The sequence below is a fragment of the Oryza sativa genome, chromosome 6 (genome assembly GCF_034140825.1).
Source record: "Oryza sativa Japonica Group chromosome 6, ASM3414082v1".
Taxonomy (NCBI): Eukaryota; Viridiplantae; Streptophyta; class Magnoliopsida; order Poales; family Poaceae; genus Oryza; species Oryza sativa.
The window spans coordinates 17,208,480-17,345,627 of NC_089040.1; the positions used below are offsets into that span (position 1 = coordinate 17,208,480).

Consider the following 137,148-nt stretch of genomic DNA (forward strand, 5'->3'; position numbering starts at 1 on the left):
CTGCGCGTTCATAGCTTTCCGCTGGCTGACGCATCCAGGCAAGGGTGAGCGTGATGGAGTTCGGATGGGCCCTGCGACGGCCTATGCGGCTTTCTGATTCGCCTAGGCACGAGAGAGGACTGCCCGCTGCCTGCTGGGGGCAGGGGTGAAACCTGAGATGTGGTGTGCTTGGTCAGAGGGGGTTATATGAAGGGTCTTGTCACAATCACTTGACATGGTGACGTGTCCGGCTGGGCACGGTGACATGCCGGTTGATTGTGTCTTGTGGGTACAGTTGTGCACCTCTGGCCAGAGTAAAACTATTCGAATAGCCGTGCCCGCGGTTATGGGCGATCGACCAGAATCACCGTGATTAGTCTCACACTTAATAAATCGACTCAATGCACTGTAGTTCAGGTGGGTTGGTTGGGCCTGTTCAACGTGGTGTAGCGTTGATCAGTGGAGATTTAATATTACCTTAATTAATCAATTGTTTTACCGTTTTGCTCAATAAAATGTTTTACAACTGCCTTTATGCAAATAGCCACAAGCCGTCCTTGTATCCCCTTGCACATCTGCATCATTGGTGTGGCTTGCTGAGTACGGTGGTTGTACTCAGCCTTGCTATTATTTCTCCATTTTCAGAAGTGTAGTGCTTCTGAGCTGAAGACGAAGTTAGAGGACCAAGGCTCAGACCCCAGTTGAGTTTTGCCTGTGGAGTGGAGCTGAAGCCCCGCTAGGATCGCCTTTTTCCGCTGCTGTCGTTCTCTTTCGGTGTGAGGACCAAGTGCCTCTTCTGTAAGTATTTTATGCTTTATTTACGTTTGGAACTGCATATTACTTGTCATTTTGTGTACCCTGGCTGGTCCTGGACAAGGATTTAATACATAAAATAGTCTAGAAATTTGGGCTAAATTTCTGGGCGTGACATCTCCCCCTCCCCTCCCTCCCTCCACCAGCCGGGCTCTCCCCCTCCTCTCCCTCCACCGGCGCGGGGCAGCAGTGGCGGCGGCGGCTGTGACAACGGCACGCGCGGGGCGGCGGCGGCGGCGGCTCCCCTCCCCCTCCCTCGCAGATCTGGCCGGAGGAGGGAGGGGGAGGCCGGCGTGGACGGCTCGGCGGTGGCGGCGGCGCACGGGGCGGACGCGGCGGTGGCGACGACGGCGCGCGCGGGGCAGCAGCGGCGGCTCCCCTCCCCCCTCCCTCCCAGATCCGGCCAGAGGGAGGCCTAGGGAAGGCGGCGGAACACGGGGCGGCGACGACGACGCGCGTGGGCCGGCGGCGGCGGCTCCCCTCCCCCCTCTCTCGCAGATCTGGCCGGAGGAGGGAGGAGGGAGGCCGGCAGGGGCGGCGGCAGCAACGATGGCGCAGGGCAGCGGCGGTGGCTCCCCTCCCCCCTCCCTCCCAGATCCGGCCGGAGGGAGGCCTGGGGAGGGCGGTGGGGTGTGGGGTGGCGACGACGACGGCTCGCGGCGGCTCCCCCCTCCCTCGTAGATCTGGCCGAAGGAGGGAGGGGGGAGGGCGGTGGCGGCGGTGCGTGGCGCGATTTTTTTATTTGTTTATTGGATTTTCGTAGGCGGGCCGTTACCCCGACTGCGAAAATAGATGATTTTCGCAGTCGTTGGGCTACAGTCGGTCCTCCTCCATGCCTACAAAAACTACTTTTGGCCGTCTGCAAAAATGCATTTTCTAGTAGTGACACTATAATTACATGTAAGTTACACTGTAATTACATCACGATTATACTATATTTACATCTGTTAAATTTTTTACTTAAAATTTGCCGACAAATGTATAGCTAATCCAAAAGAAAATCGGGCGTTTGCAAGTCGGATGCGCTCTGACGCATGCAACATGGAAAAGTTATTTAGTGCTCTCTCTCCTCTCCAAATATAACAAGAAGTAACTACTTCTTTACAAAACCTTTAAATATTTTTTCTTATAAATTACTTACCCGATCTACAATCTAATCATAACATTATATTAGTTACAATTAAATCTTACAGCAAGATTTTGCAAAACTATATTTTAACAAAAATATTTATATGTCCAAAAAATCGAGTGTCAAATGTTTCAATTTAGTTTATCAGATGTTTAAATGGAATGCAACACAAAAGAAATATTAACTATAACACTAACAACTGCTACACGAAACACTAAGTCCCAACAACTAAAACATCAAAAAAAAATCACATGAAACATACATATATTTACAAATACATGATTTGTTAAAATAGTATCACCATTGAATATAGACATGTAATCAGGGTTCAAATTTTCATACTGAAATTTCCAAAATTTCTGGTCTATCAGACAACCCCCCTACAAAATTATTTCACCCAAAATTTTTGAATTTCTCAAACTTTTGAGAATTTGGCAAAAAATATTCGCATTTGGCCAAATTTTGTTAAAAAAATCAAATTATTTCTGATCAAAATAACGAAAACTTCAGCCATACTGGTAACCCCGCTAGTACTACTGAAATTGAAAAATTGAACCCTGCCTGTAATTATGGAGACATTAAGAATAACCATCCGTAACATTTGCAAATAACATAGTGTAACATCAGCGAATACTTATTGAAACATTCAGATAACACCGGGTGCAATATTTTGAAAAAAATCCATCGCAACAAGAAAACTAAAAATATGCAACAAAGTCTATTTTGGTTGAAACATCTCGTTTCTCACATATGAAACACCATTTTTTTAAATATCGAACTCACATGAAACACCATTTTTTTTAATTATCGAAACATATTTTTTTTTGTTTTTCATTAGCAAATTATTATATGAGATCATGTGGTAAAGATTTAGTTATAACAAACACAATGGTACAAAAGAATTGTCAATCAACTAAGTGGTTCAAAAGAAAAATTAGTTTGAAGTTGAATTTAAATCCTAGGAGCTGATCACCGTCTGCATCTGACGTTACTTTTTTTTTATGCTGCACGCATATGTGGTGCTCTTTTCATCTTGCGCTATTCTTTTTCGTGCGTGTTGTTGTGGTGTTACTTGCCCCAATTCTTTTGGCTTGCATTGGGCGCCCCGTAGGGAGTATTGTCCTATTCTTTCTAGCGAACTCATGATTTCTTCCCTTCCTATTCTGCTCAACGACGATATGCAGTAGGCCACTAGACAGTCATCAAACCTGTTACACTTCTTTATAGTGCAATACATGTGAAATACTAATACTTCGGCTTTTTAAAATATAACGTTATTGGCTTTTTGACAAATATTTAATCATTCGTCTTATTCAAATTTTTTGTGCAAACAAAAAGTCAAGTCATGCTTAAAAGAACATTTGGCAATAAATCGAGTCACCATAAAATAAATAATTGCATAATTTTTTAATAAGATGAATAATCAAACGTATTAAAAACTTTGAAGACTTAGTTTCAGATGATTACATATTCTCCAGGACACGCCTTAAGTTCACATTAAACTCATGGGAACCAACATTTTTTTTAATGCCACCAGTCAAAATAGTTGTGCATATATTAGCTAGTGCCCAAATTGGAGAAATATTTATGGTGTGTTTAGTTCACACCAAAATTAGAAGTTTGGTTGAAATTGGAACGATGTGACAGAAAAGTTGGAAGTTTATGTGTGTAGAAAAGTTTTGATGTGATGAAAAAATTGGAAGTTTGAAGAAAAACTTGGAAACTAAACACGGCGTTAATTGCATTTCGAAATAATATATTTCAATGCAAATTATACTAAGCACCACGCACATCAAATCCGATGGTATAAACAGTTGGCATTGTTTCATGACTAATCTCCGGTACAATCAGCAATATGTTAAAACTTCGGCGGCTTCCCTGCACCCTACAACAAAGGGATGTAGAAGGTTGAGGCATGCTAAGCCATAAGTCATTGAATTTACAACTGAATCTGAAAGTCTAGTCATTACTCACAAAAAAGGCATGCAGCATAATAAGACCTATCCTGTCACAGTATCTTAGCACAACGGAGACCGATAGCTGCCATGAGAACCGATTAGCAAGCATTTTAAGATAATGCCACATACAGAAAGGCTTTGAACAAAAGTATTCTAGTACAGGCTGAACGTGCATTCACGTACATTCATAGTATGTTAACTAACTATGCATGTTTCATCACAACGATTTTCAATAGTTGACCTAGTTTGTTTCAAAATACTTGAATCCGTGCTTCTTAAAATATTCCCGGAATCCATACATGCTCTGGTCATAGTTGAACTGCAGAAAGTAAAAACCATCACATCAGCTCAACTGAAAAACGTCAACTAGTCTGTCAAGCATAGAGTGACAAGTATTCTCTTCTTTGCGGCAACAAAAACCACTAATGCAGGTAAGTTCAGATTTGAAGGAGTAAGTACCATAAGTATGGAATTTACTTACAGGGAGAACTTTCACCGAGTACTTCGTGACATTAGGGTCCACCACCTTTCCTGGGCTAGCAGCCTGAGAAAGTGCAGAGCAAATCATTGCAAAGACCAAAGCTCATAATTATTCATGCATAACTCACAATGTGCTTAGGTATAACAAAATTCAAAGTCATAGGGACAAACAGTCAAACACAACTGTATAACTTGATTATATGTCATATGATATGCCTGGAGTAGAATCCTACATTCCTATACAATTGGAGCCCACTAAACGCAGTTACTTCCCTAAATCAGCACCCTTAGCCAGCCACATCACCTAGAAATACTAGATACCTCAAGTAAAATAAAGAGACTGTTATAGATACATTAGGTCATGCTTAAACTGTTCACTCAGAAACAAGAGATATAGAATATAGATACCTCAAGTAAAGATCCTCTAGAAAAAGGTATACTAAAGATCTAAAGTCAAAATTTACTCATGAAGGTCCATATTTCCATTGAAGTTGTCGATATTTATATTCCTAAACAAACTAAACAGTTTAACAAACTCTTTCTCCTGTGAGGGAACAACGAGATTATTTTTGTAGCAATTCCCTAGGGATTTAGTGATAAATCATTACATTACTTCAATCGTCACCAGCGAGTCCCCCTCCAGTTGCAACATAATCTATCATATTGCCACTTGGACTCACAGTAAGATGGCCAACAGAAGTTAATAAAATGACAGAGAGAGTATGAAACAGAAGTACACCACAAATTTTAGAAAACAAAATAAAACTAGAAACTGTGAAGTATACAATTTATAACCTGTTCTGGGTTGTAAAATACTTCAATAAACGGATACTCATTCTTTTGCCTTGTGAGGCAAAATCCAGGATACTTTGGGCATTCAACCTGAGCACAAAAGAAGTATTCAATGTCTTTTTGTTTGAGAGCGAAGGAAAGAAGACAAGTGACAGCAGAAGCACCACTACCATGAAATGGTAATAACCAGGATAAGCAACATGAACTAACTTCTAAAAGCATTCTATTACATAAACAGAAAAGTACAAAAAGAAAGAGGAAACAAAAAATTGATCGAATGATACAAACCTTTTGGAACTGTATTAGTAGAATATTTCTAGGAGTTATGTTGCATCTTTGGATTGATCAAGCAATTTTTTATCTTACTCAGACAATTATAAATCAGTTGATATTTTATACCTACAAGGCCTTCAGTGCTATTTAAACATGTAGGGCCCATTTGGTACAGTTCCTATTCCAAGATTCTTGTCCCGTGGAGCTGGAGCTGTACCAAACACTTTCGAGATCCTGGATAATATGGACTAGAGCTGCCGCTCTGCTCTTGAAAATTACAGTTACAGTACAAGGGTGGAGCAGCATTAGCGCTCCTCAGCTCCGCTCCAACCTCGGAGTAGGAGCTGTACTAAACAGCCCCTTAGTTTGCCACCTTTTCCAACTCAATAGTGACTATACTAGTGATCTAACATCAATTCAATGGTGTTTGAAAATCAAGGTAGTAGAATTAAAGAAAGTAGCTTACTCGAACAAACTTTACATGCGGATGAAATGTAGCAGCAGCTTCCTCCAGTACCTTATCAAGGTGTTGAGTATAAGTGCACCTACAGTAGCAATTTTGAGGATTACTATGTGCAAATCTACTTACTATTATGAGACTAGATATTGCACCCAGTGCTTCATAAACAAGAAACAACAAAGGAAGGTTAGATATACTTAATAGTAAAGGCAACAACTACTGGACGGCCTTCATGCAACAGCTGCACGAATTGACGCTCTGACGTGAACGGTATAATTCTTGATGGCCCTAGATCCTTGGGATATCCAGTGTAGTACCTGCCATTTCATCAACATATACAAGATGAAAAAGATGGTGTAACTTTTAGTTCGATATTAGGTCCATATTATTTCACAGACATTGTATGGTCTGCTCAATTCAAACAATTGGCCAGTTAACAAGATGGCGATGAGGCAAACATCTGTTGCCGAAATGGCAGTCATTGTTCTCTCTACTTTTATTTGTCTCTTCTTTTCTTTTTTTTTGTCAATCCCGACTTTCTGGCGTCAATATTCTCAAAAAATGCCTTCAATTTCTCCAAATATTACATATCCAGAACAAAGAAAAGATGACTACAAATTCACCTGCACGTCGACCGAAGTTGAGACACCATCCGATCAAGAAACGAACCGTCCGCCATCCCAGACGTCCACCGATGCAGAGCTGGATTCACCAAGGTAGTGGAGGGATGAGGTAATCACTCACATCAGTAGCAGCAAGAAAGGTATTGGGGCTCAGATGAATTATTTTCGGAAACAAAACTGTAATTAGTACAATGATTAAGGCGAGGAGGACAACATGTGTGGGTAGAGAAGGGATAAGGAAGAGGATATGCGTACGGGCGCTCACCGGCGAGGATGCGGCAGCAAAGGTAGCAGCAGCAGGACACAGGCGACGCCGCTCTCGTGGAAACCGGCGCAGGCACGGACGGCGGAGCTTCTCTCCCCACCTGATCTGCCGGCGTGGGCCGCTGCCGCGCTATCCCGCCTGCCCGCCGGCGGAGAGCCTTCGAGGCGGGCAAGTAATCCCCGCTCCTTCGGCCACTGACTTCAGCCGCCGCCCAAGTCGACGAGGCGCTAGCTTCCGGGCTCCGGCGGCGAACTAGGAGGAAAGAGAGAGGTGGAAAGGAGGACATGAGAAGGCCTAGGGCTATCGGCGTGCCGTGCGGCCCAACAACGCCCTAGTGACCAGCCCGAACTGGTACCAGTGGTGGCTTGATCACTTCAAATTGGAGGGACTATTGGGCCAAATTCCCATACTGTAAAAAAGGAGTTTTCTTTTCTGGCCCCCATAGGCCGGGAAAGTAATAAGTTTACTAAAGGTCCCTCAGAGAGTTCGAAGTCACCCCTAAACCACAATCGATTTTGCTATATATTTGTCGATAAATTTTTCCCCCAAAATTTAACAGATATAATTACAGTACAATCGTAGTGTAATTACACTGTAACTTGCATGTAATTACACTGTAACTATAGTGTAACTTTTATGTAGCTTTCAAAAATCTCTCCGTAACATGTTATTTCGGTAAAATGGAGTTTGTGGAAACAAATTCTTTCATATATGTGTGTACTATGATTTGTTTTCTTCCTCACCAAAACAAATCTTGTAATAGATCTAACGATTCAAAATTATGTGAAACTTACATATAAGTTACACTGTAGTTACATGCAAGTTACAGTGTAATTACTTATAAGTTACAGTGTAATTACACTACGATTGTACTATAATTACATCTGTCAAATTTTTGGGAAAAAATTTGTCGACAAATGTATAGGCAGTCCCAACCACAATACTAGATATAACCCATCCCACAACTTATAAAACCAGGCTACATTTGGTCCCAAGACAGTATTGCTTTCGGTTTTGGCTGGCGTGGTGGCTGAGTCGGCACAGGACCCACATGTCAGGAGGCCCTCCAACCCAAAGCTCTACACACGTGCCAGCCGTGAAACATCAACCAGGGGCAAAGCAGGAACACGTAACTCGCCACCTAGAGCGCCTCCACGTCAATGTCCCTGTGGCGCAGCCTCTGGTGGTCCACCACCACCACGCTCCCCCACGCATTGCCCTGCGACGATGGTGACTCACGCGCCAACCTCTCCCTCTCCCGCGACCTTATCCTCCTCCTCTCCCTCCACCTCCTCGCATCCGCACTCACTGGCCACCTCCCTCCCTAGCTCGCCGCCTTCTCTGCGCTCGCCTCCATCTACCTTGAACACAACTTCCTCGAAGGGCCCCATCCCCTTGACAATGGCAACACCCCCCGCCCTCCAAGCACAGTAGCTCGTTCGTGCTCCGGGTGGAACGCGGAGGGGGCAAGCACGGGGGTGCCCAAGATGGCAACACCAATGGTGATGTCGGGTGGCCACGGCGGCTGCTATACCTCGAGGTGTCGCTATCAACGAGAAAGAGGCGCGACTTCATCTTCCCGCCATGGCCGGGATACGGGAGGTCGTGCAGGGTTATGCACCACCCTCGTTGGCTTCCCCGCTCCCCTAACCGGCCTCCCCGCGCTCCTCCCTCTCTGTGTGGTTGAGGTGGTGTTAGTGATGGTGGATTTGGACTAGGGAGGAGCTCGCTGGCCTCCCTGCCCCGTCCGCACTCACTGGCCTCCCTTCCTCGTCCCCCTCTGCGCGTGCTCACTGGCGGATCATGACACCCGTGGCCTCAACAGCGGCGGGCAGCCTGCAAAGAATCCGGGCCGGTGACACACCAACCTCCCTGATGCTGTCGTCGGCCTCCCCATCTCCTCCCTCCCGACCCCGCCCCCGCTCACCAGCCTTCCTACGCCCCTACTGATTTGTCCTCCGCCGCGCCTCCACTCTCGCTCACTAGCATGCTGGCACTCGTGTCGGCTGCATCTGAGGAATCTCAAGGGAAGAGGGACAAAGAGAAGAGGAGGAGATAGAGAAGAGAGAGGATGAGGTGGATTAGTGGGGCCCACCGATATGTGGGTCCCACTATTTTTAATCTTATTGTTTAACTAACATGTGGACCCACATATTTTGTATTAATTATAAAATTGTTAAATTTTTCTTCATATGCCACGTCAGATGAAAACCAAGTAAAATTAGCAACGTAGGCGTCATGTCAGCTAAACCGCCGTCCAAACTGCCATGAGACCTATATTGCACCAGTTTTAACAGTTGAGGAACTCGTTGTATCTAGTATTAGAGCTTAAAGGATGAAAGTCAAACTCGCTGTCAAGTTAAGGGACATGAAGTGAACTTATTCCCTAGGAAAACGTCGAATTTGACTCCCCCCAAAGGCCCTATTCATTCTTCAACTCCAAACTTCAACTTTCATATTTTCCGTTAGTATGCTTTTCAAACTGTTAATTGGTTTGTTTAAAATTCTTGCATATAAGTTGTTTAAAAACTTTAAATAAATGCATTGTTCAAGTTTATAATAGTTAATATTTAATTAATCATGTGATAATGAGATTTTTCGTTTCGCATATGTTGAAAGTCTCTCTCCAACCAAATCAAAAGAATGTAGCCTAAGCTGTGTTCGGAGTACCCATTTCCATCTTCTACTCCATTGTTTTTAGTGTGCGTGCTTCTCAAAATATTAAACGGTGCATCTTTTACTAAAGATTTCTATAGAAAACCAAATTAATCTATTTGATAAGTTTTTTTAGCTAATACTTAATTAATCATGAGCTAATGAGCTATGATGTTTTCCGTGTGAGGAGGAAAGGTTCCAAATACCTTTTACTCCGGAACACAACCCGATGGTTTAGTTTGATTTGTATTCTCCGTCACAAAACTCTTCTAACTACTAAATCCATATAAAACGACTCCTTTAATGGTTTCACTAGTGGGTTTGGCTGACGTGGCGCCTACATGATATGTTGCCAATCTTCATCCGATGTGATAGCTACATGTCATTACAATTATAAAAAAAAAGAATCAAAATTACCATAGCACTCACGTGTCAGTGTTCTCCTTTCTTGTGCCCTCTCTTATGAAGATGGCGAAGGTGCGGGCCCATGATAAGGATTCTCAAGCCAAGAATGAAGAAGGGGTAGAATTACTGAATGAATACGAGCTTGGCAGGAGGCAACCGTTTTAGCTGTGTTCGGTAGGGAGAGTTGGGAACTCTCTCTCCAAACTTACAAAACGAAGTGATTAATTAGCACGTGATTAATTTAGTATTAGCTATTTTTTTTAAAAAATGGATTAATATGATTTTTTAAAACAACTTTTGTATAGATTTTTTTTAAAAAACGCACCGTTTAAGTTTGGGAAGCGTGCGCACGGAAAACGAAGGAGGTGGAATTGCTGACCAAAGCTGCCGAATTGTGAACCAAAACTGCCTCTCTTCCCAACTCATCTTCCTCGTTTTCCGCGCACACGTTTTTCAAACTGCTAAACGATGTGTTTTTTTTGCAAAAAGTTTCTATACGAAATTTGCTTAAAAAATCAAATTAATCCGTTTTTGAAAAAAAATTAGCAAATATTTAATTAATCACCTGCTAATCGCTGCTTCATTTTCCGTGCGGGTACTTAGTGTTAGTGTTGAGGGTAAGAATCAGTTCTGACCAATACGTAGGGACTGGACTTCTTTTTCTAGCTCCAGCAATCCAATGTCAAGTCCGACCATCAGCGGCTTAAACAGCCGGCACACCATGTGCTGAGATATGCGTAGGCTACGATAGCATAAATCAAAATTTTCTATCGCGTAAACCAGGAACCATGCAAGTATTATATCATAAATCGTTACCACTCGACGCGCTGCGCAGCGGAAGAAGACGCTGAGAAGTCGAAGGAACTCTCGCGAAGTAGCGCGCGTCGATGTAGAGGAAGTAGTCGATCGCACCGGCTCGACCTTCTCCTCCTCGTGTGTTCTCCTTGCCGTACTCTCACGCTGATCAGCACCGCAAACCAGCGGCGCCTCTACCGGTATCTACACGTACAGGGACGGAATGGCACGCGCAGATGTGCTAGCACCCGCGCACGGCTAGGGTTTTGCTCGGGGAGGGAAGTGACGGCTAGGGTTTCTCACGTGATGCAATACCTCCGCCGGTCAAACCCCTCACGAATATATAGGATCCATCACTCGGGCCTCCAAGGCCCGTAGGACTCCTATTCGGATCCCTATCCGAATTAAGCTCATATTGGATCTCCATCCAATCCTCTTATTCTGGCCCATTAAGCGTGCGACCCTGTAGGTTCATATATACTCGGCTGTAACCCGAAAACTTCTCTTCGGTCCACGCGTCAACAGCGGCCCCTAGCAGAACGTATTGACCCACCGGGCATACATAAGGATCATATCGGCTGAACCTCTAGTGTATACTTGTATGAACCCCTTTGCCTCACAATATCGATTAAGCTCAAGGCTAGATATGTGCCATCCTCTAATAGCTCAATCATTCACTCGAACCTGTTGATAGATTATATAACTTGTGATTGACTCCTCAATAACCTTTGGCATGGCCATGCACTTCCATAATCTACAACATCGAGGGGCCCAGAGATATCTCTCCATAGGAGGGGCAAATCTCATCTTGATTATTCATATCCCACTACATGTTTCATAGCATACCCAAAAACTACTTTTATAACTACCCAATTACGGAGTAGCGTTTAGCAGTCCCTAAGTAAGCTACTACACATGTTGGGAACCATGATAATCTCAGGTCTAAGGATTCAACACCAACACTAAATGAGATCATTGATGACACAACACATATGGCTCTTGCAGTGTCTCATGTTGGGTCTATCCAACAACATGTTCACTAACATGTGTCCACATTATTAATTTGGTATCTCTATACCATGATCTATGAGACATGATCATCAATTAATACATGTGGTGATCATATAAACATATTTGTTCCACATATAATATTTGATCAGGGATCCTTTAGAAATAGTAACAAACAACATAAAGAGTCTCATGAAATAATCACATATTCATTAACCAATAATGAGTTATCTATTTCAAGGAACAATTTTGGATAAATATGTAAACATAGTATGTATTACAATCATCTTTATGATTGCCTCTAGGGCATATCACTAACAGTCTCCCACTTGCACTAGAGTCAATCATGAACGTATCTTATACCCATTGCCCTAGTGTGTGCCTCATGCTCAGGCTGAGGGAGTGGCTTTGTCAACGGATCTGCAACATTCAAATCCGTATATATTTTGCATATCTTCACATCTCCTCTACCCACTATCTTGCGAATGAGGTGATACCGCCGTAAAATGTGTTTGGACTTTTGATGCGATCTAGGCTCCTTGGCTTGCGCAATGGCACCACTATTATCGCAATAGAGGTCCATAGGGCTAGAAGCACTAGTCATCACACCTAGTTGAGAAACAAATTTCTTTACCCAAACAGCCTCATTTGCTACTTCAGAAGCGGCAATGTATTCGGCTTCTGTTGTAGAATCAGCCACTGTATCTTGCTTGGAACTCTTCCAACTCACAGCGCCTCCATTTAGGTAGAACACAAATCCAGACTGCGATCTAAAATTGTCGTAGGCTCTCCGGACCTTCCATTATATTTGAGAGATGAAGTGAATAATTCAAGTCATCAAACAAGCATAATGAAATATCTGACGCATCGAGAGAGGAATATTGAAGACATTGCTGGGCCCTTAGCCTACCAGTCAACTTCAGGCTGAGATGTGCACATCAAACCACCCGTCAAACCACTCGAAGGCGGTGACCAGATGTGTTACACATTCAGGAGACTTGACAAAAATGGCTAAAGATCTACAACCTCTCAAATATTCCTAACTCATACTCATGTGAATCTAGTTCCCAGGATGTGCACTAGATCCACACTTTCATCTTAAGCATGATTATACATAGCAAACACAACTAAGATGAAAGAAACTTAAGACTTACAACAACTTAATAATTACATAGGCCGACCGGCCAAATAAATATATTAGAGAACAACGGAAGCTTGACCACCCAATCACAAGCACACCGACTAGGGGTATATCCCATTAAGTTCTCATCCTAGAAGAAACAATCGGAACCCACATCACTCAAAGACTAAGTCTAAACCTGCAAACAAAAGGTTATATCAATAGCAAGAGTCAGTACATTTAATGTATTGGCAAGCACAAGTCAATCCTACCATACTGCATGTATAGATTAATCACAGAAATTAAACAAAGATGGGCTATTTAAAGGCTAGATTGAATTTTTAGGAAGAGGAGGAAAATTCTAGAAAAATTACATTTAGGCATGATAAATAATCTAGTATTTGAATAAATTATTTTCCATGTTCACTTATGTGCAGTTAAATGTAATTTTGGATGAAGTATGGCTTTAGCCGATTAAAATTTAATTTGATTTCTTTTAGTTTTCTGCTTTGACTAATTAATTTGTGGTATTAAACTTAGTTATTAACTTGTACCAATATTATAGTGAATTGCTTATGCCAAACATAGTTTACATAAATTTTTCCATGATTTCATCTTGCATAGATTATTTTAAAGAATTAGAATAACCTTTCTTTGTATATGTGTTCCCACTTCATAATTGCACCTAATATTATTATAGGGATTACATTAAACTTCTTTTGGGCTGAGAAAAATATATTAGAATTTAATATTAAGTCCACATGTTATCACCCAAGATTAACTATAGTTTTGCTTAGTAATTTTAACCCTTTTAGTTTATGCTCATGAGACCTATTATGAAAGCGAGAGCAAAATCCAAATGCATAATGGACTCAAGCCTAGGCATGCATTATGCACATGTATGCTCAAATGCTTGATGATATTTCTAGTCTAATGTTGGGAATGAAAAGATTTTATTTTGTTCTCAAATTTTAATCATGCAATGGTTTAAGTTGGTTATCACCTAAATTAAAACAGAAAATTTTGGCTCTCAACATTGGAGAAGTTAACCTCTAACTATTTTGACAAGAAATTTTAAGTCCTAAAATTTCGGGTATGTTACAAAAATCATGTTTGTCGGTTTGGAAGCTTGCGTCAGTGTAACCATTTACAACGAGCTCTTCCTGTCCTCCATAGACTAGGAACATATCCTTAGTTCTTCTCAAGTACTTCAGGATATTCTTTACAGCTATCCAGTGACTCTCACCTTAGTATCGGCTTGTTGCACTAAGTGCATATGAAACATTTGGACGTGTACATAGCATAGCATACATAATGGATCCGATTGCCGAGGCATATGGAATCACACTCATCTTGTTTCGCTCATCAGTCGTTTGAGGACACTGATTCTTGCCAAGATTAATGCCATGTGACATGGGTAAGAAACCTTACTTAGAATCTTGCATGTTGAACCTCTTCAACACCTTGTCAATGTATGTACTCTGGCTTAATCCAATTAGCCTCTTTGATCTATCTCTATAGATCCTTATGCCCAGAATATATGCTGCTTCCCCTAAGTCCTTCATTGAAAAACTATTTTTCAATGATGTCTTAATGGATTCAAGCATAGGAATATCATTCCCAATCAATAATATGTCATCTACATATAGGATTAGAAACACCAGTGCGCTCCCACTAATCTTCTTGTATACACAAGGCTCTTCTTCGTTTTTGACAAAGCCCAACGCCTTGACTACTTCGTCAAAATGAATATTCCAACTCCGAGATGCTTGCTTCAACCCATAAATGGATTTCTGCAATTTGCATATCTTTTTAGCTGATTGTGGATCAACAAATCCCTTGGGTTGTGTCATGTACACATCCTTATTGAGATTTCCATTGAGGAAAGTTATTTTGACATCCATTTGCCATATCTCATAATCGAAATAGGCAGCAATTGCTAAAACAATCCGAATAGATTTTAGCATGGCGACTGGTGAGAAAGTTTCATCATAATCAACACCTTGAATTTGTTTGAAACCTTTCGCCACCAATCGTGCCTTGTAGATGTGAACATTTCCATCTACATCTGTCTTTTTCTTAAAGACCCATTTGCACTCAATGGCTTTTACACCATCAGGTGGATCAACCAAGTTCCAAACTTGATTGACATGCATGGATTCTATTTCGGATTTCATGGCTCCAAGCCATTTCTCAAAGTCTGGTCCCACCATTGCTTCCTCATAGGTAGTAGGTTCATCGTTGTCTAACAACAATATATCACGTTGTCCTATAGTTAACAACGCATACCTCGCATGTGTACGCCATATCCTTTCGAACCTTCGTGAAGCTGGTGCTTCCACAACTGGCTCAACAACAACTTGTTCAACCTGTTGAACAACATCTTGCTCAGCTTGTTGTGGTTGTGTTGACGTTGAAATGTTTTCCGGTGTTTCCTGAATTTCTTCAAGTCGCACCATACTCCCACTATCCTTTCTTGAAATAAACTCTTTTTCCAAGAAAACACAGTGTCGGGCGACAAACACTTTGCCCTCTTCCCGATTATAAAAATAATATCCTTTCGTTTCCTTAGGATACCCCACTAAGAAGCATTTATCTGATTTAGGTGTGAGTTTGTCCGATTGCAAACGTTTTACATAGACCTGACAACCTCAAATCTTTAGGAAAGACAAACTGGGACGCTTCCCTGTCCATATCTCATATGGTGTCTTATCCACTGGTTTTGATGGAACCCTGTTTAGTGCGAACGCAGCTGTCTCTAGAGCGTAACCCCAAAAGCTAAGCGACAGATCAATTTGGCTCATCATTGATCGCACCATGTCCAACAATGTACGATTCCTCCATTCAGACGCCCCATTCCACTGAGGCGTTCCTGGCGGAGTGAGTTGTGGAACAATTCCACACTCCTTTAGATGATTACCAAATTCAAGGCTCAAGTACTCTCCACCACGATCAGATCGTAGATAATTGATTGTCTTGCCCAAATGATTTTGTACCTCATTATGTAATTCCTTAAACTTTTCAAAGGACTCAGACTTATGCCTCATTAAGTAACCGGATCTTTCCTGAAATATAGCCCAGGATGATGGTGTCATTCTCTAGGCGAACGCGGAACATTCCGTTGGGTAGGGCTTCCATAACTAAACCCTCGAAAGTAATTTTTAACCATATCTACTAAAGTCATCGGTAAAGGTAATAAAGTACCCAAAACCACCTCTGGCAGTTGAGCTCATTGGTTCACATACATCAGTATGTACTAGTGCTAATAGTTTACTTGCCCTTTCACTTTGACCCGTGAAAGGTGCCTTTGTCATTTTGCCAAGTAAACAAGATTCACATGTCTCAAATGATTCAAAATCAAATGAGTGTAGAAGTCCATCTCTATGAAGTTTCTCCATGCGTTTCTCATTTATATGACCCAAGCGACAATGCCAAATAAAAGTGGGATTCAAATCATTAGGACGTTGCCTTTTTGCATTAATGTTATAGACTGAACATCCATCAAGATTCACAATGTATAAGCCATTCATCATGGGTGCATGGAAATAGAAAATGTCATTATAATAGACTGAACAACCATTGTCCACAGATCTAAAACCATAACCCTCTGCTTGCAGACAAGAAGCAGAGATAACGTTCTTACACAAAGCTGGAATGTAATAACAATTATTTAACTCCAAAACTAATCCTGATAGTAAAGATAATGGCATAGTGCCGACCGCAACAGCAGCAACTCTTGCTCCATTACCCACGCGAATGTCCACTTCGCCTCTTGCTAAGCTCCTACTTCTTTGCAGCCCCTGCAACGATTTGCATATGTGAGCAACTAACCCGGTATCAAATACCCAAGAATCAGTAGAGGAAGTAGCAAGATTAATTTCTATAACATTAATACCTGAGGTGGAACTCTTTCCATCCTGCTGCTTCTGCTTGAGCTGCTCTAGGTATTTCTTACAGTTTCTCTTCCAATGACCTGTCTCTTTGCAAAAGAAGCACTCTGCATCCTTAGCGGGCCCTGTCTTTTAAACCTTGGTCTTAGAGTTGCTAGTACTCGTGATCTCATCAGAGTCTAGCTTTCTCTTTTAACCACTCTTCTTGTTGTTGGGCTTGCCCTTATGCATAACCATCACATGGTTGGAGTTTTTCTTAATGCTTTCCTCGGCAGTCTTTAGCATCCCATGCAATTCTGCGAAGGTCCTATTCAGGTTGTTCATGTTGAAATTCATTATGAACGGCTCAAAGCTGGGAGGGAGCGACTGGAGAATCAAATCAGTAGCCAACTCTCGGCTAAGGGGAAAGCCAAGCTTATCCAGACTCTCGGTGTAACCAATCATTTTGATCACATGTGGCTCACTGGATTACCTTCTGCAAGCCTGCACGCAAACAAGGACTTTGAGGTATTAAACCTCTCAGCTCTTGCTTGGTCCTCAATCATGTTACGTAGTCTCGTGATTATCGTATGAGCATTCAATGCCTCATATTGCCTTTGAAGCTCAGGGGACATAGTAGCAAGCATGGGACAACTTATATCAATATAATCATTGCATCGCTTTTCATGCTCCCTACGTTGAGCAGCAGGAGCATTGTTGGGCAAGTTAGCTGGAAAAGGCTCTGTAAGCACAAACTCTTTATACTCTTGCCTGAGAACAATTCTCAGGTTGCGATACCAATCCATGAAGTTTGTTCCAGTCAACTTCTCTTTCTCAAGAATAGACCGCAAGTTAAAACTGGATGGTGCAGGAGCTGCCATGATCTACAATAGAAATATATGTATGCAAAATCAGCACCATGTTTACATTTAACCTTTCATTAAACAATTTAATAAAAGATACTCCCACTATGTATTGTGAAACAAAATTCCCTCTAGTAACATAGTGAGTCAAGATCCTCATTTTATTAGTGTCTAGTGAGCTTTGGCATCACAGCTAGACAACTATCAAAATATGTAAGCAACACCTTGTTAATCACATCATATGTGACTCTTGTGCTGTTGGGGTGACATCTCCATGTCCAACCCAACCTATGCCCCAAGGTCCAAAACTGTTTTGATAAACTTGTCAAGTAAACCAATAATCTCCGCATATAGATGTCCGACATCTATCCTATTTTATCATGATAAAAAGTGGCACTTTGCTATGGCAAACCCATCACTTATGATCACAACCGTAATAGGTGCAATTATTGGAAGAGCATAAATTACACTTAATTTTTCTGATGGAATCTATCCTACAATGTCATATCAAATATATAACAGCAATAAAGTAAGATAGATATAAAACACCAAGCGAAATCTAAGGGGCAACGCACACGACGGTCCCATCACGATTCGCCATGTGAAAACCTTAACGGCGTAATCGATTAAGCTCAAGGCTAGATATATGCCATCCTCTAGTAGCTCAATCATTCACTTGAACCTGTTGATAGATTATATAACTTGTGATTGACTCCTCAATCACTTTTGGCATGGCCATGCACTTCCATAATCTACAACATCGAGGGGCCTAGAGATATCTCTCCATAGGAGGGGCAAATCCCATCTTGATTATTCATATCCTACTACATGTTTCATAGCATACCCGAAAACTACTTTTATAACTACCCAATTACGGAGTAGCGTTTAGCAGTCCCTAAGTAAGGTACTATACATGTTGGGAAGCATAATAATCTCAGGTCTAAGGATTCAACACCAACACTAAACTAGATCACTGATGACACAACACATATGACTCTTGCAGTGTCTCATGTTGGGTCTATCCAACAATATATTCACTAACATGTGTCCACATTATTAATTTGGTATCTCTATACCATGATCCATGAGACATGGTCATCAATTAATGCATGTGCTGATCATCTAAACATATTTGTTCCACATATGATATTTGATCAGGGATCCTTTAGAAATAGTAACAAACAACATAAAGAGTCTCATGAAAGAATCACATATTCATTAACCAATAATGAGTTATCTATTTCAAGGAACAATGTTGGATAAATATGTAAACATAGTATGTGATACAATCATCTTTATGATTGCCTCTAGGGCATATCACTAACACCATGCAACTCCGTAAACTGTCAAGGACGTCCATGCTTGTAACACGTGCACGAAGATGAAACCGAGAAGAAGCCCACCACCGTCATCCGCGCCAGCGCCACCATGTCTGGCTATCCGGCACGAGACGCACCGGCCACGTGTCACAGTCCCTACACTGACTGTCCGGTCGCGAGAGCCAATGGCCCAGATCACGATGATGACACGTATGTCCCGCCGCAAAACCTCCTATTGGACGTCACACCTCAAATCGGAAAAAAAAAAACTAGAAACAGAACACGGCAAATGTACATGCGCAAGCCCAATTGGGCCAAATAGAGGTATTACCTGTTACATTTATATGAACGGGAGAGAATGGCAAAAAATGAAAAATCATTATCAACTCTAGTTACAATGTTGCCCGTGCAGCGAGGCAAATTAGAAACAAAATACATGCTACTATACATGATCATTACTCATAAGTGATTATATCACCAAGCCAACTAGGGAGAAGATATCCTTATTATCCATACATAGTCATCGAATACATAGCTTTTAGTTTCACTCTTATCTGTCCATGACAAACTATTCGAGCTCACCCCTGTAAGATGAGGACACAGATGATGGGGACCGATGCCAAGTAATGGCATGATTATTTTCGATGAATTTTCTGCACTAAGTAAGAAATGTTTATTACACATCAGTAAGTGATAATACCATATGCTAATAATGCGTGGAAATCAAAAATGGTATCAATTAATTGCTATAACAAAACTGAAAGAAAAAAATTGATGAACAAATCATCAAGCATACGCCTTTAGCCTTTTGCAGCCTGAAAAGAATCCCTTTGGCTATCAACTATTATCAAGCACACCATATAGTAGCATCAAAAGGGATAAACAAATTGGACCAACGAAATGGCTGCAAAGTGGAAAAGGGGATAACAAATTGAAATATGCTTTTTAAATCTCCAAAGGCACAGGCGGTCCTAAACAAAGAACAACACGATCTAAATTTCATGATACCCTGAGTATAAAAAGGTATCTAAGTTATAACTTTACAATTTTCATGAACAGCAAAAGTGATTTGGCCTTCCATTCCTGGTAATAAGAAAGAGAGAAATCAAGGCAAGAGAAATCTTTGTTATTGCCTTACTGGTAGTAAGGAATATTTTCTGCAGGCAGTCGTGCAGAATTGTAGTGCTGATTTTCTGTACCGATGAGATTCTCTTTTTTTTTTTTCTGAGTAGCTAAATAAACATGTTTTCATCTAGACTAGCATGGTTCATGCTAGCATATTATAAGGGATATGTTTCTCAAGTTGCAGTTGTTATGTACCATGCAAAATTAATTTCACTCAATCAAACAACCCTAAGGGACATTGATTTAATTAAGGTAATGAACAACTAAAATTGTGCGTGGATTAGAGAAGAGGACGATCAATTTTAATTACCTTGTGGCTGGAAGATTCTGAGTGCGAACTTGCCGCATTCCAAGACTGGCTTCTGGTCATTGATGAGCGGCCAGCCCACCGTGAGTGTGTCAGTGGCATGCAAGCGCAGTCATACAGAACCAAATTCGCATTCTTGAATGCAAGAAGAAGGCGCTGCTGGAAGAACAGGAATCGTTCATCGCACAGGTTGTCATGACAGACCATCAAAACATATATCAAGGAAGTTTACCAATAGAAAATTATATTCAGAAGCCTTGCAGGGAAGACAGACATTATATTCACGGACATTATTCATTGTGATAACAAAATCTGATCAGCTAAAATATTCAAAATTGAAAAAATAAAAATCTATTTTCTTGTCTTCCCTGACCCGGGTCGTTAATATTCCTTCTCAAAGGAGCCTTTATATTTCTCTGCATGTGTGTTTAATTGTTGTGGAGTGTGGATGAATATAAAGAGCTGTTAGGTTTCTCAGAACTGGTATTTGGGAAAAAAAATATCCTAGCTATATGTTTAGCAAGACACCAAGAAAATGGAAAATAAAAACAAAGCACTATGGTCATGATCTATGGTAGCACCTAAGAACCCTGGATATCATGCTATCTGACCTTAATATGCTCTATGGTTTGCCAGGTGATGGTAAAAGTATGTCCTTTAAGCGATAGTATCTTGAACGGATGGGTTAAATAAATTGATAGGCTAATTGGCAACTTGGCATGAAATGAAGTAATGAACTGGAGAGAAATTTAAGCACCATAAAGAAGAGGTAAGTTTATATATAATAGCCACCGGTGCTACAGTACATAATTATCCATTGTGGCATGTTTCTAAGTTATTTTTAGATATCCTAACAATGCCATCATATTCGGCAAGAGGGATAGCTATTTTTGTTCAGAGATTGGCTTCAGGATTCATCACGAGAATTGATTTATGCTCTACCTAACCCGAATATGCAATCTACAACCAAGTTATTTCTGAATGGGAGAGACAAGTTAAATTCTAATTATGCTCACAAAAAAATTGCAGTGCGGCACATCTAAAGAGAGGGGAAATGATACAATTGAAAAGCATTTCAGAATATTCAGGGCATTCGCCATCATCGGATAAAATCCATCAAATAAACACAACAACACTATTTAGCCCGGACATCTCAAGTCTCAACCATCTAATTGGAAGCAAAGCAAACGCAGTGTAGGATTCGAGGTGACCTGAGGCGTGCAGATTGCTCGGCCTGGGCCTCCACAGACACCAGCTCCTGTTGCTGTTGCCTGTTGGCGCGCTTTCTAGTGCGGCCAGGTCTGCAGGGTGAGGTTGGGCTTCGCGTTGAGCCTGATGCCGAGAATGACGATGGTGAGGTTGCAGGGAAGCTCCCAGTCCACCCACTTGTGGAACTCCCCTGCCGGCGGCAACAGCTGCTTGAAGAGGTAGCCCTTGGGCCGCTCATCGAGCCAAGGGGTCAACCACCCGACCCCTGCCCTCATCGTGCCTGCTGCAGATGCGCGCCGCGCCGCATAGCCGCGCTCGTAGCATCCATGCTCCTTCGCCGGTGCAGGCGCGTTCGCAGGTGAAGTGAAGAGGGAGGCTCTGTGGGCTAGGGTTTTTAGGGATGGGGTACGGCGAGGTGCGTGCGGCAGTGGCCAACGTCGGAGACGGTTCGCGAATCGCCGGAGGAAGGAGCGAGAAGAGGGGAGAATTTCCCTAGAATGGATGCCAGCTTTTGCACTAAACACCCTTGAAAGATCAAATTTTACAGTTATATCATTTGAACCATCTGTACCATTGATTCATCTCTACCATTGATTCATAATCCAACAGATGCGGGTGCGAACCAAACCTTGCAATAGCACGCGGCCACGTGGCGCGTTTCTAAGATATGTAAACTTTGATTCTAGGTTTGGCCACGTGGCCCAATGTGCTGCTAGGGTTTGCACCTTGCAATCGGTATAAGAGATTTGGTGGAGACCGGCTACAAAACCGAAGCCTGCCCCGGTGCAGATGGTTGACGCATGGATAAAAAGCAGATCGCACGGCCGACCCTCTTGGCTCCCGACGAGCATAATAAGAGCAAGAATCCTATAAACCTATACAATCCATCCCCACTTAATATAGTTAATAGCAATTCTCTGCATTCTCATGCTTCCACGTCATCTTTTTTCTCTCAGCCATTAGATCTCAATCAAGCAATCCAGCACTTTTTACCAGTTTGTTTGGCCTAGTGGCCCAAATGCCCAGTCGGAAAAAAAAAGCCCAATCAACGCCACCACCACCTCTTCCACTCCTGTGCACGCCGCCAGGAGCCTAGGAAGAGCGACCGCCACACCAACAGGAAGCGAGACCGCCGCGCCCAGGCTCCCATGTCGCTTCCGCTCATCGCTGACTGCCTCACTGCCCCGTCCTCCTCTCTTTTACTGATCCATTTTCTTGCAACCATTCCCATTCCTCTTCTCCGTCCAGAATTCAGATGCAAATAAATTCCCCTCTTCCTCACCACGAACTAGCATCTCATCAATGGAGATTGTTTCGTCCTCCATGGCTATCGCTGGTCAAGATGAAGGCGGATCCACGCTGTTGCATTTCTGATGAATGGCTTGTGTGCCCAGTGTGGTAGTGTTATAGCAGTCATGCTGATGCCCTTTCGTACTGTAGCAATTGCAAAACATTGTAGCGCTGCTCACGTTTCACTGTTCCCCTCTGCCATTTCTTTACTTGCTGCTTTGGGTTCTTTCACTTCCACTCCAGAAAGTAGGCCTTAATTGCTACTGGTGACTGGTGAATGCCGATACTAGTGAGTAGTGACTGTGAGTTTCCTTCTTCTATCTTCTCTCCTCGATTGGACATAATTTTGTTTTCCAAGATTACAACCAGGGTTCAGAGCAAACCCATGTGGTTACTGATTGACAGACAAATTCGATGTATGTGGATGAAGGTATGTACATAATTTACCACAAGACATTTCACTCTGCATGTTTTATTTACTAATTAATTATGTAACGCTTAGTCTCTCCTATGATAGTCTCCAGGAGCACCATGATTTCATCAATGCAAATCACCCAAAGTATTAACAGAAACTTTATAGATGAATCCAGTTCCAGTATTGGTTTGGCATTGAGCAAGAGTAACATCGTATGATGTTTCCTGATGCATTTTGTCCTTATTATTTATTGTCATATTCTAAACTGTGTGTTGATGTATTCAGGTAGACAAATATTCTCTTTTCCCAGCTGGCAATGTATCTATGTTTACCTACAGGTATTTACTTCTTTTTTTTTTGCGTCAATTTGCAGGCTGTGCTACTGCTTCCTTTGGGAAACCGTTCTGCACAATTAGAAGAACCTGGTATAATATATATATGATATTACATTGTAAAGTTTGTTCCCAGAGGTGATCTTTTATGCTTTAAATGTCTCCAGTTCTTTTTATCCAATGTACATTACATAGTTCTATTCCTACCAACACTGTAAAATTAATGATCTAGGTTGTATCTAAAAAGAGATCAGAGGTGCCTTAACTATTCTGCTCCCACAATGGATGCATAGTAGGCCACAGAAGCCATTGATCTCCATCGTCAACAATATTGTCCTAAAATGTCTCACTTAGGGAATTTACTGTATCTATTTTTTCCTTTGCCTAGGGCCATTGATGGTTTGATTCTACTTGAGTTAGTCAACATGATAAAAGAACAGTTTGATTTAGAGCCAATGAATGTTCAACTGAATAGCATTGCACAAGTATTGTTTCGATCTAAATACACTCTTTAACAAATTTTGTAGTCCTCTTTTACTATTGTCCAACTACATCTTTTACTATTGTCCAACTACAAATCAGTACACAACATCAATATTATTCTCCTTTAGAGATGTTCATACAGGTCTACAATATTATATTGAAAATCTTCTTCAGAGATGTTCCCTCAGTATTACTTATGGTCTCCAAACACCGTTTCTATATAACATCACCAGGACAAAAACATCCAACATAATTTTCATCCTAATTCACTTTTATAAGTTTTCCGCCGCAACTCGCGGGGTATCATCTAGTAATAAGAGCGTTTCAGCCGGCGATAAGCCTGCTCAGCTTGTCACTTTCTGACGTGGAGGATACACAAAAGATGAGAGAGAGAGTAGCAAGCGCTTAGCCAAGAGCTAGCACCGGCATAAGCTCCTATAAGACACAGCCAATAGTGTTCATTAGTCATTTATTCTCACATTTGGCATTCGAGAAGAGAAAAATGGTGGGTGCTCTCTCTACATAATAAAATGAATATTTGGCAGCGGATTGTTGGCGATGGCGGCGGGTTCTTGGCGGTGGCAGCTGTTCTTGGCGGCGGGTTCATTGCGGCGGCGAGGAGGAGAACGAGGAGGAGGAGGTGGGGGCGTAGATCTGGCGGGCGGCAGTGGGTTCTTTGCGGCGGGTTCTTATGCATCAACCTCACTAGTCTTGTGGTACTTTCAGGAAATGACCAACACAAACTTTGGCACTAGAGAGAACATTGCAGTATGACGAAGAGGGTTCTCGTTCCTAATTCTCAGGTTTCTGATAAAAGCAGAACCTCTGCACTTCTCATTTTGACAAATCCTGGACAACTGAATTTTGAATGATGGTGGTTCTCTATTTTCTGTTCAAAATACAAAGTACATGTACTGCCTGAAAGGACTGTAAATGCATCAAAAGAGGATGATCATTATCTAAAAAAAATCAAAAGAGGATGGTGTATTGTAGTTTGATCATGATGGTAGCCCTTGTTTGTAATCTGAAATATTTAATCTCTGTAAAACGTTAAGAGTTTGGAAGGATAGTAGTGCAGATGCTATAAGCTGTAATTTGACACCTTTTTTGTTGTTCAAATTGCAAGAAATTCTGATCCCTTTGTAATCTGTACTATGAATTTTTCTATCTGAAATACAAATGGCGAGTTAGGTGTTCTGAAATATGCATTCTGATGGATGTGTTAAAAAAAGTGATTATTTATCTTATTCCATTGATAAATAAAATATGGAATTGTGTAATCCAAAATTTTAAATGTCTGAAATCGTATAGTCAAAGTGTCGAAACTTGATTTCGGTAATACTAAAAGGGGTTGCGAACAAGCAGGAAAGTGGATGGGTTATGAGACAAAAGATTTATACAGGTTCAGGCCTTCTCGATGAGAAGTAATACCCTACTCATGTCCGGAGAAATATTTCGCCGATTGTAGTATTGATCTGACGATCTCAAGTGTGGTTATGCCCCCAAAGAGCCATGCTCTCCTTATATAGTTAGAGGAGTTTGGATTACAAGATAGAGACCTTATCCCATACGGTTTAATTCTTTATAACTACTTTACAATCATAGCCGACTAAGATTTACAGGATATTTACTTGATACACAAGATAATACAATACCCAAGTCTTATCCTATAAATATTCTAGCTATATGAACTATTCACTGTAACCAGTCGGATAATCAAGCCTTGTGGGTAGATGGTACCATAATCTCCACGCCAAGCATTATGCATCAATTTGATGTTGTCTGATGAATTGACAAAGACTCCCCAAAACATTTCGGCACTGGAGGCTACTGGTTATACAAAGTTTTATCCAAATTCAGTGCACTACAAGTTTACAATAAAGAAACAAAAACATGGCTCCAAGCCTCCAAGATACAAAACAACTAAAGGACAACATGATTACAGTTTTACAGTTAAGTAGCTTTGTTATATAGTCCTTTTTTTTCGAGGACAAGGAAGATCTTTATTCAGGATTTAAATCAACTCTTACAAGCTGTAGTAACTCATCTCAGTTATTCTCTAACCAAATTTTTGAGCAGGCTTCATAACGAGCCTTATTAGCTAAAGAATGACTGACTGAGTTTACACATCGGTGAACTTTTCTGACCAAGATCTCCCTGTCTCCAGTCATGAGGTCACACACCTCCCTGACTAAAAAGACCTGATCTGACAAGATTTTCTCTTTCATTTGTATCAATTGCAAAGCCTCCAAGCAATCTGTCTCTACTATAATCGGCCGTACAGTCCATTGGATTGCCAGTAATCCACGATCCCAGATTCCCAGGCGACTGCATCATCTCCACAATTCCCGGTGACTGCTCCTCGTCGGCTCCACGATCCCCGGTGACTGCGTCGGCCACATGTGCAGGTCTGGGTTCGATGCCTACCAGGGTGTATGCTGCAGCTGCATCATCCGTGGAGGATTCTCCTGCCATGACAGCTGCAGTTGCCGGCGATTGGGTTGCGATCAGATGCTGGAAGACGAACATTCCTGCTCCTCCGATGACAATCTGACTATCGCGGACACACCATCGCCGATTGGTGAAGCGCGCGTCGCGCTTCTATAGCCGCCAAGCCAGGGTTGAGTTGAGCTGACGAAGGCACGCGAGCCGAGCGGATCATGGGCCGCTACAGATCGCACACAGTGTGCAGCCGAGGAGGGCGCACCATTGTCCACGCGTCAGATATCTGGAGCAGGGTTGCAGACGAGAAGGTTTGCAGCCGGTCTCCACCAAATATTTTTCCCCTCAAAGCGACGCTCCCGCGTCGTGTCGACGGCAACCAAAAGCAAAACGAAACAGAGGCAAGACACGGCGTGCGTCGGAGACAACGATGACGAAGCAGCTGGGCCCTCGCCGTGCTTCTCCTCTTCACGTCATCGGGCGGCTCTGCGGCGGCCGCTCCGCCATCGACCAAGGGTGGAGCTGCTGGTGCCAAGGGCAGCGGCGGCGGTGCACCGTGATCGGGATCAACCTCGGCACCACCTACTCATGGGTCGGCGTCTACCGGAACGGCATTGTCGAGATCATCGCCAACGACCAGGGGAATCATATTACACCTTGGTGGTGGTGGATCACCTTCACCGACGATGGCGAGCGGCTCATCGGCGAGGCCGCCAAGAACTAGGCAGCAACCAACCCGGAGCGGACCATCTACGACGCCAAGCGCCTCATCGGGCGGCAATTCGCCGACGCCGAGGTGCAGCGTGACATGAAGCTGTTGTCGTTCGCCGTTGTCGATAGGTACAGCGAGCCGCACGTGCACGTCGAGGTAAAGGACAGCGACGTGCGGGTGTTGACTGTTGAGCCCCGAGGCCTACCTCGGCGAGAAGGAGAAGGTCACCACTCACCCGCGCTGTCGTCAACATGCTGGCCTACTTCAACAATGCGCAGCGCGTGGCAGGCCACCAAGGATGTCGCGTCATCGCCGGGCTCACCATCGACCGCATCATCAACGAGCCGACCGCCGGCGCCATCGCCTACGACATCGACAAGAAGGGGACCGAGAAGAGCGTCCTCATCTTCGACCTCGGCGGCAACACGTTCGACATCAGCATCATAGCCATCGACAACGGCGTGTTCAAGGTCCTGGCAAGTGGCCACAAATGGCGACACCCACCTCGGCGGCGAGGACTTCGACCAGCGCGTCATGGACCATTTCATCAAGCTCATCAAGCGGAACGTCGGAGACGCGCGCGCGCTGGGGAAGCTCTGCCGCGATTGCGAGCGCGCCAAGCGCGTGCTCAGCAACTAGCACCAGGTGCGCAGTGAGATCAAGTCGCTGTTCGACAGTATGGACTTCTCAGAGCCGCTCACCAGGGGCGTGGTTCGAGGAGCTCAACAACGACCTCTTCAGGAAGACAATGCTGCTGGCAAACAAGGCGACGGCGGACCTCTTCAGGAAGACAATGCTGCTGGCAAAGAAGGCGATGGCGGACCTCTTCAGGAAGACAATGCTGCTGGTAAAGAAGGCGATGTCGGACGCCTGGCTGAGCAAGGGTGACATCGACGAGATCGTCTCGTCGGCGGCAACCGGCAGCAGCTACTCAAGGACTACTTCGGCGGCAAGAAGCCCAACCGTGGCGTGAACCCCGACGAGGCCATGGCCTACGGCGCCGCTGTGCAAGCTAGCATCATCAGTGGCAACGTTGACGAGAACACCGAGAGCATGATCATCCTTTTTTTTTTTTTGAGGTGAATGACGGCAGGAGCTCTGCTGGAATTTCATTAGAGGAGAGAAAAATAGTTCAGAGAATACAGGTGAAGACATCGAAGGAGAAGAAGGGAGAAACCCGAAAAAAACAAACGGAATCCGAAAAAGAAAAGACAATTAGGGAGGTTGGAAAGCAGTGTGTCTGAGATCAAGTTCCTCCTTTACTATTCTCGCAACATGGTCCTCTATGTAAGAGATGTTTTGAAAAATTCTTCTGTTTCTTTCCAACCAAACGTTCCACCAAGTGGCGAGAAGAGATCCTTTAACCCTGAATTTGAAAGGTTTGGGGTGTAGATGATTGAGATCAGCCCACCAAGCTGCGTTGTCATCTGCAGGTTGTGCCCCCGGGATGTTTTGCCATTGGCACACCATAAGCCAAACTTTTCTGAAGAAGGGGCAGACATTGAAGAGATGGTTAGTGTCTTCAAACGCCTCTCCACGCAGGCTACAAATCCAATTGCAAGGCCAGTGCCGGCGCAAAAGATTTTGGGCCGTGAGAGTTTTTTGGTGAAGGATTAGCCATCCAAAGAAGCGCATCTTCGGTTCAGCTGGACACCTCCAAATGGAATGAAAATCAATCGAAGAGAAGGATCCTTGGAACTGAAATAAATAAGCACTGTTTGCAGAGTAGGATCCTGATTCGTTCAGGTTCCAAGTGATGTCGTCATTGGTTTGCGGTAGAAGCTGAACATTTTGCAGCATTCCCCCAAGCTGGACAAGATCGTTGATTTCTTCAATTGTAGTTAATTGCCAAAAGGAAAGGAGCCAAGAATTGCTTGTCAATTCCGTTTTAACCGATCTCTGTTTGCGCTTAGCTAGGTTGAAACACAAGGGTGCAATGTCTTTTGGACATGAATTTTGCAGCCACTTATCATGCCAAAAATTTATTTTTTCTCCATTACCCACAGTTATCGTAGTGGCAGCCTGAAAGAGTCTTTTGTCACAGTCATCGCAAGGTAAATCCATTCCAACCCAAGGCTTCCATTTGAACCAGAGCCACCGAAGTCTTAGAGCGCGAGAAAATTTCTCAAGGTCTAGAATTCCAAGGCCTCCTAAAATTTTTGGTTTACAGACTATACCCCAATTTACCAAGCTACTTCCCGGATTTGTTTTGTCAGGGTCTTCTCCCTTCCATAAGAAGGATCTGCGGTAACGATCTATTCTGCTGATTACCCATTTGGCAGCTTGAAGGGCAGTTAGATGAAAGGTCGGCAATGCACTCAACACTGATTGCACAAGAATTCTTCTCCCTTCTGACGTGAAGTAGCGTCCTTTCTAGCCAGGGAGACGCGATCCAATCTTTTCAATTAGAGGCAAGAAATCCACTTTCCTAAGCTTTCAAAAATGTAAAGGTAAGCCTAGGTAGCGGCAGGGGAAGGATTTCAAAGTTCCAGGGAAAGGAGTAATGACATGTGTCAAGTCGGTGGTGTCACAACGGATAGGGTAGATTTCAGTCTTGTTCAGGTTTGTGTGGAGGCCTGAAGCTTGGGCAAATAAATTAAGAACCCTTTTAACTGCATCAATCTCGATAGGGTCGGGCTTGACAAACAAAGTGACGCCATCAGCGTATAGGGAGCATTGAAACCTGCTAAAACGCCCTCCAATTGGGGTGAGCAGGGAGGCCTCTTCCGCAGCTTGAAAGAGTTTGTGCAGGGGCTCCATAGCGAGAATAAACAGGAGCGGAGATAGAGGATCCCCTTGCCGAAGTCCTCTGGCATGCTACAAAGCAGTTCCTGGCGAACCGTTAAGTAGAACCTAGGAAGAGGAGGTTGCGAGAAGGTTTGAGATCCAATTCCTCCATCTGGTACCAAAACCATACCTCTGAAGGACTTCAAGCAAGTATGGCCATCCCACTGTATCAAAAGCCTTGGTAATGTCAACTTTTAGAAAGAGGGCTTCTGAATGGCTTCTATGTAAGGTACGCACTAGGTTCTGAACGAACAGGAAATTGTCATGAATTGCCCTTTTTCTGACAAAAGCACTTTGATTTTGAGAAACTAATTTATTTAGGCGCAGAGCAAGTCTATTTGCAAGGATTTTAGTCAAGATTTTTGCAAAGCTGTGGATTAGGCTTATAGGGCGATAGTGTTCCGGGCCAGTTGCCCCGTCTTTCTTCGGGATTAGGCATATGAAGGCTGAATTCAGCCTTTCCAGTTGTTTTGTATTCATGGCGAAGAAGGATTGAGCAGCTAGCAAAAGATCATCTTTGATTATCTCCCAAGCAAATTTAAAAAACAGCTCCAATGAAACCATCTGGGCTGGGTGACTTATTGGACGGCATGGAGAAAACTGTTTGTTTTAGTTCTTCTTCTGTGATATCGTCTTCTTGATCGTCTAGATCGAAGGATGTGAAGTTGAGCGCTTCCCAATTGAGGCAAGACTGTCTTTATGAAGGAGTTCCCAGCCTATCCGAGAAGAAGCGAAAAAGAGTATCAGCCTTGTCCTAGGCTGAGACTGCTAAACCGTTTGGGGACTGCAGGGTCTGGATATAGTTTTTTCTCCTGTGGGAGTTTGCTTTGATATGAAAGAATTTGGAATTAACATCGCCTTCCTTTAACCACGTTAACCTCGATTGTTGTCGAATCTGTATCTTATTAAGGACAGCCAAGCCTAGGATCTTTGCTTTTAAATCATCGCGAAAGATGCGTTCATCAGCTGTCAGATTTCTTGTCTCTTGCGCAACATCCAGTTGAAAAACCACCTCATTAGCCACTGCTAATTGAAGCTTGATGTCTCCAACGTTTTGTTGGCTCCATCTCTTGAGATCACGTGCCAGCCGTTTCAGTTTGATGTGCAGGATGGCAAACGGGTTTGTTGCTAAAATCGGACGGAGCCAGGAGTCTTGTACTATTTCCAGGAAGCCTGGTATTTTGAACCAGAACGCTTCAAATCTGAAGCTTGGAGCTTTATCTTTCCATTCATTTCCTATTAGGAACAATGCAGCATGGTCTGAGGTTGAGGAGGAAAGAGGCTGCAGGGAGGCATTTGAAAACAAAATGTCCTACTCAGGTGATGCAAAAGCGCGATCGATTTTTGTTTGCGTTGGGTTTTGGCCATCACCCGCCCAAGTGTAACGTCGGCCTGGAAGATAAAGTTCCTTGACCTCAATTTTGTCAATTAACCCTTTGAAACGCTGCATCATTCTCCTGTTTAGGCGATCGTTGTTTTTGTCAGCTGCTTTATAGATTAAATTGAAATCCCCTATTAAAAGCCAAGCCGGTTTCATAGACGGGGAAAGGGATTCAAGCTCTGTCAAGAAGGCAATTTTATCTGCTTCAAGCTGGGGACCATATACCACCGTTATAGACCACTGGAGAGCCTCTTCAAGCATGGTGATGGTTGCTGTTAGAGAGTATTGACCTTGCTTAATTTCTGACATAGAGAAGAAGTTCGAATTACATGCAAGTATGATTCCACCTCTAGTTCCACTGGCCGACAGAAAAGCAAAGGATTGGACAAAGTTTTGACCCAAGATACTTGAGATACTTCTGTCAGTAACAACTGCTAGCTTTGTTTCTTGCAAACACACAATGGAAGCACCAGTTTGATAAACAAAAGCTTTAACTGCATCCTGCTTTGCTTGGGCATTAAGCCCTCTTACATTCCAATTGAACAGATGAACATTGTCTCGTGACATAGTGTAAACAGAGAGGCAACTAGGGATGACATTTCAGTCGGCAAGCAGCATACAGAGCACACCGAAACACAGCCAGCAAAGCTGGGAGAAACACAGGTGCGACAGCTGTACACAGTTGATGCAACTACTACAACCAAAAGTAACACAAGCTGGAGGCAGGACTGCAGGAGTGGGGGACAACTGCTGGCGCTGGAACTCTTTAGAATGAGATGATGCATATCAGCAATCATCACTTCACAGGGACTGCATAGCTGAGGGAGCATCAGACCGGCACCACCACCGCTTTCTTCTTGGCGGTCTTCAGGCGGGCGCCTTTGCATCCTCCCTTCTCAACCAGGGTTGTGATCATCTTCATTGAGGCAGGGGACAGCGGCTTCTTGAAATGCTGCACATACAGTTTTTTGATATTTTCATCAAAACGGGTTTTGGTCATTTAAGAAACCAAAATTTTTAGCAAGAATTTCTTGAGCAAAATTTTCAATCTTGGTTCCAAATCTGCGCTTGCATGCCAATCGTTCACTATGTCTTTGAGGGGAGTGGAGTATCACCTTGTTGCGGCAAGGACGGCGAGAGCTCACGTCAGGGGTTGGAAGATGCGCCGCTTGGACAGGCGTGGAGAGGCCTGCCACCAGCTCGTTCAAGTTCCTGGCCCCTGGAGGCATTTCTGTAGCAGCCCCCACAACGATCTCCTGGGCGCTGGAAGGGATGAAGACTGGTGAGTACATGGAGTGCTGGATAGTGGCTTCATGGAGCATGGGGTCGAGGTGTTTTTCCAGCATGTCCAGCACCTGTCCCTGCGAGAAGATCAGTAGCTCAGGCTGCACATCATGGGGAGAGGAAGAAGAAAAATGCGTGGCAGTAAAATTTGCGCCCGCGTCAGGGCTCCCACTACGGCGCGGTTGTGCATTCTTGCAAGGCGAAGGAACTTGAGGAGAGGGCTGACTGAGCTGGGGATCTTGTACCTCTTCTTGGGTAGTCGGGGGTGGACGTACCTCACTTGGGGAGCGAGAGCGGTAGGAGCGGCTTCTGCCTTCAGAGGGAGCCCTTGCCCACTGCCGCCCACGCGAATCTTGAGTGTAGACCTGACGTTCACTGCCAACCGGTTCCCTGCTCCGGCTGGAGGATCGTCCACCAACACGGCTCCAGAGGGAGCGGCTCCTATGCTGGCCCTGGGAGCGCTGCTCCCTGTCTTCTTCATCATCATCAGGGCCCTTTCTTGGATCAGGTGTAACATCCTGAAAATGTGTCATTTTCTAATCTTGCATCATGCTGATTCTTATGTTCTTAATAACCTTCTAGACCTAGGAAAATATAATTAGCGGGACCTCCTAAAACTAACGCGCATAAAACATCTATGGTATTTAATCTCTTTTGTGTTTTTCATTTAAAAATATATTTGGTATTTCTTGTTGGAATTCTATTTTCGAATATTAAACCTTCTTTCGACTAAAACTCTTTTATTCAAATTTAGTTTGAAAACCATTTTTACTATTATGAATTATGGTCCAAGAAATCCTCCAATTTTGCCCTTGAACCTAAATCAAAGTAATTCCAATCTCATTGGAATTAATTGTTAGCCCATCCTTTGATCTTAAAACCATCCTTTGATTATCGATCCAAATATCCAAATTCTTCCTTTTGATCTAGCCACCAATTTAATTTCTGTGGCTTGATTTCCTCTTCGGCACAAGAATAGTATTATTGCAAATATGGTGAATAATTGCTCTTGTGCTAAGAAAATTCCAATTTATATTCTTCACTCAACTTCCCCTTTTAGCCAAAAATATACATAATACCAATTTTAGAATTGGTATCCTATTTATTGTCTTCAACTAATTCCCTTCAATATTCCCAAAAATATTTTGAGGAATATTATTAACTTCCCTTCCTATTTGAGTGCTTCCAAATAAATTCCCTCAAACTCCACCTCTAAATATTGCACTCAAATAAATTAAGAAATCTCGTTTGTGAATTCTTTCCGAATTCAAATTCTTTGCAAAACCTAGTTATTCAAATCAAGTATTCAAATTAGACTTCTTTCTTTTTGTCATCGGGCCGAAACTCCATTCTTTCTTCCTTTTGGCCCAATCCCTTTTCTTTTCTATTTTCCTCCTCCTTCTTGGGCTGCCGGCCCAGCTAAGCCGAGCCGGCCCAAACCAGCCCACACCTCAGCCGAGCCGCCGCCTCCTCCCGTGCGCGTGTTGCGCACGGCGCACGGCGCCGCCAACGCCTTCCCTCGCTGCGAAGTAATCGGCCGCCGTCATTCTTTTCTTCACGCTACCGTCGCCGTGTCTTCCTCGACCTCCTCCTCCGAACCGCCTCTCACAACCGCCCTTCTCTCCTATAAATAGCCGGCCCTTCTCTACACACAAGCCGAACTCTCTCTCTCTTCTCTCTCTCCCATGCCGGCCACTATCTTGCCATGCCCAATCTCCTTTACCGGAGCAACACTAACCAAATCCTCGCGCCACCATACTTGCCTCCCTCCGACGAACCCATTTTTCTAGTTTCCCCTTTCCTTTAGCCATCCTATAAGCCACCATCACCACTTCTTTTACTCGCCGGAGGTGAGCTCTTGTCGTCGCCGTTCCGGCCATCTCCCTCGCTCTCTCCGCCAGACACTGCCCTTCCCGGGTGCTTCGTGCTCGGGAACACGCGTGGACGCCGACGTCGCCGCCCTCCAGCCACCGGAGCGCCGCTGCCCCGCTCGCCTTCTCCTCTCTGTTCTCACGGCTCTCTCTCTCTGGAACAGAGAAGAGAAGAAGAAGAAGACGAGAGAAGGAGAGAGAAAAAGAAAAGGGGATTGACAGGTGGGCCCATCAACAGTAACTTTTCTCATTTTCTAGATTTAATTCAAATCCTATTCTTTAGAAGCCCATATCTCCTAAACCGTAGATCCGATTCCAGTGAAACTTAGACCTAAATTCATCTAAATTCAAACTCTTCATTTTGATATCAAATTTGCTATTTTAAGATTTTATTTGAATTTCCTTAATTTATTCAAATGCCATTTGAATAAATATTTGATTTAATCTTATAATTGAATTTACAATTTAAACTTATATTTGCTTTCCAAATATTTTCTTTTATTTCCAAAATGCCTTTTAGCCACTAAAAGCCGCCGGTTGGAACTTTACGCCTTCCATGGGGACGTTCGCGTGGTCTACGGACCTCAATGTCGGACCGTTGGTTGTAAAGCCCGGCATAAACCAAACCCAAGGTCAAAGTGCTGCTCCTGGCACCCCACGCCTTGATGCGTATAGCAGTTGGAGCTTCACTATCCCCTCGACCTCCATTGCACGCCGCACAGTTAGCTCTCGGGCTCTGTGTGATCCTAGCCGCTTCGCCGCCACTCACAGTTGTCGGAGTAACACTTCCACCCCACTAAACCTGCACCCACCTCCTATTCTTCTAGCCGATATGTTGTCTATCGACACGGCTAGAAATGATACCAAACCTAGTCGTCATGCTACCCAACCCTAACGACGACTAGCAAACACCTAAAACCCTAGCCGATATTTATCCTACCTCGATATCGGCTTAAACAACTAAATCCTAGCCACTATTCTACCAAAGCCCAACCTTGACCCATATTAGCCACATGCCTATTTAACCATATCAACTATCCAGTATATTTCCTATCATACAAACCACGAGAGCCTCCACATAAAATTTAGAGCCTAACCGTATGCTATCCTACTCCACAATCGACTCCCATATAACTAAACCCTAGCTATTATACCACCTAAACCTACCACTAGCAAATACTAGCCCCATAATCCCTATACCCTATAAAAGAGATAGGTTATACCTTAAACCCTAGCCCTCTTAGTCGTTTATCGTTTTCTTATTATTTTATGGCTTTTATTGAATTTGGTTCTTCCTCTTTCTCAGTAGAGTTTATTGTATTTTGGATGGCAACCTATGGTATTTCGAGAATCGGATAATCAGGTTGCCTATCTTGGATTTATTTGCGTTGGAGCAAGGCAAGTTATTATTCCTCTCCTTTGAGCATAATTATCCTATATTCTACATTCTATTCTACGCATTAGCCATTCATGATTTTGAATGCATAATCTGAACATATAGCAAACCAGTTATATGCTAGCTTTTGCTTAGCCCTGCCTAGTTAGATTGCATAAAATATAATGAACTTAGATTGGGACAGTACGTAAGATTTGGTTGATTTCCAGGTGGCTAGTACTGTCTCGGTCGATATAAGTTTACCAAGTACTTATGTCAAACGAACGAGTACGACCACAGCTTCTAGAATGGGGACAGACCTAGATATTATGTTAATTAACAATGTGGTACCTCTGTACAGTGGTTCTTATGTAAGTCCTCGCGAAGGAGGCAAATATATGCCGCGAAGGGCAAATGTGATATTTACCGAGGCGCAAGTAAATATCTTGATTATCGCGCGATGTGTGTGTGAATTTATGAAAACCTGGTTGAGATGACGTGGGGTCTCTCATCCAGTTCTCTCTAAAAACCCCGGGAATGCCAGAACTCCTCTCGCTGCTGATAACGTTACATTCAAAGCGCATGGGGACTAGAGTTCATGGAACAGGTGCCATAATTGTTAATAACCTAATACTGGGCCATGACTAAGCTAATCATTATTGGCAAGTCGTGGACTGCGGGTAAAGCGTACATCTACTGCAGTATGAATATCCTTAAAACTATTCGAATAGCCGTGCTCACGGATTTGAGCATCGGGACTCATATGGTACTTTAGTTAGAAATATAATTCAAGATTTTCTTAAATACTGTTGCATATCAAACATGTCGGTTTCTGAATCGTTAGTTTTGGGATCCGACATCAGGCTCCCTCCTACAGGGAAGCAGGAATTCCCGGAAGCGAACACCATCATCTTCAGCACCGTACTGATAGTCGTACGCACGGGCAAGCTTGCAGTGAAGGTCTTCCAGGGTGTCAATATGAATCAGGACATTGTAAGTCCACCCCTCCTTTGGCTCCTCTGGCGGCGGATTGTGGTGCGGTTCCAGGTCCGGAAGGGGGATGTCTATGGGCAGACCTTCTTCATCAGCATTGGTGAGAGAGAAGCTCGAAGATCGCGGGATGAATTTTGGAGCGTCAGTCCAAATCCATAAGTCAAAAGTGCGGTTGTAGTTCCTGCGGTGGGAATACTCTTCAACATAATGAACGGAGCACTTTCTTCCAATGATCTTGGCTACTGCTTCATCTGTACGGGCATGCATTGGGAGCCCCTCAATGCATACTCGAGCTCTGAATCTGAAACACGCCGGGACACCATGCAAGCCTTCTTCCCACGGGCGGAAGAGATAGACTCGCCCAGACTTGGTGGCAAGCCGTGGCTGCCTCAGGATGGCATCCCTGTCACTCTGGCTGGCACATGTGATGAAAAAATCTTTAGGGTGAAACTTTGTAATCTGGATATCCGACCGCCTAATCCGGAATGCTGAACGAACATCGTCAGCAAACACATTGGGATCAACCTTGGAACCCTGAGTCCCAACTTGCCAAGCAACTATGGAGCGAGCAGAAAACTTCTGCCTCAGACGGTCAATCTCTCCTGTGGCCGAAAGAAATACAGCTTCTTGAGAGGGGCGGTCGGCAAGGTCATCCATGGTGGGAGGGACTGGGAGAGCAAAGGATGGGAGGGATTTGGGTGGGAAACGAATTGGGGCGAGTGGAGGGAAAGAAACAGTGGAGGTGTGAGGGGGTGGTGAAGGGAGGGCTGTGGATTTAAAGGATTTTCTCTTTAGGCAGGAGGAAGCGAGATGACCGTTGCCCAAACAAAACCAACAGCGAAGAGGGTCTCTGCAGTCAAGAACTCGATGGCCTTGGCGGAGACAGCGGAAGCATTTACCTTCCATATGCTTCAGAAATCTCTCCCTCCTTAACTGTAATTGAAGTTGGTTGGTGTCCTCAGGGGAGAGAGCAGGTCTCTTCCGCCAACGATTGCTTTGACTTCTTTCCACTGTGAATCGTCGACATCAAAGCTACCTTTCAGCTGCTGTGAAACAGGAGGGATTTGAGCTGACATTTGCACTCTGCGTCCACTCTTAAGGATACGGAGATCTTTGGTTGCTGCTCCTTGGGAAACCACAGCTGGATCTGTCACTTCGACCAGATTAAAGCGCTGCTTCATGGTAGATGAACCAAGCTGCTCAGCAGGGAAGTTAAGGCAGTCGGCAAGAGGACGGATTTTCAGAGGGAGCTGCTCGTGCTGGGACTTGGAGCTAGGAAGCAAGGGGGCAGGAGTAGCAAGCACCTCGGAGTAAAGGCGACTTGCTTCGGGCAGCACCTCAGCAGGCAGATCTGAGAGCGAAGAGGATTTGCTTGGATCCTGAGTACGGAGAGTGACGAACCTTGAGTCCAATCGAGGAGATTGGCAAATCTGAGCTACAGGAGAGGATTCATTGCTGGAGATTTGCTCACTATCCGGTAGATCTGGACAGGTGGGGGAAGGGGATTTGGGCGAGGGGCAGGAGGCTAGGGTTGTGGAAGGAAGGCTGTGGAGGGGATCTGGGATGGGGAAGGTTTCTAGTGTTGGGGAGGCTAGCGAGGCAATGGAAGCGCCGGCGAGCTGCTCCGGCGAGGAGCGGAATCGCCTGTGGCGGGGGTGGGTGTCGTTGCTAAGGGATGGCGACGGAGCCATTTTTCATTGCTAGAGTGAGTCCCTACCTTGTAGCTATGGGAACTAGCATGATCATCCTTGATGTCGCATCGCTGATGCTCGGCCTCGAGACGGCCGGCGGGCGTGATGGCCAAGTTGATCCCGTGCAACACGGTGGTACAGACGAAGAAGACGCAGGTATTCACCACCTATAAGGACAAGCAGATGATGGTGACCATCCAGGTGTTCGAGGACGAGCAAAGCATGACGAGGGACAACCTGCTGCTTGGCAAGTTCGACTTCACCGGCATCGTGTTGGCGTTGAGAGGGCTGCCGCAGATCGAGGTGACCTTCGACATGGACGTGAACGACATCCTCAGCGTGTAGGCCGCGGACAAGGCCACCGGCAAGTCGGAGAAGATCACTATCTCCAGCGACAACCGACGCCTGAGCCAGAGGAGATCGACCGGATGGTGGGCAAGGCGGAGGAGTTCGCCGAGGAGGATTGGAGGCACTAGGAGCATGTCGATACCCGAAACAACCTGGAGGCCTACGTCTACAACATCAAGAATGCAGTGGACGGCAAGATGGCAGATGCCGTGGAGGGGGAGGAGAAGTAGAAGGTGGAGAAGGCGGAGAGGGAGGCGTACGAGTAGCTAGCTGGGCGACAACCATGACGGTGGCAAGGAGGAGTACGAGGAGAAGCTCAAGGAGTTAGAGGACGTGTGCAACCCCGTCATGTCGGCGGTGTACCAGAGAAGTCCGGTGGTTATATATGGCCATAAGGCCCAAGGCCCGACAGCCTGACCCATAGCACGGCCATTTGGCCCAGCCCAAGCACGACTTCGCACGACTAGTGATAGGCCCATGTTGGCCCTAACCTAATAGTTAGGTTGTGCCTGAGCTGATGCCTTGTCATGGTGGGCTAGCCCGGCCCGGCACGATTAAAGAAAAATAGTTGAGGGAACTAAAATAGACTTAAATCAGCCATATTAGGCATAGCCCATAGAGAACAGAGAAAAAATTAGACTTATTAGACACAGCAAAAAAAATGAGAGAGGCAAAATAGACTTATTCTATAGAGTTGTCGTGCCTTCGGGCTGACCCGACACAACCCGAGACTTATTGGGTTGTGCCTAGGCCGTGTGTGCTGCTCGTGGGCAGCCACGGCCCAGCCCGGCGTGTAGGTCAGGCCGTACCAGCCCGACTGATCTCAGCCCTGACCCGGTCATGCCGGGTAAGGTGGCCCATTTGGCCATCTATATGTGGTAGTGCAATGCAAGATGGCAACGTTGATGAGGGGGACCACGATGCGGAAAGGCTGATTCGCGATCGATCGCGAGGGCCAACTGGTAGCGATTAGTTCCCCCTCCCTCCCTCCACCTGGTTTCCATTTTTGGCACCGCATTACTTTCATATTTTAGTAAATTTATGCACATAAAATTTATACACCTCAAGTTTACACATCTAAAGTTTAGAGACCAAAAGTTTATTAGTCAAAAGTTTATATATCCAATTCAAATTTGAATTTGAATTCAAATATTTTTTATATATAGTATTTCTATATATCTAAAGTTTATAGACATCAAGTTTACAGACCCAAAGTTTATAAACCCAAAGTTTATAAGTCAAAAGTTTACATACCCGATTTAAATTTGAATTTGAATTATATCTCATTCAAATTTGAATTTGAATTCAAATATTTTCTATATATATAGTATTTCTATACATCTAAAGTTTATACACCTAAAGTTTATAGTCCCAAAGTTTATAAGTCAAAAAGTTTACATACCCGATTCAAACTTGAATTTAAATTCAAATTTTTTATATATAGTATTTCTATACATAAATTTTTCTAACTTTTTGTTTTTTTTAAATTTTTGTGTGGTGTACTGAAGTAGGGAAGAGAAAAAGGGGAGGAGGAAGGGGAGAAGAGGGACGTATAGGGGAGGGGGGTGCGGGCAGCGATCACCCGCGCATTAGCAGTCCCCACCACGATGAGCTTTAAGCCGTGTGCTAGCTCCCGTTTCATTGACTAACCACCTAGAGTTCTTTTTTCTTTTCTTTTTGCCGTTAAGTGTTGATGTGCTGGCACTGTGTCTATGGGTCTGTTCTGTTTAGATCCCACCGAAAATTTTATATCTTGTCACATCGAACGTTTAAACACCTGCACGAAGTATTAAATATAGACTAAAAAAATTAATTGCACAGGTTACGACTAATTTGTGAGATGAATCTTTTAAGCCTAATTTCTCCATAATTTGACAATGTGGTACTACAACAAACATTTGCTAATGACGGATTAATTAGGCTTAATAAATTCGTCTCGCAGTTTACTGATAGATTCTATAATTAGTTTTTTTATTAGTGTTCGACAACTCATGCAACACCCTATATAATACCCGATGTGACAGCTAAAACTTTACGGCATGTATCTAAACACCCCCTATGTGTTCTGCACGTAAGTGACTCTAGTAGTTATAAGCTAATATATCCAGCAAAAATAACCTTTTGCTTCCTATAAACTCTCCTTTCAATGTAAACGGGAAGAAATTGCCCGCTAAAAAATTGTACGTTCATAAATTTACTAGGGAACACTGATATTCATACCAAAATTTCCGAAGTAAATTTGTACTAATAATCATCTATCTCAACCGTCGTTTGATTTAGATTGATAAAAGTTATAAAAAATCTAGATATACTCATAACATAATATATCAGTGTTGGTAAAAATTCAGTAACAAAATGTTAACGGATATAGCCTTTTTCTAAATATCCGTGTGCAGTTTGACAACATTTTGTAAGCCTTTGTGATAGTCGTTTTGGGATCAGTGTGTGAATGGTAGGTGAATAAAAAATGTTGATACATGAGTAGTATTTATTGACATGCCATTAGATAACAGTACAAAGTACAGTTTCATTTGGAATTACAACGATCATGCGTTTTAGTAGTAGTTTCGCTATATTTATTACAACAATTCAGGTTGTATGTGATATTTTTCTTCTGAAACTTTTGGGTATAAGATCGGCAAATAATCATCTCATTTCATCAGGTTCAGCTCTTTCTTAGAACCAATCGGCGGTGAAACTCCCCAAGAGCCCAAATAGGGAACAAATTACGATAATTGCTATAATTGAAAGAAAAGGAGCAGTTGAAGCATCCAACATGTTCCTGTAATCAAAGTAGAAACCCGGTCTATTATTGTACGTAAGAATTGATGGCAAGAGTATTCATGGCTGCTGAGGAAAAGAGAACATGCTAGAAACAGTAGGCCTCAACCATTATAACTTGATGAACTAATTATTCCTAATTCATTCTGGTGGATACCAAAACCACAATAAAAATAAAAAACCATATACTATGTAGTCAGTACTTCAATTTATTATATATGTGTAAAATCAAAGATGTTTTTTATTATTATTCTGTGATGAACAATTGGCATTGGAGATTATTGGTTTTGATATTTGAAATATATTTGCGAAGTGGTTTTGGAGATGATTGGATTTCATAGGTGGTCTACAGGATACTGCTGGATTTAGGTCCGGTCAGACCGGGCTGTGTATGCCAGTCAGACCGGCGTGATCGAGCGGTCAGACCGGCCAGCCCACGATCTGACCGGCCGACGCTGTGTCGGTTTCGGTTTCGGTTTCGAGTTGTTTGTTTTGATATCCGTGATTGTTTCATGAATATGACTTCTAGATAGATACTATGCGTATGTAATACTGTTGTTTACTACTAATGAGTCAAGTTGGGGATAGGTTGGTCTCGGAATATGGTTTCTTTGTTTGTTCCATGTGTAGGTGACTCGAGATGCCGGGAGAGTATTTGCGGTGATGGGCCGGGAGTCGGCTTAGGGATAAAACGATGTCCGTGGTGGTCAGAGATCATGCGAGATACTAAGGCTAGAGTTCAATGCACGTGGATGGTGAAGTTTCCATATGGCATACGATAGAGGTATTGTTTATGTAAAGTTTGTTTCTTGTACGAGAAGGTTTCCTATGGGGATTAGGACTTCTGTATGAGATTGGTTCGTGGCTTTAGGCTGCCTACCTCGGGTATAAATAGAGAGGGAGCGTGAGGCTTCTCGGTATCGCTTTTAAGAGCATTGAGTTGATAGTTTAGTTAGGGTTTCGAGTTTACTCGAGATTTTTGTAAGGAGTGCTGTTGGTGCACTTTGTAAACATAGAGAGAATCAATAAAGTCGTCATCCACTTTAAGAGTTCTTTGATTTGTGTTTTCTCGGGTGCGACGGTCTAACCGGCGACTCATCGGCGGTCCGACCGGCGGCAAGGAGGCGGTCAGACCGGCAGGCACACAACGGTCAGACCTGCAGCGGCGACAGTCGACAGCAGGCAATCTCGGCGGTTCGACCGGAGTTTAATCTCGGTCAGACCGATGTTCATTAGGCGAACCGGCGCAGCTACTTCGGTTAGACCGCGATCCATCGAATTTGAGGGTAACTTTTATTTTCGCTAAAAGTTTTGGTTTTTGGGTATACCAACCATTCACCCCCCTGGTTGGCTTAGTTCTTGTGATTCGATCCTACAAGTGGTATCAGAGCCTTGTTTTCTTCTTTGGATTTTAACCGATCTAGAGTTTTTGCCATAGCTAATAAGTTTTCAACTAAGCCTCATGTTTTCGATAGTTCTGATTTTGCTTATTGGTGTGATAAGATGCAATCTTACATTATAGCTAAAGATTATGGTGTTTGGCAAAAGGTTGCACAGCCATATGTGATTTCTGAACAGATTGACATTATTGCTTTGAAAACTGAGTTTAATAACAATTGCAAAGCTCGTAATATTCTTTTGAGTGGAATTTCTCGTTCGGCTTTTGATCGTGTTTCACATCTTAAAACTGCCAATGAGATTTGGAATGCTTCGAAAAACTTTCATCAAGGAACTACTAATATAAAAGAACTTCGCTGAGATCTTTTCAAAAAAGTACATAAAATTTGAGATGAAACCAGGAGAAGCTTTGGATGATTATCTTGGTAGATTTAATAAAATTTTGAGTGATCTTAGATCTGTTGATTCTTCATATGATGTTAATTATACACAATCTGAGGTTTCTCGCCACTTTTTGAATGGTCTTACATGTCTATTTGGGAGATGAAAGTTACATCTATTCAGGAGTCTGTTGACATGTCTACTTTGACTTTAGATTCGCTTTACACAAAACTGAAAACACATGAGATGAATATTCTTTCTCGTAAAGTTGATTCTAAGTCGAGTGTTTTGGTTTCTTCCTCCACTTCATTGCATGCTGATTCTTCTTCATTGAAGTCTTCCGTATTTGCTTTATTTAATGCCATGTCCGATGATCAACTCGAACAGTTCGAGGAGGAGGACTTGGTTTTGTTAACTAACAGACTTTATCGAGCTGTGACTAATGTTAGGTACAGGAAAAGAGGTGGACCAAATCGTTGCTTTGAGTGTGGGTCTACGGATCCCTTTCATTCGTGTTGTCCTAAGCTTGGGAGAAGTAGGAGGGAAGATAATGACGATGAGAAGACCAATGACAACAAGCCCAAGGGTAGATTCAAAGGGAGGAAGAACAAGGAGAATCTCAAGAAGGTGTTTGATAAAGTCTACGCCGCGTTTGAACCACTAAGCGATGTAGATGGTGAGAGTGGAGATGAAGATAAGGGAAAGAACATCTCCGGTGTTTGCTTCATGGCGCATGGTGAATCGGATTCAGAGTGTGAAGACAATGAGGTACGTACTTTTGAGGAAGCTATTCTTATTTTAAGTGAGAAAATTAAGAAGTGTGAGAAGATGTATAGAAATCATGAGTTTATCATTGAATCTCTTAATTCTGAAATTGCTAGATTAAAATCTCTTATTCCTAATGATGATGATTGCAAAAGTTGTGACGTTTTAATGAATGAAATTTCTAAAATTAGAGATGTCAATGCTACACATGATTTGAAAAATAAATCTTCTCTAGCTCTTGGATTTGCTTTGCACATTGGATGAGTTGTTTTTGACTAAAAAGTTGTTGCAAAAATATCAAATTGCTTTTCATGCTAGTTTGATGTTTAACATGATTTGTGCTAAAAAGTTAAAACAACCTCATGATGTTTTGGATTGCTCAACTTGCACATTAAACAAGATGAAACTAAAAGATGCTTTAGGTCGTGTTGAGTATATGGAAGATGTTGTGAAAACCAATGAAGTGCTTTCTTGCCCCAAATGTCGTAAAAGCAAAGGTGTCATGGTAGATTGTGAAAATTGTGCTAATTTGGAAAAAAAGGTTTCTTATTTGAAAAGTTCTTTGCAAATATATTCTAAAGGTAAGAAACAACTTAACATGATTTTTGATCAGTCTAAAGTGACTAGTTACAATACGGGTGTAGGTTTTAGTGTTCATGATTATTTCACCAAAAATCAACCAAATGTTTTGAGTATAACTGAATGTGGTGAAATTTTGACAAAACCTAATGCTAAGAAAACAATTTTTAAATCTGTTGGAATTTGGCCTTCTCTTTCTGCAACACTGAAAGAAACAAAAACAAATCTTTCAAAACCATCTTCTTCTAAAGAATAGTATACTTGTTCTTTTTTGGCAAAGATGGACATATTGTTGGTTTTTGTTTCAGGTTAGCTCATAAACAGAAAAAGGAGAGAGATTGATTTTCCAAAATCGAAGTGGCAAAAATCTGGTTTCCCTCGAGGAAACCGGTCAGACCGTAGTGGGTCCCCCGGTCAGACCGGCGACCGGTCAGACCGGCCTCAGAGAGATTTTTCTAAAAATTCTCAAACTGTTTTTGCACGTGGATATATGCCTATTGGATTTTCTGGTCGTGTGTCTCAGTACTGGATTCCTAAATTTTTATTATCATCTAACCCTAGTACTGAGGCTTCGACTTCTGCTTGTGTGTAGGCTTTGATGGCGAGGAAGGAGAACGTGTGGATCGTGGATTCCGGTTGTTCGCGGCACATGACCGGTGATAAAAATTGGTTCTCCTCCCTCAAACGGGCATCCAAGACTGAATCAATTATCTTTGGTGATGCTTCTACTAGTGCCGTTCTCGCTACAGGTTTGGTTAAGGTAAATGAGAAATTTGAATTGAAGAATGTAGCTTTGGTTGAGGACTTAAAGTAAAATTTGCTTTCAGTTTCACAAATTGTTGATGAAAATTTCGAGGTTCACTTTAAGAAAAATGGAAGTAAAGTTTTTGATTCTTGTGGTGATTCTATGTTAAATATTTCTCGCTATGGAAGTGTGTTTAAAGCTAATTTTGATAATCCTGTTTCACCTGTGATAACATGTTTGGTTGCTAAGTTTGATAAAGATGTGATGTTTTGGCATCGTAGACTTGGACATGTTGGTTTTGATCATCTCACTAGGTTAAGTGGTTTGGATCTTGTTCGTGGTTTGCCTAAACTTAAGAAAGATCTTGATTTGGTTTGTACACCGTGTCGTCATGCTAAGATGGTTGCTTCTTCACATGCTTCTATTGTTTCTGTGATGACAGATGCACCGGGACAGCTATTACATATGGACACTGTTGGTCCAGCTAGAGTGCAATCTGTTGGAGGAAAGTAGTATGTGTTAGTTATCGTTGATGATTTTTCTCGATATTCTTGGGTTTTCTTTATGACAACTAAGGATGAGGCGTTTCAACATTTTCGTAGTTTGTTTCTTCGATTGGATATTAAATTTCCTTGTTCTTTGAAAAGAATTCGAAGTGATAATGCTGGTGAATTTAAAAATGCTTCATTTGAACAATTTTGCAACGAAAGAGGTCTTGAACATTAATTTTCTTCTCCTCGTGTTCCACAACAAAACAGTGTTGTTGAAAGAAAAATCGTGTTTTAGTTGAGATGGCTAGAACGATGTTGGATGAGTATCACACTACTAAAAAATTTTGGGCTGAGGCGGTTAACACCACATGCTATATTTCAAATCGGGTTTTCTTGAGGTCAAAACTTGGAAAAACTTTTTATGAGCTTCGATTTGGACGTCAACCCAAAGTTTCACATTTGCGTGTTTTTGATTACAAATGCTTTGTCTTGAAATCAGGAAATTTGGTTAAGTTTGAGGCATGCTCTACCGATGGAATGTTTCTTGGTTACCCCGCACACTCTCGTGGCTACCGTGTACTTATTTTGGAGACTAACAAAATCGTTGAGACTTGCGAAGTTTCTTTTGATGAGGCTAGTCCAGGTACTAGACCCGATATTGTAGGTACATTGTCACAGGTTCAGGGGGAAGATGGTCATATTTTTGAAGACGAGAGCGGCAACGACGACGAGGTCGGTTCAGCCGGTCAGACCGAGTGCCAAGCCAGTCAGACCACCGGCACACCTTCGGTCAGACCGGCGCAGGACGTGCGGTCAGACCGGCCAGGGTCGTCGGGTTCCGGTACTGTTGATGCTGATCGAGATGGTCCTCCGGAGATTACAACTTTGACCAGTACTGATACAACACGTGAATCAACTTCAGAAGTTGCTGCTCCTTTGCACATTCAACGATAACATCCGCCAGAACAAATCATTGGTACTCTAGGTGAGCGGACTACTAGGTCTAAGGTAACGTCTCATGATGTTTGTGCAAATTCTGCATTTGTTGCTTCTTTTGAAGCCAAAGATGTGTCACATGCATTAACTGATGAATCGTGGATTAATGCCATGCATGAAGAACTTGAAAATTTTGAGAGAAACAAAGTTTGGACTTTAGTTAAACCACCTTCTAGGCATAATATTATTGGAACCAAGTGGGTTTTCAAAAATAAACAAAATGAGGATGGTTTGATTGTGAGAAATAAAGCTAGGCTTGTTGCTCAAGGTTTTACTCAGGTGGAGGGTTTGGATTTCGGTGAAACTTTTGCTCCTATTGCTAGAATTGAGGCAATTAGACTTTTGTTGGCTTTTGCTGCTTCAAAAGGTTTTAAATTGTATCAAATTGATGTGAAAAGTGCTTTTCTAAATGGTTTTATACATGAGGAAATTTATGTGAAACAACCACCAGGTTTTGAAAATCCTGATTTTCCCAACCATGATTTTAAATTGTCTAAAGCTTTGTGTGGTTTGAAACAAGCACCTAGAACATGGTATGATAGGCTTAAGAACTTTTTACTTGAGAAAGGTTTTACAATGGGAAAGGTTGACAAAACGCTTTTTGTTCTTAAGCATGGTGATAATCAACTGTTCGTTCAGATTTATGTGGATGATATCATCTTTGGTTGTTCAACTCACGCTTTATTTGTGGAGTTTACTGAGACTATGCACAGGGAATTTGAGATGAGCATGATGGGTGAGTTATCGTACTTTTTGGTATTGCAAATTAAGCAAACACCTCAAGGTACATTTCTGCATCAAACGAAGTACACGAAGGATCTTTTAAGACGGTTCAAGATGGAGAATTGCAAGCCAATTTCAACACCAATTGGTTCTACAGTTGTGTTGGATCCTGATGAAGATGGTCAAGCTGTTGATCAAAAGGAGTATAGAAGTATGATTGGATCTTTGTTGTATCTAACTGCTTCTAGGCCAGACATACAATTTGCTGTGTGTTTGTGTGCATGCTTTCAAGCTTCTCCTCGGGCTTCACATCGTCAAGCGGTCAAGCGCATAATGAGGTATTTGAATCATATACTTGAGTTTAGAATTTGGTATTCTACTTCATCTTCTATATGCTTGAGTGGATATTCCGATGCTAATTTTGCTGGTTGTAGAACTGATAGGGAAAATACTAGTGGAGCATGATTCTTGGTACATCATTGATTGCATGGTCTTCTAGGAAACAATCTAGTGTTGCTCAATCAACTGCTGAATCTGAATATGTTGCTGTTGCTAGTTGTTGTTCACAGATTCTTTGGCTTATTTCTACTTTGAAAGATTATGGTCTTATTCTTGAGAAAGTACCTCTCTTTTGTGATAATTCTAGTGCTATTAACATTGCTAAAAATCATGTTCAACACTCACGCACAAAGCACATTGATATTCGCTTTCACTTTTTGAGGGATCAAGTTGAGAAGGGAGATATTGAATTGCAGTTTTTGGATACAAAGTTGCAACTTGCTGATATTTTCACTAAACCTTTGGATTCTAATCGTTTTGCTTTTCTTCGTGGTGAATTGGGAATAATTCATCCTTTTGGCATGATTTGAGGGGGAGTTTGTACCTTATGGTTTTATCAAGTAAAAATATGACAATGAGAAAAATTGAGAAAAGAGAGCTTTGTTTATACATATGGTATTTTCTTGTGCATGCTAGCAATACTATGAAGGTTTATTTGTCTCTAGCATAGCTTGTACGTATTCTAGTATTTTTATGAGGCTTAGATTTTGTTTTTTTAAGGGAGATGATGCATGACACTTAAATTCTTTACTTGAATTAAGCAAATATGCAATATTGATGCTAGCATATGGTTTGATTTATAAATGTTCTATATATATATGCTTTATTGAATTGATATTCCTCAAATAGCTTGTAATTGCTCATTTTGCAAAAAGAATAAAAAAATATGAAAAAAAATGAATACCGAATCCTTGGAAACAGTCTTGACGACAAAGACGTATTCGATGTGAGCAAAATAATGGGTGTCGAATCAATAGAAACAGTCTTGACGACAGGGATGTACCCGGAATAATCAAGAAAAAAATGAGCAAAAAGGCTCAAGAAAAAGAAAAGTTTAAAAAATTATCTTGGTTGTTTTGTGCTAAACCTAATTTGAGAAGGAGTGATAAATGCACTATGTGTATATGTATAGTGTTTACTTTTCAACCTATGTGCTTGTTAATATGTTGCATTATAAATCGTATGAAATCATGAATTTTGATGACTCAAGCTTAATTGTAAAATCTTTGATTCATGATTATACTTCAATACATGCTTGTTATATTATAGATGGGTTCATCTTCTTTTTATTGCAACACATGACATGATATGCTATATGTATGCTCAGCTCTTAAATATTAATGAACATAATTCCTATGCTTGATGAAATCATTGTCAAAAGGGGGAGAAGCAATGAGTTTTGAAAGAAAAGGTGAAATTTTAGGGGAAGCACATGAGCTTTTGAGAAGAGCATGCTTTTGGTTCAATTGGGAATTTCTTTCTTTTCAAAAGTGAATGAGGTTTTCATTTGGATTTTCGAGCACGATGTGTACATTTATACGAAATGTGCTTTTTACCACTTTTGTTTTTATTTTTCCAAACACCAAAACATTTTGATGGGTTTGCCAATGTGTTCATCAAGGGGGAGATTGTAAAATCAAAGGTATTTTAGATTATTATTCTGTGATGAACAATTGGCATTGGAGATTATTGGTTTTGATATTTGGAATTTATTTGCGAAGTGGTTTTAGAGATGATTGGATTTCACATGTGATCTACAGGATACTGCTGGATTTGGGTCTGGTCAGACCGGGTTGTGTATGCCGGTCAGACCGACGGTGATCGAGCGGTCAAACCGGCCAGCTCGCGGTATGACCGGCTGACGCTGTGTCGGTTTCGGTTTCAGGTCGTTTGTTTGGATATCCATGATTGTTTCATGAATATGACTTCTAGATGGATACTATGCGTATGTAATACTGTTGTTTGCTACTAATGAGTCAAGTTGGGGATAGCTTGGTCTCAGAATATGGTTTCTTTGTTTGTTCCATGTGTAGGTGACTCGAGATGCCGGGAGAGTATTTGTGGTGATGGACCGGGAGTCCGACTTGGGGATAAGACGACGTCCGTGGTGGTTAGAGATCATGTGGGATACTAAGGCTAGAGTTCAATGCACGTGGATGGTGAAGTTTCCTTATGGTATACGATGGAGGAATTGTGTGCGTATGGGATGTGGAGTCGAATTTGGAAGGAGTCTAAATTTGGTAGAATTGGTTATGTAAAGTTTGTTTCTTGTACGAGAAGGTTTCCTACGGGGATCAGGACTTCTATTAAGGCGGCGGTCAGACCGGCGGGCACACGGCGGTCAGACCGGCGGCGGTGACAGACGATAGCAGGCAATCTTGGCGGTTCGACCGGAGTTTAATCTCGGTCAGACCGATATTCATCAGGCGGTCAAACCGGCGCAGCTACTTCGGTCAGACCGCGATCCGTCGAATTTAAGGGTAACTTTTATTTCCGCTAAAAGTTTTGGTTTTTGGATATACTAACCATTCACCCCCCCCTCTGGTTGGCTTAGTTCTTGTGATTCGATCCTACAATATGTACTATCTATGTTCTTGCTAAAGGAAATAGCTAGAAAACCATGTACCGAATATGTTTTTGCTTTAAGAAAATAGAAAACTATTAAATACTCACTTGTTGTGGAAACTCGCCTGTTTCTAGTTGCATATTGATCAATTCTTGTGCTGCATGATATAGTGGTGTTGGATCTATTTCAACCTGCTTATCAGTGAGACATGAAATAACACATGGTAGTCCATAAATAATATAATAGACTATTAGTACCTACTAAAATGAATAATGAACAAAACAAACCTGCCCAGCATATATTAAAGCTAACATTGCCCAAGCAGTGTTCACTGCATGAGGTCTACTAGCCTCCACATAAACCTGTCAAATAAAAGAGCGGAAGCAATGGAAACAAATCAAAAGGATGTGAACTAACCACGAATATTTGAATTCAGAGAATTATGTGTTGACAATCTCCGAGGCATATTTTATCCTCATATTATTGTTTAAGGCAATGTGTTACCTCTTTGTCTCCTTATAAGCTTGACTACAAAATCTAAGATCAATATGTAAATAAAACTGTAATATGTTTATATTGTTTTTATCTCTTCATATATGGAGTTCTCGACATACTCACATATTTGGTTGTTCTAATATTGGTCCATTTGAATGCCTCTTGGTTAATCCACATCATAAAAACTGCAGTAACCGCCTATGTGTAGTAACAGATGTGATGTGTGATGCATTCTAAATCATGCGGTGTGGGGCAACGCTAGTAGAAAAACAAAGCTAGGGGCCCAGAATGAGCAGAGCTAAGGACAAACCTATGGCAGTCGTGTTGTGGCAGAAAATGATCCTCCGGTTTATTGAATATGAAGATGCAGATTGGGGAAAAGGTGATGAGAGTGATGTTGGTTTTGGTTGTTTGTTCAATCATACTACTAAGTCCCTTGTTTTAATCTAGTTTGCTTAACCTAGCAGAGTCTTAGTTTACCACGGATGAGCATAGGAGGTATTGAGATGGTGTACCTATGTTGTGTTACTTGTGTATTTGCATGCAAATCTAAATCTATGTCTGAATGCATGATGGACACCAATATATCAATTTCAAGGCAATGTGTATAATTTATTACGTTTTGGTTTGGTCATGTTTGGTGTCGCTATTGATTCACCAATTCTTTAGGCACATTTAGCACATATGGATTTTACAAGATTCCACCCGACATTGTTCAATTTCTAGTGTTCCAAACTGGTCCTCAAAGCATGAGCAAAGAGATAGTAGCTCAATTTCTCATGTTCCAAATTGCCCTTAACAGTTAAGAAGGGGGCTAGGGCACCTAGAATTGGGGTATGATTTGGCTAAACCTAGGGATAAACAAGGCCGTTTCTCAAAAAAAAAGAAAAAAAATTGACATGTTTTAGCACCCAAACAGTGACCAAGACTAGAGGGGGGGGTATAAATTAAATTCCAATGAGATTTATTATGGATGGATTAAATTTCATGGACATCAACAGGATTCAAGAAAAATCCAATAAATTTATTGGAGAATTTTCTCAAAATCGAAAAAAATATAGGTTGTGTTCTTTAACTGATAACCCTAGCCAGGGCACAAACAACCAGTCAATTTCTAACCGATTGCGACCATTTTGCCCTTGGTACATCGTTTTCCGCGCGCACGCTTTTCAAACTACTAAACGATGTGATTTATGCAAAAACTTTCTATATAAAAGTTGTTTCAAAAAATCATATTAATCCATTTTTCAAAAAAAAAGTTAATACTTAATTAATCATGCAATAATACAAGCTTTGTTTTGCGTGCCGGGGAGGAGGGGTTCTCAACCCTTCCTCCTTAGCACAGCCTTAGGTATGCTGATGACTGGGGTATTAGATAATTTTGTGGAGCCAAATTTAGTACCAAACCTAATGAAATTACCAGTGTCCGCTTACCAGTGTTTTGTTGGTTGGATGTATACCGTTAATTGTAAGGATAAAATGTAAAACTATATATTGATATATGCATTGTAAAAAAAATTGGCCAACTTTTGAGGAAATTGTGTTAGTTATGTGAAAATATAGAGTAAGAATTACCTTAGTTTCACTAGAAAGATAAGTCTCACTAAGTTGCTTTGACAAAATAAAGTTGCATGCTTTTCTAATGGAAGAGCTATTTTCGTATGTTCTTCTAGCAGCAGCTAATCCTTTTACAGCAAAGAATGTCCCATAAGTGAAACATATACCCCAAGTACAAAACCTGTCAGATAGTTAAAAGTAATCAAGTTATTGATTGTAAATATCAGGGACAATAATAACAAGCAGCAACAAACAAGAACAACAAACCATGATCCATCCTTCCTTTGTTTATTCTCAATAAACTTGGAAGATTTTATAATACAATTTCCTATCTCTTCTTTGCGGTACACTGGGTTGAGCTCACTGAACATAATTAGCGCTTGAAGTACCAATGATGTGCATTCAACGGATCTATCAATTGATTCAAGGCAATTAAATTAGCTCTCCACACATATTGTGAAGTGGGAACAATGGTGTTTTCTTCAAACAAGAATGCACAATTACGGATAATCAACTACAATGTTTAGAAAACTCTCTGACGGGTTGAGAACCTATGGAAACAAAATCTAGGTTATTCTACATTTATCTAAAAATAGATTAGTGTACACTTAAGTATAACATCAACAGAGGAAGCATAGCATTTGGACAATTATCAATCAGTATGACATAATTTGCATGAGGTGTATATATGTAAAAATCAGTAGAAGGTCAATCCTTCAAACAACATAAATTGAAGTTGTAGTTATTAGAACAGTTTGCATCTGCAGAGTTCATGTTTTTCTATGAAGTGTATCATCTGCACCACCTAGACCCATTTATTACTGCTAAGCTGTAATTGTAGTTGGTGATAATAACTTCATTTTTCATGGAAGGTCCCTGAAGTACTAATATATTGTGATAAGCCCATTTGACCTCAAAAATTATTTTAAATGGATAAAAAGTACCCCAAAACCCTATCAAAAATTTCTTTACAATTTCAGTTGGAATATGGAAACTGACATTTTATGGCTTGCTTCTAGATTTTCCTTCTTATTTTTTCTGATATGAGCATTTTAACATGATTCACACTTCAATGATATGAAATTATGAATACGATAGATGCAAGTCTTTACCACTTTACCTTAAACAAAAAGTAGGACTTTATTGTACTCACCTCTAACCAAGGTGTACTTCTCTTGCACTCATATGTAGAAAAGGTGCCATCTTCATTCTTCAAACAAACAAAATAGGGATCAAAACAATGACATGAAATATTATACACTTGAAGTTTAGTAGAAGATGAAAATGTACAAATCTTAGAAAATCATCAACAAAGAAACCACAGAGCCATAAAAATTCAAAACTAGAAATATTTCCAGGAGTGATTATGATACACTAGTTTGCCACTTGCAAGTTGAGAAAGTCGAGAAACTCTTTTGCAGCTAAGATTATATTTTACCATAATAAATCTGATCTATACTTAACAAGTTACTGTAACATATCACTAAAATGGGGAAGTAAGCAATGGCCAAATCCATGCTGCTCCTACAAACCACGCCAGTTTTTGTCTTGTTGAATGAGAAATCTACCCGATACCACCAACTTTGTTATGGTTCTACAATTTGCCTGGCTTGTAGGGTAGTAAAACAACATAGCATCACTTTTTTTCCTTAATTTCTATTTTATACCATCCCTGTTTAATGTGCGGCAAAGATGTTGCATTTAGCCTAGAGGAAAGAATTAACTGGACCTTACTTTGTATTGGAAAAATCATGGCAAAAATTTAGAAATATCATTTTACATGGTGTGAAGAATGACACTATATAGCATTGTTGAACTCAATGACACTATGGAAGGAAAACATGATTTGTGGATTAACACTGCAAACCTAGCGCAAGACCGTCTTTTCTGATGGGTTAACAAAGCTTTTTTTGATTGGCACTTGATGGGGATGGCATATAATATAAGTTAAAGGAAACTTGATGGTATAGAATATAACATTACATATTTGATGGCATAGGATATATTTTCTCATGTTCAACAGAATGCACAAAGGAAGATATGAGCAAATTTTGCATAGTCTGATCCAAGCAGTATTAGCCCATCTAAATGTAGGTTTTAGCAAATTAAGCCCCAAAAAATATGGCTCATGCCTGCTATAGGCCGGGCACTACCCAAACACAAACATTGGATCAAAGTTACACATTTGCACTTTTCAGATATGCTGAATGACCTTCGTACCATGTCAGCTTCCAAAATCTGTATTAGCCCCCACAACTGGTATGTCTGGCCCAAATAGGTGCATACTTGAATGTAATATTGTTACAACATGTGGGTTTGTGTGCCCATCCAAATTACCGAAGCTCACTATACTAAATAACATGGACAGCAAATGCATCCATTAATGAGCTAGCATATTACGTCACCTACTCCATTAAGGGTTTATGCCACTTGGACCACAGGTCCATAACCACACTCATTCGTGCAATAAAGTTTATTCTCTAACATCACCTGAAAAACCATCCCTTTTGTTCTAAATTGCCCCACTTAAACATAGCTTCAAAATCTATATCAGCTCATCTGTTTCCCTACTGGTACACCCATGTACACATATCACCCCACTTACACTTTTGTCTTCATCTTCTGTAAAACGGTTAGTTCTAGAGTTGTTGTTATCACTTATTAGAGTAGGTCAGCTTATATGCTAGTATTGACCTAGCTAAACTCTCCATATATGATCAATCACATGCAGCATATGATAAAATGGCAAACACAAGACTTCGCCAATAGCCCAAGATATTTTTGGCTCAGATTATTTCCTTATTCATTGAACATGACAAAGATGGCATGTAAACAAGCTTAATAATTTCATAAAACTACATGTAAGAACATGCCAAACGATTAAAGTAAAAGTTATACCATGAAAGAGAGCATGCCATCCACTGCATCATACAACCTTTCTCCGTCTATCGGATCTCCCACTAGATCTTGAGAGATCTTTGATAGCATAAGTAATGCCTAAAGAATATCAAAGTAAGCATTAGAAGAAATAAAATGCAACATATACTTAGCAACAGACAAGTGAAGACCTTATGCATCTGTACAACTACACCAATATGGAACAATATGATAATATGCAACATATAAATTAGAAGACATCGAAATTCAACACCAGGAATATTTTGCGAGGTATATACATTTTGATTTTATATTTCTCTTTCTTCAATTCACATTTATTGTTATTTTTAGAGTTTCGGAGAAATATCAATAACACCCAGCTGTTATTCTTTGTTTAAACCTGCCTATGATGGTTAAAACACATCCACTTGAGATTACACTAGCTCCATTTTTTGTCACCTCCAAGCATGCAGAACTGGACCTCTACACTATTCAGGATGCATTCCACTACTTCTATAATATGCTTAATGCACAGGCCACCCCACCTATGGGGCAAGCCCTTGTATCGGTGGTTTATATGCCTTCCCAACCTATCCCAACCATCCATGCATGATTGCTCTTATTACTACAACACCTCATAGTCATCACCATAGTAACTGGCCAGCTAAGAGCACCCAGTCATCCAATTAACACAAAACACAGCCACCTAACTGTTTTCCATTTGATTAAGGTTGTGTTCTTCCCCCAATTTTCCTAACCCACCTCTCTCATTTTTCGTGCTCACGCTTTTCAAACTGCTAAATGGTGTGATTTATGCAAAAACTTTCTATATAAAAGTTTTTTTAAAAAATCATATTAATCCATTTTTCAAAAAAATAGTTAATACTTAATTAATCAAGCAATAATACAAGTTTTGTTTTACGTGCCGGAGAGGAGGGTTCCCCCACCCCTCCTCACGAACACATCCTAAATAAGTAATCTAAAAGCAGGTGGTGTTTTGATCTATACCACACTTCTAGGGGCCCATTAAGTCACAAAATCATGGCACAGCTATTTTTAACCAAAAAAACACAGTGTTGTAATTCTAGTATGTCTTGTATTTTTCACTAGGAGAACATTTCTCAAATTTCTGGAGTAAGACAGTCTAACAACTAGTATGCATTCACCTTAAGTGCTTCAGCTGTACAATCAGATACACACCATCCATTATCTGCTGTTGAAAGTGTCCATGAGCCTTTTGATCTATGGCGGTAATAAGCTTCATAGTCTGGATGGTTTTCAAGGACCTACAAGTAAAAATTTCATGTCATAATTTACTTTGAAAAAACTATTCCTGTTGCATCATACAAGAATAAAAAGTAGACTTAACCTGTGACTTTTTTATGAACTCGTGTGCTTTTGTAAGTGTTTGACTAAACTCATTAACAAGGTCTGTTGAACAATAAGCTTGAACAATAAAAGCTGTTTCCCAGCTTTGACAACCATCATACACCTGTCATGAAGAAATATTATCCAGTTCCATTAGTAAAATAAAGCAATGTTTAGAAATAACTTAAATTGAACACCTGCCATTTTATACAGTATATGCATGCATTTTAATTGAAGCTTTCTCATCAAAGACGAGCATAGAACAAACAGTTAAATCAACACAACATTCCAAACATATGGATAGTAATAAATTGAACAAATTATTATAAAAAATTGCAGCATCTGCAATAAAACTGTAGGAAATATTCAATCAGCTGCGTGAAAAACTGCCTCTTTGGTTACAGAGACTCATGTGCAAAAACTGTAAACAATAGTACCGCCAAAATTCGAAGAATGCTCATAGAATCTAGTACTCCCTCCATTTTAAAACAAAAGGTACATTTTTAGTGGGCACAAGGATATAGGAGGTCATAAATCATTTCGTAATAGAATAAGGATAAGTCCATTTGACCCTCAACTCTTTTTCACTTTGTTTAGTTTTTGGAACACACTCCAAAACTCTAAAACTGGGCATTTGACTCCCCTCAATTATCAATACCAGACATATGACCCCCCCCCCTCAAGCGCTTTTTGCATGGTTTTGGTAGAAATGGTCGCCACATGTACCTATAGTCCACCTCAACATTTCACTTGGCCCACGTCAGCGATGGAGGCAGCATAGTGGCAGAGTTTGCAGGGAACGATGTTGGAAGAGGTGGTGGCGAAGTTCACAGGGGCCAGTGCTAGACAAGGCAGCGTTGTTGCACTATTACTCAAGGAGGTGCAACGCATGGGAAAAGAGGAGAAAGCTATAGGGGGCAGCGATGCTCAGTGGAGGCAGCAGCACTTGGGAGAGGCGTATGGCGTTGAGGTCACATAGCTCATCGTCGCTCGCACCATCTCCAACTTGATCTTGAAGCTACCTGCACCGCCTGCTCCATGAGCTTGCTGCCTCCCACGCCATGACCACCGCGAGTGTGCTCCAATGCCTAAGCCATCTCCGCCATTGTGACCACAACCATGGAACTGAAGCAACCTCCGCAGCGAGCTTCATGGAGTTTGCTGAATGGATATCCTTGTAGTCTCCACAGGCTAAAACAACCCCGGTTTTCGGCTGAGTGGGCAAGTTGAACGGTTTTAGGCAGTGTTACCGGGACTCGGACACAGGAGTCAGTGCCCGACTCGGACTCGGGAGTCCGACTCGGCAAGCTCTTAAAGAATAGGATTCGGGGACTCACATATATTACACTAATAAATAAAATAAAATGCAGAAATAGGGATAAAGACTCTGGAGACACCCACAGAGGCAAGCAGAGGATCCTTTATGCACAGATAATCCTTACCAACTACTACTCTCGTGAGTAGAGGAGCTTTCACAGCCACACATTAATACTTTAGTACACTAGTAGTACTACCTAACAGGCCAGTAGAGAATCCTTTATGCACAGATAATCCTTACCAACTACTACTCTCGTGAGTAGAGGAGCTTTCACAGCCACACATTAATACTTTAGTACACTAGTAGTACTACCTATAAGGCCAACAGTGTGCTAGGCTAAAGGGTAGGGGTGCAGGCTGCAGCTGAGCTCTCTCACTCTCTGAGGGCGTTCACAGTGGGCTTGCGTGGCGTTCAGCCTCACCCTCCCACGTCTGCAAAGGAGAAAGCCACACGCCACATTTGCTTCTGGGTCCACCAAAATGAAGTTTTTGTGTCCAAAGTTTGCCACCAGTTCTTGGGGAGAAGCTACTCAGCCCCGGCGTGGAGAGAAACTACTAGTACTAGTATTCATTTGGGTGAGAAGAAAAAGGAGAGAGATGAAAAGTGAAAAGTTTGCTACCGGTGGGACCCACTACTAGTACTTGCACTGTGGAGTATGAAGCTTATGAGGTTCTTCGTCTACGTGGCATATGAGGAACAACAAAAATCGGTGACGCACTGTGAACGCCCTGATGCTTCTCTCTCTCCTTTTGCTGCTCCCAAGAAGCCACCACAAAGCAAGAAAGTACTACTAGCATTTCAGTTTTGAGTTTGGACATGCATAGAGGGGTCAGATGCATGTCTCCCCACGTCACACACGAGTCGACGCGCGGACTCGAGTTGACGCACCAAAAAATTTTTGGACACGCGTGTCCCGGTAGCACTGGCCAACAGTGTGCTAGGCTAAAGGGTAGTGATGCAGGCTACAGGCTGCAGCTGAGCTCTCTCACTCTCTGATGCTTCTCTATATCCTTTTGCTGCTCCCAAGAAGCCACCACAAAGCAAGAAAGTACACGCATCGAGGGGTCAGATGCGTGTCTCCCCTCGTCAGACACGAGTCGACGTGCCAAAAAATTTTTGGACACGCGTGTCCCAGTAACACTGGTTTTAGGAGTTGAAGGGTGTTGAATACCCAGTTTTAGAATAGGGGTGCATTTTAGACTCATCCTAAAAAATTAATTACGTTATCCTACTTAAATACATTGGAAACAAGATTTGAAGAGACAAAAGATCAAGAGAATAAGGACAAAGCTCTTCCATGGAATGAGCCTACATATGCACAACACCCCTGGGTTCACTAGAACATGATGTGGTTGGAACATTAAGATTTATATGTTGGCACCAATGTTGTGGACAATGGCCATACCAGCGGATTAATAACCAGATGTATGGATAAGTATGAAAACAACCATGTTAACTCAAAACGGGCCACAATTGTCGTCTGTTAATGCTATAAACTCTGTTTTAGCAATTAATGTTTTTTGGTTGGAATTTGCAGGTTTACAGGTTGCCCCAACCTTTCTAAAATCTTCATAAGGGGCTTATCTCAACGGTACTTGGACATGGGCCTTTACCAAAGTCCGATCTATGCAAATCGTATTGCATATACACTTTTTAATCATACAAATTTACTTTGAAATAAGATGAAAACAACTGCATCAGTTACATTTTGAAGTGAAGGAAGTATATGCTAAAGATACAAAGTGAAGTTGAGAATACAAAGCACTGAAATATTTTGTTACAGCACATTAACGTCAAGTACAGATGTCACATATAATTATGATATAACATCATGACACCGAGTTTGACAATCTAATTCTACTGTAATAGTGTCAACTTGCCAATGTTTATGTCAAGAAAGGTGGACCTACGTTGCATTCCCCATGCTAATTGCCTATGGTAGAAAAGTATGGACTCATGATGGATAGTGTCCTATATGGCGCTCAGACTACTGTAATTCAGTGTGATGAACCAATTTCTTTCAGATATGTTGTGGATGTATTTTGGGAACAGCTATGTTAATGTGTCAAGAGTCTAGGCAAGTACATGTGCACAAGCACCACCAGGAGCCACATAGCTGTGATTGAAGTAAACTAAGCAGTTATCTTTATTGGCCACTCATCCTTTATTATGAAAAAGCATGTGGCTTTTATCAAAGTTTGTATAAGTCAAGTATTTTTTTTTTAGCCAAGTAACCATAAGAAAAAACTAGAACATTTGCAGAGAAATAGCAACATCGGTAGTACCTGTGCCTTCATGCCATCTTCTGCAAGCCATAAATAATCGTATATTCTTGGAAGATGCAACTTGAATGCATCAGAATTTGGATTATCTATCCAACAACAAATCATGTCGAGTGCCTAAAGAACATTAAAGGTTGTTAACGAGCTGCTTACAAACCAGGTAGGTGCGATGTAAGATATCAAAATTTTACTTCCAAAAAGGAGTTGGCATATAAATAGCACACATATGAGAAGTGTGTTGGTAGCAACTGATATGTGTTGGTGGGCAGTAAAGATAATATGACAAGAGTAACGTTAGCAGAAAAAAGATGGACTTAACTTGCTGGAAAGCTGGGTAGTGTTGGAAGGAGATAAAGAGCGTGTGGAGGGTGGAGGAGCAATAATAAGCCCACAATGTATATGGATGGAATAATTTAGCAAGTGGCTAGAGTTTCACATGCCACTTGAGTATAGCACTAAATGAGAAGGCATTCACTCTCCCTCTCTGAAATTAAAGCAAGCAAACCATAAATATTGCATACATTACCTTGTTGATTGGACATATGCCAATATATTTTGTAGATTCATCTTCATAACGAATATGCTTCAAGAGATTATTCAGTGCAGCGTGTCTTAAGGTATTAAATGGCCAAAGGCTCAATATTGGTTCCACAACTTTGTTAAGACCAGTCCAAATAACATTTTGTACAAATGATCGCGGATAACGAAGGTCTTCCTGCAAGCAGAAACAAAGACAGCATATAAAGGTCATGTACTTTACTTTTCATTCTACACATAGAAAGCACAACAAAAGCTAATTTCTTAGACAGAATCAAAAAGGAAGGACAAGAAGAAATATACTTTACATCCTAAGATACCACATTAATTGCTAATCTGAATTCCATCCTTTTTTTCTCCCAAACACAACAGCCATGCGTTTCATTTCATTAAAGAGAAGAAAAAGCATGCATAACAGAGTTCTTCACAAAGGAACACTCTGAAAAAAATGAGTCGCCGAAGCGATGCGCAACAACTCCCAGAGGAGCTAAGCTCCTTAGTGAGAATCAATCAGGCCAAGAGTTCATGAAGAGCTCTTGCTTTAGCAGTACACCATAATAAATTCTCCCTTGCCACGGCATCCAATATGACATTAGTACTAGGTGTGGCATTGTTGAAGACGCGGCCATTCCAGTATTTCCAAATTTGCCAACCACTAAGATAATCAGAGATTCCATCCCTTTCTTAGTTTCCTTAGAGACAACTCTGACCACTTGGGGCCACTAGCTAGAGAATCGCCTTGAGGAGGGTTGACGTGCTCAAACCGCCATGCCTTTCTTTTTCATAATTAGATACCATACTTGACGAGCGAAGACACAAGATACATGGATGCCTGTATTATCTCCTCCTGTTGATCACAGAGAGGGCAAACGTCCAGGTGTGACATACCAAACTTCTCAAGGCGATCCAATGTCCAACATTGGTTATTCACCACCAACCACAAAAAGAACTTACACTTAATGGGCGCCCAAGTCATCCATATTCTCTTTCATGGGGCAAATTTTATCGACCAAATGAAATAGGTGTGGTAAGCAGACTTGCTTGTGTAATTTCCTGTCTCCGAAAACTTCAAAGTGTGTTGGTCAGGGACATCCTGTTGTAGGATCAATCCATCAACCAAGTCCCATAGTTGCAGGTACTCTACTAACACTTGTACAAAGAGGCTTCCAATAATGTCACAAATCCATCTTCTCTTTGCTAGAGCGAATTCCATCCTTGAACTTCCTTTCTTCCAATTTTTTCGGGGAATACAAAAAATACTTGCATATCATTGCATTAAGAGACAAATCTTTCACTTTTCACCCTTCAGCTATCAAAGCCATTTGTATTCAACAATACAATGGTTCTTGAATGGTTTTAACATACAGGCAGCCATGTGAACGGTTCTAGTTTAGGTGGAACTTAATTTGTCCATATAATTTTTAAAACTATTTAATGAATTAAATATTTATACATTCCATAATATCGAAATATACGCCCCAATCATTTTGAAAGGAATAAAATTTTCTAGGATGAGTAGACGTTGATGCTGTTAATTGTAATCGGAAAAGGACTAGTTCACAAGTTTGACCATCCATGAAAGACTGAAAATCAATCCTAAACATAAAATCTATACAACATTCAAGAACGAACTACTCAAAACCCTGCACTTTCAAGCAGCTCTATTATAAAATGTGTATGTACTAGCTTACACAAAACTGAAACAGACTACGCCATATAAGGTTGAGTCACATGAATTTAGTATTATTAATACAATTCTCAGAGGAGGCATGTAATAAACAAAATGTAGTTTTCAGTACGACACTTATTTAAGAACAACCAGTTATTCAAAGTGCTTTATTATAGGAAATGGTGATGATATTTGGAGGAAGCAAAATCTTATGTAAATAAACCTTGGCACAATTGTTCCGAGCATTTTTCCAGTTAATCTCATTATATGGTACACTGTAGAGCTCCTCTCTTATTTCCAATATCGTTGGTGTAATTGCCCCAACAAACTTCTTACCATAAAGATAAGCCATTGGCATATAAACCAAACGACAGAAGCACCAGAATCGCCCTGTGGAAAAGAATGTTTACATCAGTAAGAAAAATTATTGCAACGACAGTCTTATATAATATGCTGTTGAAGAAGCCATAGTTCAGGAATGATGGAAAAGCACCAACATGTCCCTTGAGAAAAACGAAATGTACCTGGGTGAATTGGAAGAAAATGTGGTACAAGCCACAATTCAGGAATGATGGCATTATTTCCAGACCAATCATACAAACCAATCACCTTCAGAATATATGAATAGCTTGCATTAACCCTTTCATCATACAACTTGATAAACTACAGATAATGAAGATAAGTGCGAACCAAATAATGGGAACTAATATTTGTAATGACGGATTTCACTGGACAAATAAGGTGAAATGAATAGCAAGCTAAAATATGGTAGGTAAAATAAGAACAAGTTACTAGAATGTTATATTATAAATTCAATCGTTACTAGATTTATTTAGAGAATTATCTTTTATATTGATTTATTTTATCATGTATTGCTAAAACAGGGGCTGAATAGTGCCCTAGCTCCAATAAACATATTAATGTATTTAAAGAAATGGATAGTACTAATCGAAATTTATGATTTTATTTATCCCGTGATAATTCGAATGAAACTTGTTTTGATTACAAAGACCATCCAATTCAAATCGTTTTAACAAAGTTTGATCAGAATGGTAATTTATTAACAAGCTAGCACATGATGCATACCAAATGTTCAGCTCAAAAGGGTGTTTCCTGGTTGAAATTGATACTCCCTCCGGTTTTTAATATATGACACCATTTACTTTTGGGCGTACATTTGATAAGCAGACAGTGTACATAATGCAGACATCAACACATGAGGTGTTGTCTTGTCTTATATATCGAACCTAGCCAACACGCCTCTATCCACGCAATCATATGGAAAATAATAGTATTATTCATTTTTGTATTAATGTCATACCGACAACCATATCTTTCCCCACTGTGGTACTGCAGCTGCACTCCCACGGGATATAATCCAAGCACGCCCTTTGGTTAGTGCATCAATACTCCTCTCCTGACCAAGAAGTCGTAAGGTCACATAGTTTTAAGCAAGACCCAAACATGGTACTCGGTCCCAAAACTTGTGTGCCCCAACTGCCATCTTCATTCTACATGGATTATATTCCATACAGAATATTCATTTTTTTTCAATGCCATAAGCTAATGAAATTTGAATTTAAAGAATTACTGTTGGTATGCCTGATGGTTGTAGATATAGCGACATATCTCACGGCGATGTTCAGATGAGAGAACAGCATCAAGTGATCCAGTGATATAGAGAGCAAATATCTGAAAGAAATTCATCGGCCCCACATATAGATCAATTTTGTAATTTAATTTCATGATAAGTATTCAATTGAAACCAAAAATTAAATTGAAGTCTATGACAGCTGCTACCATTTAATCTTCCAGGCATAAATCAAATAAATATCCTGTTGATACAAATGTCATGTCTACTTCAAGTACCATGCAATGAAGTTATGATATAAATATAATTCCTAGGTCACATGTCTGCTCAGTTCATTCTTCTTAAAAAATAATGGCCCATAGTCACTTACTATTTATCCTAGTAATATCCACTAACGCAGTGAAATTCATTTGAAGGAAATGAAGCCTAGCAATGATGAATAATGCAATAGAAATGGATATATACCAAGATAGGCATAATGAACATAATTCCACTGAAATCGCCAGGCCAATGTCCATCATGTGCTTGCAGAGAAGAATGTTGAGTAAGAGCCCGCCTCAGTGATGCCAATATAATCTGTTCTGTGACTTGAGTACTATCGACAAGTTTACTGGCTGGAACATCCACCTGAAGGCGATTTTGTTTTGCATACTGTAACAGATGATTACACAATGTGAGAATTTTACGGTGGATTCTACAGTTAGCTCGAATTAAACCATAAATTTGTTGGTGAAAAAATAATAATAAAAAAACAACAGAAGTAAAAAAGTAGCAGTATCTAAAAGTTAGAGCTAGAATTACCATGGGGGTACACAAGAGAATCTGAATAGGGAAGATGCAACTACTTCTGCGAAGATGTGTGGCTGCAATTGTGGAGACCATTTTTCTACATATCTCACTCCTATATGGAGTATTACAGTTCAATGGTTCCACATTTTTTTTGCAATTATCTGAGCCCCTTTGAGCAAGGGGCCAGATCGGAGCGGCGGCGACAGGGAAAAGGTGTTCCTAGCGCGTTGTCGATTCGGCTCCGGGAAGAGGTGAAATCAGAACATCGACGTACGAGGAGTCGAGGAACTCAAACGGCGTCGTCGGCTTGGACAGAGTACTGCCGAGGCGAGTGAGAACTTGAAGGCTCTGGGTGCCCCGTGAAAACGAGAAGGTGAGAGAGCCTAGCGAAGTGCGGCGCCGGAACGCGGCAGTGGAGCTCGGCTTGTGGGGGCGCCGGTGCTGGCCCCGCCGAGCCATCAGCGGCGTGAGAGAGGGAGGAGCACAGGGCGGTACGGCGAGCCGGCCAGGTCGGCTGGGCAACGCGTCGAGGAAGCTGGCGGCAAGAGAAGACGAGAGGAGAGAAGGATGGAGCTGGAGGAAGAGCACAGGGGATAGGCTCGGGTCGGGTGGGCTGTGTAGCCTGTGGGCCAGTGAATCCATGTGTTGGGCCGAGGCCGAGAGGGCCTGTGAAAACGAACAATTCATATTGTTTACGGAACTTGGAATAAGTTCACTTAAGGTCCTTAACTTTACAGTGAGTTCGATGTTCACACGTAAAACCACATACCCCAGATTACAAAACCAGTCCATTGGCAGAATTGTCTCCGATTTTGGCTCATGTGGCGGGAAGTCTACTGCGCGAACGTGCGCGAGACTCCGAAGACGCGAACGGGTCAGGCAGGTTAGGATCAACACACGTGGCAATGCGCGACAGGCAGGTGCGGTCGTTTTTCTGTTCCTAGTTTCCCGTTTTTTCTTTTTACGTGATTCTTTTTGAACTTCCTGTTGTCCTTTTTTTACGTTAATTCTCCCGTATATAGGTATATATGAATTCTCTGTTTTCCCATTCTTTTTTTCTTAAATTACTTTTTTTTTCTTTATAGTCATTTTTTAGATTTTTTAATGGAAACTTTTTTATATGTAGTATTTTCATGGACCTCTCTACAAGTATACTTTCTATATAAAAACTTTCTATATATAGATTTTATTTGTATAAACTTTCTATATATAGACTTTATGTATATAATCTTTATATATAGAGATTTTATGTATATACACTTTATATTATAGACTTTTTTTTATAAACTTTATATTATGAATTATATTTGCATGTATAAATTTCAGTACAAATAAAAAATCTAAGCATCACCGGATTTTTTTTAAGAAATAAAATCTAATCTGAACAATTTCATAATAGGGAAAAGCGATTGGTTGGTCGCTAACTGAAATAACAAAATACTATATACAAGCTTAAACAGAACAGTCATTAGAACGAAAAACTACAAAACCTATTAAACCGTTCACAAGATGCGAACATTCGAGGATTAGACCCTCCGCTGATGTGGTGCTTATGTGGCTCCTTTGACTAGGTCTTCGTTCCACGTGACACTTACGTGCAGTTTGATTTGAAAAATACATGGGCCACATGTCAGTTACATTAGAAAATAATTAAATGATGATGGGCCCACATATCAATAATACAACAGTGCCTTCCTCCTCTCCCCTCTCTTCTCCAAGTCTCTGCATAGAACTGACGCGGTGACGGTCGAGACATCACTGAGCTCGAATGCCGCTGGGAGGTCTAGGGACCTCCGCTCCTGCCTCGCAACCGTGGGCCTCCTCCACTTCCACTCGTCCTCTGCGGATTCACCGTCGACATCTGAATGAGGTTGTGCTCGACCATAGAGCCGCTATCTTGCTCATCTCCCGTGCTTGGAGACGGTGATGAGCGCGACGGAAGTGGTGTCGGCAGCAGTGGTTTGGATTTGGAGGAGCTCACCTGCCTCCCTGCCTGCTCCCTTTCTGTGCGCGCTCACCGGCCTCCCCGCCTCATCCTTCTCGGCTCGCTCAGACCGGCTGCTACACTCCCGACTAATGCCGCATGCCGCTCCTCTCCTGCCCTGTCGCCGAAGGAGACGACGAGCCGGGCGCTGGTGGAAGCGGGCTAAGCGGCGGCGGGCAATACAGCGTGCACATACGCCATTTCTCGCGCCTCCTCCTTAAAGCGGCAGTCGTCGATGTTGGAGCCCCCTCCTCGCCGGTCGCTGACATCAACCACTGACGACCACCACCACAGCCATGCGCGGGCAAGAGAGAGGAAGGGGACATCCGAAGCCGGCCACATCTAGCGCATATCCGCCGCTCAGGCTAGCACCTCCAATCTCTCCTCCGCCACTCTAGGGAAAGAGGAGGGGAAGAGGGGACAAGAAGAGAATAAGATAGAGAAGAGCGAGGATGCCACTCTAGGCATAGGGAAAGAGGAGGGGGAAGAGGGGACAAGAAGAGAATGAGATAGAGAAGAGCAAGGATGAGGTGGAGAAAGTGGGTCCCACTATTTTTAGTATTATTGTTTGAGTAATATTTGGGTCTACATATTTTGTTTTAATTTTTAATTGTTAAATTTTGTTTCATGTGACACGTCAAACTGACCGGAGTCAAATTAGCCACGTAAAAAAGGCGGTGCTGATAGCCTCCATCAGCAGATCCAGAAGGCGGCCGTCGTTCCCGAGGTGAAGTCAATCATTGCTGCGGAACAGGTATAAATGAATTGGAGCTAGTAGTGGGTTATACTATTAAACTTGCTCTGATGCCCCCGTCTTGTGCACCCACCACCTCTGAAGTAATGATGCTGGACCCTCATGATGGATTTAAGTGGTCGCGCACCGTCCCTTCTCCCGAGCCAGCGAGTAGCCACGCGGCTGGATCGCCGGCTTCTTTGAATTTCACTATTAGAAAAAGCATTTTTGCAGGTGGCCAAAACTAATTTTTCTAGGCTAGAGGGAGAACCGCTTGCAGCACAACAACTGCGAAAATCATCGATTTTCACAGTCGGGGCAATGGCCCGCCTGCGAAAATGCAATGAACAAAAAAAAAATCGCCGCACACTCCTCCGCGCTGCCGCCGCCCTCCCCCGACTGGATCTGGGAGGGGAGGGGAGGGGAGCCGCGCCGGTAGCCGCCGCCGCCCCGACCGTCGTCGTTGTCGCGTCCCCGCGCCATGGTCGTCGACGCCACCCCCGCCAACCTCCCCACTCCCTCCTCCAGCCAGATCTGGGAGGGAGGGGGGAAGGGAGCTACCGTCATCGCTGCCGTCGCCCCCGCCGGCCTCCCCCCTCCCTCCTCCGGCCAGATCTGCGAGGGAGGGAGGGAGGGGAGACGCCGCCTGCCGCCCCGCGCCGCCGCAGTGTTGAGGGAGAGGAGAGGAGAGGAGACTTGAGTGTTGAGAGAGAGAGAGAGAGAGTTGAGAGGAAATGAGTGGTGGGAGGGGTGGGAGGAAAAGATAAGGGTAGACTTTTTTTTTTGGTAGGTACGATTTTTGCAGGCGGACCACATAAGGTTCGCCTATGAAAATAGATTTTCTCAGGCACCGCTTAAGTGGCAGCAAACTTCACCCTGATTTATATTTTTGTAGGCGGTTATTTGGCTCTCAGGGTCATGTTCGCCTGCGAAAAAAAGACCCCACGTCGGGAAAAATGTTTTTTCTAGTAGTGTTTCCCTTGGTAAGGTTTTTGAAGCTTCAAATTTGATTGTAGAATGTTTGGGAAAATGTAGATTTAGGCCCGTTTGGATTCAAGGACTAAATTTTAGTCCCTGCCACACTCGGATGTTTAGATACTAATTAGAAGTATTAAACATAGACTAATGACAAAACCTATTCCATAACCCTGGACTAATTCGCGAGACGAATCTATTGAGCCTAATTAATCTATGATTAGCCTATGTGATGCTACAGTAAACATGTGCTAAGTATGGATTAATTATGCTTAAAAAATTTGTCTTGCGAATTAGCTCACATTTATACAATTAGTTTTGTTATTAGTCTACATTTAGTATTTCTAATTATTGTCTAATTATCCGATGTGGTGGGGAGTACTAAAATTTAATCTCTGATCCAAACACCAGCTCAGTAGCTTTTGCTTTTGGTGTGTTCCACGAATCAACTTTTTTTGTCAAAATATCATTGAATTTTGAGCAATATAGTGCCTAAACGGTGGCTGATTTATATATTTGCTTTACAGAGTATATAGACGGGCATACAAGGTAAATTGGCGTAAATTATATGGTTGTGAATTGGCAGCATTTTAATCTGGTTGTGCAATGATTATATAATTTATATTACAAGGTTTTTCATTTTTTTAGGTTTATACTATTTGGTTTTTTTGATGTTTCTGCTCTTCATCTCTAGCTTCCGCGGCATGCGTTTATTAGCAAGAGATTGTGGTACCTAATTTGGTTATGCTCATGCAGTTATGTCATCAACATTGGAGATATTTGGCTTGACTTGGTGAAATCAATACTAACTTGCTTCGTTGGATTAATGTACCAGAAGAGTGGAGGTGCGGACTGAGGAGTTTGTTTGATATCCCTTAATTATTGAATTAGCACTACGCCAGAACTTCAAAATTCCTGTTTGTTCAAGACACACCTATATGTAAACACTATTGAATCCTCATTGATTTGTTATGTTTTCCAGGTCAGCTGAGCAAGCGCATGCTGGGCATTATCACCGGCCCCTCATTATTGATCAGCGCAATTAAACATGCTGGCCATTTAGCAAAGGTTTGCAGTTGAATTTTAGTCTACTCGGCCGGATCCACACTAAACTTATTAGCTGCTACTCCCTCCGTTACAATATAAGACACAACCACCCTTAACCTAAATACCAAGAAACAATTATTATCATCTTCTAGTTTGGATCACCCTAATAAATATAATACATGCATTCAATAGAACTAGAGATCTTAAGGGTGGAGGATTTAAAAAAGTAATAATTTAATGGAGAAAAGGTCCTAGTTAATTGTATGCATGTATGCATATCTTATATTATGGAACATTAAAAAAAGTAGTTGTACCTTAGAGCAAGGCTAACAGTACAGCTCGCTGTTGGCTGCAAAATAACCACATCATCCTACTACAGCCAATTACAAAAGCTAATCATGACAATAATGGACTGTATATACATCTCTACACACTTCCCATAGCTAGCTTTGATTTTTCTAATCTTCAATTGAATGCTGTAATTGAAGCAACGGAACATTGGGAGTAGTGTACAGCCGGGCTGCAAATTAGTCGCCAACCTGCTATCTTTCTCTTCCCTTTATCCCTCCAGCTCCCTCTGGAATCTACGTGGAGTCCGTATCGCTGGCTCATGAGGATTATTGTACTTGCTCTTATATTATAGAACGGATGGAGTATTTCAGTGGTGGGAACCGGTAGAGTCATGAGCATATGTTTATTGCAAGATGCTTGTCCCATGTTTATAGTGTACTCCCTCCATTCCAAATTGATCTACATATTTCATAGGTACATCAAGACCAAAAAAAGCTATTAACTCTCTTATACTATATTTACTCTAGCAACAAACTCAATGCATGCAACATTCCCACTATTTCCTAGCCAATAACAAATCAAGATATTGCATGTGGGTTATAAATACTTATGTGCATGGATGCATGCATCAATGTCTATTTACTCCAATGCACAAATAACAAATAGACCTAATGAATGAACATAAATATGTAGATCATGTAGGAATAACCTAAAAAAAACTATATGTAGATCAATTTGGAATGGAGGGAGTATATATGTTGCGCAAGGACAATTAAGAGTGATCCCTGACGTACACTACTACAACAGAAATGATTTTTTTTGGATGAGCACCTCAATAGATTGCAGGCGAACTAAAAGTATCTGCTTCTTAAAAAATCAACCCCTATTTTTGCATAAGGCTATTTAATAGGTTTGCACGTAAAAAATCAATTTTCGCATACGGGTCTCTTAATATATCCGCATGTAAAAATGGGGGTATTTTCGCATGCGGGCCCGTTAAGTGACCCGCATGGAAAAACCACGGTTCCTAATCCAACTCCTTTTTTATTCTCCACTCCTCTCTACCCTGGCCCACTCCTCCTCTCCCCCAGTACTCCTCACTCCAGCCTCCTCCACCTTCTCCCCCAGCCTCCTCCTCTCCCATCTCCTCCCTCCCGATGGTGGGCACCAATGGAGGCAGTTGCCATGCTTGGTGTGCTCGACGGCGACGGCGGTGGCAGCGGGTGTGGGTTTGGCTACGGCGACAGTGACGGCCCCCTTGGCCCTCCCCCGTGCATATCCGGCAATGAGCTCGAGCGGTAGGCCGACAGCGGTCTTGAGCGGGAGGTAGTGGGCGTGGGGCACGATGGCGGCGAGCGGCACGGTGGCGGTAGGCATGGGCTCCGGCGGCGGCGGCAGTGTGGATCCGGCCTACACACGAGCAAATCCGCCACCGCCGACGATGGAAGGTGCAGATCCATCGGTGGCGGAGACCGGAGAGGCAAATCCATCGGTGGCGACGACGGTGCTAGCTGGCTAGGGTTAGTGTAGGGTAATCTTTTGATTTTTGGAATTTTTATTTTTTTTCTTTGTGATTTTCCATTTTCGCGTATGGACGGCTTGACTGAATTTTCGCATGTATGGTGTGCCACCCGCATGGAAAACTTGCTATTTTTGCATACCACCCGCATGGCAGACATGATCTAACCGCACTAAATAATCGATTTTGACCATTTGTAGTAGTGGCAGGTTACATAAACAATGAACAAAATGCTTATGGAATTTACATGACAATGACCAAAAGATTACCGCAATTGCATGACATGATTTTTTTGCTTGCGTTGCTGGCACGTGGTGTGTCGCCACGTGAGAAAATCCAAAAAAAAAAATCATCGACAAGCTAGTATCCTAATAACAAATGTCATCAACAAACCTAATTCTTAGAAATATCATCGTACAAACGCCTACATGGCGCTTATTTACTATTTGAAACTTTTGCTCTCTCAGTCAGGTCTACATGGGGTCTACATGTTGTGCGAGCAGGGTGGGTTCTCCATACGAACTCAGATCAACATAACATTATATGAGAATTGCAGCTTTCAATGAGATCTCCACTCTCCCTCCTAGAAAAATCAACTTCCATGCATCTAGACATAGCCTACGTGCAGAAATATAGCCAGAAGTTGTTTTTTTAGAGAGGGTGTTCAATTTGATAGGTGACTTGGGTGACAACTTTTAAAGTCAAGCATCTAAAAAGGTAGTTTTTTCAGTTTTTATTGTGGCCTTGATTTTGAATTTGAATCCCATCATCTACTGCCGCTTTTGAAATCAGCACTAATATAATGACCCAATTAGTGCTGACATATTAGTACCGACTATATAAAAGCCAGTACTAGCTAATAGACGTTATATATATATATATATATATATATATATATTGACCGACACCGATGATGTGTTCAATGATATATATATATATATATATATATATATATATATATATATATATATATATATATATATATATATATATATGTGTGTATGTATGTATGTATGTATATATGTACCTGCATACGCATGAGCAGATCCTGGGCTTCCCTCCTCTCGAAGCGGCGCAGAGTAAACTCACGGCGCATCCTCTCTACCTCGGCGCGCTCCTCCGGCGTGCCGGCGTTTGGGTCGAATTCCCACACAGCTCTACCAAGAAAGCCGTTGCATGACCGCAGCCCGGGCGCCCCGCCCTCCGCGACCTTCAGCCTCCACATCCTCCGCTCGGATATCGATCCGTCCGTCGGTGAAACTGCGGAGGGTACAAAATAGTTATGCTCAAGCTCAACTTATTATCTTTTCCGAAGCTAAACTCGGCTAACTTTCGGCCCGGCGACGATGGCTGATCTATCAAGGGATTATATAGGCCGCCGTAGAGCCATGAAGATGGTTTCTGTTTTTCTGTGTAGATTAGGACCCAACGCTGGACGGAAAGCTACGTCCGGCCTACCTGGCTACCTGCCACCTACCACACGAATTTCCCTGCAAAGAAGGCTCCAATTTTCTTTTATCTTTTTTAATTTGTGAAAAGAAATTAAAAAAAACCGTGTGCTGCAACGGAAAAAAACTAAAGTTGCATAAACATATACAGATGATCAAGATTTTATTTTCATACAATCTGGACTCTTCTATGTAAAATATTCTTCACGTAGAGCTGCTAGCTAGATAACTTGTTTTAAAAAAATATTTTTGTTCTCACCTCCAGCATAAGCTATTTTTTTAAAAAAGAAAACTCACACACATCCTATTACAATTAATGGGTCAGTGGCATAACTTGTTAGTACCATTTGCATTTGCATATGACAGCTTCAATTGGCTTCGGTGATTCTAATCACCATGCAAACAAAATCTCGGTCTGTCATGCAAAGAGAATTGCAAACAATATGAGAACACCACTATGTCACCTCCCGTGCAAACTCGTCATGCAAATTTAATCATAGCTTGTCAGTCAAGCTATTTCACTCGGTCTTAGGCCGATGGATTTTACTCGGTGTCGATGATATTGTGCTTTCATTAGTTAGTCGATCAGTTTCTTTGAGACGAAAAAAACCAACAAAAGAAAATATAAAAAGAAACAGGTGGGGGAGTGAGAGGTAGGGGAGAAAATAACCAAGAAAAAAAAAGAAAAAAGAAAAGGAACGGATAGAGAAATCGTGAGGGGAGGGGGCGCCAAAGAAAAAAAAAGAAAATAAAGAGGGAGAGAGATCGGTGGAGGGAGGGAGGCGCAGGTGCGACCGGGGAGGGAATCCGTTTCTTTTTTTTAAAAAAATAGAGGGGGACATAAATAGATATGTCAGGTGGGACGGTGTTTCTCTTCAAGTACGCAAAGATAAGCTACTTTTTCAGTTTAAAATATAATAATTCTTTTATTTTAAAATATAATAACTTTTAGGTTGATTAACATATATTAAAGTTAAAAAATTAGTAAAAGATTTAAAGTGGTACCAGATCATAAGGACGGACAGAAGTCCTACGAAAGGAATGTGTATTAATTCCATTAATTTATGAGGACAATAAGTGTGCGTTTCTTGATGGGTATAATAATTGCTTGTGGTTGCCGATCGAATAATTGCTGCTGTTTACTTGTTTTTTTTAATAATGGAATTAAATCTCGGTCTTTGCTAAATAGCTACAACCAATTATTACACCAGTTCAACCAAACTCAAACTTAACAAAAACAAAGACATAAAAACACACTCCTTGCAAAACAGTAGCACACACGAGTACTAAAAAAATACAATCCTTTCAAAACATGAGCACACAAAAACTTAAAACGTCAACCTAAAAGAACACATGATTATTGAATTCTATTTGTGAATCTCTATCCAAAGTTGGCGAAAAGCTACATAACCGTTGATTCAAGATTACGGCATACAGTTTTTACTAGCTTGATATCATCATCACACTTTAATAGTTAAGCCTATGACCGGAGCCACTATGTTGCACTGAAAAGAACCTGCATATAAGATACAGAAGGTGACTTGTCAAAAACCATATCATTCCTATACAACCATATGTCCTAACAAATAACTACTAATACCTCTGTTTTAGGTTATAAGACTTTCTAACATTGCCCACATTCATACAGATGTCAATGAATATGGGCAATGCTAGAAAATCTTATAAACTAAAATAGTAGGACTACTTACGTGCCACTTGATCCCAGCGGAACGATCAGCCCGAGGAGATTCAGAATGTCAAAAGCTATTTTGGTACTTCAATAGTAACTAGTAATCGTGCACGTGCAATGCACGTTGTGATCAATATTTGAACTAAACCGAACATATTGCATCTAAATATTTTGTATACATATATACTAAAATGTTTAAAGGCAAACTTTTGCGCATATCATAGTGCTTATTATTGCTTTAGAAAATTAAAAGATAAGAAAGATATATAGCTTTTTTTTCTAATACTTTACACAATCATTAACCCAACCAACTAATTTTATTTCTGAGTAAATTGCATCGTCAGTACACGAACTTGTTAGGTGGGTGCAATCGAGTGCACAAACTTGTAAAATGCTCGTTTTGGTGCATAAACTTGTGTGGTGCGTGTGGGGGAAGTCAAAAATGACACTACATGACTAATCTTATTGATTTAGGGGCTGATTAGGATACTATGTAAACATATATATGAGAAGGTTGCCATTAGACATACACCTATTCAATAAAATATAGAATATGATTTAGTGATATTAGAAAAAGATTAAAAAAATCGAGCACTGATATAAGGGTTAGAAACATATGAAATTCATCATTTCAATGATGAAGGATAAATTAGAGACTAAATTTATAAATATTGCATGTCTTATGCATACTCACTATACGTATGTACGTCACATCCTAATCAACGTTAACTTCATAAAATTAATATTGCCAAGTTATTTTGGTCCTTGTTCATACGAACTAGACAAGTTTGTGTACTAAAACGAGCATTTTACAAGTTTATATACTAAATTACACCCACCTAACAAGTTTGTGTACCACCAATGCAATTTACTCTTTATTTCCAAATATAAAAATTAAAATAACAGAAGAGGAAGATGCATATCTTCGACCAGTGACCAAGAAACATATGGAAAGATGGCAAATGCCACAAAACCAAACCTGTGAACCAGTTGCCAGTTAATGCAATATATATGCGACTGTAATAAGGACAACAGTTTCTCTTGCATACCAATTTATACAATAAATCCAATAAGACTTGAATATTGAGCAATCCAATTAATCAACTTTGCTTAAATAATTTTGTAACAACAAAGAAACAAAAAAAATCCTCAAATGATGATCCTTGTTTTCAATCCTTTGTTATTACATGGTAGATACAGGAACAATACTACAATAGTACATGGACAACCAAAGTCCAAGAAGTATCCATAGTTCTCATGAGCTCTAGGTTTTCTGCCATTATTCCACCAACTTGCACTTTTGACCATGTTCAATGTCGTCTACTTCGAACAATAGAGTTGCTCCTCCCTAATATTTGAGAACAATAGAGTTGCCCCATTCGCCGCGGCCGGAGGGTCGTCCTCTTCCGCCGCTGCGTGCCGCTGCAGTCCACCGCTGCAATCGTCCACTAGAAGGGATACCATCATCTCAATCGGGCGGTAAACCCCATCTCAATCGGGTATGGCGTCCGTCACAGGCTAGAAGTCACAGATGTGAAGAGTTATCTCAATTGGGCAAACGACCGTCACGGATGAATCTATCTCAATCGGGCCACAACTAGCGCCCGTCACAGATGACGGGCATTAACTATGGCTATAGTTAATGTCCATCACAGATGAGCATATAATCCAAAAAAGCCCGTCACAGATGACGGGCATTAACTATGGCTATAGTTAATGCCCGTCACAAATGAGTATAATCCTAAAATTGCTCCAGACCAAGCACGCTTAACATCAATGTTTTTTGGAGATTGGCTTCCGGAAAAGTAGTTGTAATTTGTTGGTATGAGTATTCTATTAATCCTATTAAGCCCTAGGCCAGGATGTCAAATTGGGGTTATTAAATGAATTCAAATGGAAAAGTCACCAAAACCATAGTTGTAGAACTCATCGAGGTGTAAAATTTTTATTTTGGTCATTTCTCCATCTGACTCTATTTAAACAATTTGAAATTTGAAATTCAAATTTTGAAAAGTTCAAATAGAATTTTAGATCAGGGAACAACTTCAACTGAAAAAATCATCAACAACAAAGTTGTATAACTCATCAAGATCTATAACTTTTATTTTGGTCATTTTTCTATATAACATTTTTTGAACCGTTTGAATTTGAATTTGAAAATATGACAACTTTAAACAACATTTTCAAATATTAAATGATATCAACTGAAAAAGTCATCAACAACAAAATTGAATAACTCATCAAGATCTAAAACTTTTATTTTGGTCATTTCTTCATACGACAAAGTGATAGTAACATTGTTCACAAAACTGACATATCTCTTATCTGGTTTTATAAACTATAACACATATATGTAAAATTTGTGAATAATATTACTAACATTTCATCGGATCAAGAAATAACAAAAATAAAAGTTTTAGATCTTGATGAGTTATTCAACTTTGTTGTTGATGACCTTTTCAATTGAAATCATTTAGTATTTGAAAATGTTGTTTGAAGTTGTCATATTTTCAAATTCAAATTCAAACTGTTCAAAAAAATATTATACAGAAAAATGAACAAACTAAAAGTTGTAAATCTTGATAAGTTATACAACTTTGTTGGTGACATTTTTTCCATTTGAAATCATTTACTACCCGTAAAATTGTTTTGACTCATAAAATGAATTATTATACTGCACTTAATTATTTTGCTATAGTCAACTTACAAATATAAACATTTCATATGAAAAATGGAAAAATAGTCATCGGTGACGGGCTTTAGTTAATGCCCGATAGAGATTAAGTATATAGCCCGTCACTGATGAGTCATCTCAAACGGGCCTCAAGTTATGGCCCGTCACGGATGATGGTCATCTATGACGTGCCACGACTTGAGGCCCGTTTGAGATATGGAATGTTATCTCAATCGGGCCTAAAGTTGGTGCCCGTCACAGATGATGGTCATCTGTGACGGGCCGCAACTTTAGGCCTGTTTGAGATATGGAATGTTATCTCAATCGGGCCTAAAATTGGTGCCCGTCACAGATGGACCCGTTTGAGATATGGAATGTTATCTTAATCGGGCCTAAACTACGGCCCGTCACTGATAGGTGTCATCCGTGATGGGCTTAAGTTTTATGCCCATCTAACATGTCTGTGCGACCATATCTCAATCGGGCACTTTTCGGCCCGATTGAGATGACTTCCTTGTGACGGCCCGCTATTTCTAAGCATATTAGAGCCCGTCACAGATAGAAGGATCTGTACTAGTGGTGCCCTTCCACCGCCGCTGGCACCGCAGTCCACCGCTGTGACCGCCGGAGCCGAGGTCTTCCCCATCCGCCGCCGCTGCAGTCAAGCGCAGACCCCGACGGAGCCGAGGTCTTCCACATCCGCCGCAGTCCAGCGCTGCCCCCTGATAGAGCCGAGGTCATCCCCAGCCGCCACCGCACTCCAAAAAAGGTGATTTTTCACGTGCAAAGCACGTCAATATATATTGAATGAAGTACATTTTTTTTGATAACTGGCAAATTGAATCACCTTTTCCGTCGAGCGCGCGCGAGCAAACGCCGCCGAGATCATCGCCGCTCTCGTCGCCTTTTCCGTCACTCTCATCTCCGCATCTCTCGCCAAATCCCTGAATGAAGTACATATTATTCTTGTTAGTTCACATTAACAATGGAGAGAAACATATATTCAGCTTGAACCAAAATTTTGAGACTTATATGGAAAAAGGCATTAAGTAAAATAATATGGAAATTTCGAAAGGGTCAGTTTCGCTGTACATTATTGACTAAACAGATAGCTGAAAATTTCCTAACAGAACTTATACATTTTGAGACTTTTAGTAAACTAAAGAAAAATGTGATATTTGATGCATGAATTCAGAAAGAGAGAACCAATCTGTAAAATAGAAGCTACTGGGAATGAATATTAACACGTCTACTGTCTAGAAGTGAGTAGTTTTGAGCAGAGGAGTGAAATTTGAGCAGATGGTGATCAATTGCACTCATGTTTTGTGCTTTGATCAAATCAGTTCATGCAATTACATTCTTTTATGGGAAAATTTGAACCATGCCACACAAATTGCAAAATTTGTGATATGTCATCCTAACCCACAAGTCATTGACTCATGTGGGTCCTACATGTCATTGAGATACGGGTGGCATATCTTAAATTTTACAAAATTAGGGTGGCATGGTTCCAACAAACCTTCTTTTATTACATTTGCATCACCTTATGTTATCGTCTTCAGAAAGCACTTTTTATTAGGAGAAGGACAACCGAATAATTCTCATAAAGGGAAAACAAATGAAATTTGAAGGTAGAAGAACTAAGGATAATAACCACCTCATCAATTTCAGTATAAGAAAAACTAAATCTATGCAATATGGTCATTTGCTGGGTAAAAAGGAACGGTTAATCTGACCCAGCTACAGGACAATTATCAAGATCAAGGATGAAAAATGTAAAAAAAAAATTATAGAAATATAGTTGCCTACCGACAGGATAATGGTGGCAAGCGAGAGAATCTTGTCCAATTCTTGGTACCAGTTCATCGAGTGAGCACATGTTCCTATTGTACAATGGATCAACCTAGGACTAATCAGCTGGACTGAACAAAGGTTAGAGATGGAGTACAGCTGAATAAAATCTAGTTAAAGGGTATAAGTTAATCATCATTGATTAGTATTTAAAACAACCATTGAACTTGACTCCGATTCACTATGGAGAGGCAAACTAACTGAATAAGTTTCGGGTGAAGGTACAAAGGAAAATGGTACATACATGATTTATTTTCCAAGTTGAAGATCCACATGAGCAGCAGAACATTGTTTAGAAGGAAGACTGTAGGTACCACATCACCATAAAACCTTCTCTGCACTTATGAAATAACCAAGGATGAAAATAAGGCTAGCAGAACATTACTACAGTCTATATCAATCAAATAATACTTGACTGAGATTATTTCAAGTAGTATCTTTGGACAATGTAGAAGCTTGTGCAGGGGAAAACTCAGATGGAACGAAGTTGGTGGAGGATGACCAAGAACCTGCTTTTGTGTGGAATTGAAGCATTTCCAAGTTTATGCATGTGCAATGCACGTTTCACATGGTTTATCACACAAAATATTAAATACACTGGAATTTATCATGTTTGCCCATAATATACATCATACTAAACATACCCGTTTAAGAAATGTACCCTAACGTGATATGGTATCCTTTCGGTATCCTTTCTGTAAAAGTGAAAAGTACTCAAGTTACAAAATGTATACAACTTGCCATAACTTGACAAATGATTGAAAGGTTCAAAGCAAAAGAGTTATGTATTTCAGTGATTTTCAAGAGAGAACCATTATATAATTTCAAGAGAACACTATCGAACTAAAAGAAAATAACTCCAATATGTATATATGAAGAAAAGAACAGAATTATGTATATTCAAATGGATATGTCTGTCCATCACCAGTTCAATTTTATATAAAAAAAGGGTCCTACTGTTTCATGAATTGTTTGGCAGTCAACAAGAAAGACCTAGACATGCATGAATGAACTCATATATATATAAAGGAAAAGGAACCATATGTGATTGACCGTGGTCAGAATGGACGACCATTTCATGTGATTCCACTATTTTGTCCATGTGTAGCAAATGCATAATCCACCCAAAAAATTGTATACTATCAGCCTTTTGCAATTGTAACTTCCTGAAATTAGTGTTCTGGCATTTGCACTTAAATATCACACAAATAACGCTCAACAAACGTATTAAAAATCATGTATGTCCTGTGGCAAGAAGCTCAAGTTGACAACATAAATATATGATCTGGGTAGAAGGGAGATTATACCAGGGTGTGAAAAACCGCCGGTAACCGCGCGGTTACCGCGGTTACCGCCCGTACCGCGGGGGTACGGTTACCCGTACCGCGCGGTACGGTTTAATAAAATTCGTCCAAATTCAAAAATTTTAAAAAAAAAGAAAAAAATCAAAAAAAATAGTGAAGGTAGTGCTTGATTTATAGTGTTTTATGGTGAAGAAATTTCTCAAAAAAGAGTAATATTTATTCAAATTTGAGAGCAAAACGGAGAATAAATTTGAAAATTGGAAAAAGAAAAAAAAATGGGCCGGCCCGTTACTGTGCAACCCATTACACATCGCGCGGTAACCGCGCCAAACCGCGTGGTTACCGCGTCAAACCGCGCGGTAACCGCGCCAAACCGCGCGGTTTGCCCGAATTTTTGAATTCAAATTTCGATTTGTAAATTTGTCGCGGTTTTGCGCGGTTACCGCGGTTACCGCCGGTAACCGCCGTACCGCCGGGTGGCGGTAACCGGGCCCCCGGCGGTTTTTGAAACCCTGGATTATACACAACTTGATGAACAGCAAGAACCCAAATCGATAATGATAAAAAAAAATAGCATACCAAGTTTGTCTTTTCACCTCAGACTCAGATTTTCCACCATCTGGAACAATGGGAGCTTTAATAGATTTCACTTCTCTGAAATAGCATAGAGTTAGAAGCAGCTTTTGAGAAATTGTGAGGAACAGGGTCGTTGACCATTAGATGTGTATATCAAAGAAAACCAGAAAAAGGCAGCAAATGCAATTGCAAAGATTCAACTAAGTCTAGGAACTTCATGTGTACTTCATCTGCCGTTAACTTTTCCTCTTTGAAGTGACTGCGTGTGCATTAACAAACTTACTAATCAAAAGGTTGCATACCTGACTTATTCCAGTGTTAGAGACCCACTCAACAATGCAATTTTAGGAGTAGGAGTACCAAATCCAACACAAGGAACAACCGAGTCTGTTACAATAGTGGAGGGGTTTTGAGGTGGAAAATGGAAGGATACAAAGGCTAGTAGGTTCTACTAGCTTCTAGACAAGTAGAAGAAGAGGGAGAGTAAAGATCGACAAGGAACCAAGCCCGGTTCCAGGTCGCCGCCGCCGCCGTCGCCGCCGAGAAGCCCCTCAACCGGTTCTGTTGTTCTCTGTTCGATCTCCTCTCTGGTGCTGCTCCTGCTGTTTATATGTGCTCCTGATTTGCTTGCTTGGGCCTTGCTTTGAAAGTGGTTGACAGCCCACAGGCAGCCCATTTGGGTTCCTAACAATCTCCTCTCCTTAAATTTCGGCTTGTCCCCAAGCCGATGCAAAGTTTCACCAGAGCCACCGGGGTCCCACTGTTTATGTAGATTCTTGATAGGAACTGAACACCACATGATAACATTAAGGAAATTGTCAGAAATGTGCTCCTCTGCAGAATAAAGGTCAAGAATATGTGTCCCAGATTGAAGTGATCTTGATAGCTGACAAACAATTGTGAACTTAGCATCAACACGATCATTCTTCCAATCATTTCAGATATCCATGTCTTGAGCTTGTTCCTGATCAGTAAGTGCACAATTATTGTTTTGTGATACTGATTCAGTTTACTGCAACAGACCATGGCAAAACTTGAAGTCTTGTACTTGTCAGCAAGAGCAATACATGAGGATGGTAATGATCCTGAAGTCCACTTTTCTGTATTAATTACAGACCAATGTAGGTCCAGCATGCTGGTAAAAATCATCACTGAATGCTCCAGTAAGCTCATTGTTTCTTGTATGATTTTTCTTGTATCACTATTCCACTCCATGCTTGTGTCAAAACTGAAAGCAGCATGTCGATCACACAAAATTGTAATGCAGGCATTTGTTGATTGTGAAATTGGGAACTTAAGGACATCTCTGTGTAAACATATACCTATTTTCGAAAAGCACACCTCAAGATCAATAGTATTACCAGAGTATTTTTCACTTAAGCTGCCAATGAGCACCCTCAATAAAAACTCCAGTACTTGTACTTCAAATTTAGGAGGATTGATGTTCCTTGCCAGTAACCAGAAGAGCACACTGACTTGCAACTCAAAGAGCTCCCTGCCAACAACGAATTTCTTGGCTTCTTTTGGAGACAAGCATTTCAATAGTAGTCAAGTGCACATCTAATAGTTCTGAGAATGAGTTGAATATTGTTTCTGTTGTCGCAGAGCCTGATTTCTTTGGATTACATCCTTCAGGGATTGTAACATCAATAAATATCATAGTGGATTTCCCTTGGATGTCATCCAGCTCACTACTGATGCTTGGTACATGTCTCATTGATTTGATCATCACACTCCAAAAAATCTTATGCACTGCAACAACAAGATTCCAATCAATGTGTACTCCATCTATTGTAAACACAAGGCCAAATTTTGATGGATACGTTAGAGGCATTGGCTGAGTTGGGGGTGGCCATGGTGGCATCCAGTGTTCCACCGTCCCACAGAAATTGAATCCCGGCCATGGCGAAGGCCTTAAGTCTCTACCTCTAATCACTCCATCTGACCAAGGAGGTGGCCATGAGTTAACATCAAGAGCGTTTGTAGCCAACATGTCATGCCCAAGGAACTGCACCGAATACTTAATGGGTATTGGTGTGTTCCACTTGATGTTAGCCATCATACTTGATGAGAAAAAGTCCATGAACTGAACGGAGGTCGGAACATCCTTGAATGCATCTGTCCAGGTCTGGAACACAACCATAGCTTGACCGGTGTCACCAATGGCATCGAGGACAACCGTCAAACACTTGGTGTGCATCACCTTGGAATGGTCAGAGGTGTCGCTGTACGTGGCATCAATAGCTTCCTGAGCAGCTACCAACTCCATAGAGACAGTGGCTGTGCTAGCGTAGGTCACCTCCGCAACCATGGTGAGATTGGACTCGGTGTCGGGGATGGAGCATTTCATCGAACACATGGTGGGCGTGACCTCAAGAGAGTCCTTGGCGATGATGTAAGGGTCATGAATCTTGTCCTCACCACCCCCAAGCTCCAGGATGATCGTTGGAGTAGACCCCTCGTCGTCGTAGATGGATCTCGCTGTTCTGCTCGGGCTGCTGCCATTAGGGCACTCTGTCGAACAGGTGGTGAGCGTCACCTTGGACTGCTCATCCCCAACCAAAAACTGTAGGTCTTCAGCATTCTTCTGGATTTCAGGCATCCACAATTCTACCGCCGCCTTGAGAGACTGGTATTCAGCTCTCCTCTGATCTGCCTCCACCTGCCTCCGTTCAAACTCCTCCATCCGCCTCAAAATCAAATCCAACTTATCCTCACCTTCCATGGATGCTTGCTTAGTGAATTTGGTGGGGCTTGGTGGCTCTGATACCAGATTTGTTAGAAAACCCACTCAACAATGCAATTTCAGGAGTATGAGTACCAAATCCAACACAAGGAACAACCAAGTCTGTTACAATAGTGGAGGGGTTTTGAGGTGGAAAATGGAAGGATACAAAAGCGTGATACCAAGCCCGGTTCCAGGTCGCCGCCGCCGCCGTCGCCGCCGAGAAGCCCCTCAACCGGTTCTGTTGTTCTCTGTTCGATCTCCTCTCTGATGCTGCTCCTGCTGTTTATATGTGCTCCTGATTTGCTTGCTTGGGCCTTGCTTTGAAAGTGGTTGACAGCCCACAGGCAGCCCATTTGGGTTCCTAACATCCAGGCTGCCGCCTAGGGCCATCGAGTTGTCGGATCCGTCGCCGCCGGTGGGCCAGATCCGGCATCACGCTCTTCATCCCCTACAGTCACTCGAGCTTGGAGGAGCCAATCCGGTTGGAGGCGACGCAGATCGAGTCCTGGGGTAGCGGACGACGACCGATTGGTGATGACAGCCGACACCGAGTGATGACGACGGTTCTTGAGGCGGAGTAAGGAGGTGTTGCTGCAAACCCACACGTCGCCATCACCGGTGGTCGTGGCCGCGCGTCACTGGAGCAGCGGCAGCAGAATGTGCGTGCGGGCGCGGAAGGGGACGACCTCGGCTCCGACGGCGAAGGATGGGGAAGACCACGGGTCCGGTGGTGGCTGGGGAGGACCTGGGCTCTGGTGGGGGCAGTAGTGGAGTGCAGCGGCGGTGGCGGAAGGGACGACCTCGGCTCCAGCCGCGGTGAATGGGGAATACCACGGCTCCGAAGGTGGCTGGAGAAGAAATCGGCTCCGGCGGAGGCAGTGGTGGAGTGAGGCGGCGGCACCAGTACACGTGAGGAGGAGGAGGGAGAAGGAGCGAGTCGCGCCGGCGGGGGCAGCGGTGGATTGAGGCGGAGCGGCGCGTGGTGGCGGCAGACCGGCAGTAGCACACGCGAGGAGGAGTGTGAGTCCCGCGTGGTGGTGGTGGCAGCAAACGCGAGGAGGAGGAGCGCTCATTGTCCGTGGTCAGCGGCTCATCGCGCGAGGAGGAGCGCTCATCGGATTAGGATAGGAGAGATGCGGATGGACGGTCCGGATCAGGAGAGACGCGGATGGACGATACGGATTGATCAAGGTGATTTGGCCTGTAGGATTGGAGGGGGGCAACTCCTCCTTTTTATTTTAGTATAGATAATGAAACAAATGCATCGACTCGTATCACACTCTCAGCCATCCAGAATTACTACTCCCTCCATTCTATGTGTCCAAGTTTCTATCTTTACTAACCTTATTTTGAAAATTCTTCCAACCGGGCGACCGGCGGGGGAGCAAAAATCGGGCGCTCCCCCCGTCCACCGCGCATGTGCATGGCAGGGGTGCATGCGCGTGCGCTTCCCCCTGGCCCACCACATGTCCACACACACAACTCTATTGCAACAAATCACTCATATATTTTGGAAACCCTGTATTAAGGGAATTCGTTTCATTTTTTGTTACACCAAAAATGTTTCACTTAGTGTACTCACAATGTTTCACTATGTATAGATCTAATGTTGCAGTGAACTGAAACATTGTTTTTATATAAGGTGCAACAACGCCCGATTTAAACGATTGAAACATTTTTGATCTACCTACTAAAACAATTCCAATATACTTGGTGGAACATCGTGCAACATTTTAAAATAATAATTCAATAATAAGCTAAAAAAAATTCATCAAAATATATCCATGTGTGGTCTTGTTTTGAATATTTAATTGCAGCGAATTTAATGGTGCAATTAGATCATGATTTGGATAAATAATTTAAGAGAAAAAATAGTTTAAAGTGGTTTTCCACGCATGCGTGGCGCTGACGTCAGTGCCCGATTTTTGGACGCTTGGATCGGGCACCCGATCGGTAGTCCTCTCCACCTTATTTCGTACGCACTTAAACAGTGTACTTTTTTATAAAAATTGTCTATAGGAAAGTTGTTTTAAAAGTCATGTTAATCTATTTTTCACGTTTATTTTAGCTAATAGTATTTTGAAAGGACCTTGATGTCGCCTAAGAGGGGGTGAATAGGCGTTCCTAAAAATTATCACAACTTCATAGCATATTGGAATGATGAGAACTTTCGATTCAAATCGGAACTTCTGGTATGGGATTCGAAGTTCCGGTCTCAACCGAAAAGTTCGGCGGATAACAAAATAAGAAACTAGCTATGAACTTGTACCTCAAACAAACAAAATGTATATGAATCAAAAGGAGACAAATAAGGTATCTAAGCAAGATATAAGGTCACCAACTAAATTAATTAAGCATGTAAGTAGATCGGGTAAAAACAAGCTTAAGCACAACATGAGAGAATGCCAGAATTGGCAAACCAAGAGAGGAGACGCATGATTTGTTTCCCGAAGTTCGGATCCATGGATCCTACGTCTCCGTTGAGGAGCCACAAGGGCTGGGCCTATTTCTACCCTTTCCTCACTGTTGACGGTCGTTATCTATCAGTTTCGACCGTCAATATTACTAAAATAGGAGAGAACTAGTGATGCTTACAATGCATAAATATGATAGAATAATAAATTTCACTTGTATTAGGTCTACTAACCTTTTGCAGAGAATGACCATAAAGTGGAGGAGAATCGACGTCAACTCATATGATAAATCAATCGAACGATGTCGAGAACCAGACTTGTGTGTGAATAGGCCAAGAACTCGGAATTAACACGATGAATTAGGCCAAAATTCACAAGTCTGCGGAGTGGAGCAATAGAGGAGGCCACCAACCGAGATTGGGTTGGATTGGGCCAGCCCTAGGATCGGCTGAACCTGGTAGTCGGCCGAACCAATCCTGGCACCGTTGGATCCAGGTTTTGGGGTGGACGTCCAGGATTGCATCCCAATGACGGTGGCAGGCCAATTCGGACAATTCCCCTTCCACAACCGTCATACCTACCTCTATATAAGGAGCTCACTCTCTTCACTTCAATACACACCTCAAGCAATAGCTCTCTCATTCTTCTCAAGTTTAGTTTAGTAGTATCTAGCCGGTGGAATAGAATTAGAATAGGAATCAGTAGTCCGGACGTCTTCGGAAGAGTTCGGGTATGGCTCTAGCAGCTTTCTTTTCCTCTTTTGTAAGCTTTGTACTTTTATTAGAATACTCTTCTATATACATTTATGGTATTGAAATACTTTCCGAGTATATGAGTACCAACTTTACATTATGTTCATGTTATACTGAATATACTGCTAGCTTATCTGGGAGATGCTTTGGTGCGGGTATAGTGTTTGCATATGCAATTACTCTGTCATGACGATGATATTAGAGTAGTATCTGGTAGTTTAGATGTGGTGTCTAGATTACGGGATACCATTATTTGGGGTTATATATTACGAATGAGAGGTGGGCCGCTGATGGTGACAGCTCAATACGGGTATTCCTCCGCGCCTATATATAATTCTAAGTTAATTTCCTGGGGATGGTATTCCTCCGTATTTAGCTCCAGTTGGATGGTCATGATGGGCTGTCGCAAGGAACTCGACAGTCAGGGGTGGCTTCTCGAAGTACCAGGAGGGCATCGGATAGAGGGTATTAGCTAGTATATCAGTTTACTAGAATGTATGTATACTATGTATATTAGAAGTGTAGGAATAGATTTCCTTTCTTTTTTCCTTCCACCTAGCTTAGATTATTTATTATGAGGATGAGTAGTTAAATGCTTGTGTGTCACTCTACCCTTGGATTATCTTAACCCCTGCTTAGAATATGTTTATCACAAGTAATATATAAATTATTAGTTGAGTTTTCTCTACGTGATCTTCCCACGGGATAAAATAAATACGATACCCTTGGAATACACTCGGGTGAAATGCTACAATGGTATATCCATGCGCTTGCAGATGAACTCTGTAACCGTAATATATCAGAAGTATTTCTGCGCCATTGCTGGGAATTATATTTCTAGTAATGTCGTTAAGAAATACCAATAAGCATTTCTGGTGCCGTTGTCGGGGAAGATTCATGATAGAGATTACTTGAACTAATACTTTATATTTACCTCTATATAATCATTTTCCTTTGCAGGCTAACCTTGGCTGTTTTCACCTTTTGTTGTGAAAACAAGGTAGTGCATGACTGGTTTCAACCTGCCGGAAAACTTCAAAGAAAATCCAGAAGCTTTCTTCCGAAGGGTCAGGCCGCGAGTCGTTGCTCCGCAGAAAACTCTACCAACAGAGAAACCAGTCGTACTAGCGCCACCGACCTTCAAGATAATGGCTAGCAGGACTCTTCGTGAGTTCGCTGCTCCCTCTACTGACAATGTGGCCGTCGGGCCGCAAGTCAACATAGGAGAGGTGGATTTCGACTTTAAGTCTAGCCTCATCACGATGGCGCAGGCTAGCCCGTTCTGTGGCAAGCCTAATGAGGATGCCAATGCTCATCTGCAGCAATTCCTGGAGACATGCAGCATGTACACCATCAAGGGTGTCAGTCCCGACGCCGTCAGGCTGCGGCTATTTCTGTTCTCTCTTCTCGGGAGAGCGAAACAGTGGTTCTATGCCAACCGTGCTGCTATCAACACCTGGGATAAATGCTCTATGGCATTCCTCTCGAAGTTCTTCCCAATGGGCAAAACCAACGCCCTTCGTGGACGAATTTTCAGTTTCCAGCAGACAAGGGACGAGTCCATTCCTGAAGCATGGGAACGACTGCAGGAGTACGTGGCCGCCTGTCCTCATCATGGGATGGACGACTGGCTGATCCTGCAGAACTTTTACAATGGGCTCACCCCAATGTCCCGCGATCACCTGGACGCGGCAGCTGGAGGAGCGTTCTTCTCTAAAATGGTTCAAGGAGCCGTTGATCTCATAGAGAAGATGGTCTCCAATATGGGTTGGAGCGAGGAACGACTCTAGACCCGTCAGCGAGGCATGCACACCGTCAAGGACACGGAACTACTTGCTGCCAAGCTGGACCTCCTCATGAAACGCTTGGACGACCACGAGAAAAGGCCACAAGGCACCGTCAAGGCCTTGGACACACACGTCACGTGTGAGGTCTGCGGCAGCACGGGTCATTCTGGGAATGATTGCCCAGAGACCCATGAGGAGGCGATGTACATTGGCAACAAAAACAACGGGTATAGTCCACAAGGAGGTCAGGGGTGGAACCAACCACGCCCACATTATCAAGGAGGTAATAATAACGGTAACTTCTCTAACCAACCCTCCTTGAAGGATCTTGTTTTTACGCAAGCTAAAACCACTGATGCGCTAAGCAAAAAGCTTGCTGCCAATGATAAGATCCTAGAGAACATAAACGTCAAGCTAGATAGCTTCGCTTCTGCATTTCAGAGCTAGCTGAGCTTTAATAAGATGATAGAAACCCAGTTAGCTCAGTTGGCATCCCTAGTCCCTGCAAATGAAATTGGGAGGATTCCGGGGCAACTCGACTCCTCCATTGAGAATGTTAAGGCGATCACAACGAGGGGAGGTAAGTCCACTTGTGATCTGCCATATCCTAACCCTGCAGGAACTAGTGGGATGTCAAAAGAAACGCCATCTAATAACTCAGCTGACAAGGAGATTCAGCCAGAGAAGAACGTGCCGCAGGAGTACGGAGACACGCGGTGGCTGCCATTCCCTCAACGGAGTAGGAAACCGTCAGTGGACGAGCAGTTCGCTCGTTTTGTTGAAGTGATCCAAAAGATCTACATCAATGTGCCATTGTTGGACGCTATGCAAGTGCCAACATACGCCCGTTATCTCAAGGACATACTCAACAACAAGAGACCGCTCCCAACAACGGAGGTGGTTAAGCTGACGGAACACTGCAGCAACGTCATACTCCACAAGCTTCCAGAGAAGAAGAAAGATCCGGGGTGTCCCACGATCACCTGCTCGATCGGGGCACAATAATTCAACCAGGCCTTGTGCGACCTTGGAGCCAGCATCAGCGTCATGCCCAAAGACGTCTTTGACAAGCTCAACTTCACGGTGTTGGCACCAACACCGATGCGCCTCCAACTGGCTGACTCATCAGTCCGTTACCCGACAGGGATAGCGGGAGGACGTGCCAGTCAAGGTACGGGATTTCTTCATCCCAGTTGATTTTGTGGTGCTGGACATGGACACGGGAAAGGAGACGCCGCTCATCCTGGGGCGTCCGTTCCTTAGCACCGCAGGAGCCAACATTGACATGGGAACGGGGAGTATCCGTTTCCATATCAATGGGAAGGAGGAAAAATTTGAGTTTCAACCGAGGACGGAATAATGCTCCATGGTCAGAATCAAGTACGGGCCAAACCCGCAGAATATTCAAGAGGTTGAAGTGGAGCCACCCAAGACGGATAGCCTGGTAAAATTCATGCAGAACTTCCTGGAGAAGGAAACAACAATGCCCAGGAAATGTTATTGGAGGAAGCCGGTAAAATCACCTGTACTGGCCAAGAAGTTAGAGCAATCAGCTCAGAGGAAGCCGTCTTCCGCACCAAAATCAAAAAAGGTGTGGAAGGAAAACCCAAAGACGCCCGCTCCATCACCTCCGGAGACGTGTGAAAAATCCGCGCTCTAAATCGGAAGGAGGTACGGTCTTGCACGTCAGACTTTAAATGACGCGACCTTCGCCAACAGGTAAATTAGTATGTATCCGCATATTTGCCTCCAACAATTTGAATTTTTGCATCACCACATATTTGAATTTCAAAATTGCATTTAGGGTTTTTGAATGTTGAGGAAACCCTTCAAATGAATTTTTCAGAGCAAACTAAAATAAAATTTTCAACAAAAATTCACTGTGCCACGACCACACTAACCGAAAGTGGGGCCGGTTGGGCCCACTAGGGGTTCGGCCGAACCCACTAGTTCAGCCGAACCGGCCAGGCCAATGGACGGCTGCCTCCTCTTTTGAGGCAACGGCTAGTGGGTCCCATAGGTTAGTTTCGACCGTTGTGGGTGCACTATTTATGCCAACCGGCCGAGAGAGGGAACTCTACCCCATTTCAACACATTTTCATTCCCTCTCTAAAGTTTGCTCTCAAGTTCATTCAAGTTTTGATAGTTTTCCTCAAAGTTCAAATCATTTAGTTGCATATATACAAGTTGCTTTGGTGAAACTAACCGGTGGGTGAAACTCTTGTCATTTCTAACCCCCACCGAGTTAGCCCATTCTTGCTCCATTATGCAGTATGAGGAGGCGACTGTCTCGTCCGTTCAAGGGATTGGGCTCTTCATTAAGTCATCATGATGAGGCTAGTACTCATTTAGCTGATGTTTCGATGGAAGACGCCAACACTCCACGACAACTCTTGAACAACGCTGACCTCGACCTTGTGAGTGATCGGGAGAGACAAGCCTACTACATGCTGAGCGACCGGGAGTATGCTCAGACGCGAGAATACTCACCGGAGTTGCTGAAAAAGATAGGTATGGATGTTGAATTTCGTTCTATTTGGAAAGCTGTTGGTTAGCAGAGATTTGCTGTGGTAGACGAGCCTGGTTCTCGTTTGCTTACTTTGCAATTTCTGTGCACTTTGAAAGAAATAGAAGATAGTATTTCTTTTCGCTTTTTCCGTAAGGAGTTCACGCTCACATGGAAAGGCTTGAGTACAATTCTTGGTTTTCATGATTCCTGTAAAATGATCTCCAGAAAGGAATTTCTGGGTTCGAGAAAAATAGGTTTTGGGAAGATATTTCTGGTGCTCCAATTTGCAAGAAACCTAGAACGAATGATATCCATAATCCTACACTTAGGCTCATGCACAAATGGATTGCTATGACTTTGTTTCCTAGAGGTGATCTGAGACCCATTAGGGGAGATGAATTAATTATCATGTTTGCCATGGTTAGAAACAACAAAATTTCTCCCGTAAAATGTATGATAAGGCAATGGTTAGAAAGTGTAAAGTTCTCTGCTCTTGTTGAGTGCACTTCTCTGATTACTCGGATAGCAAAAGGGCTAGGGGTCATTAGCAACCAAATTGCTTTTATCTCAGCCGCTCGTCCGCGTATTGATGAGGCTTACCTAGTGCAAGGGCATATTTTGAAACATGGAGCAGATGGATCTTTGATATACTTTTTCCCCGGTTGTACAAATGAAATCCCGTTGCCAAATGCGGGGTATCATTTGTACAACTGCCATGAACTAACCATTCCCCTGTAGACCATAGAAGAATCTCGTACAAGTGGAACATACAGGGAGACGTGCAACATGACAAGGAACGAACAAGAAAGTTCATCATCCTCGACACCCATGCAATTGTATGAGGTAGGTTGGGCACCAACTGGGGATGCACCCGGATGGACCCAAGCTCCACACCATAGCTTAGGAGTCTCAACCTGGTCAAGCGTCAGTGAGGACCGGTGGCATGCGCTTCATGACATCCAATGGGGTGACAATCAACCTCCCAGATCAAGTAGTGTGCCTCCCTCTCTAAGTGAATGGCGCTCAAGTTCCTCTCGTTGGGACTTGGGTGAAATCACTAGGAGAATGGACACCCTTGATGTGCAGACGGGGGAGATCTAGTACAACCTCACGGAACACATAGCTCAAACGCAAGAATGGCAACAATCTGCTGATGCTCAGTTCACCAACATCAACAACATAATGTAGCAACAACATGATGACCTTCAGGCGTACTTTCGCTTTCAAGGGTTCAATCCTCATCAAAGACCCTGAGCGAAAGCCAAGCTTGGGGGAGACCTCGCTCCGCCCCATTGAGGTAACTTGTATCACATTGCATATTTCCCTTTCCAATTGCATATTTGCTTTTCAATTGCATCTTATAAAACTTGAAAACAACATAAAAATTTGTAAAATAGAAAATACCAAAAAGATAGGATAGGTTTGAGTCATGCTAGGTAAGACAAGCTAGTTCTCTTTGTTGAAATGACGAATAGTTGCTTTGTTTTATATCTCTGATATTTGGGTTCTTGGTAAGTACTTCTCAAAGATTGAATAAAAGTAGCCAACAATTATACGGGAACCTGAGGTGAATGGTTGGTTGGTGTTCTTGAGGTCTTACCTGCTCCGACAGGTTATGGACCTCGGCGGCGCGCCAGTCCGGCGCTTCACCGCCGGTCGCTTCGACGGCAGGGTTTCATTGGCGAACTCGCTAAGGCTGTCAACAAGCTCGTCCCTCCCCTGCTTGAACAGCGTGTAGCTCCCGCTCCCGCTCCCCGACCCGCACGACAACGCGCCGGTGGTGCGCGCGGCGCCCAACCCCTCCTCCTCCTCGCGCGGGGCAGCGGCGTCGATGTCCTCGTCGTCGTCGTCCGCGGGCAGCGCCGACACCACGACCGCATTGCTGCCGCAGATGCTCAGCCCACGTCGGCCGAGCGGGACAAGGAGGCGGAGAAAGCAGAGAAGCCGCCGCGCTTGCACGCCGCCTCCGCCGGCAGCCGTCGCGGCGCCGCCCTCCCGCCTCGCCTCGGCCAGCTTGCAGTTGCAGAGAAGCGAGATAGAGAGAGAGATGAGGAAGGGAGAGAAGAGAGGAAAGAGAAGGGGGTGACGTGGACACCTGACATGTGGGGTACAGTGGGTCACACACTGACTCAGCCGCCACATAGACTAAAACTGGGGTCAAAACCACCGAAGGACCTCAGGTGACCGGTTTTGTACAGTTAAGGGACCCCGCATATCTAGTTTTGTGGTTCGGGGACGCTTTTGTATCCCGACGACAAGTTGAGGGACCTTCGGTGTACTTTTTCCTCCCAGAGTCCAATTTTCTCCCTCCTTCAATCGGGCCTAGTAAATGAAACCACAGAAAAAGTCTAATTTACTTCCCCGTCGCTACAGTGTCATCTTCTACCTGCAGAGCTCCTGTTCGTCCTGATCCGGCTCTGACTTCTCCTCCAAATCTGGCCTCCCCTTTCTATATTTTCCAGAATTAGTTGAGGGGATTTGTTTCCCTTATCCTTCTTTTCCGTTTCTCCTAAGAAATCTGATTTTATCCCTTTGATTCGAGTTCAAATCGGCTGGATAAACCTTATCCCAAAACGGTGAACCCTAGTATTTCCCAGCACAATTCCTTGCGTTCCAAGCCCGATCTGTTCCCATGCTCTCCTCTTTGGTTTGCCACCCTCGCCCGAAGCGCCGCTGCCACTGCCATCCGAAGCCGCCTCGGTCGCCTGCGCTCTGCTCGTCGCCTCCCTCGGCACCGCAGCAGCGAGGAGAACCCCGTCCACCCCTCCGTTGCCGCCACTCATCGCCGGAAAGTCGTAGCCGCCGTGGACCCGAACCTCGCTGCCCTTCCGAGCACGTCGCCGGCCGTCTCCTTGCCGTTCGTCGCCACATAAGTGTTGGTAAGGATCGTCGCGTCCTCCTCTTCCTCTCCATACTCTCGGTTTCCGCCGTTCGCTGTCCTCACCGCCGACCAGAGCCGCCAGCTTCGATTCCGCGTGGCTGCCATGTCACTCGCCGCGTCAACCCCTCCATCCTCCGTGGCGTCTACGTTTTCTATATGCGTGGCCTCCATCCAAACTTTAGATCAGATCAATCTGAGCCATCCGATATTGGTCAACTAGGTCAAAGTTAATCTCACCCGTCCAAAATCAATATAAATCCTTCCCTCTCTTTTTAATGGCATATTGACCCTTTTAATCGTATGTCATCTACTAAATTCGATCCAATAATTTCCGGAGGATGTTTTAAATCTTATCTCTCAGTTATAAATTATTTGTAAATTGTTTAATTAATTTGCAATAGTATTTTCTTTAATAGGCTTTAATTGGAATTAATCTTGTAAAATTCGTAACTAAATCATATCAAGTCAGAATGAGGCCGTTCGAGTCTCTAAATTTATCTAAAATTATGATCAACATGTTTGCTTACTTTTTATGTACTGTTTATTTGGAGTTTCTTAGTCATTTTCCTCGTTTTGCATGTTAGTTTGTCTTTTTTCGTCGTTTCGGAGGTTCGCGAGTACGCCAGAAGTGGTTCAAAAGACTAATTGAAGACCAATTATTCCTAAACACAATCCTTTGAGCATGTTGATCCTATTTTAATTCTCTATTTATTTCAACTGTGTATTTATTTTTGACTGTCACCGGGTGGTGTGAACCTATTCCTTTCTTATGGCCAATTTGCATTAGTTACTCTATTCCTTGATACCTTGGGTTATTATAATTTGACTAGTTGAGCTTTATATATTGGTTCAACTAGATGTTATATATAGTTGCTTAGCCATGCTTAGAAACATTAGCTCATTAATGGGATAAATCATGTTTCACTATCACTTATGGTTATATTTAATGGTAACACACAATGGTCAATCGTGTTATGATAATCAATTGATAATAAAAACCTGGTTAATGATGAGTTGTGAGCACATGGTTTTGATGGCTGTGCTCATGATAATTAAGGACCGGTTCATGAGCTACTGTTGTGAAACATTAACCGTGCCAACCACAAGCTAGCACGGGCAACGGCTTTACCTTTTGTATAGCGTGGTTCATTGTGGGGCACCAGACTGTGAAGCAGCGAGAAGTCCATGGGGGTCACTGGGAGTCCAGGTTATTGAGGGGATGATTATGATCTAGGAATGGTGCACTGTGGTGAGTTGTGTTGTGTGAAGGGCATTGTCACGATTTCCCCATTTGCAGTGCTGTGGTGGTACTTCGGGGCATGGCAACATGTGTGGAATCATGTCTTGTGGGTCTAGTGGTACATTACTGGCCAGAGTAAAACTATTCGAATAGCCGTGCTAACGGTTATGGACGGGTCTAACAATGTTTTTCGTGATTAGTCTCACATTTCTCACAATAATTATTGATGCTATAACTGGTAATAAATTTGGTTAGCTCGTGGTTTAGAATGGTACATTCCTGGTTAGGAGATAGATCTGTACAATTGGGTATGGTTTTATCAGGATGGTTGGGCCTGTGCAACATGGGTGTGCTGTTCAGTGTTGATTAATATTGATGATTAATTACTTTACTGTTTTACTACTTTAAAATGTTTGCTAAATGCTGCTTTTACAAATAAGCCTATATTATACCATCCTTTGGTATCATTGTGCACTTACAATTTGCTGTGTGGCTTGCGGAATATTACATGTACTCACCTTGCAATAATAAATCAAACATCAATTGAAGAAAAATAATCTAGAAGGAGAAGACGTTTGGCTTATACCCCAGTTGAGCTGCCTGTGGGAGTGGAGCCGGAGTTTCGCTAGACCGTTAAACCACTCATGTTTTTCTTTTCTTTTGTAAGTATGTAACGTTATTATTATGATGTATTTGTATATTAAATTGTCAGTTTGTGTACCTCGGTTGATTTCTGGACGAGTATTTTATGCACAAATAAGTTCGGAAATTACTTGTAAATTTCTAGGCGTGACAATAGGTCACATTGAGCACCGAGACATACACAAACACCTCGACGTTGCATCCCTCTTAATAGTACGGCATTCCTAAACTCAAATGTAAATAAGAAGAGAAATATACCAATAGGAATGTCTTCTTTTCATCTTTCTTTCATTGTCTTATGGGACGCTAATGCCGAAACCATTTCACCATATATCTCTTCGTTCTATAAAGCTAATGCCCACTAAATATCTAAACCTCAACATGCAAGCATAGTATTTATTAGCACTCCCAAAATCTACATGCAAGCATGCCACATCAACCCATTAAGCACATAAAATTTAACATGCAAGCATATAGTAATTATGTCTACAATTTATTTCATTCTAAAACTAAGCATACACATGCTAAATCATCATTCTCAAATCAATTTCGTAATATTTCAATCCAAATCATTTTGTCATTTCTCCAATATCTATCATATTTCCCGCAACAAAGCATGCGGTTACTTGTAGCTTCAAATGGTCTCACACAGTCCATCATGACAAAGCCGTCACTCGCCCTTCACCACCGGATTTTGTTCTTCGCGCCAAGCCCCTTGCTTGCCCTTCACCACCGCATGGTCCATCGTGACCGAGCATCGCTTGCCCTTCACCGTCTTGCCATAGTAGCCACTTCGTATCCCACATCTTCAATATCTTCACTTTGTCATCCTTGGTATCTTTAGGTGTAGTGATATCACTTGAGCATCAATACCTTTGCAATCCTTGGGGCCTATTTCTCTCATTCAACTCAATGAAATTATTAATCTCAATGATCCGGTTGTCAACCTCCACATGTTGACTAACCAATCGCATGTATAAAAGGATATGAATAAATGATGGGTATTAATCAACACCATAAGTGTCATATACTCAAATATATGCTCACATGTAAAAATCCCAATTAAATAAAAGTGAATAACTTGGATCAAGTACATGCATAACCAAGATATAGGATTTGCTCGCAAGACTATGCATAACAAAGATATGAAACATTGAGAGCTTATCCTATACAAGAATAGAAGGCATTTCTCAAATATGGATATTAAAATAAAAACACACCTTCATCATCTTCATGTTCTCAATGTAAATAGACTAAATAAGAGATAAGAATCACACAAGACATTAGTCTCACACATGCATATGTTAATCACGTGGAAATATTATATATGAACATATCAATATGTACATGGAGAGAAATAGTGATACATATAGCTTGATCTCCATGCATTTCATCCTTGTGATTTAGGTCCACCATCAATGAACGGTTCTATCTCAACTCATATGAAGTCCGGGAATCACCTCTCACACACTCCACTTTCATATCCACATGAGACTAGGCAAAGAAATGCTTATAAAAACATTAGTAGAAACATAATTGGATTTTTCATTAATCATCAAAACCAAATTAATGGCACTTGAACTTTCATACTTAATTAATCATTAGCTAATAGATATCCCTTTTGTGTGCGTGACTAATTCTACCTCACAAAGACAGCTTAAAAGACACAACAACATATTTTAATTCTCTTATGTAGGAGCTGATTGTTAAAGTTTGTATTTAACGACTGTTAATAGACGACTCTTGCTTAGTTAAAACTTAATGAAAGGCATCCGCCAATCGTTATCCAGCATGGAAACTTGTCTTGATGCATTATCTTCCAAAACTTTTGTCTTCGAAACAATCGGCTCTTGAAGGTGCTCAATGAAGACGTCAGTCGGAGCATGTTACCGCAAAGACCTGAAGCTGGCAAACATGCCTGCATCTTCATTATTATGCCCTAACATACGAGAAAGCTCCAAGCCATCAAAACCACCTCCAATTTGCATACTTCCTAGAGATAGGCAGTCAAATTGTCAATCAGGCAAGACCAATCCTTCATGACTTGATTAACAACCAACTACGAATCACCACGGACAATCAACCGAGATGTAAGCCATGAAGAAGGGCTTCATACTTGGCCACGTCATGTGATGTTGGACAATGAATTTGAAGAACATATCTCAATCGCTCCCTAGTCGGTGAAATTACAACAACCCCAGCTCCAACTCCTAGAACCCATAGATATCCATCAAATACATGGTCCAATATTCTAGCTTTGTTGCAGGCGCTTCCAATTTGGCCTCCATCTACTCGGCAACAAAATTCACTAACATATAGGACTTAATTGATGTGCGGGCCTTGAAAGATGTATCAAAAGGCATAAGCTCCATAACCCACTTTGCGATCTGCCCTATAGCTTCGCGGTTATGGAGAACGTTGCCAGGCGGAAAAGATGTAACCACAGTAACCGGATAACTTTGAAAATAATGGGGTAACTTCCTAACTATAATCAACACTCCATACAACATCTTCTAAACTTGAGGGTAGAGTGTCTTCGAGTTGGCCAGGATCTCACTAATGAAATAGATCGGCCTTTGAACCTTCTAGACATGTCCTTCCTCCTCACGCTAAACAATCAAGAACGTGCTGACCATATGAGAAGTTGCCGACACATATAATAACAAAGGCTCCTACGGCATTGGCGATGCTAGCACGAGAGGCGTCGTCAAAATACTCTTAAAGTCTTCATAGGCTTGCTGGGCTTTGAGTGTCCATTGAAAATCTTAAGTCTTCTTCAAGAGCTTGAAAAAGGGCATGCCTTGCTCTACAAGCCATGAAACAAAACGGCTAAGTGCCACCATGCACCCAATCAACTTCTGAACATCCTTCTATGTACTAGGCGGTTGCATGTTGCATATTGGATTAATATTCTACGGGTTGGCTTCGATGCCGCGATGCGACACCGTAAAACTAAGCAGCTTCCCTGACAGTACTCTGAAGGTACACATATCCGAGTTCAACTTCATCCTAAAGACCCGAATATTTTTGAAGATTTCTTCCAAATCAGCAATCAAATCATCCTTACGCATGGTCTTGATGATGGCATCGTCGATGTAGGCCTCCACATTGCGCTCGAGCTATGACTGCAAACATCTTTGGATCATGCATTGGTACGTGGCCCCAGCATTCTTGAAGCCAAAAGGCATAGTGATGTAGCAATATGCGTCGAACGGTGTGATGAAAGAGGTCTTCAAGCAATCAGACTCCTTCAAGTTGATCTGATGATATCTCGAATAACAGTCGAGGTCATACCTTGACCACTCATAGATGTGGTGGCAGATTCGCTACCACGCTGGTTGAGGACCAGGTGTGCTCGATCACTTGTAGAGGTGGTGGAATGTTCGCTACTACATTGGTCAAGCGAGGACCAGGTATGTAGTCATACCTCGACCACTCGTAGAGGTGATGGGAGGATTGCTACGATATTTGTCACGCAAGGACCAGGGGTAGTTGTACCTCCACCACTCGTAGAGGTGGTGGGACTACTACAACCGTTGGTCTCGTGAAGATCAAGTATAGTCAGCCATGGTGATTGTCACGCCTAGAAATTTAGCCCAAATTTCCAGACTATTTTGTGTATTAAATCCCTGTCCAGGAATCAGGCAGGGTACACAAAACGACAAAGAATAAACGGTACCAAACATAAATAAAGCGTAAATACTTACAAAAGAGGCACTTAGTCCTCATATCGAAACGAAAGTAGCAGCAGCGGAAAAAGGCGATCCTAGCGAGGCTTTAGCTCCACTCCACAGGCAAAACTCAACTGGGGTTTGAGCCTTGGTCCTCTAACTCCGTCTTCAGCTCAGAAGCACTACACTTCTAAAAAGTGGGAATAATAGCAAGGCTAAGTACAACCACATTACTCAACAAGAAACACCAATGATGCAGATGTGCAAGGGGATACAAGGATGGCTTGTGGCTATTTGCATAAATGGCAGTTGTAAAGCATTTTATTAAGCAAAACAGTAAAACTGTTGATTAATTAAGATAACATTAAATCTCCACTGATTAATGCTACACCACGTTGAACAGGCCCAACCATCCCACCTGAACTATCAGTGCATTGAGTCGATTTATTAAGGGTAAGACTAATCACGGTGAATCTGATCGATCGCCCATAACCGCGGGCACGGCTATTCGAATAGTTTTACTCTGGCCAGAGGTGCACAACTATACCCACAAGACACAATCCACCAGCATGTCACCGTGCTATGCATGACATGTCACCATGTTGAGTGATTGTGACAAGAACTTTCATACACACCTCAGATTTCACCCCCACTCCTTAACTGGCAGCGGGCAGTCCCCTCTCGTGCCTAGGTAAATTTGGAAGTGACAAAGATCGTCGCAGGGTCCATCCCGCTCCATCACGCCCACCCTTGCCTGGATGCGTCAACCAGAGAAAAGCTATACTTCAAGTCAGGCAGTTACCCATTCCCGCTTGTGGCAAGCGTTGTATTTCTAGTGCATCCTGCGAACCGGTCCTTAATTGCCGTGGATGCGACCAGCAAAACCATGCACCCACAGCCCACCATTAAGTTGCATTTTAGTTGGATAATTACGACCAATGAAACATGGTCGGATGTCTCAAGCACGCAGCTCGTCATGATACTAAAAGGTCTAATACTGTAATTATCCCATCAACGAGCTAGTGGTAATTAAGCATGGCTAAGCATAAAGTTCTAGCTAGGTCATCATAGTAACACAAGCTAGGTGATTTATCGCCCAAAGTTGACAAAGGACAGATATCAAATAATATGGCACAAGCAAGCAGATAGGTAAACCCTGATCCCATGTAATTTGCAAAACATGCATATTTATTTGCAAACGGGAAAACATTTGTAAAGTAGGATCAAAATGCTCAAGGAGAATGTGTGACTTGCCTTGCTTCTTCAAACAATCTTCTGCACTCTTTTCCTCGCGACCGCGGACTTCCGAAACGACAGATTCTACACACTGGCACACAAAAGAGGAAAAACCCTAATAAAAACATAGAAAACAGTACATAAAAAGTAAACAAACATGTAGAGCTCAATTTTAGATGAATTTTGCAAGTTGAATGGCCCAATTTGGAGTTCGTATGAATTAGATATGAATTTTAGAGGTTTTGAGCCATTTTAATGGATTTATTGAATTATACTCAATTTATGACGCAATTAATAATGAATTATGATGTCAGCCGAGGGGGGAAGAGGTGGCGCCGACAAGCGGACCCCACCTCTCGGTGACTCAAGGGGCTCGGGCGCACGGTGGACCAGGTCCACGTGCGGCTCGGGAGAGTGCACCACATGGCGCACACGTAGCGCCGACGCAGCACCGATGTGGCGACCACGCTGGCGGACACAAGGACGGCCCTAATCAGCCAAGGGCCGATCGGACGGCCGAAGCAGCCGGACGGCACGGCCGCACAGGCGCTCCCGCAAGGCAGCTGGCCGACGAGCGGCGGCGGCTGCCGGGCCTGAGACCACCGGCGACGACACCGGCGGCGAGTGGCAACGGCGCGAGGGGCGGCGAGAGGAAACCAAGGGGACGGAGAGGAAGGAGGGGAGCTCACCGAGCGGCCAAACGGCGGAAGGAGGCGGCGGCGGGCTCCTCGGGGTGACTTGCAACAGCGGTCCAGCGGTGTTCCGCGAGCGGGAATAGGTGGACGACAGCCAGAAGAACCTGGGGAATTTGGTGGTTGGGTTAGGAGAAAGGGAAAATGCGCGACGAGACGGGGAAAAGTGGCCGGAGGCCGGCAGATTGAGGCGAAGCTCACCACAACGGGGAGAAGAAGGTTGCGGTGGCGATTGGAGCCGGTGGAGCGTTGGCTGAGCATGTCCTCATGGTGGTGGAGCTAATGGTGGTCGTGGCATGACTTGGGGTGGTCAGGAGCGGCAACGAGCGCCAGCCGGAGGTGGCAAATGGCAGTGGCCGCTCAGGTTCGCGGTGGGAGCAGTGCTTCGAGGGTAGAGGAGGGAGATGGAGTAGATGCCGAGCTACGCACGATGGCTGCGGTGCCAGGGAAGGCGACGCCGCAGCGCGAGGTGGACTAGAGAGGCGACGCAGCGCGGCTGGAGGCTGCAATGGTGGCGGAGAGAGACAGTGAACGTGGCGGCGGTGTTTCGGCAATGGATTAGGGAAGAGAAGTGGTGGACGGGGTGTGGTGGGGCGTGGCGGCAGTATGGGTGGCGGCGGCATGGCCAGGCGAGGTGATGCTCGCCGGCGGGAGGTGGCTGGAGGCGGCGGTGGCTCGGGTTGGTGGTGGCGGCGAGGTTTCGGCGGCGGTTTGGGGAGGAAAGTGGTGGCCGGGCTTGCTCTCGCGGTGGCAAAGCCGGTGGTGGTGGCGGCGCGATGCGGCGGCGGCTATGGCGGCGGTAGCGCGCGGCTGAAGCTCGCCAGGAAGCGGCGGAGGTGGGAGACGGCGTGGGGAGAGCGAGTAAGGCGACAGGAAGCTCGAGGGAGGAGGGGAAACGGGCCGGGCGATGCTTTATATGGGCGTAGGGGAGGGAAATCGTGGCCGAGAGGGGCGGAATCGGGCGGCAACGGCCGACGCCGACGTGGGGTGGTGGTGGCTCGATTCCAGCGCAATTTTTGGGGAAAAGTGGGGGATTTGGTGGAGGAGATGGAGGGGGTCATGCCCACGCTGTCGGTTGCGAGCGCGGGGGCCGAAAATGGGCGGAAGAGGCGGCGACGTGGGGTGGCAATGGCGGCAGTTGCCGGCTCTGGATGGCTGGGGGTTAGGGATGACAGGTGGGACCCACGGGTCCCACATGTCGGCCGGAAAGAGAAGAGTTGGGGAGGGGGTTAAGTGGACTTGCAATGGAGAGGCGAACAGGGCGGTGGCCCAAGAAAGGAGAGGGGAGAAGGAGGGCGGCCCGAGAGGGGAAGGAGACTTGGGCCGGGGACGGCCCAAAGCAAAGAAGGAGGATTTAAATTGGTTTTATTTTTATTTTAATTGATGAAATGAACTTTGTATTGTTAAAATTATTTCCTGAGCTCCGATAATTCACGGAAAAATCTAGAGAGTATTTTAGGGCACAAAGAATATTAAAAAATATTCTCAGCCAATGATTTTTAAAGGAAAATTTTAATTTCCCCTATAATTTCACTTGATTAAATTGCTTTAACTTTTATTTAATTTGTAGAAAAATGCATTATTTAATGATTTTTATTCCCGATCGAAAATCAGGGCGTTATAGTGATGCCCCGATTTTCGTTCTAGATTAAAAATCATTAAATAATGCATTTCTAGAAACTATATTAAAAGTTAGAGAAATTTAATCAAGTGAATTAATGAGGGAAATAAAAATTTCCTTTAAAAATCATGGCCAAAAATATTTTTTAATATTCTCCATGCACTAATATACTCTCTAAAATTTCCCGTGAATTTTTGGAGCTCAAGAAGTAATTTTAAATATCACAAAGCTCATTTAATCAATTAATTAAATAGAAAAACAAATAAAATCTCTTTCCTGGTTCTTGGGCCATTTTGGGTCCAAGTTTCCTTTCTCTCCCCGTGGCCCGTGTGGCCCGCCCTTTTCCCTCTCTCGGGCCGATTGTCCACTCCTCCGTCCCCTCCTTGGGCCGTCAGCCCACTTTTGCCCCCTCCCTTACCAGTTCACATCCCTCCCAACTTCCCCTGTCTCTCTTCAATAGGAAGGACGCGTGGTCCCACCTCTCAACAACCGCCATGGCCGCCATCCTCTTCCACCTCCGTCCCCACTGCCTCCGAAAATCGGCGCCTCCCGAGTCGTTTCCCACCCCATGTTGCCGCCCCAGTCTATAGTCATGCTTCCCGAGCCTATATAAACCCTCCTTGAGCTCCCTATCTTGCCCCTCCCCCAAATTTCCTGAACGTCCCACGTCCTCTCCAACTCTCCCTAGGACGAGCCGGTGATCCGCTGCCCGTTGCCGATCTCCAGCTGTGCGCTGCCGCCACCCTAGCCACCTCCACTCCACTCTGCCACAATCGTCGACTTCGCCACGCCGAGCACAACCCCGTCTACCGCTCATTTTTCACTCGCCTCTCCCCGAAGCCTAGTCTTTGCCGCACACCCGGCCCACCACCTCCTTCTGCCACCTCTAGTCACCTTGCACTGCCGCTCGAGGCCATGTGGGGCCATGCCGTTGCCACCTCCGGTTTCACCAAGTCGCAACGCACCTTGGCCACTGTTACGCTCCCTTAAACCACTTCGCTGAGCCACCTTACCTCCTCCACCATTCCACTGCTTGCGGCTGCCTCGAGCCACCGCTAGGGTCGCCAACAAGCTGCAGAGCCGCCTCCTTCGCGTTCACGGGACCAAGGCATCCCTCGGCTGCCTCCTCCCGGCGTCAGAAGCCTGCCGAAGCCCCCTCTCCTCGCTTGTCAGCACCACTGGGGACCGGCCACCCCCTCGTTCGCCGGACCAGCGCCGCCATCGCCGTGGTCGCCGTTGTCTTCCACGCACCGGTCACCACCATCCTACTCAGGCCCTCTCCTCCTTTTTCCCTCTCCTTTTCGTGGGCACCGCTTCCTCTTCACACTGCGCGCCGCCTCCCGTGTGTGCCGCCGCAGCTCACCGACGGTGGCCTTTGGGTCGGGTGTCGCCTCGCACTACCAGCTCTTGACCGATGTGGGCTGTTGGGTGTGCGCCCTTGTGGTCCATCGCTTCCATGCACTTGGTCCATGGTAGGCGGGCCACCCATGTGCCACTAACGCATGGGGCACGCCTTTGGTGGACTCGATCCACACCCATTCCTCGCTGACGCAATAACCCTTGATTTTCTTTGAGAAAATAAATAACAGTTGTGCAATAAATCAAAATAATTTCCAGAAATTGATTTAAATGGCTCAAAACTTCTAAAATTCATAACTAATTCACACTAACTCCAAATTGAGCCATTCAACTGCAAAATTCATCTAAAATTGAGCTCTACATGTTTGTTTACTCTTTATGTACTGTTTATTTGGTTTTTATTAGATTTTTCCTCGGATTGTGTGCTAGTGCTTAGATTTCGTCATTTCGGAACTTTGTGATAGCAAGGAAAAGAGTCCGGAAGATTGTTTAAAGAAGCAAGCAAGTCACACATTCGCCTTGAGCATATTGAACCTAATCTATGAAAATATTTCACATTTTGTGAATAAATTGCACTTTTTTCTAATTAAATGGGAATAGGGTCAACCTATTTGCTCGCTTGTGCCATGTTCACTTGATATCCGTTCTTTGTTAGACTTGGGTGATAAATTGACTAGCTTGTATTACCTATGTTGACCTTGCTAGAATCATTATATGCTTAGCCATGCTTAATTACCACTAGCTCATATTATGGGATAATCAAATTATCTGCATGTAGTATCTTGATGAGCTGAGAACTCGAGACATTTGGCAATGTTTTATTAGTCGTAATTATCCAACTAAAATATGGCTTAAAGGTGGGCTGTTGGTGCATGGTTTTGTTGGACATGTTGATATTTTTAACGACATTACTAGAAATTATATTTCTAGTAATGGCATCGAAATATTCCCGGTATATTATGGTTACAGATATAATCCGCAAGCGCACGGATATACCATTGTAGCAATTCCACCGAAAGTATTCCAAGATATCATATTTATTTAGTAATTTAAATATGATAAGGGAAGATATGATAAGAGAGAGCTATGCTAATAATTTATATATTACTTGTATACATCAAAGTGTATGTAGGGGTTAATTCATTTTAAAGGGTATGTGACACGAAGAAAGAAGGATCAAGTTATTCACTAAATAAAATCTAGGCTAAGCGGAGAAAGAATAAGAGAAAAAATCATTCCTATACATCTAGTATACAGGTATCCTTAGTTTACACTTACTAGTATACAATCATGTAGCCAATACCCTCTAACTTTGCCCTCCTGGTGTTTAGAGACCACTCCTGATTGTCGAGTTCCTTACAACAATCAATCATAGCCATCCAACCAGAAATGAATATGAAGGAGTACCCATACTAGGAAAGTAGGAAAGTGTCTTTGGACTATATACTATCATGGAGGAATACCTTTATTGAGCTGTCAGCATCAGCGGCCTACATCTATTGTCCCGCAGCATATCTTAACTAATTAAAAGATTGGTATTTTTCCAATTGTCACCTAATTTCTCGTCCATCAATCCGTTTCATCCGTGCGATTCTTCCAATCGTCAATGTCTGATTTTGTCCGTTGGCGTGTAATTTTCCGATCATCACAATACAATTCTATCCGTCACGGTGCATCATCTCACCCTCACGCATGTAGCCCGTATCTAGGTAGTTTCCAATTCTAAATTTCCCAAGTTAAACACGAAACTGAAAGGAATTAGACTCTATTCCACCCAATGAAAAATTAGAAGAAGGATAGATGTGAAAATACCATATCCAAATTTCAAATTTTCATCTGAAAAAAAAGAAACTAAAAGAATCGGACTCTAATCCAACCAAAATTCTAATTCCAACTGGAACAAGAAACTAAAAGAATCAGACTCTAATCCAACCAAATAAAATCATCACAAGAGAAATCTACAAGAGAACTCCAATACACCATAATAAATCAGCAGAGGGTCGATCGCGCTGCAACACGAAACAATAAAAAATTGGATATGAGATTTCCAACTGCACCTTGACCTCCTTCTTCAAGCCTGGCGCTGGATCGATGGCAGCTGGGGATCACTTGATGTCGCGGTGACTCTGCTGGATGCGCCCTCCTCCTCCACCGCTGACCATATCAAGAGAAGATGGGGTGGTCGCCGGCCTCCACCCGTCGCCAGCTTTGCATTGCTAGCCTGGCTGCCCTCTGTCGTGGGCCTTTGCTGTGCTCGTGAGAAACTTGAGTAGAGAGGAAGGGGAGGCTAGAGGTAAAGGATGTGAGCGGGAGGAGAACGAGGAGGAGGAGGCAGAGTGTGCCGGCGGCTGCTCACATGCTTGATCTGGGGTTGCCAAGGTTGGTTTGGGGAAGATCCGGGTGAGTGTGAGCGGCGGCTGAGGATGAGGATAGAGTTGACCGGTCGCTTTCTTCACCCTGGATCCGCGCACGTGGCGGATACATCGACAGGATCGGAGGAGAAAACGGTTCCCCTTTTTCTTTTATTTTTCTTTTTTTAAGGATTCCTTCCCGGTTAGACATGAAGGTAAGGTCATATATGTGTATATGCAGATCTATATACCACTAAAAAAATACGTAAGGGTTTTGGGATCTACTCTTTTCGTGTGTCATCTAGCTTAAAAAATATGCAAGGGTCCCGGGAATTTGTTTTAGAACTTTATTAGGAATAATAAAAAAAATTATAAAAATAGAAGTTGAGTTAAAATCGCAAGTTAGTGCCTGTTGAACTACGGTTGTTCAACAGTGTTGTTGGTCTACTTAAAAAAATAAAAAGTATATGGAAGAGCATGGCACGGGCAGGGTGGCCTATCAAACTGGGGATGTTCAATAGGTCCCGCATGCTACAGTGGCACACAGTAGCATACATTGATTTTTTTTTCTCTTTTATTTTTTTATCCCTATCAAACATCCATAGTTTAACAAGTAACCTGTCGAATTGCGGTTGTTCAATATGTACCCTTGTCGAACTTTGGTTGTTCGATAGGGTGTTATACTTGCATTTTTTGTTCGTCAACCTCTATTTTTGTGATTCTCTATTAAAAAGTATTATTTCTATAAGAAAAAAATATTTTTTTCGTCCGGCATCTAGCTTTTGCTCCACACACATATCTTTGTCTGATTCCTTTATTTCCCGCGCCACGTCTAGAACTCCAGATCGCGGAAAGTCCCCAAGGTTCCCATGGAAAGTGAAATATGTTTGATATTGCATCCAATCCGTTTGTGGCTGACCCAAAAGCTTCAAAGTTTGAGGAAAGCAAACAAGTCCACACAGTTCCCGACCCAAAGCCTTCAAAATTTGAGGAACATGACAAAAAATCCGCAGCGAGAAGTTATGAAGCTGCAAACAGAATCAAGCCATATAGGCTTTTCGCCATAGCGGGAGATGACAACTTCAGAAAGAATACCAAAAATTCAACTAGCTCAACAAACACAAGAAAGCACAGTACACTGGCATCTTAGCAAACCACCATATACCTTCCATCACCGTATAGGTGAGGAGGGGGGAGTGCTGCGGCCCTCGTCGCCTATGGAGGCTGCTGCCATCGTCGTTCTTGTCTAGAGAGGATAGAGGAGCACCGCCGCCCTTGCCACCTATGGAGGGCTGAGAAGGGCCGAGGGAGCATTGATGTCCCACACTACGAGAGGACCTCCATCATGCTCAGGGGCCCAGTCGGCTCAGGGAGCACCGCCACTGTCCCTCGCAAGTGCGATGAGAGATGCTAGGTAGCGCCTCCGTCATCACCGAACATATTCTATCGATGGGGAGCATATTGTAAAATATCTCGGATTCATCGCCAACCTTCATTTTAATCCTTTCATTCTGTAAATATTATGAAAGTTCATTCATTCAATTGTTTTTTATGCCTAACCTTGAGTTTATTACTATTTTCACATAAACTTATTTGTAATATTAGCATTGGGAATCGAGATCTCACGAGCTTATTCTTCAACCTTACGAATGATGGAACAAAGGTGCCTTTATTCTTCAACCTCACTGGTGTGTTTCATTCGAAGCGATGAATGACGAGACAAAGGTACGTAAAGTTATATTTGTCTTCACCCGTTGCGAAGCATGGGCATTTTGCTAGTAACCCCAAATAATGATATTTAATAATCTAAGCACCACGCTTACATTATTAAATACTACTCTACATCTCCATAGATGACATAGAGCAATCACTCGCATGAACATTAAACCCACACCAATGCATATCTCTGGCAAGCTAGCTACACAATTATATCGAGACAAGTATAAAAGAAAGTCGTTACTCGGATAATATGAATGAAATAAAATACCGAAGCTGAATAAATGAGAATATTTCATTAATCCTATAAGTCTTACAAAAGAGAGAAGAGGTACTTGAGCCATACTCGAAATCTTCTGAAGACTCGAGGACTAAGAAAACTATTCTAATTCTAATCCACTAGCACTAGAACACTAATCTAAACTTGAGAGAGAGCTTGATCTTCTTCCTTGGAGTGTATGAGGGAGAGAGTGAGGTGAACTCCTTTTATAGTTGATATATGACGGTTATGACGGTTGGAAAGGTCGGAAACTCCCTCCAACCGTCATTGGGAGTGCATCCTGGATGTCCACGCCAAACCCCAGGATCAATGGCCGCGATGTTGGTTCGGCCGAACCTTGGCCTGGCCCAACCAGCCCAAAACTTGGCAGGCCTCCTCCCCATTGATTCCTCAGTCCTATGACGTGGTGCTTTGGGTCTTTTGATTTATTTTATTGTATTTGTAGGCCCATCTATCCACAAGTCTACCTCTCGACGGCTTACGATTGATTGTTAATTTGTTTGCCACCGATTCTCCTTTTTATGTAGCAATCTCTGCAATCAAATAGAATCCAAGTACAAGTGGAAATAGATTATTCTAAAAACAAATATGCATTAAAAGCATAACTAGTTCTCCGTTATTTTGATTATATTGATGGTCAAAATTGGTCTATAACGACCGTCAATAGTCCGCACCCATGGCAATTAAGGACTAAATCGCGGGAAACCATAGAAGACTAGCAGTGCTACCACAAGCAAAAATAGGCAATTGATGGACTTGTAGTATAGCTCTTCCCTTTCCAACATTCCCTGGCGAGGGTGGGCATGATGGAGTTGGGTCGGCTGGGGTTTACCCGTTGATCGGCTTCCAGATTCACCGTGGCATAAGAGGGGGTTGCCTACCCTGACTTTAAGGGTAAGGGCAAAACCTGCAGTGTGGTTCCACTTGGTTACTAAGGGTTATGCGAAGGGTCTTGTCATGATTTCCCCCTTTGCAGTACCATGGTGCTACTTTGGAGCATGGCAACATGTGTGGAATCATGTCTTGTGGGTACAGTTGCACACCTCTAGATAAAGTAAAACTATTCGAAAAGTTGTGCCCGCGGTTATGAGCGATCGACCGGATTCACCGTGATTAGTACCACTCTATTAATTAACTTGGCTTAATGAACTGGTTTAGCTCAAGTGGTTTGGTCGAGCCTATTCAACGTGTTATAGCGTTGTTCGGTAGATATTTAATCTTGCCTTAATTAATCAACAGTTTTACCGTTTTCAACTTTAAAAGTTTACAACCGCCTTTATGCAAACAATCGCAAACCACCCTTGTCTCCCCTTGCACGATTGCAATGTTAGTGTGGTTTGCTGAGTACGGTGGTTGTTTTCAGCCTTGTTATTTTTTTCCCTTTTTAGAAGTGCAATGCTTTTGAGTTAAAGACGAAGTTAATGGACCGAGGCTAATACCCAGTTGAGTTTTTGCTATAGTTGGTGGGGGCAATGAATATGTTCATTTTCATAGAAATTTTTCATCAAATCAAAACAAATCAAGAGAGGAATAAAAGTATCGGCTAGGGAGTGTATTGGCTGGAAACAGAGTCGGAGTTTGATTGAGCCGATATGGCAAGTAGCCAATACAACTCGACTTGGGCTTGGTTTGGGCCTCGATTGAGATAATCGTCATTGCCGCATAAAGATAAATCTCATTTAAGACAATTGTACCTATTAATTAGGATATTAATGTTGGTTTGAATTAGAGATATCGTAAGAGTCCGCCATGTGGACTTGTTTGCTATTTTATCTTTAGGAAAGTTTGAGTTGTGTTCATAATGGGCAAGTTTTGTATTTCGGGTATAAATATAAACCCCAGATCATTGTAATAAGGGACGACAATACAATCAATACAACATTCAATGGATCGCCACCTTTTTTCTCTTTTACTTTTTGACGAGTTCTTGCTTCAAGTCGGGGCGTCAGCTGCGATCTCTCGACAAGAGGTAACTTGTATCGATGACAAGAGATATTGTTTTAGATGTATTAGTCTCTTTATTGTGTTCATCGTTATCATATATTTTAGTTAGTATCTCGATTTAGTCATATCGGCCAGTTCATCTTACTAGATTAGATTACCAAAGGTATCTACCATCCCGAAAAGTGGTTAATTCCTTGATTGTTTAGACTTTTGGTTTCTCTACATACTCTGAGTTGCATCAACCTTAGTCTTGTCTAGAGCTATAAAAACAAACCTGGAATTAATCATAATGAAGGATAGCATTGGAGTTTCAGCGGATCTTACCCAATATACATAATAGTGCATGCTTCATAATATAACTAATGTATATTTGCCACTTATATAGATTGATTACTTTATATAAATACATCAAGTTAGATTGATCTCGATTAAACTCTATATTTGGTGATCGATTGCTATTTGATATACTTATATAGATTGACTTGTTTATATAATCTTGTATTGGAGTAATAGCCAATACGTTATCTATCTTTGCTCTAAATACTGATCTATCAGCTATTTCTATAATATTGTCTTAAAGTAACTAATAAAAACAAAATAGACAATATTACAGCCAATAGGACATATTTTAGGGTTTTGTTTTACTTGTTCATCATAAAGCCGCGGCCGATTTGGTCTAATCATCGGCTCTATTGGCCGATCAGCTATAGTTCATCTAATTACAGTTTATGCTTTTCCTTGCTGGTGTAGGATCAAACCAGCTACCAAGCTCTTGACACTCGAGGCAACCTTGGACTTACACTGGAGTGAAGCAAATCTCCCAGGCCGCCATGTTTTCCGTCAACACCAGCTCAACTCTAATTATGACACACCTGGGCACGGGAGGGGAGCAAAGAATGCGGCATGATTTGCACCTGATGAACTCGCCCCTAGCCATGGTTCAATTGAAACATTTGTCACCGGTGAATTGACAATTGTGCATCGATTCGGCGAAGCAGGTGTGACATTCCAAGGAACCGATAATGCAGCACGATGACATGCAGAGCTATGTAGAGGTTGGGCTAGGATGCTGTCGCTCGGCGGCGGTTGCTGGGGCTCCCCTCCCGCATGGTGACACCGGTTTCAGCGCACTTCGAGAGGCATTCCAGTGCAATAATGATGTGTTAGCAAATTGGATGGTCGAGGCAAGTTGCGCGCGCTAGATGGCTGGTATGGGCCCCAATTTTTTGGCTCCGGATCGGGCACCCGATCCATAGCCGCTTCAACACTTTTTGGCATAATATGTAAACTAAAATTTGTGTGCCATACCTAATTTGTGCAATAGAAATCAAGTCAATGATACAACAATCACATTGGGTCCTAATTAAGCAACCACTATGTTTGGAGTGGAAATTCCTGACAACTATATTACCCTTTCGATCGAAGTGACTAAGCAATCACCGAATCAACCACAGCCTCTTTAGCAGCATTTGCTGCTCCAGCAGCATGTAGAATCTCAAGTCTGTAGTCAGTTTCTGGCCGACGACACATCTTCCTCAGTGGAACAATTTCCTGCCATTTTAAACAAAGCATAAATACTAATAAATGGAGATACATGTAGTAACAAATCATAATGTTTCAGTTATACAACTAGCAGCTGGATAATATAGCAGAAAAGTATTGTTTTACACTCCCAATAAAGTAGTGTTTTAGCACATGTTACTAGAGAAGAAATGAAATTGCTTATGGAACAGGAACATAAACAATGACACTAACCTATATAGCGATAATGTATACGACTGAACTAAAAGAGAGTAGCGGTGGTCGTGGTTCTACCGGCACCACTACCACCATCATAGGCCATGATATTAGGATTTGGGTAAGTCAATCTACTAGTCCGTCTTCCGTGGACTGCAGCTCCTTAATTTTCTAAACATGGCATTTTGTTTGTTTTTAATATAAAAAGTCTTGTTTGAACCAACTAAATACACATATTTTTAACAAAAACTTGATTTTGCTATGTTCTCAGGAATTTGCTGCAGCGCATGACCAATTAGCTATTATGGGTTAAACATACACAAACTAATATATGAACATATATAGTAAAATGGGAACTTTTAGAGTCCAACCTACTGTTAGTTTGTATTGACAATATAGGTGATCCAAGGGTTTATATGTACTCTTTCTATACTACTTGATTGAGGCAATTGTGTGAATTGGATAAAATTTATTTTCTTTCTATACTATTGGATTGGGGCAATTGTGTAAATTCATGGCCTACAAGGAAATGGTAGGTGTTTTTCCTACTAGATCCAATTTCCTATTCATTGTCATCCTTCACAATGACAATGGCGAGGCGCTGCCAGTGCTAGCTACCGTGAATCCACATGTCCCTCCACCAATTACCACAACTGGATGACTCAATACTAAAGCATAAGATTACTAAAATATCATATTTTTTTACTTTTGTGGCAAACTCCTAAACTTCCCTTCTTTATACTACCAATAAATCGTACTGTAGACATTCTCATCGGTATAAATTCCATAACAACTTTACAAACATAGAAAAAAATATTCATATACGTTGTTATGGAATGATGAATTGCTACATGCATATATATAAGCTCCTTGAACTTGTTGGTTGAACAAACATGAAATTGCTTATGCGAGTTCAAACTACAACCATGCTTCAAGAACTACAGCGCTTATTTATATGGAAGTACATAATTTAATTAAAACATGATGCTTAGTGCATGCATTACTACAATGGTCACATCAAATTTAATGGGCGGAGTGAATGACATACCTCAGAGTCATCATGATCATAGCAAACAAGAAATCTGCAACGACAACCTCTTGCATCATGCCTACGCTTTTGAGCATCAAGGACATGAGCATCAAAATACAGAGCCTGATGTTTGCCTTCCTGGTAAATTTAGGGTAGATGTAATTATTGGTGTGAGCCAACAATTTGTGTAAGTAATAGTACTTTAAAAGAAAAATTGAGAGAAAACAAAGATCAAACCAATGATATGATTCACCTACTAAGAATATTTAACGCCCATCTGTATTTTTGGAACAACATTTTATTTCACATTTATCAAAGTTATGAAAAAATTATTCCTATATCTCTCCACTTAGGGATATGAATTTAAAGATGAGACTTTACATGTAAATGTAATACTACTGAAAGTACATGTATATTTTTTGGTGAATTTTTTAGTTAGTGTGCACAGTGTGTACACGAGAAGCCTTGTGGGCATAGGATATGTTCCCCTAGCTTATGCCCCTTCTGTTTTTACAGAAATATATTATACGAATAGACATCCTTTATTTTGGCAAAAGAATTAATGTAAAAATAAAATATCGTCTTAGAGTAGAGCAAACAGAAAACACCCTTCCATCATTTTCTAACTTCAAGTCAAAATTCTGAATGGATACAACTAGACTTCAATTCTGATAAAAGTAAAACATGGCCAGACCTGGAAGCAAAGAATTTGGTCCCCAGGAAGAACAGCGGCACATTCGGTTGACACACATGGATGAGAACGTTGCCGCACACATGTACGGACATCAATCCATTCGTCGTCCCTAGCTCCAAATCCAGAAAATCGAACCCATACTTCCTAAAATACAAATAATTGTTCTATTAGAAATTATTTTACTATACATGCCTTTAACAAAGCTAAGTAACACAGATATATGATACTACTACTACAAAACATGTAATCACTGCCGCCCCATCAATGCCGGTTAGTTAAAACCCGGCACTGATAGGGGTTTTCCCACCATCTCAACCTTTGTGCACCATAAAAAAACACCTGACACTAATAAGGTCATCAGTATTGGTCATTAAAATAAAATTACACTGATGTATCCAATACGTATTAGTCCTGGTTTTTTATACCTGTACTGATACGAGGACATCAGTGCTAGTCCACCTTTTGCACCACCAGCGTCCTCCCCTGTCCCCCCCCCCTCCACCCCATCGCCCGCGCCTCCCCTTTTCTTAGTCACTAGCTCTCCACTATTCTACGCCACCATCGCAGTCACCTGTTTCTTCCCGATGGCTAGGCCACCAGATCCAGCCGCCTTAAGGACAGGGGCGACAACCACATGGTCCAATGAGTGGTGTCGGCCTCCCCCTCTCCTTAATGGTCGGATGGCATGTGCAGTTTGAGGGTGACAACGGCTGCGAGGGAGATCAACGATGGCGTTGGCAGTGACTCCATTTAGTTGTGTTGTTGTTCTGTTGTACTTCTAATATGGCAGTTGGATTTGGTCTGTGATGTGGTTTTGCAGTTATTGATGATGTTGATGAATAATTGAATCAATCAATGTCAATAGCCTGCTGTTGATTTGTGATGTGGTTGTTCTCATCTTTGACCTCTGGATGTGGAATTCACGTTCTTAATCTGCAAATATGGATGGGGATTTGGTGGCAAATGTGCATTGGATTTGGTTGCATTAATGTTTATATTACCAGCCTATTCTTTTTATTTTTGGCTCAGGAGTGCCAGTTGGGAAACCGGCTCATCAACCAGCTAATGAGCCCTCCTCACCAGTGCCCCAATCATCCCAATGGTAGTGCCGGTACTGGTGATATTCTATAGTACACACATACACGATTTTACAGAAATTCTGCTAGTACTAGACCAACACGCAACTATATGGAAAAAAATAAAAAATCTTTAATTATCTACAAATTTCCTTTTGTATATTGGCATATGTTGAGAAGAAAAAACAAATTTATTCAACTCTAGTGTATTTTTTTTTTATGTAAGGCCTGGTCTAGCAGATACACAATGTTCACAAAGTTATATTAACACCCTGGTACATTTATAGGGAAAAAAAGTAAGCTCGCAAATCGTACTTTGACAAACGATAAAATGGAATCATCTAGGTTGAAAGCAGAAAATTGCTTTCATTAAGAAAGCAAAAGACGAGTTTTGCAACATTAACCATATATAACGAAAAATTTATGTTTCTTACCAGTTCACCAGACTGGGACAATCTATGGGAAAGGAAGGCAGCAACATCATACCTGCAATATGTAAAATCTTTGTTAGGCACGTGAAAGTGCAAGGCTTTCAAAATAGGGACATACTAACCTCAGTTGTTTTATATATATCATATGACTTTTCGTATAAGGTTTGACTATTCGTCTTTTTCAAAAATTTAGTGTAAATGTGTAAAAAAAATGTTAGAGTGTGTTTGATGATAAAACAAGTCAAGCAAATTAAATTTTATTTATATAAATTATTTTGATAAGACGAAAAGTCAAATATTACATCTAAAGTCAATGATGTCATATATTAAAAAACAGAGGGAGTAAAACGTATATAACACCTTCAATAACATAGTGCATAAAAGCTCTTCCGTGGTTAAAGAAAAAAGGATTTAAGAAATAAGAGATGCATGCGCTAAATGGTTGGGAAAATTAACTGTGGCACCATTGTGCTCGGGCATCAAGATTGAAATTGAGTATATAACCAATTTAAATGAGTTTGAATTTTTTTAAATGTTTACGTATTAACATTAACTACTTTACTAATTAGTTCAAAACAAGTTTGAACTGAATTTAAACATGTTTTCGTTACTTTTTGATTCTAGGTATAATAATAATAATAATAATAATAATAATAATAATAATAATAATAATAATAATAATAATAATAATTTTTGACGACAACAAACATACATTTCTCATTGCGACTAGCATAGAACTAAGCTTAGTGAGTCGGAGATCATACCAGTGACCACATTAGCATAGAAATGATCTTCGCATACGGCCAAAAACATTTTTGTAGGCAGGTGGGTGCCAGGTGTCTACATGTCACAACCACATGTGAAAAACCATTTTCGCAGACAGACGTCCAAGGAGACCAATTGCAAAGGCTCGATTTTTTGTGTGCGAGGACGGATCCGCTAGAGCCATGCGGCGTTAGATCCGCCGCTCCAAGCCTGCACACCTCTGCCCTGGTCGTGGTCTTCGCTCCCAGTGCTATGGTCACCATGCGGCCCTCCCGTCATCTCCGCTTGCACGAGGGCGCATCCACTGCTCCCAAACCCACTGGATGCAAATCTGGTGCTCCTGAGGCTTCCCATGCCACGGTCGCTTTCGCTACCCGAGGCTGTCACCGTCACCACACCACCGCATAGAGAGAGTGTGGGAGAGAGAGGAGGATGGGGAAATGAGGGAAGCGTGGGAGAGATGAGTGGCAAGTGGAGGATATGAGAGAGAGGAGTGCGACTGAAAAGTAGATGTGGGAAGTGCAGGCGCATGGTTTGGAAAAAAAACGAACGAATGAGGCCGGCCGTTGCACACCACCTGAGAAGAAGGAATTCCGCAAGCACCCTCTTAACACGCGTATGAAAAATTCATTTTCGTAGGTGGGCCTTAACCGAACCGCATTCAAATATTTGTGCACGTGAATATAATTATGGCTCGCTTGGAGCTTGGAGGGGATCTTGTGAAAAAAAAATCAATTCCTTAGTAGTGCTATAAGTGCTAAACTTATAGAGTGATTAGATTGGCTTGGCCCAATCAAAACCTTATGTCCGGTTTATTGCAGTCATACCGCCATTCTGGCTCGGTTTTGATAATTATGTTTTTTCTAGAGAAGAGTATTTTTACCCGACCTGTACATCCAACTGGATATATGCAGCCTCTTAAATTAGGAACTTAAGAGCATCACCAAGAGTATCCTAATATTTCATTCCCAAACCTATGGTTTTTGGATATCCTAAACTGAATATAGGAAGTGAGAAAACTATTCTTTCGAAGAGATAGCCTAAAATTGATTTCCTATAATTAAAAGTGGGCCATCCTTTAACCAACAGCAACAAAAAAAAATCAGTTTTTTCTCTCCTCCCGTACGCGCGCCAGAAGCCGATCTCCTATCTCTCTTGATCGCTGATCTCCCCATCTCGATCTGTCAGAGCCGCCTGTTGGTTGTTGATCTCCCCTGATTCCCCTCTCCGCCAGCTTCTCCTTCCCCTACCATGTCGCTAACGCCTGCGAGGAAGACCAAGAGCGAGAAAAGGAGCGCGGGAATATTTTTCCCCTGCGCGCGCGAGATAGCGAAGACGGCGATTGGGAAGAAAAAATCGCTCCCTGAATGTGGGTAACAAGATATCCAAACTTGGGAACCTAGATTATTGGGAGATAGGTTAGAAAATCTGTTGGATGTAATTTTTGACTAAAATTTTCTAAATTTAAGGATAGGGAATAGAATAAGGAAGCTCTTGGTGATGCTCTTAGCCTACTAGATAGGGAACTTAGCTCTCAAATAAACCAATCTGAAATTCGCTCTTATGGAGATTTGAACTCAGAACGTTGGGGTGCTACTCATGTCACTGCAACCACTATGCTATGTGCCCTTTCACAGGTTTGATAATTATGTGTACGGTACTATCAGCAAAATTACACGAACCAATGTAAAATACCAATCATTTTTTTGAACAAGGGGATATATGTACGTACCATGCACCATCTCTAACGGACTTTGCCTCAAACTCGAGCTGGCCACCCTCCAAAGAATTCTTTACTGATTTTTGAACTTCAAAATAAACAATCACAGGATAAAGAAGAATGCTGAAGATTGGAGGAGGCAACGGAGAGGGGAAAACCGATACAGGGAAATAATTCATAGGAAATTTCTAACCTTGCATCTCCAGGGATTTTATTTTTAGGAAAGATCTCCAGGCAAATAGAAACTAGCGCTTTAAAATCATAAGAACAAACTCCGGAAGGAGACACAAAAACTAAGAAAAAACAAATCACGGGAAAGATGTTGAATCTTATTTAAATAAGTAGTTATATTAAGATGCATTACTGACTTCTGATATTCGAGATTGAAAAAAAAGGTGTGGCAGATCAAGCTTTAGCGTAACAACACAGCTTGCAAAGCCCAACACAGATGCAGAAGAAACCTTGCACGGACGAGCAAAACACGTACTAGTATATAATATCATGGTAACACCCACAACCAGAAGTCCAGAACCAACCCCTTTCTATGCTAAGGGTCGTACGCGCCATGAATCATTGCACAAATTAATCTTACATACGGCAAAGGCATTTTTCATCGCTCTAAACCCCTAAACAGTGCTAAGTATGCGAAGGGCAACCTCAATATTTAAGGTCACTAGAGAAATAAGATAGAACCTACAGCCTTATGTTATTGTCTTTTCTTGATCTTAAACTGGGACTCACTCATGAAAAAAACTCTATTTAACATGGATGAAAGAGCACCATGCATGTTGTTAAAGACATGAACTAATTTTTCTATTTCTTATGCTCTTGCCTTAAGCTTAAAGTCAGCCATAGCAATATTTCTTGCTTTCTCTTCTCCTAATACATAAAGGTAGAACAAAAATAATATTTTATTTCTGAAGGTTACTTTGCATGTAACATCGTGAATGCCCGAATGAATATTTACAATACTAATTAACTATAGTAGCACAATGTACACAGCGCAAGTAACACCCAAGTTATTAGCAATTGAAAAGTCACCTGAGGAGCGAGCGAAGGCCGACTTGTGGTCGCCAGACGCCGCCGGTAGCATCTTGGTCGAGTTCCTAGAGCGCTGCGAGTACTTCCGGTTCTGGAACCAGTACCACACCTCCCGCGCAACACCAACCCCGGCCCGGATCAACGTGTCAGAATTAAGGACATAAGCGATCGAATTCCCCACCGGAAAGGAGACACACGGGCTATTACCTGCTTGGACCGGACGCCGACCTTGCCGGCGCGCGCGGCGGAGGCGGTGAACCTGTCGGCGAGGGACTGGATCAAGGAGCCGTCCGGGATGCCGTTGTTGAGATGCCGCAGGAGCGACTCCATCTCGGCCACCTCCTCCTGCGTGAACCGGAAACCCGGGCCCCCCGTGCTTGGCATTGGTGGCCGCCCCATCCCCGCTACTCCTCCTCGATCCTACAACGCAACGACGCCGCGCGTCTGCAGCAAGGGAGATCGAGAAGATTATTGGATCGGCGGCGTCGGGGACGATGACGACCGAGGAAAACATTGCGAGCTACTATTAAATATAATCATAAGTGATAGTAAAGCATTAATCATCCCAATAGCGTGCTAATGTTTCTAAGCATATCTAAGCCATTATACTAATATCTAATTGAACCATTATATAAGTCCAACTAGTCAAATTATAACCCAAGGTATCAAGGAATAAGGTAAGCAATGCAAATTGGCCATAACAAAGGAATAAGTTCACACCACCCGGTGACATTCGAAAATAAATGTACAGTTGAAATAAATAGAGAATTTAAATATAGGATCAACATGCTCAAAGGAATTGTGTTTGGGATCTGTGTGACTTGCCTTGCAATAATCGGTCTTCACTTAATCTTCTGAATCACTTCCAACGCACTCACGAACCTTCGCAACGACGGAAACGACAAGCTAACACGCAAAACGAAGAAAAAGACTAATAAAAACCAAATAAACAGTACATAAAAAGCAAACAAACATGTAGATCATGATTTTAGATAAATTTAGAAACTTGAACCACTTAATTCCGACTTCATATGAATTAGTTATGAATTTTACAAGATTTAATTCAAATAAACCTATTAAAGAAAAGACTATTCCAAATTAATTAAACAATTTACAAATAATTTATAACTGAGATAAGACTAAAGCATCCTCCGGAAATTATTGGAACGAATTTAGTAGACGACATATAGTAAAAAGAACTAATATGCCATTGAAAAGGGATAACCGGATTTATATTAATTTTGGATGGCTGAGATTAATCTTGACCAAGTCGACCAAGATCGGATGGCTTGGACTGATCTGGCAAGCGAGCCTCACGTGATACCGACTCAACGAGTTAATTCTACGTGACACGGGATCACCCAAATGATCAACTGAAACCGGCGAACCGAACCAGCGGCTCCGAACGGCTCTAAACTAAAGGACTACTCAGGACGGACGAACGAACGAACAAAGCACGGGGACACCTCATTCGAACGAACAAGCGAACGACTCAACAACGGCTGCGACTAAACCAGTGAGCTAGACACGATTCACGGCAAAGCCCCGATACGGCAAACGATAGGTCTGTAGGAATTTAGAGATGCACCTACGGCTAGACAACTCGACTACCGAGCACCGGGCTAAAGCGGCGGCTAGGCTTAAGCGGCATATTGTTGCGACACGGCACAGCAGCGACAAAAGACGGTGGCTGCGGTAGCGGGACGGCAGTAATTTGGCACGCACGAGCAGCAGCACAGCTGTAGCAGGGAGCGGCACAATGGCGGCTAGACGGCTAGCGCAGCGGCGACGCTAATACAACAACTAAGCGCGGCACGGCAGCGACTACTCGACGACACAAACGAAAGATTAAAACCTAAACCGAAGGTACACGGATAGAAGTCTCACCAAACCAAAGCGATCGGAGAGGGAGAGACGGCGACAACGACCTGGCGGCAACACACGGAGATGACGACGACGCTAGACAGACAATGGATTATGTTAGATTGGATTAAGACCCTAAGGAAAAACCTACACCGGTGAATGGCAGCACGACAGCGGAAACCGATAGCACGGGGAGGAAGAGGAGGACGCAACGATCCTTACCAACACTTACGCAGCGATGAGCGGCAAAGGAGATGGCCGGCGACGAGATCGGGACGACGGCGAGGTACTGGTCAACGGCAGCGACAGCTTTCCGGCGACGAGCGGTGGCAACGGAGGGGTGGACGGGGTAGAGCTCGTCTCTGTGAATCCAATGGAGGCGGCGGCGACCCAAGGCGACGATGGACGACGACGAACGGCGCGGCTGGAGACCAAACCGTGGCAACAACCCACTGGTTCACGGTGACGGCAACCTTCCGGCGGGATTTGGCGGAGGGAAACCGGTGGCCGGGGTGGAGATCAACCTTGCGGAGCGGAGGGAGGTGGCGGCACTGACCGGAGATGGCGGAGGCGACGGCTACTACCGGCTGGAGCGGCGGCCGGAGTTGGAGAGAGAAGGCGACTGCGGGGAGACGGCTAGGGTTAGGGAAAAGCTCGGGAAGAAGAGGGAAACGGAAGAGGAGGTCCAGGGGCTGCTATTTATAGGCAAAGGTTGAGGAAATCGGCTCGGACCAGAGAGGATTTGGCGGTGGATTGGTTAAGGTTCGCCGTAAAATAATAACTCAAAACCGCGTTGATTCCACACGATTTGATTCGGCATTCAAGGGGTTTCTTGGAGGAGATCGAGGGGAATCCGTTCCCGCAACTAATTTGTGAGGAGGAGCAACGAGGAGACCGAATTTGGTGAGAGGGGCGGCGGTATCGGGAAGAACAGGACCTCTGTCCGGCCGGTTGGAGGTTGAGGGCAACACTGTAGAGAGAGGGATACAAAGCAGACTTCGGCTGGGCTTCCTTTTGCTTGGCCCGATTGAAGGAGGGACACAAACTGGACTTCGGGAAAGAGAGGGAGAGGGCTGCAGGCCGAGAGGAGATTGGCCCGAGAGATAAAGGTGAACTTTTCCAGTTTCGGCCCGAAAAGGAAAAGTTGATTTTAATTACTTTTTCAATTAAATTAATCACTGAAATGATCTTTGAATTGTTAAAAATATTACCAATGCTCAAATAATTTCAAGAAAAATCCTGAAACTAATTGGACACTCAAATTACTTAAAAAGATTATAATCAGACCATTTAATGATTAATTTATTATTTAAATAATTGCTGAAATGCTCTTTGTATTACTAAAATTAGGAATTGAGCTCCAAAAAATCCGAGAAAATTTCAGAGAGTATAATTAACCATGGAGAATTTAATAAAAAATAAATCCAACCATGCTTTATATTTAGGAAATTTTATTTTCCACATTTAACTTTACTTGTAAATTAATGAACATTTAATAGAAATTCTAAATGTAATTTATTAATTAATTTATAAATCCTAAAACGAAAATCAGGATGCGACAACCGGCGGGGAGACACAACGATCCGATTGCCGTCCAGGCAGGCAGCAGCTAGATTAGGGAGGATTGGTCGCACGATCGTCCAGTGGAGGCTGCCCTATTTGTACTGGCCAAGAATTGTAGTATTAATTTGTGTTTGGGACTGCCTATCCCACCCCCACCTCTTGTTCTTCTTGACCGTTGAATTTGCTTTGAGATTTGTGCAGCCCCTCAACCCTAAGTCCGCGCTTCTCCTTGATACCCCCCCACCTACGCCGCCACTTAATCCTCCCAAGCGGCTTGCCTCCTCCACCGCCACCTCAATGCCCCTACGACCTCGCAAGGCGCCAACAAGCCGGTGGTGGTGACATGCCCTTGACCCACTATCTTTTCCGTCTGCGGCGACAGGGATATACCCTCGACACCAAACTAATAGTTATGTTTTGTCTCTGCTGCCAACATCAGCCCATCATTTACTATCAACCTTTTGTAACACAGCCCCTGCGACCCACCTACCACAATAGGCCACGGTTTCCAACAGTCATTCTTCTAAACTCAGAAAACTTTGCTCTCCGATCCCCTCATCTCCTTCTATTCCTAGACTATAACTTGTCGGGCCATCACTAGGGAGGACATCACGAACTGTGACACGGTTCATCGGGGTAGGATTTTATCTAAATCCATCCCAATTTTCTGCAATTATGTTTGTGTTTTGTGTTTTGTGTTTTGTGTTTACACACACTAGATTGGATGGACACCTCTTGTTCTTTGTCACGCTGATCTAAGTAAGGGGCCATCATGCCAGTTGGTGGGGCGAGTTCATCCTGTCAGATGCGTTGTGTACCATATGAGGATAGGAAAAATTGGTTCGATGCCCACGAAAGCTTCCCAATTTTGCTTTAAGCCTTATGTTCTTTGTACTCTCAAAGTTTACCCTGTCACTTGTTTTACCATTTATGTCCCTTTCTATTTTGTTTTTTTTTTCATTTAAATATTTGGCTGGAAGGGCAAAGAGCTAGGCTATGACAATATTAACCATTCTTTACAAGTCAATTCAACAGGAAATTATAAAATGAATAATGTGTAAATTTTGGATGGTATTAAAATTTACTAGGAATTTTCGATGGTATAAAAATAAAACTCGGGAACTTTTGATGGCATAAAGCAAATTTTGTTAGGAATGTAATACGTATTAGATTCATTTTTGCTATACAATGTGTCTACAGATTAACTACACCATGATACAGCATTGCCGACAGATGTTTGTGGGCAAAAATGCATAATGATCAACTAACCATCTATCGGTCGGTAGTTCTATAGATTTTTCATGTCAAATTATGTTTCGGCAGTTGTTAATCTTAGGTCGAACTGTCTGTCACCAAAAATGTACCGACTCATTATCTGTCGTCAAAGCTTCATCCATTCGATCCAAATCGAACAACCCAGATTCATTTACCAAGTATACTATATAAGGTCCCACATCATTCTCTCTATCCACAACTCCAACCTCCGATCATTGCAGCCTGTTGCTTGCCGGAGGCTGTAGTTGCAGCCTCCTTCCAGTAGAATTGGTCCCCTCCTATGTCACCGGCACTTTACCCCATCACCTAGTGAGGAGCCAAGGAGCATGGGCCACCTTCGCCGCTGCACCTTGCCCCGGCACCAAGCAAGGAGCATCAATTGCCAGCTCCGCCCCTCCCCCTACTAGTGCCGGATGAGTAGCCTTGGCCTCCACGACCCCCGGCCTCCCCATTACTAGATCTAGCGGCCTATTGATCTAGCGGCTGCAAATCCCAATCAGATCCAGTGCTCAATTAATTCTCTTCACGGTAGATTCCATGGATGCCTTTACCTCGTTAGCTCACTGCGGCAGAGATAGCTAGAGCTTGGAGACCTCTCCGTTGCTAGTCACTGTGCAATTTTTTTTTGGTTGTGCTCATGATTGCAGAGTGTACAGAATATGATGCCAGTGCATTTTTTAGGAGAATTTAGATTATTTACCACCTAATTCGTGTGTTTTAACTTTTTTACCACCCAATTCGCGTGCCTTCTATAATATGTCATTAGGACTGCTAATTGCTCTATTTGGTACCACTTTCTCAGTTTTTCATTTATTTCTCATTTCTTAATCCCATTTGTATTTTTTCTCAAACTTTGTGGACTGTTTTGCCCCTGGGCCCACTATCAGATGAAAGGAAGAGAAATCCTCTTCTCTGTCGATCGATCTCTCGCCTAGCGCTAGCCCGAGCGCGCCGAGCTCCTCCGCCGCCGAGCACCCCTGCCGCCGGGTGCCACCATCCCGCCACCGAGCGCCGCCACCACGCCGCCGAGCGCCGCCACCCCGTCGCCGACCACCGCACCCTGACACCGCCGCCCAGGCCGAGCGCCGCCGTGCACCCCACGGCCGAGCGCCTCCCCCGTGCTGCCTAGGGTTTGAAGGGAGAGAAGGAGAGGTGGCTATGGCGGCTCCCGAGGAATATGAATTCAGCTACAGAATCCTATATCATCATGTAACATCTTAACAATCTCAGAATGATGGCGCAATGGCAAAGCTTCATCTTGGTCGCCCATCTTCAGCATCTTAAGATGCACTCTAAGTTCTGCATTTATGGGAAAAGACAAACATGAATAACATGAACAATGTAGTTATAAAATTGGAGTATAGAAAAGTAGAATATATTGCTTGACATTCAGCTTCCGTGAAATGAATCATGTCCATAAAAATCAAATTCTGGAATATGCAGGTCCTGGAGCTGGGGCGTCGACCTGGGCAGCGGCGGCGCTCGGTGGCGTGGCGTTGAACCAGGGCAATGGCGGCGAGGTGGTGCCGCTCGGTGCTGGAGCTAGGGGCGCGGGGCGTCGAGGGCCAGCGGCGGCGCTTGGTGGCGGTGCGGCGTCGAGCAGTGCGGCGGCGCTTGGTGGCGGTGCGGCGTCAGCGGCGGCGCTCGGCGGCGTCGAGCTGGGCCGGTGGCCAAGCTTGGTGCGGCGCACGGCCGGAGTGGATGCCGCGCTCGGCGCTCATGAGGAGGCAGAGAGATCGATCGACATAGAAGAGGATTTCTCTTCCTTTCATCTGACAGTGGGCCCAGGGGCAAAACAGTCCACAAAGTTTGAGAAGAAATACAAATGGGATTAAGAAATGAGAAATAAATGAAAAACTGAGAAAGTGGTACCAAATAGAGCAATTAGCAGTCCTAATGACATATTATAGAGGGCACGCGAATTGGGTGGTAAAAAAGTTGAGGCATACGAATTAGGTGGTAAATAATCTAAATTCTCATTTTGTAGTAACCTTCCTGACTTATTTGCCTTTTGTAATGAAAATTGCTTGAACCTTGTGGCCTGTTGAAGGCATGTGACCTGATTTTTTTGCATAACAAATGTTGTTAGTATGTGAGCTTCTGGACAACCACTATTTATATATGTATAAGTTGCTCTGACCTTTTGGTCTATTGACAATATATGTATTCTCTTCATGTGTTGAATGAACGTATGAAAGTACATCAGGAATCCAGACCATACGTATGTCCTTTACTAATGTCTGAAATGCACCTTTTTGTTTAATGCCTATTAAAAATACTACATCTCCTGTTTATAATAATAATTCAATGATATTTGATCTTGGGGTCAGTCTGTGGGGAAATGAACTTCTTTCAGCATATTGTCTGTTGTCATTTGTTGTCTCTTGGTAGAGTTTTCTCTGTCGCTAAAGCTTGGTCTGTCGGAAGAAATATCACACTGTGGTCATGTATTGTCTGTTGGAAAAGTCATTTACCAACATGGTTTTCCACAACACCCACTTTCTGTCAGGAGAGGATATTCTCAGCAGAAAATATGACACTTGTCAGTACATTTTAACCATGATGTAGTGATTTCTGTGTCAACCTCACTCAAATTTTCGTCAATTGGATTAGGGTCAGAGGCTGTCGATGCTTTGTCTATAGCGTGGTAGATCAGTTAAAAATTTAGAGTGGATATTGCGCCTGTTGGTTCATGGCGTAATGTGTCTCTATCGGCGTGTTTGGTTGGTTGCATCGTACCTGGCTAGCATGCGCGGGTGCAGTCGCCCAGTGTTTGGTTGCTTGCATGGCTGCCAGGGCCTGGCCACGCTCGTGCAAATCAGCCTCCCGAGCCAGGCTCACTGGAAACGCTCGAATCGAGCTTCTCTCCTCACCCAGGCTGAGCGCATGCAGGGGCGGGGATGCGCGGGTGCAGGCGTGGGATGGGCAAATGCAGAAAGGCGAGAGGGGGTCGCACATCCCATCACCTCCCTCTCCCCATTTGCTCACCGAGCATCTGCTGAATCGTCGCCATCTCCATCGCCGCATGGCCGTTGTCGTCGCATCTTTGTCGCTGCACGACCGCTGTTGTCGCCTCCGCTACCAGATCTGGCGAGAGAAGCTCCACCGCGCTGTTGCTTCCACTCCTCCACCGGCCACGATGGATTTGCCAAGAGAAAGCTCCGTCACCATCTCATGCCTATCTTGATAGGGCCGCCTCTAAATACATTTAAGAGCTAGGTATAAAATATAAAATAAGGTTTTGTATTTATAAAATACTAATAAAAAGTTAAACACTACTTTTCATTCAATAGCAGATAGTTTATAATACCTTGGGATGTGTCTCTACTACCACTACTTTTAGCTTGTTCCATATCAAAGTATCAAACCACTTACCTTCAACCATGTCAGGAAAGCTAAGCCCTCAATTTAATGCTTTTCTTCAGTTATTTCCTGTTGTCAAACGAGCTGAAATTGTTAACGACCAATGATAACTATAGTTAAGGCAATAATGTGACCATGCCTACAATGGATATAACTATTGCTGACATCATAGATCAACATGAAGACATCGAGATTTAACCGTTCATATTTTGGAATCCAATTCGACAACTAGCCGAAAACATCCCGCTTCCATTCTGTGAGAGCATCTCGCCCCCATCGTGCGACCTTGCCCAGACGGAGCGTGAGCCGGAGGAGATCATTAATGTGAGTATTCAATTACTTCTTTTTAGGTTGCGATTTGTTTTGTAGGAATTTCCAGGAGTCTCCGTCACTACTACAAAACATCAAATAGGTGTCGCCATTATAGGTACGGGTTGTGCTAAAACTGGCATCTATAGGCCTTTTCCCACCTCTGCGGGTTGAAATCGAAAAAACCGACACCTTTAAGTACTTATAGGTATCGGTTCTATATAAAAACCGGCATCTATTATATTTTGCGTCGTTTTTTTTTAAAAAAATCGGCACCTATAATATATTATAGGTGTTGGTTAATTAAAAACCGACACCAATAACATATTATAGGTGCTATTTTTTTAAAAAACCGATACCCACGAAATCGAGCTGAGCCGGAGCCAAGCCAGCGGGCCGCACCATGAGGAGTTGATAAGGTCTCGCGGCGCCTCGCGTATGTCTCTCTCTCGTCTCCTCCCTTCTCCTCTGTCGCTCTCTTCTCCTCTTCTCCACCGCTCTCTCTCTCTCTGAGGCGGCGACGGGCTAGTCGCGGGGAGGCGTCGGCCGGTGGCGAGCTCGCGGAGGGCTGGATGGAGGGAGGCGGTGGAGGAGCCCTCCCCTCCACCAGATCTGGCAGGAGGGGAGGTGGCGACAGGGGCGACAGGCTCTCTGAGGCTAGGTGGCGGCGGGCGGCGGGCTCGAGGAGAGGAGGCGGTGGAGGGCTCGCCGGCGGGAGACCTTGATCTACCATGGGGAGTAGCCCTCCCGGGTGGCGGCAGGGGCGGCGGGCGCGCCGCGGCTAGGTGGCGGCAGGCGGCGCCATGGAGGGCTCGCGAAGGAGACCCGGCAGCGGGCTGGCCAGAGGGAGGCAGTGGGCTCGCCGACGGGAGGTGGCGCGATGGCTCGAAGAGGTGTGAATCCCCTCTCTTTTTTATTGCATAAATTTGATCCAAATTTTGTGTTGTGGATGTGTTGGCGGATGGCATGAGGCTCTTCGACCAGATCTGCCGAAACCCGTGGCGAAGGCTATGGAGCAAGAACGGCGTGAGGCGAAGAGTCGCGCGAGGGCCTTGCCAGGCCAGGGGCGTCTCGGGCGAAGGGTGCAAGGCAAAGACTATCTGCCGAAGGAAGACGACTTCGCCATGTCGGCAAGTTCGCCCCCGCAAGGGCCGAGGAAGCCTTTCCGGCCCATCAAGCCTAAGGGCCGGCTATCGCTAGACGGCCCATCAGGGGCCCATGAGACCCTATAACATTATGTACCCCTGTAAATGTCCCTTTCATAAGGGTAATCATGTAAATTCCCCTGTATAACCTAGATCCTAGTAGTAAGAGTCTGCAATAGGGCTATAAATAGCCCCCTAGGGCCATGTAACGGGGGATCCGAAGTGAAATTCAAAAAATAGTACACTTCATTTCCCCAACCACTGTTGAGTAACCACGTCCTTCGACGTATGCAGTTGTCGTTTCGACATCAGCTGGCGCCGACCGTGGGGACTCCGAGCGAAACCACTGAGAGCGAATGCCACCGAAGAGGGTCGTGAAGGAGAAGGTCGTCAGGCGGAAGGAGAGCGACGCCGGACCGGACATGGCCGCCGAGGAAGGAGCAGAGCCTTCGGCGTCCGTGGCCGAAGATGGAGAAGGACAAGCGCCATCACAGCCGCCTTCGGCCCCCGCGCCATCACAACCGTCTTCGGCCCCTGCAACCTCAGTGCAAGTGCCGAACACGGCCGACGTGGCGAAGGCGGCTGCAGTGGCAAGGGCACTCCAGACCAGGGCGGAGAACCTTTCGACAAACCAACTGGTGGTGCCTCAAGCCGCCCCATCACAGCCGGCGGCGCCGACTGCGCTCGCCGTTGTACAGGCCCAAATCAGCCTAGACCCCGCAGCGCAAGCCGAAGCCGACATGGAAGCCAGGCGGCAGAACATGACACGGCTCCAAGACATGCTTCGCCAAATGCAAGAACAACAACAAGCATACGAGGCGACAAGGCGGACCAAGGCCACGTCGGCTCTAATCCTTTAGTATTCGGCAGGCTATGCCCCACCTCAAGTCCGGCCGCAAGTGGTGACCCAGCCCTCTCCGCCACTAGCCGCACAGCCGCCGGTGTACTTCGCCAGGCAGCATCAACCACCTGGCCAAGCGACACAAACAGTGGCGGAAGGGGCTTCAGCTCTACAGGCGCAACTCCAAGCTTTCCTTCAGCAACTCAACCAACCCCACTACATTTCAAGTACAACCCCATCGGCTCACCCAGTGGGGAATACAAGTCAAGGTGCGCCTAATTAGTTGCCACCGATTCAGCCAGGCTCGGGACCTTCGCCGTGGAGTAAAGGACAGCAGTTCGACTTCGGCAACACTGCTCAGGTGCCAACCGTTCGGCAACAAGTTCCAACCCCAGGCTTCGGAACAAACCAAGCACCAATCCAAGCTGCCATGATGTGGTCGCAGCCAATCTTTGACCCATCCATGGCGGCCCAGCAAGTACCACCAGTTTGAGCCGGGCAGTCGAATGCCGCGGCCCAACTCCACGCACAAGCCGCGATTTCACCCTTCGCCACACCGTACCCGCAGCAAGGTGCGGTAAACAGGGCGGGAAGCGAAAAGGGGCTGCCGCTGAGTGGGGGAATCAAGACTCGTCCAATCCCGCCCCAGTTCAAGTTCCCACCTGTCCCGCGTTATTCGGGCGAAACTGACCCGAAGGAGTTCCTCTCCATCTACGAGTCAGCGATCGAAGCGGCTCATGGTGACGAAAATACCAAGGCGAAGGTAATACATCTCGCTCTAGACGGCATCGCCCGTTCTTGATATTTCAACTTACCAGCTAATAGCATTTACTCATGGGAGCAATTGCGCGATGTTTTTGTCCTTAACTTTCGAGGCACCTATGAGGAGCTGAAGACGCAGCAACACCTTCTTGGCATTCGCCAAAGGCCGGGGGAGTCGATAAGGGAGTACTTGCGTCGCTTCTCGCAAGCCCGGTGCCAAGTTCAAGACATAACCGAGGCGTCGGTTATAAACGCCGCTTCGGCCGGTCTGCTTGAGGGCGAACTAACAAGAAAAATCGCCAACAAGGAGCCGCAGATGCTCGAGCACCTACTTCGCATCATTGACGGGTTCGCAAGGGGCGAGGAGGATTCTAAGCGACGGCAAGCTATACAAGCTGAGTACGATAAAGCCTCCGTCGCCGCTACTCAAGCTCAAGCACAAGTTCAAATTGCCGATCCACCTCCCCTTTCTGTTCGCCAGTCTCAGCCGGCGATCTAGGGACAGCCGCCAAGGCAAGGTCAAGCCCCCATGACTTGGAGAAAGTTCAGAACAGATCGGGCGGGCAAGGCTGTGATGGCTGTCGAAGAAGTGCAAGCCCTCCACAAGGAGTTCGACGCCCAGCAAGCAAGCAACCATCAGCAGCCAGCCCGCAAGAAGGTCCGAAAAGACCTCTACTGCGCTTTTCACGGACGTTCTTCGCATACCACGGAGCAATGCCGAAACATTAGGCAACGTGGCAACGCACAAGACCCAAGGCCGCAGCAAGGAACAACTGTCGAAGCACCCCGTGAAGCAGTTCAGGAGCAAATACCCCCAGCCGAACAACGCCAAGATACACAACGAAGGGTAATCCAAGTGATTACAAGAGCTGATCCGCCAAGCCAGTTGTCGAAACGGCGGAGGAAGATGCAGATCCGTATGGTCCACAACATCACTTCGGCGGGTGAGGGGGCACCACAGTACGTGAACCAGCTGATCTCTTTCGGGCCAGAAGACGCCGAAGGAGTCCTGTTCCCACATCAAGATCCACTGGTAATCTTAGCTGAGATAGCCGGTTTTGAAGTCCAATGAATCCTGGTCAATGGGGGGAGTTCGGCCGACATGATCTTCGCCGAAGCATATGCTAAGATGGGCTTGCCAACCCAAGCTCTTGCACCGGCACCAACGTCGCTCCAGGGGTTCGGCGGAGAGGCAGTGCAAGTTCTTGGCCAAGCACTTTTGCTGATAGCTTTCGGCTCGGGAGAAAACAGGCGCGAAGAGCAAATACTGTTCGACGTCGTCGACATCCCATACAACTACAACGCCATCTTCGGCCGTGCAACCCTGAACAAGTTCGAAGCCATTTCCCACCACAATTATCTCAAGCTCAAGATGCCTGGCCCAACAGGGGTGATAATAGTCAAGGGGCTTCAGCCTTCGGCCGCTTCAAAACGCGATCTAGCCATAATCAACAGAGCAGTGCACAATGTTGAGACCGAACCACATGAGCGGCCCAAGCACACGCCGCCCCACCCCTCACGGCAAGATAACAAAAGTGCAGATTGATGATGCCGACCCCACAAAGCTCGTATCACTGGGGGGCGACATGGGCGAAGAAGAAGTTGAGAGCATCCTAGAGGTGCTCAAAAAGAACATCGATATCTTCGCCTGGAGCCCTAACGAGGTGGGGGGCGTCCCGGCGGATCTCATCATGCATCACTTAGCAGTCAAGCCGAATATTAAGACAAGAAAGCAAAAGTTGCACAAGATGTCTACCGATCGCCAAGAAGCGGCGAAGACCGAAGTACAAAAATTACTCCGGGCGGGGGTTATTGAAGAGATTGACCATCCGGAGTGGTTGGCGAATCTAGTGCTGGTGCGGAAGTCAAATGGCAAATGGCGCATGTGTGTCGATTTCACAGACCTGAACAAGGTATGTCCGAAAGACAATTTCCCCTTGCCGCGAATCGACCAGCTCGTGGATTCAACAGCTGGATGCGAGCTCATGAGTTTCCTGGATGCATATTCCGGTTACCACCAAATCCACATGAACCCGCTCGACATCCCCAAAACATCCTTCATCACTCCATTCGGCACATTTTGTCACCTCAGGATGCCTTTCGGCTTAAGGAACGCACGAGCAACTTTCGCCAGGCTAGTGTACAAGGTCCTTGGCAAGCAGCTGGGGCGAAACGTGGAAGCTTACGTCGACGACATCGTCGTAAAAAGCCGCAAGGCTTTCGACCATGCGTTCGACCTGCAAGAGACGTTCGACAGCTTGCGCGCGGCAGGCATAAAGCTGAATCCGGAGAAGTGCATTTTCGGCGTCCGCGCAGGCAAGTTGTTGGGTTTCCTTGTTTCCGAAAGGGGCATCGAGGCGAATCCCGAGAAAATCGATGCCATCCAGCAAATGAAGCCTCCGTCAAGCGTACATGAAGTACAAAAGCTTACAGGCCGAATTGCAGCACTCAGTCGATTCCTCTCAAAGGCGGCCGAAAGAGGTTTGCCCTTCTTCAAGACCCTCCGGGGCGCGGGAAAGTTTAATTGGACACCAGAGTGCCAAGCAGCATTCGACGAGCTAAAGCAATACTTGCAAAGCCCGCCAGCTCTGATAAGCCCACCCCCAGGAAGCGAACTGCTATTATACTTGGCAGCTTCGCCGGTGGCAGTCAATGCTGCACTCGTCCAAGAAACAGAATCCGGACAGAAACCGGTCTACTTCGTCTCCGAAGCACTGCAAGGAGCGAAGACAAGGTACATTGAAATGGAAAAGATTGCTTACGCTCTAGTAATGGCTTCGCGCAAGCTTAAGCACTACTTCCAGGCCCACAAAGTCATAGTCCCATCACAGTACCCCTTGGGCGAAATACTCCGAGGCAAGGAAGTCACTGGCCGGCTCAGCAAGTGGGCGGCAGAGCTATCCCCGTTCGACTTGCATTTTGTTGCATGCTCTGCTATCAAGTCTCAAGTGCTAGCTGACTTCGTAGCTGAATGGACACCAGTACTTGCCCCCGACCCCGAGCCCGATGACCAGTTCTGGGTGATGTGCTCTGACGGTTCGTGGTCGCACAAGGGGGCAGGCGTTGCGGCAGACCTCTTTTCGTTGAATGGTGTGCCGATTCGGTACGCAGCGAGATTGCAGTTCGACACAACCAACAATGCAGCAGAATACGAAGCCGTTCTCCTAGGCCTAAGAAAGGCAAAAGCACTGGGAGTCCAGCGCCTGCTAATTCGAACTGACTCCAAGTTGGTAGCAGGCCATGTTGACAAATCCTTCGAGGCAAAAGAAGAGGGAATGAAGAGGTATCTGGAGGCTGTTCGGTCCATAGAAAAATGCTTCACCGGCATAACGGTCGAACACTTGCCTAGAGACCAAAACAAGGAAGCAGACGCCTTGGCAAAATCCGCTGCTTGTGGTGGGCCGCATTCGCCTGGCATCTTTTTCGAAGTTCTACATGCTCCAAGTGTGCCCATGGACATCTCGGAAGTCATGACAATCGACCAAGAGAAACTGGGCGAAGACCCATATGACTGGCGAACCCCATTTGTGAAACACCTTGAAACTGGCTGGCTTCCGGTAGACGAAGCAGAAGCGAAGCGTTTGCAACTCAGAGCCACGAAGTATAAGATGGTCTCGGGTCAGCTTTACCGCTCCGGGGTACTTCAACCCTTACTTCGTTACATCTCTTTTGCCGAAGGCGAAGAAATGGCAAAGGAAATACACCAGGGGCTATGTGGCGTGCACCAGGCTGCAAGAACAGTGGCCTCCAAAGTATTTAGACAAGGAGTTTATTGGCCCACTGTGTTGAAAGTCTGTGTTGAGCAAATCAAGAAGTGCGAAAGTTGCCAGCGTCATGGCCGAAGCCAAGCCGCGCCCCAGTATGATCTGCAGCCCATTGCACCAATATGGCCCTTTGCCAGAAGGGGACTGGACATTATTGGGCCATTCCCGGTGGCGCGAAACGGGTATAAATTCGCAATTGTAGCTGTGGAATATTTCTCTCGATAGATCGAAGCCGAACCCCTTGGGGCAATCACTTCGGCAGCAGTACAGAAGTTTGTATGGAAAAACATTATTTGCCATTTTGGGGTGCCAAAAGAGTTCATTACTGACAACGGCAAGCAGTTTGACTCTGATAAGTTCAGAGAAATGTGCGAAGGGCTTAACCTAGAAATCAGGTTCGCGTCGGTCGCGCACCCACAGTCAAATGGGGCGGCCGAACGTACAAATGGCAAGATCCTAGAAGCACTAAAGAAAAGATTTGAGGGGGCGGCGAAAGGCAAATGGCCAGAAGAATTGTTATCGGTTCTTTGGGCCCTTCGGACGACCCCCACAAGACCAACCAAGTTTAACCCATTTATGCTTCTTTATTGCGATGAGGCAATGACCCCAGCGGAGCTAGGGGCTAACTCACCAAGGGTTATGTTCTCCGGGGGCGAAGAGGGGCGCGAGGTATCGCTCGAACTCTTGGAAGGTGTAAGGGTCGAAGCGCTCGAGCACATGCATAAGTACGCCACAAGCACTTCGGCAACTTACAACAAAAAAGTCCGACCCATGGAGCTGATGCCTGGTCATCTCGTCCTAAGGAAAAAGGCGGACCCAGTAGCGGTTGGCAAGCTTGAATCAAAGTGGGAAGGACCATACATCATCAAACACAAGTCCAGGACAGGATCTTTTCGCCTAGCGACACTCGAAGGCGAGGAATTCGACCATTCCTGGAACGCCGCCTCCCTCAAGCGCTTCTATGTCTAGAATGGGTGGCACCCAAATCGCCAACTTGTAAAAATGTACATACTGTCATGTAAGCCTTTCAGCACTATGTAAGCCTTTCGGCAAGAAAAAAAAAGGGGAAAAAAGAGAAGAGAAAAAGAAAAAAAACTGGATGTAGGGCTATTATCCACCATGGAGGCCCGAACCAGTATAAAATCTCTGTGTCCTCCGCCTTCTTTTTATTTCTTTTCGTGTGATTGATAATTTGTGGAAAAACCCCAAGGCAAACGCCTGATCAGCGAAAAAGGCCAGGGGGGGCGAAACGAATCGGCTGAAGCATTGCTCGCCGAACGTTGAAACCGCAACAGCTTGTCTCGGAAAATAAATAGCCGAACAACGTTACGACCGATTAGCATAAAAGCAAAAGTGTTTCTCTCGACACAAAACGCTACAGATCGAAAACGAACGACGAAAAGCTGAAAAGTCACTACACCTATTTCGCTACTATATGCAAAGGGGCCGGCATGTTCCGACCTAACAAAAGCACAAAGTGTGACGATACGAAAAATAGCGAAAAGGAAATAAAGCACGTTCTTTATTAGCTTCGAAAAAATAATCGAAGAATACAAGGTTTACAACCCGATACAATTCATTTTACAAGTAAATTACATTTTCGCCCCAGTAATCATTATCCCTCCCTAAGGAATGGTCGGACGAACTAGGTTCGTCATCACTACTAATATCATACACAACCTTAAGAGGAGTAGGGGGCGAAACACAAACTAAACTGTAACGACGCTGAAAGATCGATTCCTGGCGTTTAGTCTTCTGATGGTTTCGCCAAAAGCGAGCCATATCCTCCAAACGTCTTGAATGAACAAGATCGTAATCTTCTAAGGTTCGCCCGGGGTGCGCCTGCAGCCAGTTGGCAACCTTGAAAACTTTATAGCTACGACCGTTTATTTCCATTTCATGATAAACAGGCCGAAATGGACATCGCACCTTCGGCAAACCCTTCAATGCCACAAATTTCTCGTTTTAACTTCGCCAGCTCCCAGAAGGGGGCCGAATGCATGATTTTCGGCAGACCCCCTGGTAGACAGTGCAGAAAAGGCAAAACACATCCTGCATGGTAAGAATAGGCGAAAGAAGGGGAAGGTATGGCATAATGCAAAATGAGCGAAATAATAATATGCCAAAGACTTTGATCATTAAAAAGTGGTTAAAATTATCATACAGTCCAAGTATGCAAAAAAGCCTTTTTTAAGGTTTAGCGGCAGTTTGCCGAATATACAATGGTTCGCCACATCTAGCGAACACCAAAAGAAAACTATGAAAATCTAAGAGAAGGGCGGAGGGCCTCACACCTCTGGGTGATCCTGGGCATCGCCTCCACCCCATCCGGCCGCCGCGCCCTCCTCTTCACAAATGTCCGCCGCCTCCGCTTTCGCCAGCTGCTCTAAAAGGCGCGCCTTAGCGGCGGAGCGGCCGTCCTTCTGCCAAAATTGTTTTCGCCACGCACGAAGTGCAGGCGAAATGTCTTGCGCACTGATTTCCCAATCCCCCTTCGCGTACTTGGGGAACTCGGCGATGTGCTCGTAGCCGAACTGCTGCAGGAGGCCCATGGTAAAGGCCGCTGACACGCGTGCACAGCAATCGCCGTATGCGGTGGCGCAGTCCGAAACCGAACCACCAGCCTGTTGGGTCCATTCGGAGAAGTCGAAGGCTAAGGCATCTTCGGAGGGGACACCCCGCACCTTCGCGCCCATATCAGTAAGGGCAAGCCGAAGCGTTTGGCACACTGTCCGCGCGGACTCGGTGGTTTTCAC

General features: G+C 43.4%; 6 protein-coding genes, 1 non-coding gene and 1 pseudogene across 32 annotated transcripts; 2 read left to right on the forward strand and 6 right to left on the reverse strand.

Moving 5' to 3' along the window:
• Positions 1 to 3,660: 3,660 nt before the first annotated feature.
• LOC4341056 (uncharacterized) lies at positions 3,661 to 7,026 on the reverse strand. 3 transcript variants are annotated; one of them, XR_001546448.3, is made up of 9 exons: positions 6,773 to 7,026; positions 6,508 to 6,586; positions 6,082 to 6,201; positions 5,891 to 5,969; positions 5,155 to 5,241; positions 4,361 to 4,423; positions 4,063 to 4,198; positions 3,896 to 3,961; positions 3,661 to 3,806 (listed from the first exon to the last, which is right to left on the reverse strand). XR_001546448.3 is itself a non-coding variant. In XM_015786035.3 (7 exons), exons 2-7 carry the CDS (start codon positions 6,561 to 6,563, stop codon positions 4,121 to 4,123), a joined length of 483 nt encoding a protein of 160 aa, XP_015641521.3. In that variant the 5' UTR covers positions 6,564 to 6,586; positions 6,773 to 7,026; the 3' UTR covers positions 3,963 to 4,120. The 3 variants fall into 3 exon arrangements, 2 of the variants coding, with proteins under 2 accessions (XP_015641521.3, XP_025882412.1); XM_015786035.3 differs by lacking the exons at positions 3,661 to 3,806; positions 3,896 to 3,961 and having other exon boundaries at positions 3,963 to 4,198; XM_026026627.2 differs by lacking the exons at positions 3,661 to 3,806; positions 3,896 to 3,961 and having other exon boundaries at positions 3,963 to 4,198; positions 6,763 to 7,026.
• A 24,736-nt stretch (positions 7,027 to 31,762) lies between these two features.
• LOC112939334 (uncharacterized) lies at positions 31,763 to 33,106 on the reverse strand. Its single transcript, XM_066311729.1, has 3 exons — positions 32,849 to 33,106; positions 32,405 to 32,650; positions 31,763 to 32,241 (listed from the first exon to the last, which is right to left on the reverse strand). The coding sequence occupies exons 1-3, from the start codon at positions 33,104 to 33,106 to the stop codon at positions 32,119 to 32,121; spliced, it is 627 nt and encodes a 208-aa protein (XP_066167826.1). The 3' UTR covers positions 31,763 to 32,118.
• Positions 33,107 to 38,182: 5,076 nt separating this feature from the next.
• On the forward strand, positions 38,183 to 40,610 carry LOC107278548 (luminal-binding protein 1-like). Its single transcript, XM_066311792.1, has one exon. The coding sequence runs from the start codon at positions 38,609 to 38,611 to the stop codon at positions 38,846 to 38,848; it is 240 nt and encodes a 79-aa protein (XP_066167889.1). The 5' UTR covers positions 38,183 to 38,608; the 3' UTR covers positions 38,849 to 40,610.
• Positions 40,611 to 41,308: 698 nt separating this feature from the next.
• On the reverse strand, positions 41,309 to 73,006 carry LOC4341057 (achilleol B synthase-like; annotated as a pseudogene). Its single transcript, XR_010742088.1, has 18 exons — positions 72,675 to 73,006; positions 64,775 to 64,960; positions 64,321 to 64,410; positions 64,040 to 64,229; positions 63,243 to 63,327; positions 62,942 to 63,108; positions 61,039 to 61,227; positions 60,516 to 60,629; positions 56,914 to 57,036; positions 56,711 to 56,830; positions 55,566 to 55,664; positions 53,821 to 53,877; positions 53,172 to 53,218; positions 52,935 to 53,078; positions 52,686 to 52,848; positions 50,903 to 50,977; positions 50,723 to 50,806; positions 41,309 to 41,633 (listed from the first exon to the last, which is right to left on the reverse strand). The product of XR_010742088.1 is annotated as an achilleol B synthase-like (transcript).
• Positions 73,007 to 77,447: 4,441 nt separating this feature from the next.
• On the reverse strand, positions 77,448 to 107,176 carry LOC107281457 (uncharacterized). 15 transcript variants are annotated; one of them, XM_066311505.1, is made up of 6 exons: positions 81,493 to 84,972; positions 81,194 to 81,268; positions 79,955 to 80,005; positions 79,555 to 79,645; positions 79,269 to 79,342; positions 77,448 to 78,403 (listed from the first exon to the last, which is right to left on the reverse strand). In XM_066311505.1, exon 1 carries the CDS (start codon positions 83,913 to 83,915, stop codon positions 82,674 to 82,676), a length of 1,242 nt encoding a protein of 413 aa, XP_066167602.1. In that variant the 5' UTR covers positions 83,916 to 84,972; the 3' UTR covers positions 77,448 to 78,403; positions 79,269 to 79,342; positions 79,555 to 79,645; positions 79,955 to 80,005; positions 81,194 to 81,268; positions 81,493 to 82,673. The 15 variants fall into 15 exon arrangements, 13 of the variants coding, with proteins under 13 accessions (XP_066167602.1, XP_066167605.1, XP_015644225.1 ...); XM_066311508.1 differs by having other exon boundaries at positions 79,269 to 79,381; XR_010741954.1 differs by lacking the exon at positions 81,493 to 84,972 and adding an exon at positions 106,780 to 107,176 and having other exon boundaries at positions 79,555 to 80,005.
• Positions 88,599 to 88,705, reverse strand: LOC112939477 (small nucleolar RNA R71). The gene has a single exon (XR_003243189.1). It is a non-coding gene; the product is annotated as a small nucleolar RNA R71 (small nucleolar RNA).
• A 5,121-nt stretch (positions 107,177 to 112,297) lies between the features above and the next one.
• LOC4341060 (protein SAWADEE HOMEODOMAIN HOMOLOG 2) lies at positions 112,298 to 122,043 on the reverse strand. Of its 9 annotated transcripts, none has more exons than XM_066311844.1 (10): positions 121,593 to 122,043; positions 121,395 to 121,466; positions 120,333 to 120,413; positions 119,715 to 119,951; positions 119,508 to 119,598; positions 118,479 to 118,554; positions 115,985 to 116,036; positions 114,475 to 114,618; positions 113,799 to 113,918; positions 112,298 to 112,564 (listed from the first exon to the last, which is right to left on the reverse strand). In XM_066311844.1, the coding sequence occupies exons 4-10, from the start codon at positions 119,904 to 119,906 to the stop codon at positions 112,442 to 112,444; spliced, it is 798 nt and encodes a 265-aa protein (XP_066167941.1). In that variant the 5' UTR covers positions 119,907 to 119,951; positions 120,333 to 120,413; positions 121,395 to 121,466; positions 121,593 to 122,043; the 3' UTR covers positions 112,298 to 112,441. The 9 variants fall into 9 exon arrangements, with proteins under 9 accessions (XP_066167941.1, XP_015641092.1, XP_015641093.1 ...); XM_015785606.3 differs by having other exon boundaries at positions 119,508 to 119,616; XM_015785607.3 differs by having other exon boundaries at positions 119,508 to 119,616; positions 121,603 to 121,740.
• A 12,715-nt stretch (positions 122,044 to 134,758) lies between these two features.
• LOC136357006 (uncharacterized) lies at positions 134,759 to 135,361 on the forward strand. Its single transcript, XM_066311730.1, has one exon. It carries the CDS (start codon positions 134,759 to 134,761, stop codon positions 135,359 to 135,361), a length of 603 nt encoding a protein of 200 aa, XP_066167827.1.
• The last annotated feature ends 1,787 nt before the right edge of the window (positions 135,362 to 137,148 follow it).

What these genes read in the sequence shown, in the direction of transcription:
- LOC4341056 (XM_015786035.3), bottom strand. Translation starts at nt 6,563, where the DNA reads ATGGCGGACGGTTCGTTTCTTGATCGGATGGTGTCTCAACTTCGGTCG. An exon ending in GTTGTTGCCTTTACTATTAA is followed by an intron (nt 5,970 to 6,081) that starts GTATATCTAACC and finishes TTGCTACTGTAG; the next exon opens with GTGCACTTATACTCAACACC. An exon ending in CGCATGTAAAGTTTGTTCGA is followed by an intron (nt 5,242 to 5,890) that starts GTAAGCTACTTT and finishes TTTTGTGCTCAG; the next exon opens with GTTGAATGCCCAAAGTATCC.
- LOC107281457 (XM_015788739.3), bottom strand. Translation starts at nt 83,915, where the DNA reads ATGGAAGGTGAGGATAAGTTGGATTTGATTTTGAGGCGGATGGAGGAG.
- LOC112939334 (XM_066311729.1), bottom strand. Translation starts at nt 33,106, where the DNA reads ATGACACATTTTCAGGATGTTACACCTGATCCAAGAAAGGGCCCTGAT. An exon ending in GCTCTCGCTCCCCAAGTGAG is followed by an intron (nt 32,651 to 32,848) that starts GTACGTCCACCC and finishes ATCTTCTCGCAG; the next exon opens with GGACAGGTGCTGGACATGCT. An exon ending in GCCGTCCTTGCCGCAACAAG is followed by an intron (nt 32,242 to 32,404) that starts GTGATACTCCAC and finishes CTGTATGTGCAG; the next exon opens with CATTTCAAGAAGCCGCTGTC.
- LOC136357006 (XM_066311730.1), top strand. Translation starts at nt 134,759, where the DNA reads ATGTGCGAAGGGCTTAACCTAGAAATCAGGTTCGCGTCGGTCGCGCAC.
- LOC4341060 (XM_015785608.3), bottom strand. Translation starts at nt 119,906, where the DNA reads ATGGGGCGGCCACCAATGCCAAGCACGGGGGGCCCGGGTTTCCGGTTC. An exon ending in TCGGCGTCCGGTCCAAGCAG is followed by an intron (nt 119,617 to 119,714) that starts GTAATAGCCCGT and finishes GTTGCGCGGGAG; the next exon opens with GTGTGGTACTGGTTCCAGAA. An exon ending in TCCGTTAGAGATGGTGCATG is followed by an intron (nt 116,037 to 118,478) that starts GTACGTACATAT and finishes TACATATTGCAG; the next exon opens with GTATGATGTTGCTGCCTTCC.
- LOC107278548 (XM_066311792.1), top strand. Translation starts at nt 38,609, where the DNA reads ATGGCCAAGTTGATCCCGTGCAACACGGTGGTACAGACGAAGAAGACG.